Genomic DNA, 116,309 nt, shown 5'->3' with positions numbered 1-116,309 from the left:
AAGGCACGGATTTTTTTTTTTTTTTTTTAAGATTTTTATTTATTTGACAGAACAAGCAGGGGTAGCAGCAGGCAGAGGAAGAAGGAGAAGTAGGCTTGCTGTTAAGCAAGGAGTCTGCTGCAGGGCGTGATCCAAGGACCCTGGCCAGGATCATGACCTAAGCTGAAGGCAGACACTTAACCGACTAAGTCACCCAGGCACCCCTCTGATGGGTACCAGGAAAAACTTGTTTAGGAGAAGTATTTATTCTAGATCAGAGGTTGGCAAACTAGAGCTTGCATCCTGATGCCTGCTTTTGTAAAAATGTTTTATTGGAACACAGCCATGCCCATTTGCTTATGCATTGTCTGTGGCTGCTTTTAGATTACAACAGCAGAGCTCAGTAGTTCCACAGAACTATGACCCACAAGGCCTAAAATATTTGCTATTTGGCTCTTTAGAAAGTTTGACAACCCATTTTAGGTCAGGAGAAAGGGTGGGGAAGTATGAAGATTGGTTTTGATTTTTTCATTTGAAGAACCAGAACATTTTTCTACATGGTTAACATTAAATGCTTAAAATTAGCCTATATTCACATTTCTCCAGTTGTCTCAAGAAAAGCTAATTTTTGTCCAGTCTTGGATCCAATCCAGGAAGCATGCATTATACCAGGTTATGTTAACTATCTTTAGAATGTTTTTTTTTTTTTTAATTTTTATTTATTTATGATAGTCACACACACACAGAGAGGCAGAAACATAGGCAGAGGGAGAAGCAGGCTTCATGCACCGGGAGCCCGACGTGGGATTCGATCCCGGGTCTCCAGGATCGTGCCCTGGGCCAAAGGCAGGCGCCAAACCGCTGCGCCACCCAGGGATCCCTGTTAACTATCTTTTATACTCTTTTTAAAAAGAATTTATTTATTAATATAAATTCAGTGGGGTGGGTGGAGAATCCCAAGGAGACTCCCATGCTAAGCATGGAGCCTGATGTGGGGCTCCATCTAGGACCCTGAGGACACAGCCTGAGCTGAAATCCTGTAGTCTGATCCTTCACCAACTGAGCCAGCCAGGCGCCCCACTTATTCTCTTAATCTAAATTCCGGGAACAACTGTTTTTGTGACAGTCTTTTGTTGAAGAGATTGAGCCAATTGTCCTGAGAATGGTCTTTTGGATTTGATTGATTGCTTCTTCACAGTGCTCCTTAACTTCCTCTACCCCTATTTTTACTTAACAGAATTAGATCTAGAGTTTGAGAGATTCAAGTTGAGCAGTTCTGAGGATAGAAGACATCACAGGAGGGACGCTCAGTGGTTGAGCATCTGCCTTTGGCTCAAGCCGTGACCCCGGGGTCCTGGGATCAAGTCCCACATCAAGCTCCCTGCATGGAGCCTGCTTCTCCCTCTGCCTGTGTCTCTGCCTCTCTCTGTGTCTCTCATGAATAAATGAATAAAATCTTAAAAAAAAAAAAAAAGACATCACAGGAGAGATGTTCTGAATGTTGTGTAACATCAGGAGATAGGCCCAGTTGTCCAACCATTAGCCTGATTTCTTCATTTACACTTGGATTGTTGAGAGTTGGGTTTTTTTTCTTTTTCTTTTAAAGCTGGCTAGCTTCCCTGAGAAGGGGGCAGCTGGCAGTATAGCTCAGGTAGGTTGCTGCCCTACAGGAACAGGGGCCCCATGTTGTCGAATCTTATTTTTCAAGAACCATTGGCCATCGTAGTATTTAGTGTTTATGCTAAATATCACAAATTTTAAATGTTGGCTCAATTTAAAAAAAAGTGTGGCCTCCAAAAAAACTAGGGTCCATAGTTTGCAACTCTGCTTTATTTATTTGTTTGTTTGCTTGTTTACTTATGAGAGACACACAGGTTGAGGCAGAGACACAGGCAGAAGGAAAGGTAGGCTTCCCACAAGAAGGCCGATGCGGGACTTGGTCCCCGAACCCCTGAGCTGAAGGCAGACGCTCAACCGCTGAGCCACCCAGGCATCCTGCAACCTCTGCTTTAGGTTGAGATCATAGCATGAATAAAAACAAATGGAAGTGAATGATATGTTGAAAAAGAAGAAACTATTGGCATCTGGAGCAAAGAGTATGTTGAAGGAAATAATGGAAGACTAGGAAATTACTATTTTGGGGCCAATTCTTGGGAGGCTTTGAATACATGGCAAGGAATTTGGGCCTTAATTTCACAGGTAAGGTTTTGACAAGAGGAGTAACTTCCAGCTCATGATTCTGGTGGCAATGGGAAGACAGTGAAAAATTGAAAATTTGGTGACTATTAAATAAGCTTTGCAGTAATTCATGCAGGAGGTTTAAAGCTTTGAAAGAACAGGAAGGAGGATGAGAGACCTTAGGGAAGAAAACTGACAGGCCTTATTACTGACTAGATTCATTCAGCCAACATTTATAGTACACCTGTCATGTGTCACATGTGGCGTTAGGCATTTGAGATACTCAAATAATTGAGGAACAAGTCCTTAAGGGAATTTGCAGTTTAGGTGACATATGCTGGAACACAGAATGAGAAATACAAAATAATTCATTGCTAATAAGGATTAAGTATAGTGGGGCAATGAGGAGGAAAGGGGTCACCTACTACTACTGATGAGATGTTTCTCTGGAGAATCACTGAACTGAGTTCTGAACAGGATCAGATACTGGCAGTGAGGAAAGGGAGTTGAGCATTTATTGTGAGTCCAGCACAATTGTAAGTATCAAACATTTCAATTTACCAACAGTTTTATTAAAACGCACCTTTGAAATTTTTTTTAAAAGGCACTATTGCCATCTCCATTTTCTGTTTGGGGAAATAAAATTCACATGGGTAATAATCAGAACTGGGATTTGATTCCAGAATAATTTCAGAGCCTGAGTTCTCCCAGGCGTCCCGTAACCACTGCACATAACAAGGGGCACATAACCAAAGATGAATCACAGATAAAGACTTTGATTTTTTGCTGGTAATGAAAGGTTAGGTCATTCTCAACTTGAAAAGGGAGGAGGAGAGGATGAGCAAGTTTCAGGGTGAAGTAATGAGCTCGTGGGGGACTTCAGGGTGAAAATGCTTCCACCCAAAGGTATTTAGCCAGTAAATGAAAATGTGAGTCTGGAGCTTCAGAGCAAGAAGTTAGGGTTAAAAATATGGCTGTGGGAGTTATCTGCCCAGAAGTGATCAAGAAATTCTAGGAATGAATACAAACACTAATAAAAGAGGACAGGAGAAAGGCTAAGAATGGGACCTTGGGGAATTCCAGAAGTAATCTGGAAAAGAGATGCATGATACAGTTGGCAAATGCCTCAGCTTTTTAAAAAATAATTCGGAAGGAATTTTTTTTAGTATGATAATAGGATTTTGTGTGTGTGTGTGTGTTTTGAGTACAGTTGACAAGTAATGAATCATTAAATATAGCTCATAAACTAGCTGTGAAGGAGTTCCAGATGTTTTGTGCAATGACCACATTCCTGAGATAAGTGTAGGTTGAGATCATTTCAGTTGAAGTCCTCTAATGATTTGCTTTGCTGGATAAACTACAGAGATCCAGGCCTCTTAACATTTGGAACAAGTCAGCAACTGGGGACCGTAAGTTCCTGTGTATCAGATGTCCCCACGTTAGCTTTTTAATCACATAAGGGCAATTTTGGTTCAGATCTAAGAATTTGTCACTGAAAAGATTAGTATGGAGTGGCATTAGCTCCTTAGTTATAAGGTGAAAGAGCTGCAGGAGAGAAGGAATTAGGCTGTCACATGAAGATGCTCAGCCTGAATAGATGGGGGTATCTTGCTGGAAAGAAGGATTTTTAAAAATGGGTGACTTAGGCAGGGTGTATTGAACCGAAGAGCAAGGGTGTGATCAGATGGGGCGCTGTAGTCCCTGGGCAGGGGAAGATGATGACAGCAGTGTTGTGGAGCTCTGAGAGTGGTGAAACTGGGGCACCTGGAAGGCCAATGTAGCAAAATAGATGCTGTGGTAGAAGAATCAATGATTGATGGATGTCAGGCAGGGGAAAAAGGAAGATGCCAGAATCTTCAGGTTGGAAAGTAGATGGAATTGTGAGAATAGTATTAACAGAAATGGGAAAAGTCAATGTCATTTTAGAAAAGGAGTTTTGTTTGCATTTTAGGTGACATAGCTAGCTGGAGGTATGGGTTCAAAGTCTGGCTTGGGATTTTTGTCTTGGGAGGAGTGAAAAAGAATGAAGCTTTTGGCAGAATTCCGCAGGAGGAGGAAGACAACAAATGAGATGGAGAAACAATGTTCTAAGAGAAATTGGAGAGTACAAGATCTCAGAAGTCCAATAAGAAATCAGTGGTTCCAAACACAGCAAAGGTTTTTGCAACAGGTTATTAAGATAGTGTGAAGCTGGAGGCAGAGTATACATTTTTTTTTTTAATTTTTATTTATTTATGATAGTCACACACAGAGAGAGAGAGGCAGAGACATAGGCAGAGGGAGAAGCAGGCTCCATGCACCGGGAGCCCGATGTGGGACTCGATCCCGGGTGGCAGGCGCTAAACCGCTGCGCCACCCAGGGATCCCCAGAGTATACATTCTATTTCAAAAAATAGAAGTAGGAACTCCTGACTGGCTCAGTGGAGCATGGGACTTTTGATCTTGGGGTTGTAAATTTGAGTCCCAAATTGAGTGTAGAGATTACTTGAAATCTAAAGAAAAGAAAAATGTAAGTAGAAAACACGATCATTTGAATTCTCAAGTGAGGGTAGGTTCTGATTTAATGGATTGATCCAGTAGGATACAATTTGAATTTGTTATGCAAGTATTTTTTTTTTTAAAGATTTTATTTATTCATGAGAGACAGAGAGAGGGAGAGGCAGGCTCCATGCAGGGAGCCCGACGTTGGACTCGAGCCCGGGTCTCCAGGATCACGCCCCGGGCTGAAGGGGCGCTAAACCGCTGAGCCACCAGGGCTGCCCTAATGCAAGGATGTTAATGGAAGTTTCCTTAGGAGGTTGAAATGAGTGGGATTACAAGCCTACGTGGAGAAGGCAGCTTTAAGGCAGATGAGCAAAGTCAAATCCTGAGCCAGAAACTAAATGCGTGGGGGCACCCGATCAGGGAAGGAAGGGAACAAGGTGAAGAGGAAAGGGGTAGGAACTGGGGAGTTCAGGAGGGCTGTGGGGATGGCAGGAATTTGAAACTATCTACGGCAGTTACAAGGGAAGCGTCTGAGTGAAAGGCAGGACCTCCAAGGACCAAACCACCTCTGCCAGCTTCCCGCCCAGGTCCTCCATTTTGTAAGCCCCGGTGCCTCCTCCCCTTCACAACACGGTTGCTGGTTGCCCTCTGCTGGTCAATGTTGGTCTTGCCTCTCCAGACATTTAAATCTGAGCATGCGCAAAATGGCACTTGGTAGGAAACCGTACGGAGCCTCCTGGAGTCTGTTGGTTCAGTACGCATTTGATCGTATTTGCGAATAAAGGCCTAGCAAAGGGAATACGAGCAAAAACAAAATACAGTCCTCTCAGGAAGCATATAGTCCAGTCTGAGTGAAGGCTAAAAAAATGTATATATAACTGCTCTTTAAAAAAAACATTTACTCAACAAAGTTTTGTTTTTTTTTTTTTTTTTTTTTTTAATTGAGCGTCTTATATGTGCCAAGAGTTGATATTCCACTGGGGAAGAAAGAGTTCACAATAGATGATTAGGATATGGTGGGTGACAAGTGATCAGAGACGACTTCCTAGGAAAACAGACTTTGATGTGTGGATTGGAGGCTGAGTAGAAGGTGAGGATGAGAAAGATTGTTTCAGGCAGAGAACAGCATGAACACAGACAAATCCTATACCAGGAACTAAAAGAATGCCAGTGGATGGAAAGTAGTGAGTAGAAAAGAATGGTGCGTGGAAAGGGACCAGGTCATGAAACAAAGCAGCCATGGGAAGGTTCAAGGTCTCCGGCTACAACTGGATGCCCTAGTGCAGCTTTACATACATTAACTCATGTGGTTTCACTACTTTCCTAATGACTCCAGCAAGTGATCAGCCTAGCCTGCACTCACCCTGAGAAAAGTGAACAGATTTAAGACCTATTTAAGAAGCAGAATATGGATGCCTGGGTGGCTCAATTAAGCGTCTGCCTTCAGCTGAGGTCATGATTTCCGGGACTTGGGATGGAGCCCCCTGTGTTGAGCTCTCTGCTCCATGGGGAGTCTGCTTCTTCCTTTCCCTCTCCCTCTGTGATCTCCCTCACTCTTGCTCTCCAATAAACAAAGTCTTAAAATACTTTTTAAATTAGTTCTTGCAGGGATCCCTGGGTGGCGCAGCGGTTTGGCGCCTGCCTTTGGCCCAGGGCCCGATCCTGGAGTCCCGGGATCAAGTCCCACGTTGGGCTCCTGGCGTGGAGCCTGCTTCTCCCTCCTCCTGTGTCTCTGCCTCTCTCTCTCTCTCTTTGACTATCATAAATAAATAAAAATTTTAAAAATAAATAAATAAATAAATTAGTTCTTGCAGGGCAGCCCCGGTGGCGCAGCGGTTTAGCGCCGCCTGCAGCCCAGGGCGTGTTCCTGGGGTCCTGGGATCGAGTCCCACGTCGGGCTCTCAGCATGGAGCCTGCTTCTCCCTCTGCGTGTGTCTCTATGAATAAATAAAATCTTTAAAATAAAATAAATTAGTTCTTGCAGCGGTGTGTCAAAGGAGATGTCTTGCATGCGACCTAGTCCATGGTGGCGGTAGAATGATGGGTTCCAGCTGAAGTAATCAAGAGCCTTAAAGAAGAAGGATAAAAAGATGTGCAGGATGGGAAGTGATAAATGATGGAGGTGCTGGGGTGGGAAGGAGACAGTGGTGAGGATGATCTCAGGGTATGAAGGTGGGAAACTGCAAGGTACAGATGCATAGAAAGCTCCTGAACTACTCAAGTAAATGTGAATTACCCTTGAGCTCCCTGATCCTTCTTGGAGAAGATGATGCTGTGCAAGAAATGAAACACCAAAAGAACATCCCCAACAAGTATCATTCCCCTCTAACCTCTAACCGGGGGAGAACAGGAGGGTTAATTCCCTAGCTTGGTTAATACACGGAGAATTTAGAACAGTACTTGGCACATAAGGAGCATTCGGTAAAAACACACATTCGGAGTGTTCTCTGCCGCGCTCCAGCTCCAGCTCGGGGTGCAGTGTTGACGTTCCAACAGGCTGTCCTCCTAGCCCTGGAAACACCGAGAGGCGCCTCCTCACATCAAACGAGACCATGCCTTTTCTTGGGGCTCAATTACAATCAGACTTCCGGTCATGAAATCCAGAGGTGCCCTCTTTTCCTGGAAACTCTAGTTTTGAGTATCCTAGCACAACAGGCACCCACATTTCCAAAAACCTAACCCTTCAAATCCTTTGCCATTCGTTTCCCCAAGAATGAAAACGTGCGCCAAAGCTCTCAGACCCGAAGCCCCAGGACGCGGCAGGTGCCTTGCGGGCAGGCTTCCCTCGTTCACCTGCATCCCGCCCGGTCCGGGGGGAGACCTCGGGCGGAAGGGGAGTGCACGAGGGGCACGGGCGTGGGGCCCCTCGACGCCTCCTGAGGGAGCGAGAAAAAAAGCGGCCGTCACGAACAGGATTCGAACCTGTGCGGGGAAACCCCATTGGATTTCGAGTCCAACGCCTTAACCACTCGGCCACCGTGACTCCCCAGACCGCGCTCCGCCGCGCGCTTACAGGAGGGGCCGCGCCCCCGGGCCCCCGCCTCCACGCCGCTCCGAGGACAGTCGGGCAGCCCCCGGAGGGCCCGGCGGACGGGGGTGGCCCGCCCCGGGAGGACGGGTCTCCGAGGCGCCGGCGAGGCCTGCGGGGGGCCAGCTGGGGGCAGCGGCCGGCCGGGGGCGGCGGGGGGCGGCCGAGGGCTCCTCGGGTCACCGCGGCAGGGGGCTGGCCGGGCGTGGGGGGTCGGGCGATGGGAGCAAGGCGCTTCCTGGGCAGGGGGCCGGGGTGCCCGGGCCGTGCGGGCTCGGGGGCTGGGAGCGCGGGGCAGGGCCGGCCTGGCTCTCTGGAGGGCAGGGCCGGGGGACCCTCCGGCGCCGGGCGTCCGCTTGGGGCGGGTGGGGGGCCCCCCGCGCCCTGGGCTGAGAGGCCGCGGGAGGAGAGGCTTCGCGCCGGGGAGGGGGCGACCGGGGGCGCGCCCTCCGGGACGCAGCTGCTTCCCCGCGCCCCCGCCGCCGCCGCGGAGGCCGCCGGGGAGGCCGCCGGGTGCGCCCCGCGCCGGGAGCCGCGCCGCCGCCGTGGCCGAGAGGCCGGCAGGGGGCGCTGCGCGGGCCGGGCCGGCCCAGGCGGCGGGAGGCGGCGGCCGCGGCGGCGGGAGGCGGCGGGAGGCGGGCGGAGGAGGAGGCGGAGGAGGCGGGAGCTGAGCGGCGCGGGGCGGGCGGCGGCGGGCCCGAGCCCGAGAAGATGGCGGTGCGGAAGAAGGACGGCGGCCCCAACGTGAAGTACTACGAGGCCGCGGACACCGTGACCCAGTTCGACAACGTGAGGCTCTGGCTCGGCAAGAACTACAAGAAGGTACGCGGGCAGGGCCGCGCGGCCGGGGGCGGGACAAAGGCCGCGGCCGCCCGCGCCCCCCGCGCCCCCGTTTCTCGCCGCCGCGCGGCGGGTCCCGGCGCCGACCGCCCCCGCCCGGGGCCACAGCCCTGCGGGCCCTTCCGGGAGAGGCGGCGGGGGGCGGACGCGGCGCCGGATGCCCCCGGCCCAGCCCGCCCGCCGGAGCTGCCCGGAGCCGGGCCGGCGACGCTGAGGCCTCCGCGGGCTTTGTGTCCGCCCGGGAGGCGGTGGGAGCGGGCGGGTAAACAGGCACCGGGCAGGCCGGGCCCGCGGGCGGCAGCGCCCCCCCACCTGTCCCCGCCGCCCGCCCCACGGGAGCCGGGAGCTCGCAGCCCCGGGCACAGCCTCCTGCCACCTCACAATGGAGCCCCCGGCCGCTGGCCTCGCACCGCTCCGGTCCAGGGCGCCGGGCCCAGGACGCTGCTGCCTCAGCCCCCGGCCGCGCCTGCAGGTGACAAGCGGCTGAACAAAGGGCTCAGAAAGCCTTACCTGACTTTCCCGTCGAACCTCCCCCGGCGCTGTCTTTGTCTCGGGCCCGGCCGAGAGGGCCGTCCGCCCCGGCTGCGCCCGCGGACAGCTCGGCCTCCGCCCCGCGCCGCCCGGTGGGAGGCTCGCCGTCGGCCCGGCTCTTCCTGCCCAGCTCCGCAGCCTGTCAGGAGCTGCCGGGCGCTTAGGAGTCCGCCCCCCGGCCCGGCCGCGGCCCTTCCCCCGCGGCTCCTGACAACCAGCTGCCGGGCCGGGGGCGCCTGCACCCCAGCGCGAGGCCCCGGCTCCCAGGCCTCCACCTTTGACCTTCCGGAAGGTCCGGAAGGGAGATCAGCGGGGGCTTAGTCTCTGGCCCGGGGGGCTGACGGCCCTTTGTCGCTTACCCTCTGGTGCGGGGCTCTCTCTACATCTCCCACTGAGAGGAGCGCTGGTCTCTGTGATTAGGGTTGAGGAAGCGGGGGTCAAAAGGTAAAGAGAAAGTTAGCCTCCTGGCTCAGATTTAAATTAGAACAGGAGGCTAGGATACTAGGTTGCGGCACATGGAAATGCGTGAGAAGGCCCGGGGTTGCTTGTCTCAGATACTGTTTCCTCAGAAAGCATGGATGTTTTCTTGCTCTTCCTCACCAGGCTGGGTAGGAGCTGGTCCTTGCCCCCTCGAAGGCGTTTGTGCCCAGTTCCTAGCAGAAGCAGAAGGCCCGGCTCGGGCTCCCCGTCTGTTTGCCCTGCCTCACTTCCTTGCACCTTTCTTATTAGGCTATGTTGCAGGGGGAGTCTTGGCCTCCACAAAGTTACCCCCAAGAAATACACCGTGGTCTGGCTTAGAGCCTCAAAGATATTGCTTCCTTTGCCTGAATTTACTGAACCTTCAGGATCTTACCGCCCTCAGTGCTGTTGACTAGAAATCAGGATCCTACAACTAACTCCCAGTTTCAGAACGAAGCTGACAAGTAGGAAGCCCCACTTGCCTCCAGCACCGGCTGCTGGCAGGCTGGGTTGGGGGCAGCAGAATTTCAACTTCCGGTGAGGGGCTTAGATGCCTTCCCTTCTGCCATTTTCTTTATAGAAACTAGACATGTGGGGGAAGGAGACACTATTTTTTCCACCCCAGATGCTTCCAGGGCCCCTTGGGAAAAAATAAGGGAGATAGTGGACAGGTTGTCTGAGGTCTACTTCTCTTCCATTTGCCTCTGTTTCCCCAGTATATACAAGCTGAACCACCTACCAACAAGTCCTTGTCTAGCCTGGTTGTACAGTTGCTACAGTTTCAGGAAGAAGTTTTTGGCAAACATGTCAGCAATGCACCGCTCACTAAACTGCCGGTGAGTGCAAATGCAAGGGGATGAATCCTCCAAACTGGAGAGGGAACTGTGGGGTTTTTGTAAATTTCATACTTTTGGAGATGTGGGTAATTGCCTGTTATCCCCCCTCCCTGGTCAGGGGGATACTGGCTTGCCTTGGTCCCCAATTTACTCCTCCTTTTGTCTTGTAATACTTGGTGCAACGAGGTGCACCTGGCTGGCTGAGTCGGTGCAGTGTGCGACTCGATCTGGGGGTTGTGAATTCGGTGTTGCGTGTAGAGACTTCTTAAAATCTCTATTCTTCTTAAAAAAGAAAGAAACTTTATTCAACAGGTTATGTCAGAGTGTCTGAGCTCGTACATGAAACTCTTGTGGCGTGGTTGAAAGGGTACAAGATTGGGATTTGCATTGGCTTGTGTTCAAATCCTGGCTCTGCCACTTGGTATCTCTGTGATCTTGGGCAAGCCATTTAAACCTTTTAAGTGTCTGTTCTTCATCTCTAGATGGGAATAATATCTCTACCTTGTGGGGTTTCTGTAATGGTCAATGAGGTGACCCAGTAAGTACGTGGCACAAGATGGGGCTTTGTGAATACTGGTTTTTTTCTTTCCCCCTTCTTCCAGGCCACGTGATACTGTGGCATAGGGGTTAAAGAATTCCACCTTTGGGGGCACCTGGGTGGTTCAGTCGGTTGGGCCTCCCAACTCGATTTTGGCTCAGATCTCGAACTCAGGGCTGTGGGATCAAGCCCTGCATGGGGCTCCGTGCTCAGCAAGGTGTCTGCTTAAGACTCTCTCCCCCTCTGCCCCTCCCCCCTGCACAGTGTTTTTTTTTTTTTTTTTTCTCTCTCTCTCTCTTAAATAAATAGAGAAATCTTAAAAAACATGAAAAAGAATTCCAGCTTTGAGAGAGATTAGTTCAGCATGGGATTTTGTGGAAGGATTGTTAATAAGAGAATTTAGGATATAACTCTCACATACTACTTTCCTATCTCAATTTTGTAGATCAAATGTTTCCTAGATTTCAAAGCAGGAGGCTCCCTGTGCCACATACTTGCAGCTGCCTACAAATTCAAGAGTGACCAGGGATGGTGAGATGCCTACTTCTCTATGCTTCTTACATTAGAGGGGACTCCCCCTTTATGATTCCCTGGGTCTTTCTGGAGGTGGGAGAGCATAGGTAGACATCCTTGCAAGTCTCTTGCTTTGCTAGGTCAGTAAGCTTGACTTGCTAGGTCAGAAGAGTGGCTGAGTGTCAGAGCCAAAATAGTTTCCAAGAGTGAGTGAGCATGTGTGTATATGTGCATCAGTGTGTGTATTGTAGAGGAAAGGGGATTCTTAGGTTGGCATCTCAAGCTTTTCTTCGTCCTTTCAGACTAAGTACAAAGTGATTCATGGAGTTGAGATTAGTGAACCCGAGATCCCAGGCCATTTTGGCAACGGTTGCGGGCAAGATTGCTTCCTGATTTCCCGTGTTAAAAAGTCACATACCCCCCCCCCCCAAAAAAAAGTCACATACCCTAACCTCATCTTCAGACCTGATCTATACCACTCACTAGATTATTGCCTCTTCTCAAGGCGGCGTTACGATTTCCAGAATCCATCACGCATGGACCGCAACGTGGAAATGTTCATGACCATTGAGAAGTCCTTGGTTCAGGTAATAGTCAAGAACCTCTGCGGTCTATCTCCTTTCCCTCAGTGTAAATCCAAAATATGCTTTCCCCATGATCCTATCCCATCTATTTCTTCTCCCCACAGAATAACTGCCTGTCTCGACCTAACATTTTTCTCTGCCCGGAAATTGAACCCAAACTGCTAGGGAAATTAAAGGACATTATCAAGAGACACCAGGTGAGTGGGTGTGTGAGAAGTTTTGGAAACTCCATGCTTCTTTTCCTGATGTTTTCCGTACAATAAGCAGCCTTTAGATAACATGTTTTGTACTGCAGAGGCTGCTCTGCCTACTTGGAAAAAGATTAAAGCCTTGAGCCTCTCTTTCTCAGTTCACTTTTCCCATTTCCCAGTCTTGACAGGTTTGGATTACTATTCCTAGAGGCTGCATTGGCCTGAGGGTGAGGAAAACCAGAGATTTCCTGATTTCAGAGAAATGAAACCTTTACTCTAGAACTCTGTAATAACAAGCAAATGCCATTGCTAGGGACATACAGTCAGCTTTATGTTTCCCATGTGCAGATTATCTATTCAGAGGATTTTTAGAGCAACTTTAGTTCTTTAATTTCTCTTCATTATTAGCAGTATCCCAGCTATTTCCCTCTGCCTCTCAGCTTGTATGTGCTTAAAGAATGCAAATTGGGATCCCTGGGTGGTGCAGCGGTTTGGCGCCTGCCTTTGGCCCAGGGCGCAATCCTGGAGACCCGGGATCGAATCCCACGTCGGGCTCTCAGTGCATGGAGCCTGCTTCTCCCTCTGCCTATGTCTCTGCCTCTCTCTCTCTCTCTCTCTCTCTCTCTGTGACTATCATAAATAAATAAAAATTAAAAAAAAAAAGAATGCAAATTAACTTAAATACAGTTCTGAGCAAAATATGATTAGGAAGGCCAGTCTGTGGCTAAATCTTATTTTGGCTTATTTACACCTGTGAGTAATTCAGAGGGGACTGTGTTTACCTGCTTTTCCTTGTGCTGTCCAGGGAACAGTCACTGAGGATAAGAACAATGCCTCCCATGTTGTGTATCCTGTCCCAGGGAACCTGGAAGAAGGTGAGAGACCTGGGTTTTCCTGGCCTCTACAGTGGATGGCTTGGACTAGGACCAGGGGACTGTTCAGCCCCCACACACTGCCTGGGCTTCTCCTCTCTCCTTTCAACCCTGAGCCCTCCCACTGCCATATGTTCCTATTTCCAGGTCCCTGGCTGCAACATGAGTTGTGAACAGTTAGTTACCTTTTGTGTATCCCTTTAGCTTATATCTCTCCTTGTTCTGTCTCTATCCCCAGAGGAATGGGTACGACCAGTCATGAAGCGGGATAAGCAGGTTCTTCTGCACTGGGGCTACTACCCTGACAGGTGAGGATAGGGTCCTGGGGCAGGTTTGAGTACAGAAACCAGACCGAGAAGCCCTAGAACGTCTAGCAAAGCAAGCAGGCACTCTTTGGGGGTTATTTTTAGGTCTGTTTTGTTGGGGGTTGTTTTGTTTTGTTTTGTTTGTTCTCCTCCTCTCCATCATGAGAATCTGTCTTGGGAGAGGTTTGGACTTATAGATGAGGATTAAGCTAAAAGGACGGGGGCTTTATGTGTGAAATGGTTATTCCAGTGTTATCTGTGATAAGTAAATGTTAGAAACAATCTAAATGTCTAACAGTGGGAAAATGTTTTAGCAATTTGTGTATCTATTCAGTGGATTAGTATGGAGCCATACTAATAGAAATACATACAATAGAAATAACATGGAAAAAAAGAAATCACTGGATAATTTATAGAAAATGTTAAATGCAAGTTGTGAAATAACATAGTAACATTGGAATTATGTAAAAACAAAATTGTAGGGGCACCTGGGTGGCTCAGTGGTTGAGCATGTGCCTTTGGTTCAGGTCATGATCCCGGGGTCCCGGGATCAAGTGCCACATCGGGCTCCCTGCAAGGAGTCTGCTTCTGTCTCCGCCTCTCTCTCTCTCTCTCTCTCTCTCTCTCTCTCTCTGTCTCTCATTAATAAATTAAAAAAATGTACAGGAAAAATTTACTGGAAAAAAATATATATACCAAATAGTTGTGTTGGGCTGATTCTTTTTTTTTTTTTTTTTGGAATTGTTTTTTATTACTTCATAATGGAAAAAAACCCGATGTTAATAGGAAAAACAATCATACCAAAAAATAACCCAACAACCCAGTGCTTTTTATAAATGGAAAAGGTAAAAGATTTGTACTTTACTATTCTACAATCCCATCCCATTGATCCTATTTCACGCTCAATTTCCCATGGCAGTTATGACACGTGGATCCCAGCCAGTGAAATTGAAGCATCTGTGGAAGATGCTCCAACTCCTGAGAAACCTAGGAAGGTGAGCATTTCTTGCCCCCCTGACCACAAAAAGTATTCCAGGGGGTACCTGGCTGGCTCAGTTGGTAGAGCATGCAACTGTTGATCGTGGGGTTGTAAATTTGAGCCCTGTGTTGTGTGTAGATGTTACTTAAAAATAAAATCTTTTTAGGGGTGCCTGAGTGGCTCAGTCAGTTAAGTGTCTGCCTTTGGCTCAGGTAATGATCTCTGCATCCTGGGACCCAGCCTCCTGTGGGGCTCCCTGCTCAGTAGGGAGCCTGCTTCTCCCTCTCCTTCTCCTTCTGCCCCTCCCCCCTGCTCATACTGGCTCTCTGCCCTTTCTTTTTTTTTTTTTTTCTCTCTGCCCTTTCTAATAAATAAATAAAATCTCTTCAAGAAGTTTAGAGTTTACATCAAAACTTTATAGTTGGGGGATCCCTGGGTGGCTCAGCGGTTTGGTGCCTGCCTTTGGCCCAGGGCGCGATCCTGGAGTCCCGGGATCAAGTCCCACGTTGGGCTCCTGGCGTGGAGCCTGCTTCTCCCTCCTCCTGTGTCTCTGCCTCTCTCTGCTTCTCCCTTCTCCTGTTTCTCTGCCTCTCTCTCTCTCATAAATAAACAAACAAATAAATAAATAAATCTTAAAGAAAACATTATAGTTAAAAAATAATAATAAAATAAAATCTTAAAAAAAAAAAAAGATGTATACTGGGACCAGACCACTCTTTGGAGGTCAAGCACAGGCTCTTGTCTCCTTCAGCTCTTCTCTTAAGGGCCCCCAGACAGGGGCACCTGGGTGGCTCAGTTGATTGGATGTCTGCTTTCAGCTCAGGTCATGATCCCAGGGTGCTGGGATTGAGCCTGGCATCAGGCTCCCTGCTTAGCGGGGAGCCTGCTCCTCCCTCCCACTTGTGCTCTCTCTTACACTCGCAATCGCTCTCTCAGATAAATAAACAAGATCTTATAAAGGGGGGACCCCCAGACAGCTGTGGCTTTCAGGTTTCTCTCCAGCACAGTCTGCCTTTTGTACTTCAGGTTCATGCAAAGTGGATTCTGGACACAGACACTTTCAATGAATGGATGAATGAGGAAGACTATGAAGTAAATGATGATAAAAGCCCTGTCTCCCGCCGAAAGAAGATTTCAGCCAAGACTCTGACGGATGAGGTGAAACTTCCTCTTCTTTCTTCCCTGATCCCTTAGCACAAGCTTGGGGATAAGTCTTCAGTGGGGCTTGTTGGCTGACATTCACTCCAATTCTCCAACCTGCAGGTGAACAGCCCAGATTCAGATCGACGGGACAAGAAGGGGGGCAACTATAAAAAGAGGAAGCGCTCCCCCTCTCCTTCACCAACCCCAGAAGCTAAGAAGAAAAATGCCAAGAAAGGGTATGCCAGCCGCTACCCTGCCCCACCTTCACCACTCTCTCCATGTTGAAGGAAGGAAGGATAGACTCCTTCCTGTAACTACCTGGCCCTGACCGGGGTCGGCCCTGCTCCTATAGGTGTCCTGAGAGGGAGGGTGAGGTCTTCTTTAGCTGCCCACTTGTTAGTTCTAGTTGCAGCCACTAGTGACCTCAGAGTGACATCTTCAAGGGAAGACCTTTGCACTTCCCTGTCCTCTGTAGTGATGCGTGTCTATGCATGCTTAGCTCCCCCTTGGGGATTCTCTCTTGCTTCACTCCCCTTGAACCTCAGCTTCCAGGGACTCCTTGCTTAAGGGTGACCAGGTTAGCTTTCATTACCTTTCCTCCCCAGTCCCTCAACACCTTACACCAAGTCAAAGCGTGGGCACAGAGAGGAGGAGCAAGAAGACCTGACAAAGGACATGGATGAGCCTTCACCAGTCCCCAATGTAGAGGAGGTGACGTTACCTAAGACAGGTACGGGCCACACCAAGCTTCAGGGACCTACCTTCCGAGAGGGCTGATTTCTCAGGCCAAGCTCCAGGTCTTGAGGATCTGGCCCTTCAATTTAGCTGTTTATTAAAATTATTCTTCCCAACATGGGCAGTCCTCTGACTTGAGCCACATCTGAGTTGTGTACTGTGCTTGTACCTGACAGTAGTTGTTTCTGAACTGTTTTTGATCACATACCCCCTTCAGTAAAGTATTTGAGCACAGATTATTATTATTATTATTTTTAAAGGTTTTATTTACTTATTCATGAGAGACACAGAGAGAGAGAGGCAGAGACACAGGCAGAGGGAGAAGCAGGCTCCACAAAGGGAGCCCGATGTGGGACTCGATCCCAGAACCCCGGGATCATGACCAGAGCCGAAGGCAGATGCTCAACCACTGAGCCACCTGGGTGCCCCTTGAGCATGAGTTATATATGTGCTGCTGTACCGTTGCTTTAGGAACATCGTGAGACACATGCAAACATTATCTTAAAAATGGGAAAATGTAAAGGATAAAATGAAAAAACAAATATAAAGAGAAGTTCTGCTATTCTCTACCTGTATTCCACTGGACCATCTCTTGCCGTCCTGTGTGAGAACCCCACTTTGGAGACCATTGCTTTGCAATGATAGAGAGTTGTATAGCTGCAAAGGTGGACTGCAATCTGTATTCCATAGACGAGCTCCGATGTCAAGGAGTGTATTTCAGGGGTTGCGGTGGGGGCTACTGAGATAGAGGAGTGCTGGCCTCAACCCCCTTCATCAATCACCGCAGCTCTCTTCCATATTCGTGTTTTCTCCTGAGCTGTTGTGTATGGATTCGGTTAAGAGAAGCCCCCTTGCTTTCAAAAATGTTGGCGATCCAACCAGTCCTCTCCAGAGTGATTTGGTCAGACTCTGTCTCAATCCATTAAGAGTTCACAGACACACAGATGGAGATAAGAGGGGCCTGTTAGAGACAGGAATGCTTGATGAGTGTCCGGAGAGTGGAAGATGCTTCTGTATAGGAAGAGTTAAGTGACCGTTTGGCGTGGGGGGGGAAGGAGGGAAAGCGGCAGGTGAGTTTCAAGCCCCAGAATGACTGTGCCTGGAGGGAGTTACCGAACCCTTTTGTGATCAGAGATCTCTTAGAATTGTTAAAGGTGGAGAGTTAAAGACTTGATTCGGGCAGACCCTGTCTGATAAAATGACTCTCTCTCCTGGCAGTCAACACTAAGAAGGATTCAGAGTCCGCCCCGGTCAAAGGAGGCACCATGACTGACCTGGGTAAGGAGAGGAGGCTCTGTGGCCCGCTTCCCCTAGCCTGCCACGGCTTTTCAGAGAGCAGGACTCTTGCTGCTGCTCTGGCTCCACTCCTGATTTGCTCACTCTCTCTTTCAGATGAACAGGAGGATGAAAGCATGGAGACCACGGGCAAGGTGGAGCCAGTTTAGAGAGGCCCTCTCTACCTCTCTATGGGATTTGGATTTGCGCTTCTAAAGTTCCTTCTACCCAGAACTTTCTACTGCCTAGGGTTTTCCCACCTTAGTCTAGTTTTAGCTGTTGTTCAGTACTCAAAACTCTGACCCTTTCCGGGTCCTGGGGCCCTTAACAGTCCATTCCTATGGCATCATTAGTTCCCACTTTCCCGGGGTGTGGGAGAAGCAGAGGGTTGCCAGGGGCAAAATGGGAATGCTGAGTGTCCAGCAGCCTCCATACTTTTAGGATGAGGATGAAAACAGTATGGGGAATAAGGGGGAGCAGATGAAGAATCCGGACCTGCACGAGGACAACGTAACTGAACAGACCCACCACATCATCATTCCCAGCTACGCTGCCTGGTTTGACTATAATAGGTACTCTTGCTCCGACTTCTCACTGCATCCCTATTTCCCTGCCTCCTGAGGCCAACATGTTGTTCCCCTTCTGTCTCCAAATAAATTATTTCTTCATCAACCAGGTAGACTGGGGTACGCTTCAGTGTTGGCGGAGCTTCTGGTCTCCTTGAGTCTTACCGCCTCTTTTCCCTCTCTTTGAGGCTCCTGTCTCTGCTCGGGCGCCTTCTGAATCTACTCTGTCTTCTCTTGCAGTGTTCATGCCATTGAGCGGAGGGCTCTCCCTGAGTTCTTTAACGGCAAGAACAAGTCCAAGACCCCGGAAATGTAAGGAGATCTCAGCTCATGACTCTTTCTCCCTCCCGTCCCTGATCACCCTTCCTGACCCAGCAGGATTCAATTTAGCAAATATTTCTTGAGCTCTCCGATGAGCTAAGCATTGTGCTACTCTCACAAAGATGTGATCTCTCCCACGGGCACCCCCAGCCCAGCACTGTGGCCACAGTAGAATGCTCTCTTGGATTTGCCTGGGGGCAGGATTAAGCATGGTCTTCTGTCCAAAATGGGTACCTGCTCTGATGCCTCCATCTCTCAATAGAGGACAGAGCCTGCCAATCCATAAACAAATGAGGTATCTAGAACGCAGATGTCCCTAGCATAAATAATAGCTTTGACTAAAATGTGAATGGCCATGCTAGTCCCAGAGAGTAGATTTTAGTAGAAAAACAGGAGGAGCCATGAAGATGCAAGACTTGGAGTGAAGGGATGGAGAAGGCTCCCTGGAGAGAAGTGTTCTGTTTCTCTGTTTCTGAGAAGCATGGGCTTAGGGTTTAGAAGTCTTTGTCATCTTCAAAGTGTTGCCTCAAGCCAAACCTGTTTGGCTTTGGATGAGTCTTGGCAATCTTCTATGGTTAGGGATGCTCCAGGATAAATATCAGAATGAAAAGAGTGAGAAAGAGTTGATGCCCCTGAGAACTGAACAAGCTTGCTTCCCAGCTGTTCCTCAGCTTCCCCCTCTCTGAGGCCATCTTGCCATCCCACCATGCTTCTTTCTCTGTAGCCTGGTAGGGTTCTCTCTTCCCCAGGGAAAGCAGTATGTATGAAGAAGCCTCACTCTCTCCAGAGGAAAAGGGAATAATGAACTGGTGACAGGAATTCAACATGGTCTGTAGGCAGGGTTGGATCTGGAACTGTTCTACACTTTGTTCTCTTGACGTAAGATAGTAAATAGTGATAATTGCCTGCGTTGACTGAAAGTTTACTATCTCCTGGACACCATACCAAGTGTCTTAGAGGCATTGACTAATCTTCACATCAGCTTTAGAGGTACATCCTCTTATCCTCTCCAGTTTACTGATTAGGAAACTGAGATACAGAGAGGTTAAGCCACTTGATTAAGGTCACCCAGCCAGTGAATAGAAAAACCAGGATCTGACTTTTTTTTTTTTTTTTAATTTTATTTATTTATTCATGAGAGAGAGAGAGGCAGAGACACAGGCAGAGGGAGAAGCAGACTCCATGCAGGGAGCCCGACATGGGACTCTATCCCAGGTCTCGAGGATCATGCCCTGGGCTGAAGGAGGCCCTAAACCGCTGAGCCATCCAGGCTGCCCAGGATCTGACTTCTTTAGACTGGTTCATGTCCTCAAACTTTATGCTATACCACACAATAGCCACCATTTGCTGAGCTCCTAAAGTGTGCCTGGCACTGTACTAGACTAGATCTTTCTAGTCCTCAGCAGACACTCCATGGTACAGATTAGGAGACTGAGGTTCAAAAAATGTAAGCAACTTGCTCAAGGCCATCATGGTAGAACTGGAATTTGAACTTAGATCTTTTCCACCTTCAAAACCTATATTCTAGGGGGGCCAGGGTGGCTCAGTTAAGCACCCAACTTTTAATTTCAGCTCAGATCATGATCACAGGGTTGTGAGATCGAGCCTGGCATCAGCCTCTGCAGTGGGCATGGAGCTTACTTAAGATTCTCTCTCTCGGGATCCCTGGGTGGCGCAGCGGTTTGGCGCCTGCCTTTGGCCCAGGGCGCAATCCTGGAGACCCGGGATCGAATCCCACATCAGGCTCCCGGTGCATGGAGCCTGCTTCTCCCTCCTCCCGTGTCTCTGCCTCTCTCTCTCTCTCTCTATGTCCATCATGAATAAATAAATAAAAATCTTTAAAAAAAAAAAAAAAGATTCTCTCTCTCCCTTGGGGACCTAGGTGGCTCAATTGGTTGAGCATCCGACTTGTGATTTCAGCTCACGTCATGATTTCATGGGTCGTGGGATCAACCCCCAGTTTGGGCTCCATGCTCAGTGGGGAATTGGCTTGAGATTCTCTCCCTCTGCCCCTCACACCACTCACATGTGCTCGCTCTCTCAAATAAATAGATCTTTAAAAAATAATTTAAAAAAAAAAGATTCTAAAAAAAGAAGAAAAAGATTCTTGGGGCACGTGGGTGGCTGTTGGTTAAGTGGCTGCCTTTGGCTCAGGTAATGATCCCAGGGACCTGGCATTGAGCCCTGCATTGAACTCCCTGCTCAGCAAGGTCCTGCTTCTCCTTCTCCTTCTGCCCCTCTCCCTGCTTGTGCTTTCTTGCTCTCTCTCTAACAAATAAATAAAATCTTTAAAAAAAAAAAAAAAAAAAAAAAAGGGACATCTGGGTAGCTCAGTGGTTGAGTGTCTGCCTTTGGCTCAGGGCATGATCCCAGGATTCGGGATCAGGTCCGGCATCAGGCTTCCGGCATGGAGCCTACTTCTCCCTCTGCCTGTGTCTCTGCCTCTCTCTGTGTGTCTCTCATGAAGACACATTTTTTTTTTAAGATTTTATTTATTTACTCATGAGAGAGAAAGAAACAAAGACAGGCTGAGGGAGAAGCAGGCTCCACACAGGGAGCCTAACGTGGGACTCAATCTCCAGGATCAGGCCCCTGGCCGAAGGCGGCGCTAAACCGCTGAGCCAACGGGGCTGCCCTCTTAAAAAAAATCTTAAAAAGATTCTTCTCCTGCCCCTCGCCCGTGCACACTCTCTCTCCAATAAAAGCATAAATAAATAAATATAAATATATATGTGTATATATATTTTTCTTTTTTAATGAGCTCCACATCCAGTGTGGGACTTACTTAAAAAAACAAAAAACATTCCTTATAGCACATCGTGCTGACTAGTTGGATGCAGGGATAAAGACATCCCCTTAACACTGGCTTTTGGAAATAAGGGCACCTTTTCTTGCGTTTTGGCTGCTTGTTCAAAAGTTGGATGAAACTTCCCCAAGTATAGCCAGGGAGACAATTCATTTAACTAAGAAAACCCCATCAAGGAAAACAGGGCAATGTTTGAACCCCTTGCATCTAGCATGTGTAGACTCACAGTGGTTTCTGAGGCAGACGATCCACTCTGTTCTCTTCACAGAGTGGTTCACACAGGAGGAACCATCACCTCTTCTATCACTTTTCCTACCCTTCAGTCCTCAGCCGACTTATTTTCCTTCCTCTCACCTCTCTGTCTCTCCCCCCAAGCTACCTGGCTTATCGAAACTTCATGATTGACACTTACCGGCTGAACCCCCAAGAATATCTCACCTCCACTGCCTGCCGTAGGAACCTGGCTGGTGATGTCTGTGCCATCATGAGGTGGGTCTGCAGCTGAGGGGACAGGGGTGCATAAGAATGCCTGTCCACGGATGTCTCTTGGCGTAAGGGGAGCTTCCAGCAAAGAGCATAGGGGAACAAGTAGGGAAAAAAAACACCTCTAAGAGAAAGGCATGGTTCACACTCAGGGCATGTGTGACTTGCAAGAATGGTAGTGGCCTTCTCTGGTGTGTGGAAGAAAGAAGGAGTGTGTCTGTAGTTGAAAGATCCCGGTTCAATTTTCCTGGCTCTCCAGGAAGAGATGTTGGGTGGATATGGAGAGAGGTCTAGACTGGAAGTGGAGGCCTGGGTGTCACTGGCACTTAGCGAGTGAGGGGAGGTGGGATTTGCCAGGGAGTAGAATGAGCAGAGAAGAGAGCTGGGGAAAGAGCTTTACACCCCACCTCTGCCCCTCTCTGGCTGCCCTGTGTGACCCTGTCTCCCCTCTCTCCTGCTAGGGTCCATGCCTTCCTAGAGCAGTGGGGTCTCATTAACTACCAGGTGGATGCTGAGAGTCGACCGACCCCGATGGGGCCTCCGCCCACCTCTCACTTCCATGTCTTGGCAGACACACCGTCGGGGCTGGTGCCTCTGCAGCCCAAGACCCCGCAGGTAGGGTGAGGGGCTGCGGGGGCGGGAGCGGGGGTGGGGGTGCTGGGAAAAACTGGGCTTCTTCGGACTTTTCTTTTCTGGTTTTTTAGGGTAATGGTTCAGGAGTGTTTTGAGGCTTCTTCCTTTTCCATGGGATGCAAAGGGCCACAGGAATCAGCCCCGTGTGTTTAGCACCCTCTCTCAGTCTCTGTACCTAAGACTGCGAGGACTTGCTGAGAGAGAAGAGATGCTCCTGGTCCTCGAGGAGCAGACAGGCCAGCGTAGGGCATGGAGCAGTTAGAGAAAAATGGCTTAAAACTAAGTTGCATGAAATTTTTTAACTTTGTCGTGTTTCCAACTTTTTTTTTTCATTTTTGCCTCAAACTATTATCACTTCCATTTTTTTTTTCCACTTCCATTCCATACATTACAAAGCTTAAGAGGAGACAGATTACGTGGCTTGCCCAGGGTCACAGACTACCAAATCTAGGATTAGAACCTAATTGTCCAGCTCCTAAAGAAACTTACAAAGTTTTACATGAATACCAATGGGGATCATGCCAGCTACAGATCTAACTGATCATTAAGGGAACACGGAACCGTGGCATGAGTGCCCCCAGAGCTTGCAGGCCGCCCAGCATTTGGTCTTGAGGCCTCCAGGGCCTCAGCCTGGTCATTTTCTGCCCAGCCTCCATGACGCCAAGCTCTGTCCCCCAGGGCCGCCAGGTTGATGCTGATACCAAGGCTGGGCGAAAGGGCAAAGAGCTGGATGACCTGGTGCCAGAGACGGCTAAGGGCAAGCCAGAGCTGGTAGGTGGGGTGTAGACCCCGCTGGGCTTCTTATTTGCCCCTTTATTGGGGGGCCCCTGCCCGGGAAGAAGAGACGTGAGAGCAGAGGAGCTACAGCAGTGAGGGAGGAAGCCCCACCCAGCGGTGTCCCTGGCTTTGGGAAAGAAGCTCCTTCTGTCTGTTTTCTCTCTCTGTCGGCCCCTGGCGCCCGTGGTCACCCGGACTCACCTCTTTCTTTCCCCTCCACAAATAGCAGACCTCTGCTTCCCAGCAAATGCTCAACTTCCCTGACAAAGGCAAAGAGAAGCCAGCAGACATGCAGAACTTTGGGCTGCGCACAGACATGTACACAAGGAAGAACGTCCCCTCCAAGGTACGGAGGGGGAGGTGCGGGCTGACTTCAGCGCTGGAGTGTCCTTGTCCCATAGGAGCCAGTGCTCCTGCCTCTGACCCGCCCATTTCTCCTGCAGAGCAAAGCTGCAGCCAGTGCCACTCGAGAGTGGACGGAGCAAGAGACCCTGCTACTCCTGGAGGTAATTGGGGCAAGGGAAAGAGGGTTTTCCATGACAACAGAAGTGGCCAGGGTGCCAGCCGCGCTCACGAGTGGGGAGAGCATGATCTCATCCCCAGTCTTTCTCTTCCCTGATGCCGGCCGCACCTGCCCCGGGGAACAGCTCCCGGCCAGGCATTTGGGCCATTTCATTAAGTCCATATCCTTTCGTAGTGCTACTTGGAGATTCCCCTGGGACCCAGCAGAATCCACAAATACCACAACCAGAGAGCTTTGAAGCCCGCTACCCTTAGTAGGATGGGGGGAGTTGACCTTCAAGGAAAGTGGCTAAATAAGGAAGTTGTGTCTCCACCACTACCACCAGGCACTGGAAATGTACAAAGATGACTGGAACAAAGTGTCAGAGCACGTGGGAAGCCGCACGCAGGATGAGTGCATCTTGCATTTTCTTCGTCTTCCCATTGAAGACCCGTACCTGGAGGACTCGGAGGCCTCCCTGGGCCCCCTGGCCTACCAGCCTATCCCCTTCAGTCAGTCAGGCAACCCTGTTATGAGCACTGTTGCCTTCCTGGCCTCTGTCGTCGATCCTCGAGTCGCCTCTGCTGCTGCGAAGTCGGCCCTAGGTAATGTGAAGGGGTCCCAGCCTCTGTAGTTTTGGTTTGAAAGGCCCTCGAGTGTGGCTGCCCTACTGGCACTGTCTGCTGCTGGTGTCAGCGCAGGCACCTGTCTAGCTCCACGCTGGTCTAGATGAAGAGACGGGCTTCTGAGACAGCTTCCACAGGGACAGCCAGACCTGCCCGCCCGCCCCTGCCCCCAGCCTTGTCCTCTCTGCACCTTGCAGAAGAGTTCTCCAAGATGAAGGAAGAAGTACCCACAGCCTTGGTGGAGGCCCATGTTCGGAAAGTGGAAGAAGCCGCCAAAGTGACAGGCAAGGCCGACCCAGCCTTCGGTCTGGAGAGCAGTGGGATCGCAGGGACCACCTCCGATGAGCCCGAGCGGATCGGTGAGGCCTGGCAGGGTCCCGGATCTCTCTCCTTTTGCCAAGAGCCCGAGCCATCCCAGGGCCCTCCCTGCCTTGGGTCATCCTCAGAGCACGAGATGAATGGGGAGAATCGGCAGGGCTTATATTTCCCCCGGGACCCCGCCTTTGGGACCGTGGCTCTCTGCTAAGATCTTGGCTAAGAGAGCAGGCTTTTGGAAAAGTTTTACAGAGACGGACTCTGTAGCAGACATTTCCCATTTTCTCTTCCCCCGGGCCCAGAGGAGAGCGGGACTGATGAGGCACGGGCGGAGGGCCAGGCCACAGAGGAGAAGAAGGAGCCCAAGGTATAGGGAATGAGTGGGAATGGGCTGGGCTGTGAGGCTGGGGCATGGGGCGTGGGGAGGGGAGGCCGAGAGCCTCCCCAGTAGGAGGTGGGAGTTCACCTCCCAGTCCGGCCCTGTATGTACCAGCTACCCTGACACCGTCTACTTTTCTTTCACTGGGATGTCAGGAAGCCCGAGAAGGAGGTGGGGCTACTGAAGAAGAAACAAAGGAGAAGACCAGCGAGGTCCCCAAGAAGGATGAAGAGAGAGGGAAACAAGGTGACAGTGAAAAGGAGTCAGAGAAGAGTGATGGGGACCCCATAGGTGAGCCTCCGCACCTGGTGCTTGGTTTCTAGGGAAGAGAAGTGGGCTGCTGGCCTAACCCCACCTTCTTCCTGGCCCAGTTGACCCTGACAAGGAGAAGGAACCAAAGGAAGGGCAAGAGGAAGTGCTGAAGGACATGGTGGAGTCAGAGGGGGAGAGGAAGACGAAGGTGGAGCGGGACATCGGCGAGGGCAACCTCTCCACTGCCGCAGCCGCCGCCCTGGCCGCCGCCGCAGTGAAGGCCAAGGTGAGGGCCAGGGGCCCAGAAGACCCCCAGGAAAGGCACTGCCCCCTTCTCTGATCTCACTTCCCCTGCGGGAAATTTTTCTCAAGGATGTTTCCATAACGCTGGCCCATTTCCTTCTCATTTTGATCCCAAGAGGGAGAGTTGGTTGTCTCTTCTCGAAGCTTTTTAAAGCATGCATTTGTTTGTTTGTTTATTTATTTATTTGTTTGTTTATGATAGTCAAACACAGAGAGAGAGAGAGGCAGAGACATAGGCAGAGAGATAGTCACAGAGAGAGAGAGAGAGAGAGAGAGAGGCAGAGACATAGGCAGAGGGAGAAGCAGGCTCCATGCACTGGGAGCCCGACGTGGGATTCGATCCCGGGTCTCCAGGATCACACCCTGGGCCAAAGGCAGGCGCCAAACCGCTGCGCCACCCAGGGATACCCTTTTAAAAGCTTTTTACCATTAGGCCTATGTCTATCCTCTAATTATTTGACCTTATCTTTTGCCACTCTCTCTTTTTTTTTTTTTTTTTTAATTTTTATTTATTTATGATAGTCACAGAGAGAGAGAGAGAGGCAGAGATACAGGCAGAGGGAGAAGCAGGCTCCATGCACCGGGAGCCTGACGTGGGATTCGATCCCGGGTCTCCAGGATCGCGCCCTGGGCCAAAGGCAGGCGCCAAACCGCTGCGCCACCCAGGGATCCCTACTCTCTCTTTTTTCATGTTCTTTTAAGAATATGAAGCCTTTGCTACTCTGTGGGTTGTGACCACAGCAAGTTCGTTCTTTTTTTTTTTTTTTTCTTTTTTTTTAAAGATTTTTATTTATTCACAAGAGACACAAAGAGAGAGGCAGAGACACAGGCAGAGGGAGAAGCAGGCTCCCCACAGTGAGCCTGATGTGGGATGCGATCCTGGGTCCCAGGATCACGCCCTGGGCCAAAGGCAGGTGCTCAGCCACTGAACCACCCGGGCGCCCCCAGCAAGTTCTTTTTTTTTTTTTTTTTTTTTTTTTAAGATTTATTTATTTATTTATTTATTTATTTATTTATTTATTTATTTATTTCTGATAGAGAGAGAGAGAAAGAGACACAGGAGGAGGGAGAAGCAGGCTCCATGCCGGGAGCCTGACGTGGGACTTGATTCCGGTACTCCAGGGTCACACCCTGGGCCAAAGGCAGGCGCTAAACCGCTGAGCCACCCAGGGATCCCCCCAGCAAGTTCTTTCTTAAAACCTGCCAGCCTCACCCTACGGCTCTCTCCCAGACTTGTCTCCCCTGGGGCCCTCCGGCTCACCTGCCGCCCTCCCCGCCTTCCCTAGCACCTGGCCGCCGTGGAGGAGAGGAAGATCAAATCGCTGGTGGCCCTGCTGGTGGAGACCCAGATGAAAAAGTTGGAGATCAAACTCCGGCACTTTGAAGAGTTGGAGACGATCATGGACCGGGAGCGAGAGGCAGTGAGTAGCAATCCCTGGGGGCCAGTGCAGCCGAAGGCCACAGCCTGACACTGGGCCGGGCCTTGGTTGAGGATGGGCGTGAACAGCAGTGGAGAAAGGCTGAGAGTGGCAGAGCTTCGTGGCGTAGGGGCAGGAGGACCCAGCCCTGGGCAGTTAAGGACAAGTGGCTCACAGGGGAAGCCTGGAGCCCGAGGTCCCACACGATGTTGGCATCATGGGGCAGAGATTCTAGTTGGTTTTTTGATTGCCTTGGGTCCAGGTCCTTGAGCAGTGTTTGGCCCATCGTAGACTCTCGGTCAATAAGTATTCGTCGAGTGATCGAGCAGGTTTAAGGGATGATGAGAGGGAAGGGGCTTCAGATCCAGGAGGTGAACAGGAAAGGGGATAGAATGGACATGGTATTGAACCGTTTTGGCTTTGAGATGATACAAAAAGAAATGTAAGACAGGGATCCTAGCAGAACCTACTGCTTAACCGGAGACCCCAATATCCAGTATGGAGGCATCAAGAACAGTGAATGCTTAAACTAGCTGACAAATTCAGATTAAAAGTCCTGAGAGATAATGAAATAAAGGCAAAGCTCAGAGGCCACAGAGTTGATCTGGGATGGCTTCCTGCGCTTGGTAAGCATTTTGCCAATTTTGAGGAAAGAACAGACCATGAGCTGACATTAGTAACGGGAAGCATTTTCCCAATGAAAATCATGACCGATTTCGAGCTTTGGAGCTGAAATGAGTCAGGGCTCCCACTAGATGAACTCCACCGCAGTGAGAAGCCACTCGGGCAGCCAGACACTGCGGTGGGGATTCTGGAACGGGGAGGGCAGGGCAGGGCCCCCGGGAAGGCCAAGCCCAAGATCTTCCCCCTCGGGAAGGCCGAGCCCAAGATCCCCCTTGCTGCAGGGAACTGCCAGAATGAGAGGCAGGGTTTGTCGGGACGGAGAAGGCGGTGGGGCGTTTGCCTTCGTGGGCTTCTGCACGTGGGTAACAGTCCCCACTTGGCACCGGCAGCTGGAGTATCAGAGGCAGCAGCTCCTGGCAGATAGACAAGCCTTCCACATGGAGCAGCTGAAGTATGCCGAGATGAGGGCCCGGCAGCAACACTTCCAGCAAATGCACCAACAGCAGCAGCAGCCACCGCCAGCTCTGCCCCCGGGCTCCCAGCCTGTCCCACCCACCGGCACTGCTGGGCCGCCCACGGTTCACAGCCTGGCCATGGCTCCGGCCTCCGTGGCCCCCGCTCCTGCTGGCAGTGGGGCCCCCCCCGGAAGCTTGGGCCCCTCTGAACAGATTGGGCAGGCAGGGTCAGCCGCGGGGCCACAGCAGCAGCAACCAGCTGGAGCCCCCCAGCCTGGGGCAGTCCCACCAGGGGTTCCCCCCCCTGGACCCCATGGTAAGTGACGGCTTCTGGAACTCCTGCTGACCAGGGGGCCCCCGGTGAATGTTTGGATTCCCTCTTGAAAGGGATATGTGACAGGACGAGATTTCTACAGATGGGCTCTCCTCCCTTCTACCCCTGAACCAACAGGGCTCCCTCCCCACATCCAAATCTTTGAGTCTCATCCTGAGGCTTTACCGCTTACTATCAGGAAAGGTGGTGCTGAGGAGTGGCTAGGTGATCCTTGCTAGCACAGTGAGTCGGTAAGGGAGATCTTACGCTTCTAACCCTCTTTACCTCTTCTCTTTGCTCCCAGGCCCCTCACCGTTCCCCAACCAACAAACTCCTCCCGCAATGATGCCAGGGGCAGTGCCAGGCAGCGGGCACCCAGGCGTGGCGGGTAATGCTCCTTTGGGTTTGCCTTTTGGCATGCCGCCTCCTCCTCCTCCTGCTCCATCCATCATCCCATTTGGTAGTCTAGCCGACTCCATCAGTATTAACCTGCCCCCTCCTCCTAACCTGCATGGGCATCACCACCATCTCCCGTTTGCCCCGGGCACTCTCCCCCCACCTAACCTGCCTGTGTCCATGGCGAACCCTCTACATCCTAACCTGCCGGCGACCACCACCATGCCATCTTCCTTGCCTCTCGGGCCGGGGCTCGGATCCGCCGCAGCCCAGAGCCCTGCCATTGTGGCAGCTGTTCAGGGCAACCTCCTGCCCAGTGCCAGCCCACTGCCAGGTGAGAAGGGTCCTGGAGGGGAAGAGGGTGAGGGAGAGGGGTCCACATGGAGGGATGGGGGTCAGCTAGGGGAAGGGCTTAGGTCATAGAACTTCCACAATCCTTTTTGAATGATCTGGTAAATTAGAACACAGGGGGAAGGGCCTCTCTGGCTGTCCTCCACCATTCCCCATCCTGGCAGCTGCCACCTCTGGGATGACGTTGGGGCCTTTCACTGGTGGGTCACGGAGGAGTCCTAAGGCACAGCGTCTCAGTTGTAAACTTGAAAAACAGCTACCTGTCTGCATGATGATTGGCATCCCCTTTGCTTGTTCCCATCACGTTCAAATGCCCCATTTAGAGAGTTCCCTTGGGGGCAGGAGGATTGTAGGTATTTCTGTCTGCCCAGTGTGAGGTGGGAGAGGGTTTTGGGGAAAGGCTCCCTCGGTCACCTACCCACCCATTGCATGCCATGCCCAGTTCTGTTCGTCTGTGGTGGCCTGGGTCTGGATCCCTTTCCTGCTCACCCTAGCTGATTCATCTTCCTTTTCTCCACAGACCCAGGTACCCCTCTGCCTCCAGACCCCACGGCCCCGAGCCCAGGCACAGTCACCCCTGTGCCACCTCCACAGTGAGGAGCCAGCCAGACATCTCTCTCCCTCACCCCCTATGGAGATCAAGGTTCCAGGAACAGCCCTCTCCCCACCACTGGGACCCTTCCCCAGCCTGGAGAGTTCATCACTACGTAAGGAAAGCTCTTCCTGCCCCTCCAAAGCCCCCATCATGCCTGTCAGAGGCATGCATTTTTATATCGGATTATTCACGGACTTCTGTTTAAAAGATGTTTCTAATGTCTGGGAGAGAGGATAGGATTGGGGATGCTGCCCTCAAAGGGCTGGGGAAAGGTGTTTATACAAGGTTCTAATTAACCACTTTTAAGGGTGCACCCCCTCAAAACTACTGCATTTTTTACGGATGAGAAAAAAATGAAGCCCTTTAAAGAAGTAGAGAGATTAAAAAGCCACATTGGAGCTCCCTCCACCCACTAAAAAAAAAAAAAACAAAAAAATTACAACTTTTACATTTTTTGGAGGAGGGAGGTGACAGGAAAGGGGAACTAAGGTTCTGGAAGAACTCTGGGGATAGAGTAGGGTGCAGAATCTGTCTCCTCCAGCCCCTCATTAGTAACCGAATCAACTCCCCAACCCCATCAGCCACCCCATCCCCGGTTTGTTCCTACTAATCTCTCCTGTGCCTCCTCAGTGTTGCTGTTTTAGGTTACCCCAACTCAGCCAATGACCCCTCCCCCCCAAATGTCAGTTTTGTGTTTTTAAAAGTCACCTGCGTAGTTGATGTCAGCGTATGTGTATTTGGTGGGGAAACATATTTTGGGGATTCCTGTGGTAGGTAATAGAGGAAGGAAGAGCACTGTTCCTCCTCCCTGGGCCCTGTCACTGGGCGCCTAGAGGACATGGAAAAGGGAGCTAGAGAGGATGGGGAGCTGTAAAAACCTGCATTTTTCAAAAAGCACTTAAGCACCTCCTTCTTCTGACTTGGTGGGTCACCCCTCTAACCTCTTCCCTCTTCCACCGAGACCATCAGAACCTTGACTGGTAGCTTGGGGTTCCCTGGGATTTGGAGACAGTGGAGGAGGGGTGCCCAACCTAGGGCAGTGCCTACCCCAGCTTGCAGCTCGGCTCTGCCCCCCGGATTCCACAGCCTCCCATCTTTCCCTTCTTCATCCTTGATGTGAAGGTGGACAGGACCCCGGGCGGGCTCTCCACTAGTTTGCCTGGTCCCTGCCACCGGGCCTTTGTCGCTCACGTCCCCGTGTTTCTCTTCCTTTGCGTCTCGGCACCTTTCTTCTGTTCAAAAGTTTTCTGTAAATTTTTTTCTTTCCTTTTTTTCTTTTTTCTTTTCCTTTTTCTTTTCTTTTTTTTTTTTTTTTTATAAATTAATTTGCTTTCAGTTCCATCTTGTGAATGCCTTCTGTGTTCTCTGACCTGTGGCTGCCAGGCGCAGGGGGTTGGGGCTGGGGGCAGCCTTTCCAGGGGCATTCGCCTGGGCTGGAGAGGCACTGGACAGCCCATAGGCACACAGGCACTAGGCCTCTCTCCACAACAGGCTCAAGGCAGCACAGCTGTCAGGACTGTGCACTGTTTTGGGAGCTGGGCAGAGGCTCTCACCTGCCCTAAAAATAGCTGTTTGAGACTTGGAAGGACATCCTCCCAACCTGGAGATTTTGTATATTTATCCTTTCAGAAGTAATGGCTTCATTCCTTCCCTTATTAGGCAGGAAGAAGGCAGGCAAGTCACATACTTCTGTTATTACTGGCCACTAGCCCTACCGAGGTGACAGGCTCAGGCAGTGCTAATATGGCCTGGCTTTAGCTCCATTAAACACTCCCTGGGCTTCCCCCACAAAAGGCCATCAGTGCTTGGGAGAGGGACGGCTGGGTTTAACCAGATAGGAGGGCTACGTGGACTTCCTGAAAGGAGGCAGACAGAGGATGGCCAGCCTTTGGTTCTAAAGGGATTTATGGCTTCCTTAATTCCCCCAAGCGGTAGCCTCTGAAACATCAGTGAATGGGGCCAGTATTTCTTAAATGACACAAAGATGGATCCCCCAAGCCCTTCCCCAGCTTTTTTGACCCCTGGTCTATTGGCCGTGGATGGTCTTTCCTCCCCTTCACCCTGCTCAGGAAGGAAGGCAGAACCGTACTTAGGGCACAGAGCAAGTTTATTTGGTGACTGCTGACAGCAAATATCCAAGAGAGACAAGCTGGCAAAGGTGCTGTGACAAGAGGACCTAGGACGCCTTCGGGACTACATGCAGTCTCACACGGGGGAAGGCACGGGGCTCAGGCACACCAGGAACGTCCTCAGCCATTCAGCACCATACGGACGAGCTCTGTGGATCGGAGAGAGGGGTGAGCCAGGGAGTAGGGCCAAGGGGAGGGGTCCACCAGGGGCCAGGAGACCACAGGACCACAAAGGTAGCATGGGTGTGTGCCCGCAGAAACCAACCTTGGCTTTGCAGAGGAGCCACCTTGAGTCTGCCCAGTTCTCTCAGCCCCCAGCTCCCCTCCCACCAGCTGTTAGCCCCCCACCCTACCCTGAGCAGCAAGAACACAGCAGGAGGCAGAAAAGTTCTCAACTACACCTACAGCTATTGTCAGCCATTGGCAGGAGAAGACAGAGATTTGGGTTAGGGTACCTCCAAGCTGCCCAGCAGAAGGAAGAAGAAATGACTATTCTGCTATAGCAGCACAATGGGGCAGGTGACACCCCCCCCCATGCCAACCACCTGGGCCCCAGGGCCAAAGGATCACCATGAAGCAAGATGGGGACAGGCTGGTGTGAGTTCCCAGACACTGGCACCCTGGACCTGAGAAGCAAAACCTCAGAGCCCATTCTAGGAGAGGAGGTACCACAACCCCAGGCTGTCTTCCTCTTTGAGGAACCCCTCCCCTGCCCAGTCAGCTCCATGCAGAAACATGCTAGGAGGAAGTCAGATGGTAGTAGGGGAGGGGCAGGGACTAGAGAGCAGAGGTTGGGGAGAAAAACACTGGGGAGGGCAACTAGAGAAGGGAGGCTGGGAGGAGCCGTACCCGCCCCATGGGCCGGTCACCCCGACAGGATATGCCTCACAAACGCTGCAGGAAGGAAGAGACATTCATGGTGAAGACAAGACACAGACATGGGGTGAAGGGTTCAGGTGGTGGGGGAACAGACATTCCCTTTATTTTACTTCCCGTTCCTTCCCCACCCTTCACACATTACCCTTTTCTTTCCTGTCATACCCCCATGGCCTCCCACTCCCGGGCTGGGCCAGGCCCTGCCCTTTGCCTCCGGAGCCTCAAACACTTGGGCAAGAGCTGCCTGTATAACCGCTTCCTCCACGAGAGCCCCAAGTCCCTCACCTTCATAGTTGATACAACCATTGCTGTCCTCGTGCCCCGCCACCAGCATCTCTACTTCCTCCTCCGTCATCTTCTCACCTGCAGAGGGAAAGAAAAGCATTCTGGGATCTGGGTGGCAAGTGTGTGTCAGGTGGCACCTCAGCTCAAAGGAGCAAGGGCAGAGCCTTACCCAGCGTGACAAGAACGTGCCGGATCTCAGCACCCATGACAGTGCCATTCCCTTCCTTGTCAAACACCCGAAGGCCTTCGACATAGTCCTCATAGGTGCCCTGGTCCTTGTTCTTGGCTACAGTCTGCAGCATGGGCAGGAAGTGTTCAAAGTCCAGCACCTTCACATTCATCTCTGCCATAAAGGAGGGGGAAGGAAAGTCACCCGGGTCCTCAGGACTGAGGAGACTACGGGGCTCCCACGGGGGTAGGGGGCCCCCACTGAAAGCAGGAGAAATCTGTGGGATTTGCTCGTTGAGACAAACCTGCTTGAGGTCTGGGCCCATGAAGATAAAGGGAAGCTCTTAGCTGAAGAACTGTAGGCCCATTACCACACTGAGGAATAGTTCCTGAGGACCCTCACCATCGCTCTTGGGGTTCCCCAGGACCTTGAGCACCTCGGCGTTGGTGGGGTTCTGGCCCAGGGCCCTCATCACGTCCCCACACTGGCTGTACAGGATCTTGCCATCCCCTGTTCGATCAAACAGCTGAAAGGCCTCCTTGAACTCTGAAGATTCAGACATGATCAGCACTGAGCATGCGGGGGATTGACCAAACCCTGCCTCCCAAACCCCCTCAGCCCAGTCAACTCTTGATCATGCTGAGGAGACCAGGTGTTTGTACCACTGTATGCCCAGGTCCGCGGAGAGGGATCTAGCGTCCCTGCCTCCCTGCTCAGGTGTTCCGCATACTGACATGGCCTCCCCCTCCCCAGGGCGGGAGGGTAACAGCCACTTACACGCCCCTCTGCCGACAGCAAGCCCGCCCAGCCTCCTCACTACACTCAGGGCAGGAATTTGCCACCGCCCTGTCTGGGTCCTGTCCTTATAAGGAAGAGGGAGCAGCAGCCGGGGACCGGGGTCATCCCTGCCTGCCACTTTCCACCCCTCCGGTACAGACTTCCAGAGGGCACTGCTATGAAATATCCTCAGCAAATTCCCCTGTCCCCATTTTCACAGAATTCCAGGTCACTGCTTTCTACACTCTTCACAATCCCCGGCTGGGCGGGGGTGGGGGGGGAAGGGAGCTGGGGGCGTTGTTATCACAGGAGGAGGAAAGAGGCAGAAGCTGATTAAGGGACGGAGGAGCACAGGCAACTTAATACACCCTCCCCGCCCCGCACACACCGCAGGTGTTAGGTGACCAAGTTGTCTCAGGGCCACACCGCCTAACACTCACCCGGGGCTTGGGGCTCGGATCTAGGGTGGAAGGGGAGGGAGGAAGAAAGAGTGAGAAGAGAAAATGGAGGATGCCGAGGAGGGAGAGGAGACGGCAGGAAGTAGGTCCCGGGGGAGAAGAGAGGGCCGGCCGGGTGGGGGTAGTGCTGGAGGCGGGGGCCCCTCTCCCGAGACGCGACCTCAGCGGGGCTTACGTACCTGCGGTCTGGTCCTCGGTGAAATCACACTGCTCAGGGAAGAGGGGGGCCGTCAGCATCTCAACTGCAGCCCCCAAGCGTCCATCCCCGTCCCGCCAACTGAACTAACTCCTGCTCCGTGCTGGGGACTCGCTTCCCGCCAGGACAGGACCCCCGAACTCTCCAACCCCGCCCCCGACCTGCCAGGCCCTCGGGTTCGCTCCGCAAAGCCCCGCCCCGGCCTCCCGCCTCGCCCCGAGCCACGCTCCGCGTCCCGGGCCCGGGCCCCACCATCGCGACGTCGCGTCTCTGCGGGACCCTCTCCTGCAGCAATGGCTCCGGTGCCCGGCCCTGCCCTAGTCCTCGCGCGTCCCCGTGACGTCACCGCGCCGGCCCAGCCAATAGGAACGGCGGCCCGGCCTTATGCAGATGAGGGCCCTTCCCTCTGGCGCCGCGCTCCCTGCGGGGGCCGAGCCGCGGCGGCGGGTGGAGCGAGGCACGAGGGATCCGAGGGTCGGCGATCGGGGAGAGGAGAGGCCGCCCCCCGTCTCCCCACCCCCAAGAAAGCAGCAGTCGGACGCCTAGGGAGGAGCCGTCTCTTTATTTTGAAACAACAGGGGGCCTCCTAGTGGCAGGAACGTGCTTCCGCCGCCGGGGAGGGGCGCCGAGTCCGGCCCCGCCGCGCCTGTGGAAACGAGCCAAGCTGCCGAGGGCGGTCGCTCGCGCGGCCCCGTGGGCTCGCCTTCCCGGCTCCGTGGCCCAGCCGAGGGGAGGGACGGAAGCTGCCTCGGGTGCAGCGGGACGGCCCTACCTGTGGAGCTCAGACGCTGAGGATGTGCTTCAGGAAGGCTGCGGAGACGAGGCGGGAGGGTTCAGAAGCAGGCCCGGCTCCGGGTTCAGATAATCCGGGTCCTTCCCCCCCGCCCCCCGGACCGTGAGCCCCGGCCCCGCCGCTCCCGCCGCTCCCGCGGCCCCTCACCTTCATAGTTGATGCAGCCGTTGCTGTCCTCATGTCCGGCCAGGACGGTCTCCACCTCCTCCTCAGTCATCCTCTCTCCTGAGCCCGACAGAGCAGATCAGTCCCTGCCCACCCCCCGCCCTTCCTCTTCGGGGCGGTGCCCACCCCCCCCCCCCCCGGAAGCTTGGCGCCGAGCCGGAGCCCAAAGGAATCCTGGTAAGGGCCCCTCAGTGTGCCCTGCCTCTTCCTCCCACTGCACCTGCCCGCGCGCCTGCTGAACGCCTCCCCGGAGGGAAAGGGGGCGGGGGGCCACAGGTCACAGAGCACAGGCCTCTCTCCCACAGCAGAAAGTCAGGCTTTCCACCTGACCCCTCTCCTCTGTCCTGTGGGAGGCAACTGCACCCCCTCCCCTTACCTTCGGGTTCTGCCCCAGGGCTCCGACCTCCTTAGCCCCTGCCCATGGCCTGTAGGGCGGTAATGCTTACGGCCCTGCCTCCGTGCCTACTGGTCCGGCCCCTGCTCCCCGCCCATCCGCCCCTCTTCCGTCCCTGCCTCACCCAGGGTGGTGAGCACGTGTCTGAGCTCCGCGCCCATGACTTTGCCGTTCCCCTCTTTGTCAAACACTCGAAGCCCCTCCAGGTAGTCCTCGTATGTCCCTTGGTCCCGGTTCTTGGCGACTGCTTGGAGCATGGGCAGGAAAGTCTCGAAGTCCACACGCCGGGACTTCAGCTCTGGTGGTTGGAAACGGGAAGGAGGGGTTACTGTAGTGTCACCTTGGGCCCAGTTCCGTCCCTACCACCACGAAGCGTTTCATCCCGTTCAACGTTCAGGATGTTTTTCTAAAGGTGTCTGACAGTGTTTGAAGTCCTAAGAGCCACCCCAGCATCCTTTGTCACCTTGCCACCATTCCTCGGTTCCACCACCACATTGAAAACCCGCATTGCTCCAGGCATCCCCCTCACCATCACTCTTGGGGTTCCCCAGGATCCTGAGCACCTCGGCGTTGGTGGGGTTCTGGCCCAGAGCCCTCATCACATCCCCACACTGACCATACAGGATCTTGCCGTCCCCTACTCGATCAAACAGCTCAAAGGCCTCCTTGAACTCTGAAGTACAAGGAGAGGTCAGTGTTGATACCAGGGGTTCCCATCACCGCCCCCCCCCACCCCACCCCTGACAGAAAGGAGGTTCAGAAACTCTGAGCTAGAGCTGGGCAGAACGGAGGACACAGAGCACTAGGAGGAAGGTTCCAAGGTTGGGACTAGACGGTGGCGCTATCCAAGGTTGGGCTAGGGGAACAGAAAGAGGATCTGACCAGGGGCTTGGGGCTAGACGGTGCGGCTTAAGGGACCAGCTTCTCCTCACCCTCCAGCTGGTCCTTGTTAAACTCGATCTGTGGAAGAAAAGAGCAGGTGAGGAGGGATGACAGGGCTCACTGAATCTCTCTCCAGCACTCCTCCCAACCAACTGGCAGCCACTTCTGGGGAGGGGCCCAAAGAGACCAGGCTGGGAGCCCAGCCACCTCAGTCCCATTCCCAGCTCTGGACCTTGGGAGAATCCCAAGAGGAGGAATTATGGGGGGGAGGGTTTCCTGGGAACAGGGTTAATCCCATGCCACCTGTTCCCCTCCCTCCAGTGCCCTGAGCTCTGCATCCCTCACATAACTGGGGGCTGAACAAAGGCTAAATTTACCCCTGGCCCCCAGCTGTGATTGTCTAACAAGTCTGTCCTCCTCAGCCTTCCCTCCTGGGGTTCAGAGTTGTGGCTTTTAGAACCGAACAGTCAGCCAGGCACAGGCCCCAGCTCCCTCTCTTCACCTTGAAACTGTCCTCAGAACCCAGATGTTCCCCATCTTCCGGGTCCCTGCCTCCAGCAGAGGGGTCAGTGAGAATGTGTGTATGTACCCACACATATAGTATAGGTTAGAGGGAGAGAATAAGAAAGAACAGCAGTCATAAGCCTGGATGCTTCCAAATAGGGGACCAAGAGGGATCTCCAGTATCTGTGCAGTGCTCACCGAGTCCCTATCTTTTAGATACCCCTAACCACCTCGGCTGTTTCCCACCCTGTACCATCCCTTCCAAATTCTTCCCCACTCTCCCAAGACTCACCACCACTTTGGAGAGATCGATGGGGGGCTCCTGGGTTTTCTGAGGAGCTGGAGGGACAGCTGGAGCTGGCTCAGCCTTGGGCTTGGCAGGAGGGGCCCCTGCTGCTGGTTTGGCAGCAGGCTTGGAAATAGAGGGTCCCGCTGGTTTCTTCATAGGAACATCCTTCTTGGGAGGCATGATGTCCGGTGGCCAAAGGACAGTGTGCCGATGGGGGCACCCATCTCTGTTTAAATAGCCAGGGAGTCTGGGATGTCAAGGGGCGGGGGCAGGGGCAGGGAGCCAGTTGGCGGTGAGGAGGGTGAGATAGAGGAGAGATATGCCGGCCTGCCCTGGACTCCTATGGTTCAGGACTCCTGCCCCAAGGTCTTCTCTCTTCTGTTCACTAAGCCCCAAATGCTAGCCAGAACAATGGCCCCTTTGGGGGCAGGGGAAGGAAGCCAGAGACTGCCCAGAATGAGGGAGTTAACCTCCGGGGTAAGGATAGGATGCTTGCCAGTGACAGACACTGACACAGGGGTGAAGCAAAGAAGGGGACCCAGGCATTCCAGGCCTCGACCCCCCGACACAGAGTAGCCCTTTTGTTTTAGCAGCTTTAGACCCTTGAAGGCTGAGGCAGGGAGGGGGCCCTTGTGAACTGGGTTTGTTAGAGTGGAGTCTGAGAGGGGCACCTGGCTGGCTCAGTCAGTAGGGCATGTGACTCTTCATCTTGGAGTTGTGGGTTTGGGCCCCACACTGGGTGTGCAGACTACTTGAAAATAAAATCTTGGAATCCCTGGGTGGCGCAGCAGTTTGGCGCCTGCCTTTGGCCCAGGGCGCGATCCTGGGGACCCGGAATCGAATCCCACGTCGGGCTCCCGGTGCATGGAGCCTGCTTCTCCCTCTGCCTGTGTCTCTGCCTCTCTCTCTCTCTCTCTCTCTCTCTCTGTGTGTGTGTGTGACTATCATAAATAAATAAAAATTAAAAAAAAAAAGAAAAGAAAATCTTTAAAAAAAAAAGTGGGGTCCAGGAGCAGTGAAAGATGAAAAAACCAAGCAGCTCTTCCACTCCCCTCTGACTATAGTTGAGGAGCAGGGGCAGTTGACCCCACAGCCTATAATCCCCAAATCTTACAGTCACTGCCACCGTCTCCCAGCCCAGAACTGGAATTGTGCCAGTATAGATAAAGAACAGTAACATAAAGGAGTGTGATGACACCCCGCCCCCACGATCTCCTGTTCCCAGTATGGTTTTAAGGGTGAGGGTGGGAACAAGGATCAGGTTTAACACCCACCACCCACACTCCAAGGAAGGAACCCTTTTCCACAGGCCCCATGGTCGTCAAGTCAGAGGAAGGTAGGGAGCCTGCGGAGCCTGCAGGGACTCTGTGGTGCACCTGAGAGGAAGGGCAGGCCCTGGGAGGCCAGGGGCCTAAATCCTAAAATCTCTAATCCAAAAGGATGTGGGAGGTCCTATGGGTTCCAAAGGTACTTACCCACCAAGCAGAGAATGGTAACAACCCTGGCCCTGGCGCCAGGTTCCAAACCTTGCTGGGGGCACCGGGCAGGGTCTAAGTCGGAGGTGGCAGGGAGAGGGGAGGGGTTGCGGCTACTTTTGTTCCTGGGATAAGAAAGGAAAAGATTTAGGCAGCATTCTGAGGAAGAGTAGTGATTCCACTTAGACCCTGGGGTTCAGGGAATTGATGATTCGTCTCTCACTTGCAAAAATGCGTCTGAATCTCATTACTGAACACTGTCCCATTTTAGAAAAATCGGAATCGTTCCAGTCTCCCAGAACTCATCTCACTGACACACACGCACATGCACACGCACGCACCCACACCTCAAATCAAGCTTAAATAAAGGAAAGGGTCCCTCCCCAGCTCCCCAAAACTCACCCTGCGGGGTCCAGGTGAGGGCGGAGGCGGGGCTGGGAGGCCGCGGGCCCCGAAGGGTTAACGCCAGCGGCCTCGGAGCATGCCGGGAGTCGTAGTCCTCGCGCGCCCGCGGGCTCACGGGAAGGCCGCTGGCAGCTGGGAGACGTCGCCCGAGCGGCGGCTTCCGGCAGGTGGCGGCGGCGGTGACTCAGGCCGTTTGGGCACCCTCCGCGTCCCGGAGCTGAGCGGCGGTGACCGCTCTACAGCCCCCCCCCCCTGGCGCCAGAGCCGCGCGGGCCCGGGCATCTGCGACGCTGAGCGGACGGGCGGGCGCCGCCGAGGGGCCGTGTGACTTGGAACAGCAACTCCACCGAATTCTCCTTTCTTTTCTTTTTTTCTTTTTTTTTTTTTTTTCGGTAATGAGCTGCTGGTAGTTGAAGTAAATGTTAAGATTTGGGATTAGGCCTTGGCCACCTGCCCCGGCTCCTCCCACGGTGCAAGTGTCTCCATCCCGCGGCGCGGAGCCTCGGCTCTGCCTGGAACCGCGGGGCTGCGCCGCCCAGCGCCTCGGGCCTCACGCCTCCGTCCGCGCTGGTCTTCTCCTTCCCTAGACGCCCCCCGGGGCTGGGGCTGGGGCTGCAGGGGCTCGCGGGGCTCGCGGCTGACAGGCCGAGGGTCAGAGGAGGGGGCGGGCGGTGGGGGTGTGCAAGCCGCTCGGAAGAGTAGGGACGGTTGCCTACAGCGTAAGAGGAGGAGGAGGAGGAGGTCAGCCGCTCTCCGCGGAGGCCTTCACCAAGCCCTTTCCGCTTGGGCTGGGTTACCTCCGAGGAGCAGCCGAGGGGGAGCTGAAGAGAAGGGTCCCGTCGCGCCCCGCCGCGCCCCGCCGCGCCCCGCCGCGCCCCGCCGCGCCCCGCCGCGCCCCGCCGCGCCCCGCCGCGCCCCGCCCCTTTGGAATCCAGGTTCTGCTAGGTATTTGCTGGTAACCTCACGCAGGTTACCTCTGCCTCAATTTCCCCCATCTGTAACATAAGGATAACGCCACCCAGCTGATAAGGTTGTCGGGAGGATGAGATGTGTTAATGTCCGGAAAACAGACGGCCTGGCACAGAGTGAGTAGTGGTATAGAAGCGTTTGTGAAATAAATTTCCTTTAATCTTCCCAACCTATGAAGTAGTTGCTATTTGCCCACTGTTACATCCATAAAGGATCGCTAGGCCTGAAGAAATGGAGCAAGAAGAAATACATTTTGCATAAGTGTTTGGTACAAAGCTGGGGAAGAGCTGTATCACAAGTACCTTTTTTGTGTCTTTGATCATGTCAGCAATAGCTGATTTGGAAAATGTTTATCTAATTTTTTTTCTCTTCCCCGTGGTCTAGCTGTAGCCCTCTTGGCACTTTGTCAAGTAGAAGCCGTTATGGCATCATCTGACTTTATAACATTTTTGTCTGCTTTATAAAGAAGTAGTGCAAAGAGAAAACATGAAGACTCTTGGCAAACATACTGGAGGACTCTCCCTCATTTTTGCACTATTCTTGTCTTTTAATCTGGGAGCCCAACTTGGGACCCTGACAGCATGACCTAACACTTAATCGACTGAGCCACCCAAGCACCCCATAAGGAAGGTCAGGCATGGCTCCGTCTTTAAGGAACGGGAAACTGAGACGCCCAGAGTCTCTGCTTCTTTTGCCAATGTGATCTAGAGTATGGGAGCAGAGTCAAGGTTCAAATGTAAATCTAAAAAATAAAAAGTGAATCTAACTCCAAAGTCCTTGTTTTGTGTTTATTTTTTATTTTTTTAAGTAGGCTTCATGCCTAGGGCAGAGCCCAGCTCGGGGCTTAAGCTCAAGACCTGAGCCAAGATCAAGAGTCAGACACCCCCTTTGCTAGTTTCATTTTTTAATTTTTATTATTTGATAGAGCACACAAGCAGGGGTAAGTGGAAGAGGGAGAAAGAAGCAGGGATCCCAATGTGGGGCTTGATCCCAGGACCCTGGGATCATGACCTGAGCCAAAGGCACACACTCAACTGACTGAGCTACCCAGATGCCCGTAGTTTCATTTTTTTAATGCTCTAAACTAGCGGTTCCCATATTTAGCTGTTCTTTAGAATCTCCTGAGAACTTTGTAAATAGACAAACTTGCAGACTCTGCCCCCAAAGATTCTGACTCTGGGTCTGTGTTAGGGCCTGGGAATCTTTTTGAAATATTTTTAGCTATGGAAAGGACAGAGAACAAACTGAGTTAATTACAGCTTTAAATATATATATATATTTTATTTTATTCATGAGAGACAGAGAGGCAGAGACATAGGCAGAGGAAGAAGCAGGCTCCAAGCAGGGAACCTGATGCAGGACTCGATTCCAGACCCCAGGATCATGCCCGGAGTCGAAGGCAGACGCTCAACCACTGAGCCACCCAGGCGTCCCTAACTACAGCTTTAATAAAAGGAATGATCTTTTCAGAATGTGTATTTGATCGTGTCATCTCCCTACCTAAAATCCTTCCATGTATTTTGGTAAAGACTAAATCTTTAGTTGGTTCACAAAACCCAGCAGTTTCAAACACTGCTTCCTTGTATCAGTTACACCTCTATACCAGCCACATCTACTAGCTCGCAGATCTTTAAGGATGTCCTGGTCCCTTTTCTCAGGTTATTGCTACTGTCTTTTATATCTCTGCTCTCCCTCCCTTCCAACACGCACTTTCTAAGGCCAAGTAGGGTAAGGTGCCTGGCATATACTGGGCAAATATCTGTAGAATGAATGGGTATTTGGATAAAAGGGAAGAATCAAGGATAGACGCTGATACTAGTAAGTTGATGAGATAGATTGGGGATTCAGGAGATTGAGAGAGTTCCCAGGTATTTTTACCTTGCATTAGAATATGAGGTGATTGATTTGCTAAAAGAGGAAATAGGAGGAAGTGGCTTGAGAAGGTAGTGAAGGTTTGAAACAGGTACTATGGAAAGTGGGAGACAGCTTACTGGGGAGCCAGTCAATACTCAATTGAGGTGTACTGAGTGCCTACTCTGTGCTCCCTACGTGAATTTGCTGAGCAGCTTAAAGGGTGGTTGCAGTGGGAGCTCATGTAACAATGCCAGGTAGTGATTTCCTCCTTCCGACAGTATTCTGCTGCTTGGACGATGGAGCTAGAGCAAAGAGGCAGCTGGAATGGTAATGGATCTAGACAATGGAGTTTTGTGGAGTAGGGATGATGGATGAACATGAAAGTGAGGAAGTTGGGAGTCTGAGTAAAAGAGGGTTTGTGGTCTAGGCCAAATAGAGGAGTAAGTACAGAAGTGACCCATTAGGACGTGTGGCTGTGTCAGAGGATAGAATGTGCAACCTGTGATCTTAGGGTCATGAGTTCAAGTCCCACATTGGGTGTAGAGCTAAAAAAAAAAAAAAAAAAAAAGGAAAAAAAAGGTGTAGAGCTTTCTTCAAAAAAAAAAAAAAAGAAAGAAAAAGAGAAAACGAAAGAAAGAAAGAAAGAAAGAAAAAAGTGACCTATTAGATTGAGAGAATATAAAAAGTCACTAACAGTCTTGGGTCTCGGGGATCCCTGGGTGGCGCAGCGGTTTGGCGCCTGCCTTTGGCCCAGGGCGCGATCCTCTCTCTCTCTGTGTGTGACTATCATAAATAAATTAAAATAAAAAAAAAACAGTCTTGGGTCTCAATGAGGTTGAGAAGTAAGATGCTTGGAGATCTCACAGCTGTTGAAGGAAATAATGCATTTGAGATTAAAATTCCAAAGACTGGGGATCCCTGGGTGGCGCAGCGGTTTGGCGCTTGCCTTTGGCCCAGGGCGCAATCCTGGAGACCCGGGATCGAATCTCACGTCGGGCTCCTGGTGCATGGAGCCTGCTTCTCCCTCTGCCTGTGTCTCTGGCTCTGTCTCTCCTTCTGTCTCTCAAGAATAAATAAAATAAAAAATCTTAAAATAAAATAAAATTCCAAAGACTATAGAGGAAGACAGGAATAGGGTGTGAATGGTTGAAAGGATAGAGACATGAAGGTTGTTGGATCTGAGGAGAATGTTCTTTAGGGCTTTTTCAATAGTAAGTAGCAAAAATCTGACTAAACCTGGGTAACCAATAAAGAGGATTTATTGGCTTATGTAACTGAAAAGTCAAGAGGTACGGAGGGTTTCAAGTTCATTTTGATCCAGAATTTCATGACATCACAAAAGGATTTTCAAAAAAAACAAAAACAAAAAAAGAGGATTTTCTATTTTTCTGGCCACTGTCCTCCATTTGTTAGCTTCTTACTTGAATTCTCTCCTGGAGTCATATCTGGCTTGGCTGTGCAGGCATCACATCCTTATACCACAAGAGGAAGAGAGTGAGCTTTTCTTTTTTAATTTGGAAGTATTTATTTGTATTTTTTTAAAATTTTTATTTATTTATGATAGTCACAGAGAGAGAGAGAGGCAGAGACACAGGCAGAGGGAGAAGCAGGCTCTATGCACCGGGAGCCTGACGTGGGATTCGATCCCGGGTCTCCAGGATCGCACCCTGGGCCAAAGGCAGGCGCCAAACCGCTGCACCACCCAGGGATCCCTATTTGCATTCTTTTTAAAGTAAGCTTTATGCCCAACATGGGGCTTGAACTCATGACCCTGAGATCAGGAGTCTCCTGCTGTCCTGACAGAGCCACACACACCAGAGGGAGCCCTCCTTCACCATTGGAATCGGTTCCTGAACTTCACTCTGACGGACTTAGAAAAATGCTGCCATCAAGCCTGGAATTCATCACCATGACTAGGGAAACAGCATGCCCTGTGTGGCAACGGCTGGAGTTTGCCCGCCCCCGTGACAAGGAGGATGGCGTTACCCTGCCCCACAGGCCAGTTGGGGTTTGTCTGCCTTTGGAGGTAGACTGGAGCCCATCCAAACGGGAAGGAGTAGAAGGACACTGGGGAGGGAGCCTACGTTGTCCGCCACAAGGAGGAACTCTGATGGTGATTACCCAAGAGCCTGTGGCATACGTTGGAGACACAGGGTGACAGCAGTATTCAGGGGGCCGTGCCCTTCGGTAAGTATGGAGTGGGTGTGTGGTTAGTGAATGACAGAGACGGTAGAGACGGTGTATCAACTCGAAAGGAGCTGAGATTTAATTAATTAATTAATTAATTAATTAATTTTTTTTTTTTTCATGAGAGACACAGGCAGAGGGAGAAGCAGGCTCCCCGCCGGGAGCCCGTCGCGGGACTCGATCCCAGGACCCCAGGATCACGCCGGGAGCCAAAGGCAGACACTCAACCGCTGAGCCACCCAGGTGTCCAAGGAGCTGAGATTTTTTGAGAATAACAATGGGGAAGCAGCTTTGGGGTGCAAGGAGAATGTGGACCCCACCTCCCAGGTGAGTGAGGTCTCTTAGCAGGTGAGCCAGGTTTCAGAGGAGGCCAGAGCGAGCTTTGTTTAAATAAAGGTAAAGACTTTTAGGATGTAGAGTGGGCAGGCAGTGTTAGGTAGACACAGGTTTGCAGAGATGACATAAGGCCCCTCAGCTGCTCTCTTAGCTCCCCTTTATCCTCCGACCCTCTCTAATGTTCAGTTGTGTGTGTGTATTCACTCTATTGCCTGAGCCTAGATTTTTAGCTCTTTCTGTTGAGGTATAATTGACATGTAACATGAGTTTTAGGTGCATAACATAATGATTCTCTATTTATATATATTGTGAGATAATCACACAGAAAAGAATTGTTTTCTTATGATGAAAACTTATAAGATTTCTCTTAGCAACTTTCAAATATGCAATACAATATTATTAACTCTAGTCACCATGTACACATATATTACATCTCCAGGACTTAGTCATTTTATAACTGGAAGTTGGTTCCTTTTCACCCTTTTCACCCATTTCCCCACCCTCAGAGCTGGATCCCCCAAACAACGATTCTGTTCTCTGAATCTGTGAGCTCAGTGTTTTATTTTTTGTGTATTTTTACATTCAGGTGAGGTCATACGGTATTTGTCTTTCTCTGACTTTTTTTTTTTTTAACAGGAAAGACCCCCAAATGCAGTGGTCTTTCCTTTTTTTTTTTTTTTTTTAATATTTTACTTATTTATTCATGAGAGACACACACACACACACACACACAGAGAGAGAGAGAGAGAGAGAGGCACAGGCAGAGGGAGAAGCAAGCTCCATGCAGGGAGGGACATGGGACTCGATCCCGGATCTCCAGGATCACAACCTGGGCTGAAGGTGGCGCTAAACCGCTGAGCCACCCGGGCTGCCCTGTCTGACTTATTTTATTTGGCATAATGCCCTGGAGGTCCATCCAAATTGTTGCAAATGGCAAGTTTTCCTTTTTTTTTTTTCTTAATGCTGAATAATATTTCATTGTATGTATATGCCCCATGACCCTAATTTATAAAATATGTATTCCTTAATCATGTTAGGTTTTCCTCCTTATGTTAGTCACCTCAAGGCCCGAAAGAAGGCGGCTGCTGCTCCAGGCATCACATCCTTCCAATAGTGACCCAGCCAAAAAGGAAGGAGGCAATGAGGGCTTTCTTCTGTTGACACTCCAGTCGCCAGCTGACTTCCTCTTACGTCTTATCCGGCACACTGCCACCAGGAATGCTCTGGGATTCTGTATGTAGGGAAGAGGGGAAGGTGGCTGTTGGGCAGACAGTGGTGTTGCCACACCCAGTGAACCACAGCACTTTGGGCCAGTAAAGCCACATTTCAAGAGTAGCATTTGTGGGACTGGCTCAATCAGAAGAGTATGCAACTCTTGATCTGGGGTTGTGAGTTTGAGCCTGCCATGGGGTGTAGAGATTACCTAAATAAAAATGTTTTTAAAGGTCGTAGGTGGGGGCACCTGGGTGGCTCATTGGCTGAGCTTTTGGCTCAGGTTGTGATCCGGGGTCCTGGGTTTGAGTCCCGCATTGGGATCCCTGCAGGGAGCCTGCTTCTCCCTCTGCCTATGTCTCTGCCTCTATCTCTGTCTCTCATGAATAAATAAATAAAATCTTAAAAAAATAAAAAAGAGGGCAGTAGTAGTATTTGCAAACATCAGTGACCGTGTACCTGCAGTGGTATCTGCCTTTTTCTGGAAGAGGCAGGCATCTTGTATGTGTTACTGTCCAAGACCAGCTGTTTGAGAAATAACAAATGTACATTTGTTTAATTGTTGTGATTACTGGCCCTTAATTTGTCCCACCTTTATGTCTATAAGTATAACAATGTACCTGGGGATCCCTGGATGGCCCAGCTGGTTTAGCACCTGCCTTCAGCCCAGGGCCTGATCCTGGAGACTCGGGATCGAGTCCCATGTCGGGCTCCCCGCATGGAGTCTGTTCCTCCCTCTGCCTGTGTCTCGGTCTCTCTCTCTCTCTCTCTCATGAATAAATAAATAAAATCTTAAAAAAAAAAACTGACATGATTCATAAATTGAAAGGCTTTTAAAAAAATTTTAACTTTGGGCCCCCTGGGTGGCTCAGCGGTTGAGCCTTTGGCCTTTGGCCCAGGGCATGATCCGGGGTCCTGGGATCGAGTCCCGCAGCTGGCTCTCCGCAGGGAGCCTGCTTCTCCCTCCACCCGTGTCTCCCTCTCTGTCTCTCAAGAATAAATAAAATCGGGGGATCCCTGGGGGATCCCTCAGCAGTTTAGCGCCTGCCTTCGGCCCAGGGCATGGTCCTGGGATCCTGGGATCGAGTCCCATATTGGGCTCCCTGTATGGAGTCTGCTTCTCCCTCTGCCTGTGTCTCTGCCTCTCTCTCTCTCTCTCTCTCTCATGAATAAATAAAATCTTAAAAAAAAAAGAATAAATAAAATCTCTAAAAATTTTTTTGACTTGTATCTTTTCCTTTTTTATTAAAAAAATAACATTGACATAGAATATCGGTTGCAGGTATACAACATAATATTGTATACATCTCAAAACGACAAACGGGCAGCCCAGGTGGCTCAGCAGTTTAGCGCCACCTTCGGCTCAGGGCGTGATCCTGGAGACCTGGAATTGAGTCCCACGTCGGGTTCCCTGCATGGAAACTGCTTCTCCCTCTGCCTGTGTCTCGGCCTCTCTCTCTCTGTGTCTCTCATGAATAAATAAATAATATTTTTAAAAATCAAAATGACAAACAGTACGTCTAGTTTACACTTAACATTCATCATCTTACATAGTTACCAAAAAAATTTTTTCCCAGTGATGAGAACTTTAAGATCTGTTGTCTTAGCAACTTTCAAATATACAGTAAACTATTATTCACAATAGTCATCATGCTGTACATTGCATCCGGAACTTATTTTATAGCTGGATTTTTTTTTTAAAGATTTTATTTATTCATGAGAGACAGAGAGAGACCAAGACACAGGCAGACAGAGAAGCAGGCTCCTCTCGGGAGCCTGATGTGGAGCTCGATCCCAGGACCCTGGGGTCACGCCTTGAGCCCAAGGCAGACACTCTCAATCCCTGAGCTTCTCAGGTGTCCCATTTGGCTGGAAGTTTGTATCTTTTGACCCCCTTTACCCATTTTTCCCATCTCCCCAACGCCCACCTCTGGAGTCACTGACAGTGTTCTCTGTATGAGTTTTTAGTCATTATTAGATTCCACATATAAGTGCGATCCTCCAGTATTTGTCTTTGACTTGTTTCACTTAGCATAATGCCCTCAAGGTTCCTTCATGTTGTTGCACATGGTAAGATTTCCTTCTTTTTATGGTTGAATATTCCTGTGTGTGTGTGTGTGTGTGTGTGCATGCACACATGCAAACCCTCACGGTTCTTTATCTGTTCATTTTTCAGGGGTCACCTAGGTTGTTTCCATGTCTTGACTATTGTAAATAATGCTGCAGTGGATATGGGGGTGCAGGTATCTTTTTGAGACAGTGATTTCCTTTAGCTATAAACCAGAAGTGGAATTGTTGGATCACATGGCAGTTCTGTTTTTAATTTTTCGAGGACCATCCATGCTGTTTTCCGTAGTGCTTGCATCAGTCTATAACCCACCAGCAGTGTACAAGGGTTCCTTTTCCCAGCAACACATGTCATTTCTTGTTTTTGTGATGATAGCCATTCTAAAAGGCATCGAGTGATATCTGATTGTGGCTTTAATTTGCATTTCCCTGATGATTCATGATGGTGAGCATCTTTTCCGGTACTTGTTAGCCATCTGTATGTCGTCTTTGGGGAAAAGTCTATTCAGATCTGCCCTTTTTAAATTGGAGCTATAAACTAATTAATATATTTATTTCTGCTATTGTGTGAGTTCTTTATAGGTTTCAAATACTAAACTCTTATCAGATATATGATTTGCAAACATTTTCTGCCGCTCAGTAGTTTGCCTTTTTGTTTTGTTGGTTTCCTGTGCTAATGCAGGAACTTTTTAGTTTGATGTAGATTGAATATTTTTGCTTTTGTTGCCTTTGCTTTTCGGTGTCACATTAGAAAACATCATTGCCAAGACCTACATCAAATTGCTTATCACATCTTTTCTAATTTTCAGGTTTCAGGTCTTATATCCAAGTGTTTAACCCATTTTGAGTTAATGTTTGTGAATGGTATAAAGCAATGGTCCAGTCTCATTCTTTTGCATGTGGTTGTCTAGTTTTCCAGTACCATTTATTAGAGAGACTGTCCTTTCCCCATCGTATAGAATACTTGGCTCATTTGTCAAGATACAGATTTGCCAGATACAGACATCCCCTGCTTTATTAAAGTTCCTGTTAGGCCACTTTGCTTTTAAGAAAGACCTCCGTTAGGATCTATCTTCACTCATGAAAAGAAATCTAAAGGGGATTTTTGCTTTTATGAAATAGGGTGAAAAGCAAAAAACGACATTCAGCTTTTGTTTTGCAGTGAGCCCTCAGAGGCCGTGAGCACCCCACACTGGGAGAGCCACCCACCAAGCTTCCCTGGGGATTACATGTCGCATCAAAGTGCCCTAGCTTTGAACTAGGAGTATCCAGGCAGTATTTCAATTTACTTTTTTATTTTTAAAAATATTTTATTTATTCATGAGAAACAGAGAGGAGAGAGAGAGGCAGAGACAGAGGCAAAGGGAGAAGCAGGCTCCATGCAGGGAGCCCGACATGGGACTCGATTCCGGGACTCCAGGATCACGCCTTGGGCCAAAGGCGGCGCTAAACCACTGAGCCACCCGGGCTGCCTTCAATTGATTTTGTGCATCTGTTTGCAAGAGGTGTCCCAAAGCATCAGAGAAACCTCAGAGATTATTTTGGGGGTCTGGGAATTCTCAAAAACTCCTCCACGTAAGCTAAGGGGAATCAGTTTTTCACTTTGTATCAATCATTTTGGCTTACCTAAGGTTTCACAGGAACACTGCTTCCAGATGCTGGGGGGAAACGTGTACCGCATGGGTTTGTTTCTGGGCTCTGCTCTGTTGGTCTAGAGGTTTCCATGCCGATACCACACTGGTTTGATTAGAATATATTTTGAAATCAAGGAGTGTGATGTGATGCCTCTAGGGTTGGGGACTTCTGTGGTTCCATACAGATTTTAGGATTGTCCATTTCTGTGAAAGATGCCATTGGATTTTTTTTCTATCACCTAGATTAACCCGTTTACTATAGGCTAGCAAGGCTTCAAATGGTGAAGCTTCTGCTGGTCCTTCAGTCTCCCAATGGCTGACTTTACTGCAACTGCACAAGTGGTGCCACAGGCCCAGGCGCCACGGCTACAGGCTCCACACGAGCCCGTATTTACCCAGTTCCCACCTTCTTGGGGCGTCTAGCCGTCGCCGCAAACTAGGTCCGAGCTCAGAGAGGAGAGCTCTGGGACTTTTGGACAGTAGGACATTTGCACAGTACTTCAGTCCCTGAGCATGGAATGTCTTTTATCTGCATCTTCAGTTCCTTTCCCCAATGTCATGTAGTTCTCTGTGTATGGGTCTTTTACCTCCTTGGTTAAATTTATTTCTAGGTATTCTCTTTGAAGCAACAGTAAATGAGATTGGTTTATCTAATAGCTATCAGTGTATGTTCATTCTGTGTGCTACAACCTTCCTGATTTTTTAGTTTAACAGTTTTTTGGTGGTGTCTTTAAGATTTCCTCTGTGTAATTTGTCCTCTGCAAAAGGTCACAGTAGGCTGGGTTCCCTGTCCTTAAGGAAAAGAGCCACAGCTGGTTTGAGTACAACGTTTAATATAAGGTACAGTGGCTTGGCAGAGCTGGTGCAAAACCAAGAGATCCCGCTCTAGTCTGTGAGTTAACAGCATAGGCACCTGAACAAAAAATTGGCCCTGCTGGCCCATCATCCAAGGCCCTCTGCACAGCACCAGCCAGAGGCCCCAAGGCTGAAAGAAATTCTATCTGTAAGTCTTCAAGTTGTGGCTACTGTGTTCTAGTCCCCAGAGTCAACCAGAGGCTGGCCCTAGTCATCATAGCAGGTGTAATCTTAGGACAGACTTGAGACGTGGGGACTGGACACAGGGCCTGGGTTCCTATCCATTTCCTACATGCAGCAGTCGAGGAGGCTCTCGGCCTGAGTGGCTGTTAGCCTGCCCGTCTTCCCAGCCGGCTGTTTGCTCTGACTGCTCATAGTAGGGAAAGAGGTGGCCATCCGACTAAAGAGAAAAGGTCTTTCCAAAAGCTGTATTTGGCATAAGCTAATGCCACTGCTAGTGCTGCCAGTGGCCAGGCACAGGTACAGAAGGCCCTGAGGAGTTGGGGTGGAGGGAGAGGAGCGTGCAGGCAGAGCGGGAACGAGCCCGCTCGCGTGTCCGCCCCGGGAGCCCAGAGGGTAAAGGCCATGCAGTAAAGGGTAACGTGTGGTCCTCCTCTTTGGTCAGGCAAGGCCCTGGCACGGGCCTGCGGGGGAGGGGGTGGAAGGCCGAGGGGCACGGGCTCTGCCCTCGGGCCCAACATTAGGCTCATCATGTTGAGGTGGTGATGCAGCGAGGGGCAAGGCAAGGAGACAGCAGTCGGGCTGCTAATCCGTGATCCTAGGAGCTGCCCTTGTCCTTGTCATCCATGAGGTCATACCTGTGGGAACAAGCAGAGAAAAGCTCGAGTAGAAAGGGGACTTGTGTCCCCTTGTAAGTGAAACATAACCCGAGGGCTCTTGGACTTCAGAGAACCAAGGGCTCGCACCTCAGAATGCATTCCTTTCTCCCTTCTCGGGATCAGGATCTCTCTTGCCTAAATATCCAGGCCCACCCCCAGTCTGCCGCACTCACCACTGGGCCGCTCCCTGGGAAAGGTCTATCTTGGCAAGGTCCAGCTGCACCTGCACGGGAGGACGGGGGCAAGCTGTTATGTCAGCATCTCCAGTCTCCCATCATCACATGCTCCTGCTACGAACCAGTCAGAAGGGAGCGGGCCACGTGGGGAGCTGTCACCTGCTGTGCTACCGCCTTGCTAGTCCTACCTTTGCCTTGCTCATCCTCACCCCCTTACCTTTCCCAGCAGCTCGCGCTCTCGTGACATGAAGGAGGCGTTAGACTTCACAGACACATCCAGCTTTCGTCGCCGGGCCTCATCCAGGGGCAGTTCCCACTCGAATCTGGGGGGCACCGGGTGTTAGGGCCAGGGGTTCCTCCCCGGCTGCCTTCTCTCCCACCTCAATGCCCACCCGCTGACCGTTCGTTGAATTCAGGACTTAGGGTCTTCTTCTTTTGGGAGGTCTTCCTCTTGGTGGCCCGGTTCTTGTCCGGCAGCAGCAACAGGGACACATAGGGGTCGGGGGCCTCCCGTCCATTTTGCCGAAGGGCCCTGCAACAGGGAGGGTGGCGGGAGGTAGGCAGCTGGGTGGGGGAGGAAGTGGAGGTGGGGGGGGGGGTCGAGGAGGAGGTGGGGAGGTGGGGGGGAGTAAAGGGGGGGGCTCACCGGCAGCCGTGGACGATGCTGACCAGCCGCCGCTCCTCAGCGTGGTACCACACGGTCAGCTGCACCTGGCCCACCTGACCCGGGGGCCCGGCCGGGGCGTCCTGGGGCCTGGGGACACAGAGGTGCTGGGAGCCTCTCGCCCAGGGGCCCGCAGCCTGCCCCTCAGCCCCCGCCCAGCCCCTCACCTGTCTGCGTGTGGCAGGCGCTGCCGCAGCTCTGGCGCCGAGGAGGGGCCGTGGGGGAGCCCCCCCCAGAGCTCGGGCTCCTCGCTCAGGGATGAGGAACTAGGGCTGGGGTTGGGAGCCCCCCGTTCTGAGTGCTGGGCCACCAGGACCTGGGGGCAGGGGGCCGTGAGCAGGCACAGTGGGCCTCAGCGATCTCCGCGGAGCGTGGGCCTGCTCCCTGGCCGCTCATCCCCGAGTGCCCACCCCCCGGGGCGCCCACCCTTGGGCACCCACCCCCCGGGCGCCCAGCCCTGGGCACCCACCCCGGGCGCTCACCCGCAGCTGCGCTCTCAGCAGCACCTGCCCCTGCCCGTTGTTCAGCGCGAACCACTGGTCCAGGCACAGCTGCTCGGCCGCCAGGAGCTCGGGGAGGGGCAGGGACAGGGAGCCCAGCGCGCTGCCGCCCTCGCTGCGGACCTGCGGGGGCAGCCTGCGTGAGCCGCCGGGGGGTCCGCAACCCCGCAAGCGGCGCCGTCCTCCTCCCCCCCTCCCCCGGCGCAGGGGCCTTGGCGCAAAGCCGACCCGGGGCGGAGTGCATGCGCCGGCGGGGAGGCCGGGGAGGCGGCCTCCACCCGCGCGGGGCTGCAGAGTGTGTAGACCGCGGAGCCCGCGCCCCGCGTCCAGGCAAGACTCGCGGAGGCGCCGCTGAGTACCCGCAGCCCCCGCCCGAGCGCGTGCTGCCAACAGTTACTTCAGCTTAACTTCTCCTGGTTTCCGTTCGTTCGTGTCATTCTCTATCGTTTTGCCAACTTTGGAAGGGACTGGACTCCCCCGCTGCAGAGGAAGCACGCCCCAGATGACGTCCGGCACCCCACCCCTCCCCCACTCCCAGCCATCCCATTTGTTCACACTTGAATCCACTGAAATCCAGCTGCTTCCCGGCTGCAGCATCAATAATCGTGACCTCGAAGAGTCTGTGATGCTCAGGGATCTCATTTTGTTTCTTGGTAACATCTGGCCACTTCCTATCTTTTCAAACACTCCCCACTGGCTTCTGTACCCCCTTCTTTCCTGGTGGACGCCCCACTGCCCTGGCGACACCTCAGGCCCCTTGGAGGGCTCTTCTCCCTCCATCTGCGCTTTCAGTGCTTCGGCACTCACGTGTCCCCCGTGGCCTTGCCACAGTGCAGGCCCTAGGAATGGCCCTTCACACCCACCACTACAGCTGCTACTGTTGCTTGCTCATGGCCGGCTAACGGGAGAGGAAGATAGCGGGCCACAGACCCACCTCCTAGAAGGCCGTTTCCCCTTGGATGGTCTCCGATGCCTCAAGACTCCTGCTTGGGCATCCCCTGTGTTGCCAATGGCACCTTTCTCTGTCCAGCCCCCCCATGCTACAAGCCCCGGAGTTAGCGTCTAGGCTGTTCTGCTGTTCTCCTCCTCCCATGTCCGAATAACCCCACTAAGTAGCCTGTTGGCTGACCTCCCTGCTTTCACCACCTTCTCCCTTCAGTCTGTTCTTCATCCTGCGGTCAGCATGACTTTTGTCATGTGCAGATCTGGGCATGTCACCCCTCACTCCTCCGAATGTTTCGCTCCGCCTTCAGGATAAATCCACGTTCTTTACGTAGTAGTCAAGAGCCCTGGTGACCTCGTGCCTGTCTGCCCCCGTGGCCTGTACTTTGCTTCTTTCTCCTCATTCTCTTCCCAGCCTGGAGCCTTCCTCCTCTTCCTGGTCAGCGCCTGCTTACCCTTAAGCTCAGGGTCGTCGGCTGCCACTCGCAACCTCCACGTTCGTGTGTGTGTTGTGTGGTCTCCCCCCCCCCCCCCCCCCCCCGCCTGCCCTGCCCCATGCCTGATGACCTCAGGGCCTGTTCCCCACAGTGCCCTTTACAAGCAGTCACCAGTCTGGAAGCTTTCCCTGGTTCTTTTTCTCCCAAAAGAGAGTGTGAGCTCCATAAAGATAAAAATTGGCTCTGCCCTCTCTGACCCTGTGCCTGGTTCAGGACCTGGCCCACAGTGGCAAAATGGTCACAGGAGGAACTTCCAGTACCTGCAACTCCAGGCTCTCAGCGTGTGGTCTCTTGACGAGAAAGGAGGCACTCTCGTCCCAGATGGGGGCTGAAGTGTGAGAAAGAGTCTAGGGGAGGGCAGGGGTGGTGGTCAGGCCTTGGAATGCTCTCCTGTGCCTCCACACCCCTCCCAGACGGCCCTGGGGCATTCCCGGGTACCTTTGTCTTATGGGAAGCATCCCCCATGGTGAGAGTGGCGTAAGGGCTGGGAGGCTTGGTCCCCTTCCGGAGCTAGAAACAGAATGTTGTGTCGCTTATTAAATAGGCTCTAGGGGATCCCTGGGTGGCTCAGCGGTTTGGCACCTGCCTTTGGCCCAGGGCGTGATCCTGGAGACCCGGGATCCAGTCCCATGTTGGGCTCCCTGTATGGAGCCTGCTTGTCCCTCTGCCTCTCTCTCTCTCTCTGACTCTCATGAATAAATAAATAAAATCTTTAAAAAAAAAATAGGCTCTGGAATTTAGACCTGGGTCGGCAGCTCCCTGCTCCCCCGCCAGCAGGCAGGGCCCGGTGTCACTGCCACCACCACCCTCGTGGCCTCGAAAGGCCACTTCTTCCTGCCCCAGCACCACCACGGCCCTGGGAAGGGGAACCTGGAATTCACTATTCCAAATACACCCGCAGCACCGCAGCATCAGAGCCTGAGGCGGCGGGGGAGGCCGGGAGGGGGCGGTGGGGCTCACCGGCAGGTCCTCTGCGCGCTCCACATACACGGTCAGCAGGGCCGCGGCCAGCTCGGTGCTCTTCTGCGTCTGGATCAGACTGTTCACCTGCAGCACCTGTGGGAGGACACGCGGCCTTGCGGGGCAGGAGGACATGCGGGACGCACATGCCCCCGAGCGGGCAAGGGTCCTCCGTGACCCCTCTGGAGCCCCCCACCTACCTCCTCTAGCTCAGCAGCAGAGGCCCGGGGGGTCAGACGCTCCAGACGCAGGTGCAGGCGGCCAGATGGCACATCCTCCAGGGTCAGCCACTGTGGGCGTGGGTGTGGGCAGGCTTAGACTCGGGGGTGTGGGGACAGAGGGGCTAGGAGGACGAGCCGCGAGTTCTAAGTCCTTGCTCACCTCGTCAAGGAAGCCGGTGTTCAGGACCGCGGTGAGACCCACTTTACACCTGGAGAGGAGAAAAACCAAAACCTGAGGCCCGTGGTCAGAGCGGAGTCTCTGCCTTCCCAGAGCCAGACTTCTGTGGCCTCCGGACGCCCAACCGGCCTTCCCCTCTGGATTTCTGTCCTCTCACCTGCCCAGAAAGTCATCCTTGTCCAGGTCCTTGTCAAAAACCTCAATGTCTAGCTCTTGGCCTGGAGTTGATGTGACAATCACCTAGCAGGATAAAATAGCAGAGGCAGATTTTTTCTTTTTCTTCTTCAAATAACTGGGAATGTCCCCCCTCAATCACCTGAACCCCAGAGGGCTTTTGGACCATTCTCAGAGCTAGAGGAAAGAAGGAGGAGGACTCCGAGGAGTCCTAGCCATTCAATTCTGACCTCAAACACCTCGTTCCAGTGGGGATTGAGATCTTCCCGAACAACACGGCTCCGGAAGCTTCGTCCTGCCAGCTTTAGTTTGACATAGGGGTCTGACTTGCCCTTCACCAATCCACCCAAGAAACGGTCTTTGGCAATCAGGTCCTGGGCCTCTAATACATGGATCCGAAGCACATTCTGCAAAAGGGACAGATAGGGGCACCAGATGGCAGTCAGAGAGAAACCTGCCAAAACCAGCCCTGGAACAGGCTTTGCAACACTTAGACCCTCGCCAGTGCTTTCCAGATAGACTCACTTCAGTCCCAAAGTGACTATCAGGAGTAGTGCGATAAGGCCGAGGCGGGGAATCCACGCTGCTGCCTGTCTGGGGGTTCTCACTGTCTGGGTCCCAAGCACCAGGACTTCCAGGCACAGTGGGAAAGTGCACTCCTGACGGATCCAAGTACAAGATCTGGGAAGGGTGGTGTAATTGTGCAATCAGAGAAGTGCAGCTAGACACCCGCAAGCAAGGGCCTTGGGGGTTGGAGGCGGCGCAGAGGCTCTGACGGGGAAAACAGGTCCCTGCCTTGGCTGGGCTAATCTCTAGAGGGTTCCCCCGACACTCATCCTACTCATACACCACTTCTTCCCCGGTTTGGGCAACAAACATTTTTTGTGTGCCTGCTGGGTGCTTCCACATATACTAGCTCATCGGATCTTAGAGAATTTCCTCCTCTTTAGTCTTAATAGCAAGGAATCCACGAGGCCCCTCCAACCCTCAGTGCATGCTCCGTCTCCATACCCTCATAACCAATTTCATGTAGAGCCTGGAGTTGGGGCCAGAGCTGCTGAGCTGGAACCACTGGTCCAAGGTGAGTTCAGGGGCAGTCAGCAGGCGAGCCAGAGGCACAGTCAGTGCCCCTAAAGTCAGGGCCCTGGAGTCATCCTTCACCTAGAGCCCAGGAAGAGGGGATGTAGGGAAGAACAAAGGAAAAAAGAGGGGCGCCCGGGTGGCTCAGTTAAGCATCTGCCTTCAGGTGGAATCCTCGGATCCCAGCTGTTGGGCTCCCTACTCAGCAGGGAGTCTGCTTCGCCCTCTGTTCCTCCCCCTCCTCATTCTCTCTCTCAAAATCTTTTTTTTTTTTTTCCTCTCAAAATCTTAAAAAAAAAAAAAAAAAGTAGGGAAAAGGAGAAATACTGGGGAAATCGTAACATGGCTCCAGTTTCACTTTTGCTCCGCCAACCACACAACTTTTGCTCCACTCCAGCCAGGTTTTCTTATGCCTATTCTGTGGTCCTTTCTGCCTTTGCTTATCCTGTTCCCATTAACTTCTCATTCTCCTCCCCTCAGACTATTTTTTTAATTTTTTAATTCTTTTTATATTATTATTTTTTTAAGATTTTATTTATTCATGAGACGGGGCGGGGGGGGGGGGGCAGAGACATAGGCATAGGGAGAAGCAGGCTCCATATAGGAAGCCTGACGTGGGACTCAATCCCGGGTCTCCAGGATCACACCCCTGGCTGCAGGCGGCCCTAAACCGCTGCACCACCAGGGCTGCCCTAATTGTGATGATTAAAAGACATCTTTGGGGATCCCTGAGTGGCTTAGCAGCTTGGTGCCTGCCTTTGGCCCAGGGCGTGATCCCAGAGTCCCGGGATCGAGTCCCATCTCTCTCTCTCTCTCTCTCTCTGTCTCTCTGTCTCTCATGAATGAGTAAATAAAATCTTAAAAAAAAAAAAAAAAAAAAGACATCCTTGCAGTTTAAGATGACATTTCTAAAATAAAATTCTCTCCTGATGACAACTTGAGCCCTGCCACTTGATGGGAAAATCAGCAGAATCTGTAGGCTCTTATTTGGGATCGACATTCTCTATTAGAATTTGTTCCTACATTTATTTATTTATTTATTTATTTATCTATCTATCTATCTATCTATTTATTTATTTATATTTATTTTTAATTATTATTTTTAAAGATTTTATTTATTTATTCAAGAGAGATACACAGAGAGAAAGAGGCAGAGACACAGGCAGAGGGAGAAGCAGGTTCCATGCAGGGAGCCCGACGCGGGACTTGATTCCAGGACCCCAGGATCACGCCCTGGGCCAAAGGCAGGCGCTAAACTGCTGAGCCACCCAGGCATCCCTTGTTCCTACTTTAAAATTTTCTTTTTTGTTTCACTGGAAAGAAGAGAGGGCGCTCAGATTCATTTTATTTTTAATTAATTAATTTTAAGATTTTATTTTTAAGCAATCTCTATACCCAAAGGTGGGGCTTGAACTTACTACACAAGATCAAGGGTCTCGTGTTTATGGACTGAGCTAGCCAGGTGCCCCAAGGATGCTCAGTTTTAAATGTTGAAATCTTTTTTTTTTTTTTTTAATCTTATTTAGTTGAGAGAGAATGAGCAGTGGGGAGGGGCAGAGAGGGAGAGAGAGAAGCAGACTCCCCACTGAGCAGGAAGCCCAATGCAGGGCTCGATCCCAGGACTTGAAGATCATGAGCTGAGCCAAAGGCAGAGAGGTCCAACTGACTGAGCCACCCAGTGCCCTCAAACAAATAAAATCTTAAGAAAAAAGTTGATTACATAATCTCTGCTCTGAACATAGGGCTTGAACTCACATCCCAAGATCAAGAGTCACATGCTCTTCTGACTGAACCAGCCAGGCGCCGCTATAAAGAATGATTCTAGGGACACCTTGGTGGCTCAGTCGGTTGAGCCACCAACTCGGTTTTGGCTCAGGGCGTGATCTCAGAGTCTTGAGGTGAAGCCCTAGAGTCGAGCTCTGTACTCAGCAGGGAGTCTGCCTGAGATTCTCTCTCCCTCCACCCCTCCTCTCATTCACACACACACACACACACACACACACACACACACACACACACACGTGCGCGCGCACGGCCTCTAAAATAAAAAAATAAATCTTACAAAGAAATACGATTCTAGAGAGATGACTGGGGAAGATGGGGAGAGTCTAGGTAGATGGACTGGAATATGATCAAAGAGGGACACAGTACGACCTGGGAAGGCAAACGGAACACCCAGGAGGGGCTCAGTGGGTTTTTATCTCACCTGCACATCGAGCTCCTGGCTTCGAGGGTCTTGTAGGAAGAACCGGAAAGCCTCCTCCCACACCGGGGAGTTGGTGCAGTAGACGGCCTGTGCAGGAGGGGAGAAGGGTATGCTCTGCGGCACCATTCCTGTTTCTTCAGAAAGCCTTTGCCTTCACAGACCACCTAAAGGGGAAACTTCATCCCCAGAACAGTCCTCCCCAGCCAGATGTGCATGCACGTGCGTGCACACACCTCCCACCATGACACCCCGGCCCTCACCTTGCTCTCCTGGGTCATATCCTGAATTGACAGCTGTACCACAGGGTTGGGCTCCCTGTTCCCCTTCTTCAGCTGTGGGGGCAGAATTGAGAAGTCACCATCTTGGGTGTTTTTGGTTTTGTCCCAGTGAAGGAAGGTGGGCTCTTATCAGGATCTTTTCCCTGAGGTGGCTCTGATCCCCTCCCAGGACCCCTGGCATTCCATGCTGCTGCTTCTGAAGCCACATGGGGAGGGACAAGAGAGGGCATGGGGATGCTGCATCCAGAGCTTCCTGTTCAGCCGCCCTCGGGAGCCACACTCACGGGAAGGTCTTGGGCCCGGTCCAGATAGACAACTAGGATGGCAGCTGATGGGGGCTCTGGTCGGGAGGAGACGCCGCGATTCCACTGCAGAACCTGGAGGGTGGGCGGGTGGGGGGGGAGGTTGTCACACCCTCGCCCCTTTGTCAGTCCTACACTCTCAGCCACCTCTTCCCCCCTGCTACCTTCCCACTTCCCATGTCCCTTACCTGCTCCAGTTTTTCTGCATGTGGCAAAAGCGACAGCCATTCTAGCCTGAGGTGGACTTGGCCTAGCCCACCTTGTAGAGGAAACCACTGGAGGGAGAGCAGAAAGTGAAGGGTAAGGGATCAGACATTCGCACAACCTCTTCCCCCAACGTAGTGATGACTGTCAGCCCAATGGATGAGACTACCCCCCCTTCCTCTTCTCTCAACTTACGTCATCCAGGACTCCAGCCTGTAGTACCTTCCCTACATCCAGTTTCATCCTGGAGGGGGCGGGGAGGAGTGGCAGTGAGCAGAGGAAAAGGAGAGTGTTGTCATTAGTAGCGTGTCATTGGCCCTCCACTCACCCGCCTAGAAATAAAAGGTAATTCTCAGACTCCCTTCTTCTGTTCAGCAGATATTTGCGTGCGTGTGTACACGCGTGTGCGTGATGGAGGCGAGGGTGGGGAGGTTGGGAAGGAAAGTAATATACAATTCCCAGGCCTGCAAAAGGATTAGGATTACCTCTGCGACCCTGGTAGCACCGAGGCTTTAGAATCCTAACAGGCCAAGGCTCACCTGCCCAGAAAGTCATCTTTGTCTGGATCCTTGTCAAACACCTCTACCTCAATCTCCTGGCCTGGGACCTCGTGTACCATCACCTGAAGGACACACGGGAGAAGGGGCTCAGGGGCTACGCTGTGAAGGTCCCTCAGCACCTTCCCACACGGCCTCCCAGGGCCTCCCTATTTGACGCAGCCCCACTCCTCAGCTCTCCCACCTCGTAAGTCTCCCCCCACTGGGGATTGAGGTCCTCATCAATGACTCGACTGCAGAATGCCTGGGTGCCCACTCGCACAAGTGCATAGGGGTCTGACTTGCCCTCAATCAGGCCCTTCACGTATTTGTCTTTGGAGCCCAGACCTCGGGCAGCCAGCAGGTGAATCCGAACAATGCCCTGTGCAAAGCAATCCGATCATGAGAACCGAAGGAAGGAGCGGGCACAAGGTCCCCGAGAGAAGGATCTATCTGATGGGGGAGAGGCCGTACCCTGGGAAGAGGGGAACGCAGCTGGGCCGCATCACGAAGGTCAGGCACTAGTGGCAGCAGTAACCGGTTGGGCAACACAAGGAAGGCAGCGATGGAATCCATGATCATGGTGTCAGAGAGGGAGCTGATGGGGGAACAGAAAGGAAGGTGTGTGTCCCCAACGTCCAGAAGCCCCCCACCCCCAGCTCTGTTGCCCACAACCAAGAGAGCCATAAAGCTAGAGGAACATCCTTTCTTGAAAAGCTTTTTTGGCTGCTCTCCTACCCTCACTCCCCAACTACTGCTCTGAACCTTTGCTGCCATCCCAGCTCGCCTTTTACTTCTTACCCCTATGGAGCAGAGCAGCCTGCAACCCTCTTTGTTCCCCACCCAAATGCGCGCTCCCCGACAGGACAAAAATCACAGGGGGATTTGTCATCTCTCCAGCTAGGATGATCAAGACTCCCAGAGGGTGCTGGCTACATCTCTTACTGTTTTGTATCCCAAAAACCCACAACCAAGGGCTGGAATACTTAGGGGCCCCATAAATCCTGACACCTGAGTCCTGGGATATCCAGCAGGTTGGTCATCCCTGTCCAGTTGATATCTAGGGTCTGGAAGGAAAGGGCAAGGGGATCAGGACAGGGCACACGGTGGCACAGTCACACCCAACCAACAGTTGCCAGATCCCTCAGCTTCTCCTCCCCCAAGCCCCAGAGCTGGCCACCCTGTTCCTCCCAGTCCTCTATTTTCCCCTTCCCCATGCCCCTCAGTGTCTTCCCCTACCGGGCGCCGGATGAAGAACATCGACACAGCCCCCACGATGGGAAGGTCCCCAATGAGTGGTTCGAGAATCACCCGCAAGACACCGTGTAGCTAGGCAGAGAAGAGCAAAGCCTTTCTCCACAAAAGGCCTTCTTTCCGTCCCGAACTGCCCCAGCCTTGGTTTTTCCAATTTCCCACTTCCCTATATCCGACGAAATTTAGGGCAAAACAAGGCTCCCTATTATGGGGGCCCCTGACATTTGCCCACCTGCATGCCTTTGACTCCTGCTTTGCAGAAATATTTCTTCACTTCCACATCAATCTGCACGTCACCTACGTAGCTGGGGGTTGGCGGGAAGAGAACAGAGAGGGTTGGTACTAGGCTGAGGCGGGGAGGGGGGTGAGGCAGGCAGAGTGACCAGGATGGCGAAGGGGGAGCTGCGACAGTGAGCGGGATTACCTGATGCTCAAATCCAACAGGATCTGCTCTTTGTTCTGGCCAGCATGAACCTTGACTCCTACGATGCGCAGCGGCTGCGGAGACAGGACTTCTCAAGAAAGAGAAGAGGGAAAGGGAGGAGTAGCTGAGCCCCTTCCCAGGCGGCCAGCCCCCCTGTCCCGCCTCCTCCCTCCCGCTACTTTCCTTCCTACCATACACACCTTCTCACCCAGTTCCACTCGTGTAAATGTGAATGTTTGCAGGTGGGGATTAGAGCCTCGAACAGCGGGGGCCACAGTTTCAGCCAAAAGCTTCTCCATGTACTGGCCCAGGAAGGGCCAGACCTGGGCCGCAATCTGGAAGGAAAGGGAACCTGTCACAGGAGAGCCTGATCTTCTCCCTAAAGACAAGCTCCTTAGAATCCTCCCCACAGAGAGCACAGGGTCTACCCCTGGGGTGCGCAGCGTCTGGCTGGAGATATGAACCCCATTCCCTGCTTATGAAACATGAAAGAACCAACCCTCACCTTATTTAGCCACTCGGCCTTTTCCACGTCTGGAAAGCTGACCTAGAGGTGAGGAAGGGAGAGAGGGAATGAGCACCTGCCACCCGCAGTTTCCTACTGAGATGCTGGGGGGCTCCCACAGAGGAAAGGAAACAAGGTGTGACAGGACCTCGGCATGCCCAGGGGCTGGAGGGGAGGGGCTGGGATGCCCTGAGCAGTCACTCCTCCAGGGTCTGGGGGTGCAGAGGTGTGACGGGGGTGCCCACATGGTGTAGGCCCCACAGAGTCGCTCTGTGGACAGCCGGGGATGTGGGGATGTGGGCCGGGGACAGCTGCGGGGCGCACAGGGGGAGGGCGGGCGGACACATTCTTGCTGGACGGGGAGGGCCTGACAAATCAGAGTTTAAGGAGGAAATCCTGGGTTGGCGAGGTCTCGGTTCCTTTTTGCCCTCTTCCCGCCTCGCTACCTACTGGGGCCTCTTCTAAGCCCAGAAGGCGGAGGGAAGCGGCTCCTTGAGTTAGGGAGGGAGACGAGCTACCGGGCCCCAGCCGGGTCGTCCTAGTCTTTTTTTCTTTGGATCAGTGTGACTCCTTTTATGGGAAAGGACACCTGTGCTCCGCACTGGGGAGGAGGAGCGGTGCTTCAGGGACAAGGCTGCTTCCCGCGACGAGGCGTGGGGGCCGCGGGGCTGCAGTGCCCTGGGACGATCGCGCCCCCCCTCCCGCCTCGGCCCGCGCGGCGAGGCCCCGCCCGCCCGCTGTCGGCTCGGATTCCGCTCTCGGGCCGCAGACCCACACCCCTGCCGGGAGGGCGGCGGCCGGGCGGGGGACCGGCGGCGCTGGGGGGGGGGGGGGCGCAGTCCGGAAGAGGGTGGGGCCGGCCGGGCGGCCGAGCGTGGGTGGGCCGCGGGCGCCCACCCCTCCCTCCCCTCCCTCCCCCCGCAGCGGGCGCCCTCCCCTGCCCTCCCCCCGCCCCCCCCCCCCCCCCGCGCTGCGGCCCAACTGCCAGGGGCTGCAAGGCCAGGGCCAGGGCCAGGGGCGGGGCGGGGGCGGCGGCTCCCGCGGCAGTGCTCCCGCGGCTGGGTCCCGGCGGGTACCCCGGGGGAAGAGCGGGAAAAGGAGGAACCTCGGGGCCTTAAACCGCAAACGATGATAATACAGAAAAAAGTCTGCAGGAGGACGGGAGCGAGGAGGGAGCCCTCGGAGCCCCACGCGCCGTCCGGGAGCAGCGGGGAGCGCTCGGGCGGCTTGGCTGGGGGGGCGCCCCGGCCGAGCCCGGCTCCCCAAGGGTTCCCACCGCCTGCCCTGGCGCCGAGGAAGAAGCACGGATGCGGTGGACGGACCGGGATCCGGGCGCGCGGCAAGGGGGGGCTGCTCGGTCCCTGGAGAAGGCGGCCGGCGGGGCGGGGGGGGCTCCCGTGCTGCCAGGGTGGGGAGCGGACCTCGGGCCTGGAGGGAGACCCCGGCAGCGGGGCGCTCGCTCACCCAGGCAGGTAGCTCTCGGTGGCTCAGGTAAAGCGTCTGCGCCGTGAGCCGCTCCTCGTCGTCCAGCAGCTGCCGCGCCGCTCGGAGGCTCCGTTCTTTCCCATCGCGGACGCGGCGCCAGCCCAGGTAGAGCGCGAGGCCGAAGAGCACGAAACCCACGCTGAGTCCCACCGCCCCCGCCAGGTACACGGGCACCAGCACCAGCAGCCGCCGCCCGAACGAAGTCAGCAGCGCCAGCGCCTCCGCCGCCGCGCCTGGGCCCGCAGGCTGGTTCCCAGAAGTCCGGTCCCGCTGCGTGTGAGCGCCGGGGGGCCGGGCCGGGGGGTCCGAGGGAGCAGAGGCCCGCTCCACGAGGCTGGCGCCGGGAGAGCGCTCCATGCTGCCGCCTCCGGGGCACCCGCCCCACCCCGACACTGGCTGGAGGTCGCTCGGTCTGGCGGCCAGCGGCCCCCGGCAAGCTGCACCCCCGCGCCGGGGGAGGGGACCGTAGGCCACGCCCCCGCGACCTGCCGGCTCGGGGTGGCCGGCGCCGCACGCGGGCCGAGGCGGAGTCAGGAGGCCGAAGCCCAGGCCCCCCTCTTCCGCCGCGAGCCCGCGGGGCGCGGGAGAGGCAGGACCCCGGCGGCCCCGCCGCGGAGCCGAGGTGGGCGGTCCCGGGCGGCGCGAAGGGAGGAGGGAGGCTGGGGCGGCCTCTGATTGGCCGGGAGGCGGAGGGGGCGTGGCCCACCCTGTGGAGGGGCGGTGCGGTGCGGGCGCTCCCCCACGTGGGGTGGGCGTGCCTGCGCTGCGACGTCGGGCGCGTCCTGCGGCTCCGGAGGAACCCAAGGCTGCGGGGTTGGGGCGCTGTGGGCGACCGGGAGGTGCTTCCACCCGGTTCGGGCGGCTGGGCAGGATTTGTCTGGGACTCCTGCGTGTCCGCTTGTCGCCTGTCCCTAGGCTTCGTTCTCTAAGTACGTCACTCATCCTTCAGGGTTTCCTTGGCTATCCTTAGAAAACACCCCGGTGGAGGGAAAATGTGCGGTGACCGACTCCGTCTATCCTGTCCCGCCCTCTACTTGGTGCCGCGCAACGCTGCAAAAACTGCCGAATACGAAAATGTATTACAGAGTTGAAATTATCCAGCCTTTAGGGAAGAGAGAGAGGAACGGCATGAATAGGAAGCGAGGCTTTATTTTTTTAGAAACCTCCAGGACTTGGTTATCTCTATCATAGAGGACAAACTAAATTGGCTCCCAAAAGGTGGGGGAGGGGAGATGCATCAGCTGCAGCGGATCTGATGACATCTTCCAAGAATTTCCTGACCCTGAAGAACTGCTAGGACGCTAAAATAAGAAATCAAGAGTAATGAGACAATTTCATTTCTTACTTGCTGGAGTTGGAAGGCAAGTTCAGAATACAGTCAGATGTAGATCTAATGCAATTCCATGTTGTAGTGTGTAGGTTTAGGAGGAGAGAAGTAAAAAAAAAAGGAGGGGAGAAGTGCAGGGCACATTGAGGACTACTGTTATTGGTTACCTGCACTTAGGAGTGTTGTCCAGGACCTTAGAAACTAAACTGACTGGAAGCCCAGGAGGGAAGAGTTGGTCATAAAAGGGTTTATCTTTTAATGCAGCGTGTGTGGGGCTTTGTTGTGTTACTCTTTGGTGCAGCAGGGGAATGGGGTGGTTTGGTGGGGAGAGCCCAGATCTGCAGCTGATAAATATTATCTGGCTCTGCAGGGCACAGATTTCATCAGACTGTTTTCATCGCCACTGTTTAAACCTATTCCTGCTCAGCCTTACCCCCTTAATCTTAAATTTTCCCACTTCCTCTTCTCTACTTCCCTGGGGCTAAGAGGATCTAGAGTGCTTCATTCAGTGTGCAGAAATGCACAGCGAACAGCTTTCTATCTCCTGTTTACACCTTCCATGTTCTCAGATAATTGGGTAGGAAGGAGCTCATGGAGGCTGGAAGAGGTAAGGGGGACTTGCTCACCAACTGATGAAGCAGAACTATAGTAGGAAAATGGATGAGACTTCTTAGAGGGAACCCTCTCTGTAAACTGAAAATCTGCCAAGCACTAGAGTAGGAGTGACTTGGGCTGGAGAGTGGAGAGCTCGACCAACGGTGGTTCTTCCAACCTTCTCCCCTTTCTCAGCCCATCTAGAGCATCAGACCCTTCTACTAAAGTCGGTCTCTGGAAGCCAATAGCTCATTCTCAGGAAGGTCTCTTCCCAGCTAGGGCCCAGGAGCCACAGGAGCAGCAGCTGCAATGCAGCACCAGAACAAGTAAACAGGGTGGGTCCTTGCCCTGAGACAACTGTGCTGCCCAGGTGCCACCTGGTGGCGATAAGCAGTAAATCAGTAACGGAGAAAGCGTGGCCATTTGTTAGAGGAAGTGTCCATGTGAGGAGACTACTACGACTTCCTGGATTTGCAATCAGCCTTTATATGTAAACTTCATTTACGTCCTAGGGGAGGCAGAGGGTTGCACGTGGTAATCTAGGCCTTGCCCTCTCTCCAAGACGGAAGGGACAACAGGATTTGAGGACATTTCCTCTATTATTCCTCAAAAGTTACTGCAAAGTAGTTCTATCATTAGAACTATCTGATGCCAAGTCTGGAGTCAGACTGCTTGAATCAGTTCCTGGCTCCATCCCTTACTAGTTGCAGAACCCTGGGCAGCTGACTCTCATTAAGCCTGCTCTCCTCTACAAACCTGGTGTGATAATAGTACCCATTGTGTCAATGATGGTGTGTGTAAAGTGCCTAGCACAGTGCCTTGGCTATTAAGTACTTTTTTTTTTTTAAGATTTTATTTTTTCATGAGAGACACACAGAGACATAGGCAGAGGGAGAAGCAGGCTCCATGCAGGGAGCCCAATGTGGGACTCGATCCTGGGACTCCAGGATCACGCCCTGGGCCAAAGGCAGGTGCTCAACCGCTGAGCCACCCAGGGATCCCCCTATTATTAAGTACTTAGCTATTATTCTAGAACTCCCTGTTTATTTCCTATGCAGCAAGATAGGAACTTTTGAGGTGCCCTTCAAATATCAGAAGTTTATCCATTAGTTCTCCCCTCAGTCTTTTTTGTTTTGTTTTCTGCTATTGGTTTATCACTAGGCCTTTTTAAAATTTACATTTAACTGGGATCCCTGGGTGGCTCAACCACTGAGCGCCTGCCTTCGGCCCAGGGGGTGATCCTGGAGTCCCGGGATAGAGTCCCACATCGGGCTCCCTGCATGGAGCCTGCCTCTCTCTCTCATGAATAAATAAAATTTTAAAAATTGTAATTAAAAAAAAATAAAAATTACATTTATCACACACAATACTTTAGTAGGAGTGGTTCCACTCAAACAGCCATAGAACTGCTACTATATTTAGATGCATTACTATGGTTCTTTTACCCTCATGGAGCTCCTTAAAAGATGCCTAGAGCATAGCAGGCTCTTAATATTTATGAATTGACATACTAGGAGGACTGAGATTTTATTTTTTATAACTAGAAGTCTTGTGTTGTTTTCATGTGAATTATTGATAATGTAGCTCTTTGCATTTCTCCCTCAGTCAGACTCAAGCAAGGTTTTCAGGGAGGATCAATCCAAATTGATCCAAACTAACCTCCTGGATTAATTGGAGTTACTGCTCCAAATTACAGGCTCTTAGGATTATTTGGTTCTTCCTTGTGTTACGACTGATAACAGGGTTTTTCATATTTTTACACAAGGTTTTCTTTTTTTTTCTTTTTTTTTTTTTTTTAGCAGAACATAGCCCTTGGCAGATCTTGAGACTAAAGGTTTTTCTAATAAAATGTACTAATCAACATTAAGCATAGGTGCTGAGTTTTGATTCCACCAAACTCTACAATTAATTGAGCAGTGATTATTCTCTCATCTGCAGTGACTTAGCAAGTGAGGAAGGAGAAAGCAGCCCCTGCCATCTGGGAACTGGCTGGCACAGCTGGGCTTCGGATTTGTTAGGGGCTGACCTGGGTTCACAGCTAGGGAATCGTGTTCTACTGGACACAGTCTCACAAAACACTAATATCACACAAGGGCACTCAGTGACTGTGATGAAGTGAGGAAAAAAAAAAAAGATCATACTTCACAGTTTTGTTTAAACACGAGACATGGTCAGTGAGCAGATCATGACATAGCAACCAACCCCCTCTCCCAGCTGAGTGACTGCTGCTCTCACCAATTTCAGCTCCACTCTAGTCTGCCTATTTCCTAAGTCAGATACCCGTCACAGAAGTATCCCTGCTTCCCTGACAGCACCCAATCCAGAGTCAAGCTCTACTTCCTTGAATCTTCCCCCAAATCACTTAACCAAAGTCCAAGTCCTGAAAGTCCTACTGCCGCCTTCCTGAGACACAACATGGGTCCCATGGCACACTTCCTCCATCACTGCAGTGAGCATTAAACCTAACTTGTTCGACTACAGGTGTATTCCTGGCGGCCTTTAGCTGGCATATGTTAATAAAGAACATCAAGTGTCTAGTTTCCCAAATCTACCACTTTAGAGATACTTGGCAACAAAAATAAACAAACAAACAAAAAAAAACAGGATTTGGCTGGGATGAACTCATGTTGTATCTATGATCACATTTGTCTCTAAATGTTTAAAAACCATCTCTTTTAATAATCCAGAATTATGCCAGAAAAATCAACATTAAGCTTTATCAACGTGTGGTTTCTAAAGTCCACAATATTTCAGTATTTGCCCATTTTAAGTCTTTAGGCCTTTTTTAAAAATTTTTCTTTTTGTGACCAGCCTTGACCTAGTCCACCATCTCCAACCCCAGATGTAACCTGAGTCATCAACCAGACAAGAAAGCAAGAGGTAGCAGGAGATATGATGGGGGAAGTGCAACTCAGGATCACTTTCTGTACTCAAAATCCACTGTTGTATCAGACACCTGAGTTGTTTCCCCTACATCAACCATGAGCTGAGGAGGAACTGAGGTTTGGCTATTAGGGTCCCTGGCCTTACTCTTAAATGGATTTAAAACCTCTGTGGTTCTATATGGAGGCAGAGAGAAGAGATGAACACTGAGACTCGTGTCCCCAGAAGAACTTTCCTTTTCCCAGCACCTCCCAAGCCTTGAAGGCTTAAGGCATTGTAACTGAGAAAGGGATGGGATAAGAGGGATATTAACTGCCATCAACAACTCAGAGAGCAACTGCCACCTGCCCTACTATTTGAATAAGGGAAGGATCTGTCAATACATATCCCATTCCCATTTCCCAGCACATCCACCCCTCCTTAGTACCTGCCCCCCTAAATGACCCCAGGAGCCCTGGTTACTAGGTATCCTAGGAATAGTTCATGCAGATAGAAACCAGAAACAGATGGGACTATTTTTAAACTAGACTAGGTGACTCCAATGCTTTTACCCTACAAAGCCCCATCTGGTCTTGTTCTGGGTCCCTACCTGTCACCTGGCTTCAGCCCAACCTTATCCAAGCTAAGTGAGGGTGGGGTCTTTAACCAATTTTGGCATGAGATCTATTTACTGCTCCCATGTTCCACACAGAACATCTAAGCAAGTTTTCACTGCCTCCATTTGTTAAAAATAATTCTTTTTTTTTATTTCTTTGGAAAGTGGTGGGCCCTGCCCTATGAATTTCCAGGCCAAGCCAAGGTAATGAATGCTCCCCTCGTCTTTGGGCTGGAGTACTATGGTCCCCACCCTCCCATGGGCCCAGGAACAGTTCCTGTATTGTCCAACTCCACTAGGCCCCCCCATTGTCTGAAGGCTCTTATCAGGCCTTCTCTCCTGGCCACCTGCTTCCCAATCTTTCCTGGCTTTCCCTCTAGGCAGAGTATTTTTTTTTTTCTTCCAAAGCCAGTGCTGGGACCTGTGCTATGCAGAAGAGAGGACAAGACCAGGGATGTCCCCATCTTCCCATCAGGGGACAGACAGCCCCTCTGTCAGTCCTTCCTCTCTGTTGGCTTCAGTCTGCACTCCTATGCAAGCCCTCTCTGTGAGGCTTGAAGGAAGATGGACAAGAGGACCCTCATAAAAGGGAGGTGAGAGAAATCAGACCAGCCCAACCCCTTCTCAGAAGCAAACTCCTTGTAGTCTCTTGTCCTAGTTCTTGAGTGGGCCCTCAGACAGGGCCTGGGAGGGCTAGGCGAGTGGGTAAGGGCCCCTCGACCCCAGCCCTGGGAGGCTATACCAGGGGAGTGTCCATTAGCCCCATCAGTGTGGCATGGCTGTGATACGCATGCTCTGGGAAGCGATGGGGTAAGTCACCATGGGAGTGGTGGTGTGGCTCATTGTGATTCCTGCCAAGGGTTGGGCCATCGATACAGCGACAGGGGCCACAGGAGCCACAGATACAGCCACAGGAGCCATGGAGACAGGTGGGGGTGCCATTCCCTGGGCAATTGTTTGAGCCAGAGCAGCTGACAGTGGCGTGATCTCTGGGTTCAAGTGTGGGGGTGGGGGTGGTGGAGCAGCAGGAGGTGCAGCATTAGCTGGGGGAGCAGCTGGAGCTCCAGTGGGGGCCACCAGTTCTTGCTGGGACACGGGGCGAGGCTGTAGAGCCTGGCTGCTAAGAGTAGTGTGAGTCTGGGCAATGCCATGGTTAAAAGTGGCGACAGTGCCCACGGTGGGGGCCAGAGTCTGCTCAGTCGCTGGTGCAGTAGAGCTCAGGGTCATGACCTTGGCTTGATTGCGGAACTGGGCATTTTGTTCCAGCAGTACCTCATTGGTGGCCAGCAGGTTGCTGACCTGCTTCTTGAGCTCCTCCACCCGCTTCCTGAGCATGGCATTCTCCTCCTCCAGCAGTCTGCACTCCACCCCTCGGGGCGGAGCCAGGCTATATTCATAGGATTCAAAATGGGGGCCGTCTGGGGGGCAGCATCCACCTCGCCGGCGCTTGGGGCCTGGCTCATGGTCCTCAAAGCCCCTGTCAGGGAGATCGTAGATATCATAGAGATCATGACGTCGTCCTGAGGGGACCGGGCCTGTTGAGCCGCCACCACCAGTGCCTCCTCCACCCCGAGCATCAAACTCAAAATCCCGCTGCAGGTGGCGGAACTTGCACTTGGCTCCTCTCTGGCAGTCACCCTTGAGAAAGTCACGGCAGATAGGGACCTCCTCCTTGCCATTGGGCAGGTCAGCTGGTGAAAGGCCCAGGCCGGCTGCCACTTTCTGCCTCAGCCGAGGGGGAAGCTCTCCTGTCTTCTTATAACCATCCTCATCCTCCTTGGAGCCATGGATGAATCGGCAGTTTGGACGACTACACTCCTTGTTCTGGAAGTCATGGCAAAAGATGAACTCATTTTTGCTCACCCCCAAGTTGGATACCTCGCTCATGTCTGGGTGGCGATAGCGGCAACGCTTGCCTCGCTTGCACACGTTCCTCAGGAAGTCTCTACAGATGGCATCTGAGCTGGTCCCGCCACTGCCTGCCCCTGCCCCACTGGCCTCCTCACTGCTACCGCCTCCAGGGCCTCCACTGTTGCTCCCAGTGCCGTTGGCATAGCTGTCCCGGTCAGGCATCCTGGAACCCCCCAACTCAGGGCTTTCTTCTTTTTCTTGCCACCCTTGGTGACCACTAGGAAAAAGGAGAACTGTGTCAAACAAGAGTCTTCCAGAAAGGCCACACTCTTCCCAGCTATAGAGGAGGCAGTCCCACAAGAGGCAGGTCAGAGGGGCAATGGCTTTGGAGATGGAAAATCTAAGGGATGAGAATTCAGGCTGGACTGGGTGGCTTGTCAGAAGTCCCGCCCAGGCCCTGGTGCACCTGGTCTGGGCCAGAATGATTCACACTAGCCTGGCTAATGCTGGAGGGAGGGAGGGAGCTGGGGTGAAGCCACCTCATCTCACTAATGATGACAGGCCAGGGAGGGGGGCAAGGAGAAAATAGTATTGGGTTTTATGTCCCTTTTTGAGCTGACCTTATTAAAGTCAAGGAAGTGAAATTAAAACTGCTGTCTCAGTGTCTCAATAGGTTAGGAGGAGATTGGAAAGTGGCCGAGATGGGCTGATGAGCCTAGTAGGGCTCTGGATAATGGGACACTGCAGATCCCCTCTTCCATGGGGTCTCAGGGGAGGGCACTGTGAAGCATCAGATTTCTAGACCCCAGGAAATACTAAGTGAAGAGACTGCTGTCACCAGCTTGAGGGCAGTCCCCAAACCTCTCATTTTTCGGTATTCTCTCTCAGTTTACCACCGCTCTCAACCCTGTGGTCAGTGCCCTCCACTCCCTTTCAGAGGAAGTTCTACAGCTGGAATCTCCACTTATAGACCCCCAAGACACAAAACCATTTGTAAGATCAAGTTCAAGGTGGGAGGTAGGAGTTAATTTCACAGGAACAAGTGACTTCTCTTTCCCCATTCTACACCCCCCTCCTATTCTCCATTAGAAGATCTCACTGACATCAAACCACACCATTCCTCACCCCATAAAGATCCTCTTTATTTATAGACTCTATAAAAGCTTTTTAAGTCTCCTCTTTCCCAAGAGAGCTCTGGAATGCCAGTCCACTGCCCTGGTTCTAGCCCTCCCCTCTCCCCACCCCCAAGAAGACTGGGAGTCCCTGCCACCACGTGTCTGACCTCATAAGCCTTTCTACGGCAGTGATCAGGCTCCCCCTGCTGTTCAAATAGGAAAACTTCATATTGTTTCCCCTTGAGTTACAAGGAAATATTTGCTTGTTTCTTTGGTCTTCATCTTCCCCCAAGAACCTTCCCCATTGCCTTGACTTTGCCTTCAGAGCTCCCTAAAATGAACCAACCAGATCAGAGCAGAGTTACAGAAGAATCTGTAAAAGAAGAGGGATCCTCGGGAGCCTGCGCGGCTCAGTGGTTTAGCGCTTGCTTTTGGCTCAGGCCGAGTCCCAGGATGGAGTCCCCCATTGGGCTCCCTGCAGGGAGCCTGCTCTCCCTCTGTCTCTGTCTCTGCCTCTCTCTCATGAATAAATAAATAAAATATTTAGGGGGGAAAAAAAAAGAAGAAGAAGAGGGATCCTCTTCCTCCAAAGGGATGTAGTCCCAGAACAGAAACAATCAAGGAAAAAAGAAGGGTAAAAATGGAAGATACAAACTTTTACTAAAAGGGAAAAGACCCTTTTAGTCGTGCTTCAGGCTTAGATGAAGCACGATGCAAGTCCCACCAGAGGCAGGTAATCAGATGATACTCCTCCCCACCCAACTCTCCCCAGATGGTTCGATACCTGAGGTAGCTCAGGTGAAGTCCGGGGCTCCTGTGGGTCTCCACCTCCACATCACTGCTGGATTCTGAACAGGAATAAAAAACAAACAGAGCCTTGGGTGGGAGAAGGGGTAAGAACGGGGGACTATGAGGTGTTTGTCACAATTAAGAAGTCTGACGAAATGGTAAGAGCTCTGAGCGCTTCCAAAATTTCCTTTGAGTTCAAACTGAATTTCCTGTCAGAGGGAGAAGGTGTCGGTAAGAGGAATAAGAGAGAACTCCTCTGGAGAGCCTAGGAGGACGGGCTGGAAAACCTGCCGAGGGGCGCCCTGCCTCAAGATGAAGGAAGGTGGGGGGCCCGGGCCCGGGCCCGGGTTGAGGCCAGTTCTCTCCGAGCGGGGAGCCGCGCAAGGGCAGCGGCTGACAGTGCAGCGGGACGGCTGGTTACACTTGGGGGCGGTGATTATGACGCTTCGCAACACCCCGGAGTTCGGGGAAAGTCCTAGGAGTTTCCCACACAAGTCTGCCGGCTTGCCAGGTTCTGTGCAGCGCGACCGGCGCTCAGCGGTGGACCAGGCGAGTAGGACGGGCACTAAAGGAGCACAGATAGAGCGGGCAGAGGGGACTCCAGGTGACATCAAGCTGCGGGGATGGGCAGGGCTGTGACGTCACAGAGCTGGCGTTTGCTCGCGAAACAGGGACAGTCAGAAAGAGGGCTCGGCCCCGGGGCGTGAGAAAGCAACGGCTCGGTCTTGGGGGGCCTCGTGTAGCCCGGCCGAGCCCAGCTGCTGGGCCGGCCCCGACTCCTCCCCTCCGGGCGCGGCCTCCACCTAAGTCTCCCGCCTCCCTCACCTGCCGCCGCCGCCGTAGTTGCTGCTGCCGCCTGCCGGTCCTCTAGCTTCGACAAAGAGCCGCCTACCCTCTCGCCCTTCCGCTTCCTGCGGAAGAAGTGACGCTCTAGCCACCAGACCCGGAACTACTCTATGGTGCGCAGAGTACTTGAGCGGCTTGCCGCAGGAAGTTCCCAGCAAGCCTTGCGTGTCACCATAGCAACCCAGGCCAACAACACAGTAGTGCCCCAAAAGCGGGAACTTAGTATCCGGGAGGCCAGAGCATAGTAGGGGTGGGACTGCTTTCCACCGCTCTCAGCCGCGAAACCGTCTTGAAATCCGTCCCCTTGCGTGTACGACACCCAACACGGCGAGAGCCACCCAGTTATCGAGCTGCTCCGAGGGCCTGGGGCCAGATGCTGGCCAGGGACGGGGGTCCCAGCCCCGGCCGTAGCCTCCGTAGCGTGCCTGACACCCTACAGCACGGGGTACTCAAAAGGCCTGCTGCACCGATACACACTCCCCAGGCGTGGGAACCATAAAAACCACGTATCAGACAAGACCGTTTTTTTTTTTCTTCAGCTAAGACAGCAGAAGAGATGATTTATTGTACACGTTACATTCAGCCACAAACGAAAACAGAATTAGTCCCGAAAGTAACAGGTCCAGGGCAAAGGACCAAGGAGGGACGGTTTGGGGATGATCAAGTCCGGTCTCTCAAAGGTGGTCGTCGCGATCAGATGGCGATGGATGTTCTAGATCCACTGATCCATCTAGAAAGGAGGCATGCAGTCCAACAACTGGTCCCAGCGTCCCTGGCCTCTGGCTTCCCTGATCTCTGCTCCCGTGGCTCCATGTGTGCACAAGCTAGCGGTTTACTTGGACCTCTGCCTCATCTTTCTTCTTTTACGCTTCAGCCTGAAAAGCAGACACGGGAATACAGCTCGTGCCCACAAACGCCAGTTCAGTCCTTCCCTCCCATCTTCTGGGCCGGCAAGACCGACAAGCCCTTGGCTCCTATTATCTTGTGTTCAATCCCTGATTAGGGAAGTCAATACTTCCGATAGTTTTCCACCTAAAATTATTTGATTTCTACGCCAAGTGTGTTCCTCCCACGTTTTGTCCAAGGAACGCTACATTTCCCTCTTCCCGTTTTGGTCGGTCAGATCTCAACATACCTGCGCATTCGCTTCTTCCTCCACTGGCAACCGATCATAACCAGAGGCAGTGAACAAAACAAGAGATTATTAGGTTTAGGAATAGTTTTAGACAAGGGTGTAAACGGCATTATTTAAAACCTGGCAGGCTTTTGACCAAGTATGAGGGCCTAGTCGCAGTAACGCGATGAGTAATTGGACTCCCTCCCTCAACCGCCGACATAAATCTGAATCTCCGTGCGTTTTTCTCCTCCCGCCCTCTTACCCACCTCCTCTGCTTCTCCCCAAATTCTCCTCCCTCCTCCTAGCTCGTGGACATCCCGGAGGACCCAGCGGCTCGGGAGCCATGGCGGACTTCCCTTGCCTGGCTGTGTACCCCCCACCCACCACCAATCGCTACTGCGTCCGCTTGCGCCAGGGACCGCTTACCTTGGCTCTCATGGCGCAGAGGTCTCTACAGGTAAAGAGAGAAAGGATACAATTAGTTTGCTGTAATGATGGCAAGTGCAGAGATCAGATGTTAATGGATTGTGCACGGAATCCGGACACGACAGGCACCAACACTCACCCGGGAAGATGGCGCTAACGCCGAGAGAGCGACAGCGGCCCGCCTCCAACTATTTAACAAGGAGCTGTGTCGTCACTTCCGCCGCCTCTTCCTTCCGGGGGCGGGGCTTCCCAAGGGGAGTCTCCGTGTGGCTTTCAGCCCGTCTCCGGTGGCAAGTGAAGCGGTTGAATTAGGAATTCTCTTGGAAACGTTTTACATTTGAGTCTCAAAATTCCTCTCCTCTGTTTTTTTTAAATTTTTTTATGAGGACCATTTTTATGTATCATTTCAACGTGAGCGCGTATTTCCAACGTGGGACGGAGAGGCGCAGACTTCCGCCTTCCCTCACTGCTTCTTGGGAATTGCAGTTTCCTGGCGACGCCGTCCATTTTATTAAGGCTACGTACGGAGTCTAAAAATTCCTCGTTTGATTTACTGGTTTATTTTCTAAATTGCCGTAGGGAGATCTTATCTCGGAGATTTACAAAGGCTCTAAGTTACAGGACATGGAGGGTTGCTAAGTGGGGAGTCCAGGAGGCCGCCATACTACAGAGGCCTTTGTCACTTAAATCAGTGCTTTTTCCTCAACTATGGTCTTTCCCCACAGTACCTGAGGCTGAATGTCGCAAGGTTCCTGGCCACAATGCGTTTTGTTCAGAAAATACTTGAGTGACTCTCCCTCTACCTAGGGATGAAGATCAAATCAATAGAGGAAGATCAGCTGTCTTTATTTTTATTGTATTTTTTTTTTAAGATTTTATTTATTAATGAGAGACACAGAGAGAGACACAGGCAGAGGGAGAAGCAGGCTCCATGCAGGAGCCCGACATGGGACTCGATCGCGGGTCTCTAGGATCACGCCCTGGGCTGAAGGCGGCGCTAAACCGCTGAGCCACCCGGGCGTCCCTATTTTTATTTTTTAAAAGATTTTTTAAAAAAGATTTTATATACTCATGAGACAGAGAGGCAGAGAGCAGAGGGAGAAGCAGGCTCCATGCAGGGAGCCTGATGTGGCACTTGATTCCAGGACTCTGGGATCACGCTCTGAGCCAAAGGCAGATGCTCAACCCCTGAACCCCTGAGCCACCCAGGCATCCCTTTTTTCCAGAAGATTTTATTTATTCATGAGACACACACACACACACACACACACACACACACACACGAGACACAGGCTGAAGGAGAAGCAGGCTCCCCGCAGGGAGCCCCATGTGGGACTCAGTCCCAGGACCCCAGGATCGTGACCTGAGCCAAAGGCAGATACTCAACCACTGGGCCACCCAGACAACCCCTCAGCTGTCTTTAGAGTGAGAATATTTGGTATTAAGGTAAAGAACTTAGCCATCTCATGGTATGGTCAGGTCAGAAGCACTCAGAAAACATACCCATAGATTTGGCTATAGGAAACTTGATTTAGGAAGGATGAGAAAGAGCCCTTTACCATACAGATTTCACCTTACTTTTATAGTAAGAGTGTACAGCTTTTTGTGATCATCCTTTTTTCGTGTTTTCCTTTATAATTTACACAGTAACACTTCACCTTTTTAACTGGAAAAAAAACTTTTTTTTTTAATACTTCAGGCCCTCGTTTAAGACCTAGTATTGTCACCATCAGAATATAACAATTTTTGAAAAAAAACCTCCATCAACATTAAATCAAGTCCACCAGCATTTCACCTGTTGATTGCCCACTACAGTTGCCATATGAACATAGGTTTGAACTGCCATGAGTACATTTACACGTGGAATTTTAATCTACATACAATACTGTAAATGTATTTTCTCTTCCTTGTGATTGTCTTTATCTTACTGTAATAGAGTATATAATGCCTATAACACGTAAAATGTGTTAATGGTTATTCTAGCTTCTGGCCAAAAGTAGGCTATTAAGTTTTGGGGGGTCAAGTTACATATGGATGACTGTGCGAGCACGTTGGTGCCCCTAATCCTTGTGTTTAGGAGTCAACTGTAGTCTATAAGCTCTTATGAAGGGATTACATTCAGTTTTGTTCACTATAGTTATCTCCATATCAGCAAAGCCTCACAAGTAAGATAGTCTAATAAATCATCCATCCATCTCAGACTGGCCCTGAAAAGTTGGTGATGACAAAGGCATTTTTCCTGGTTTCTGAAATCAAAATATTTTTTTAAAGACTCCCCACTGAGCAAAGAGCCTCATATGGGGCTCGATACCAGCACCCTGACATCATGACTTTAGCCAAAGGCCGACACTTAACTGACTGAGCCACCCAGGTGCCCCAAGATACTTATATATAGCGCTTTCTTTCTTACAGTACACCTTGTCCTGAACAAATTGTCACCAACAAGGGGTTAAGATTTTACTCTAGAAAAATTTAAAAACTTTCATTAAAAATTTACTGTCTTAATTCAGAGAACCCAGGCTTTAGGTCTTCCCCAATCCACAGTACTTCTTGTTTTAGAAAGACAAAATGTGGCAACATAGAAAACTAGTTCCAAATGACCATCACTTCAACTGACATTTCCCCCACCTCCATCAAATAAGAGCAGCATATGAAGGCACCAGGATTATGAGCAAATCCAAATTTATTTTAACGCCATGTCATTTTCAACATGTTTAAAAACCTCATAAGTTAGCGGGAGCCCTAGTTCCTGACGTGACCGCATGCCAGAGGTATTGAATTCATCACCTTTCTCTCCAAACCCCTATTCATCTAATCCAAGTCCACAGCTTCAAAAAGCCAAAAGTTGTATTTTCAGTCAGTCTGCTCCTTTGGTTCCTGGTCTTTCAGGGAGGGAGGTCAAAATATTTCAAACAGGGAACAAAAACCAGTTGAGCTTCCAGCTCAGGTTTCTAAGATGGAGCAGGGGAATGCATTGACTCCTTCACCCCCCCCACCACTGACTCCAAAGAAATGGACAAGGTTGAGACGGATTACTTCTTCACAGCTTTGTGAAGACAAAAAAAAAAAAAAAAAAAAAAAAAAAAAAAAAGTCCTGTGGAACAGAAATGACTAAAAAGATTTACAAATGAGGATCCATTTGACAGATGAGAATCCCTCGGTAAATTCAGGCTCCAGCTCCTAAAAATGAGAGGGGCCTAACCAGACAGTGTGGATCACAAAAGGAATCTGCCACATGTGAATAAAAAACAATCTGAAGAATATAGCTCCTCTCTATATTTTGAGGCCTGATAAAATACCTGGGGAGTGGGAAAAGAGAGGAAGAAGCCCCAACAGATGGGAAAATGCTGACACCAGAGTGGTATAAAAAAATTTCAGCTGAGTTTTTAGTGGTGGTGGCTACTTTAGCTTTCTCCCTGTTCTGTTGTAGGGCCATAAACCTTGATCAAGCAGAGAGTAGTAGAAAAAGGCTAGAAAGAGGGGCTTGAAGACGATGAATTTTTACTCCTGATTTTATTATTCAATTTCTCTTTTCTATTTAAAGTAGTCTTCGGTGGCTGGGAAGCCTGGCCTCCCAAGACCAGAGTCAGTTGGAGCTGGTTGTTGTTGGAAGGGGTTGGGATGGGGACAGGGATGGGGGCAGGGAGACCCTGCTCTGCTGGCGGTCCTGGATGGAGAAGACGAACTGCACTTCACAGAGCCTGGGGTGTGGTGGAAAGGGGATGAGGCAGGAGCGGCAAGCTGGGGAGATGGGACCCACCTCAGTCCCCAGCTTCATTCTCTTCTAATGTTTCCCCACTGGTGGCATTCTCTGCAGTCTTGGAGGCCTATATTCATGGAAAGAACAGGAAGACTTATCAGTTTCCAACTACTTGCGCCAAGGACAAAAACATCCTAATGCTTTAGGTCAGGGCCAAGCAGGGCAGTAAGGATCTACAGAAATATGTACGTCCACCACAACCCAGGAAGGTAGACTAAAGACAGATCAGGTTCACCCTGCCAGTGAGGGAAGATCATAACACACCTTCTTTTTTTTCTTTTTCTGGGTTTTCCGACTTGCAGAACTCTGGAGGAGGGCCTGGAAAAGAGGAGGAAGAAAGAAAACAAATTTTGAGCAATGTAGAGGAAACATGAAATGTCACTCTCAGTATCGTAACTCTTTTCAGGCCTTTGTTGACATCTCATCCTCACTCCCAGGACAGGTGCCATGTGCTCACCACTCTCCCTTGTCTCCTTTGTGCTCACACTGACCTTTAGCTCTGCATCCTGGACTTCCATCTCAGACTTGTAGAGGTCAGGCTCAAAGGGACCACTGGTTATCCGCATGGGGCCATTGGGCATGAGCAGGACTGTAAATTTAAACTGGGCTACAAATTCACCTATAGGAGAAAGGAAAGGTTTTGATAAAATGACCCCCTGTCATAATCTTTTCTGAAGCTAGATGGTGGGGACCCTAATTAGGGGCTCCAAAGTGAAACTCTCTTCTTAGAACTCACCCTCCTTCTCATAGAGAACATTAAATGGCTGTAGCAGTTCATGTTTGGCGCACTCCACCACACCCATCCGGGCCTTCTTCTCATCCTCAAATGCTCTGGGTGGGGGAAGACAGATTCAGGTATCCTTAACTCCCTATCAAGTCTTACCATTTTCCTGTTTTTAAATAGCTCCTACCCTCAGGCAGAAATCATGCTTAGGATTGCACTTGCACATTATCTTCGATGAGAGGGCAATGGGGAGAGGGAGAGAAGGCATGCATGCAGACTGGAGCTACAAGTCTAGGCAGGGGCAGGGTGGAAGGGGGTGCACTGGGAGAGGTAACAGTGTTCCTGGGTGTGTGGTCTATGAGTCAGGCTGGTTCCGAGTCCTGTTCTTGTTAAGTGCAGTCATAGTACCTTAAAGTAAATGGCATGGCGTCAAAACGCCTCTCCACCTCACTGAAGAAGGCACGTGAAGTTTTCATTTTTAGGCCATACTGTTTAGAAGGGTCTCGTTTGTAAATGGTGGTTCTCTGTCCTGCATCCTTGGCCTAAAAGAGTAATGCGTTAGGTCACAGTTGGTCTGGTGCTCTTAGAACATACCTTCAGCTACCCCTCTTTGGTAGCTCTGGTAAACTCTCCTCACCTTGCCCTCTCCTGAGCTGACAAGAACATCCACAGCATATACTTCATGTACCTCAAATTCAGCTTTTTCATGGTCCTTCCTAAAAGGAATAAAAAGGGAACCATAAAAAAATGATTAGTCCCTGGAGTATGAAATAGAAAGGCAGACACAATTAGGCTGGGCGTATGGAAAAAAACATTCATGACTAGTCTCAGATGGTAGAAAGTAAAGGGTGGAATTGGCACCTACTTCTGCTGGTCTGTGGGATTCTGGATAATGGTTTTCTCTCCATCGATGACATGCTGCTTCAATTGATGTGACAACATACCTGTAGACACGACAAAGCCATTTAGAATCCCAAAGGGTTTCCAAATCCACCCATCAACACTGTGACAGGGCATGCAATAAAGGAAAAGTGCCTGGCTATGAAAACTCAGGGTAGGATGGGTTTTGGCTTAGACTGTGCTAGAGCCAGGATAGATCCTAAAAGGAGCAAAATTCTTCATTCTACTAAAGCACTCACTCAGACCCTCAACCCTGTTATCTGAGGTCTCACCTTCTATTGGTGTGCAATTAAACGAGTGGGCAACTTTGTTCCAGGCTTCTGTCACTTGTGTGTTCTAGAAGTACAAAATCAAGTAACAGGTGAGATATATACCAGAGGTCAGCAAGTTCTCTAACATGAGAATGAAAGGGATAAAAGAACTGAGTCTCCATATCCTCCATCAAAAAGCAATGATTCTCAGTGGCTTTTCATTTCATGGCCCTATTATCCCTACAACCTAAAAACACCTTACATTAGCTTATCATTTTATAAATGCTTTCACCAAGATGGTCCAAGTAGACAATAATTCTGAAAGATGAATGGGGCAGAGCTATATTCCATATCCCAATTTAGAAGATGTATAAACTGAAAGGAAAGGTTAAACTGTATATGTATGTATATGTATACATATACATATACCTACATATACTGTATATACTGTATATGTATACTGTATATATGTATATGTATGTATAAACTGAAAGGAAAGATTAAAAGATTTGCATAGGGTTAAGCCAGCTAACCGAAAGAAATGGGAATAAACCCAGGTTTTCTGGTGACAAATCCCGTGTTTATCCCATGATATCTGTTGAGAGGGGACAAGTTCTGATTTTCCCTTTTAACTCTTTCAAACATCTGATCTCCACCTAAACTATTTCCTTTGCATTAAACAAAATGAAAAATACATAATCATAACTAATAATACTAAATTTTGTGTTAGGTACTTCATCTCAATTGTCATAACAACCCTATGACAATAAGGGGCAATTTTATTTTTCCTATTTTGCAGATGAGGAAATCTGAATTCCAAGTTACTTTTAAACAGTAAGGGGTGGCAACAGGGCAAGAACCCAGAAATTCTGATGTATGTCATAATTTACAATAGCCACTATACAATTATGCATTCCAGTGGAGATATGCAATAGTTAGTATATAAAGAATAAAAATAATTAATGTGCACAAGCGCTTACTATGGGCCAGGCACTGTTCAAAGAGCTTCATAACAGTGTTAGGAAGGAGTATCATAAGGAAACCAAGACAGAGGTTTAAGTAAAAATGATGTGAATAACAATGGAGATGAGGTACAAACTGATTAAAAGCATAAAAAACAAGAGCACAGGGGAACAAAAAAGGCAAGCTTTAAGTATCGAATAGGACCTGGAATGGAGACTGAAGTGTTAGAAAAAAGGTCTCCACTCATAATCTAACATGTTAAAGTGTATTAATCCATAACAGTTCATGATCCCTAGGCTTCCTGACATTGTCTTGCAAGGCAAAGAACTCACTTTTGGCCTCTCTCTGCTACCAGTTTACTGGTACTATTATGATTTATTTCATTAGCTTTTAAAGTTGGGTTTTGGGAGTACCTGCCTGGCTCGGTTGGAAGGGCAATTCTTGATCCTGGGGATAGGATTTTGAGCCCCACATTGGGTGCAGAGGTTACTCAAGTAATTAAGTTAAAAGGAAAAAGTTTTTTATTCATTTATTCACGAAAGACACACAGAGGCAGAGACACAGGCAGAGGGAGAAGCAGGCTTCATGCAGGAAGCCCGATGCGGGACTTGATCCTGGGTCTCCAGGAACACGCCCTGGGCCGGAGGTGGCGATGAACCGCCGAGCCACCAGGGCTGCCCTTTCATCTTTTTTTAACATGTATTTTACTCCAAGTGATATACCTCAAATTATTTTAGGAAAAGATGCACAACCAAAACATGAAAAAGGAAAGATCTCTAGGCTCCATGAAGAATGGATCATACATCCTCATATACCTACCTAGCATGGAACTTACCTATGATAGGCACTCAGAGTTAAACAGTGCTTAGTTAACTGCCTCTTCTATTTCAGAAATCTGTTTCTAATTTTGTTTTTTTTTTTTAAAGATTTTATTCATTCATTCATGAGAGAGAGAGAGGCAGACGCATAGGCAGAGGGAGAAGCAAGCTCCCTGCAGGGAGCCTGATGCGGGAACTTGATCCCAGGACTCTGGGATCATCACCTGAATCAAAGGCAGACATTCAATCACTGAGCCACCCAGGTACCCCAGAAATCCAATTCTAATTTTAAAGAGTTGTTTGTATTAGGGGCACCTGACTGGCTCACTCAGTAGAGCATGTGACTCTTGGTCTCAGGGTCATGAGTTCAAGCCCCACCTTGGGTATAGAGCTTACTTAAACAAAGAAAAGCTGTTTTATAAGGGGGCTGCAGAAGCTGGGAATTCAATAGAGAATAGTTATATGTGGGATGCCTGGGTGGCTCAGGGGTTGAGCATCTGCCTTTGGCCCAGAGCGTGATCCTAGGATCTGGGATTGAGTCCCACGTCCCACACTGGGCTCCCCATAGGGAGCCTGCTTCTCCATCTGCCTATGTCTTTGCCTCTCTCTAAATATATATCTCTCATGAATGAATAAATAAAATCTTAAAAAAATAGAGAGAGAATAATTATATGTGACTAATCAACTTTGGCTCTATCATCTCTGGAACTGGACTCAACAGCTTACTTACCTGGTTTCCAGGTTTGACCAGGCGTAGAGCAGCTTCAGCACAAAGGTGAGCTGCCTTAATGACATCTGCTTTCCGCCCTGTTACTTGGGTCCCCTGTAGATAAGGAAATGCAATCAGTACCTTCCTGGATGCAATCAGTACCTTCCTGGAAAGTGCTTTACTCAACTGGTCACTATGCAAGGCCAGCCAATGAACAGGAGAGAAAACACTTTTCTCTTTTTATTTCTCTAGGGAATCTCTCAAAACATTTGGCGGTAGAGAGTGGGAATAAGAAGCAAGCAGCAGCATATCCTCCCCCACTCCCCATAGGTAGAACAGAGTTCAAAGGAGGCCACCTACCTGAGCTACATCAACCACAAAAGTGTGAGCCACATTAGCGATGAAGCCATCCACATGGACCCCAAGGTCACTAAAAGGCAAGAAGAGCAGAGCACAGCATTAGCAACTAGCACTACGCAAAGGCTTAGGAAAAAGACAAGTGCTCTAAAACGGCTTAAGCTTACATTTTTACCAAGTCACCTTCCTTGAGAATATAGTCCTGGTCGCTCTTCAAAGGGGAGAAGTGACATACACAGTTATTTACTGAAATGCTGGTGGGAAAGGCAATACCTGTAAAGAGATAATCATCAGCCTTACTGCCTTGCTGTCTCTCTCTCTCTCTCTCTCTCTCTCTCTCCCTCTCTCTCAGCCCTGTTGCCCCTCAGAAAAATGGAAGGATTTTCTTCAGGGTCTTGACCGTTTGATCAGTTTGGATTGAGTAGGAAACTGCTTGTATCCCACCTGCCATTCAAATTTCCAAATATCTCAACCAGGGCTCGGATGGGGGTTAGTTACATCATTACAATAAAACAAACAGGACTGAGTAAGAGTCAAATTTGGGAAATTAGTGGGGGGATTTTTTTTTTTTTTTTTTTTTACCTTTCTTCATTTCTTTTTCTTTCTTGAAAATTTTCCCTGTCTCTTCCATAATCATGGCATCACCTTTCTCACACAGGCTCAGTACCGACACACCTGAGCAGGATGCTTCCACCAAGGACCGAAGTACCCCTGGGAACAGAATCCCACAATGTCAGCCCTGCATGTGTTGTCTAAGTTACCATCCAAATAATATCCAGAAGTTAGAGTTACTAATATTCCGTAGTGCCATTGCCCGAAGGCTGAAAGAGTGAACAGAAAAGTTTTGCCTCTTGGAATATAGCTACCTATAATCACTAAATGTCTACTTTCTTTTTCCTAAAATAAAAATCCCTCCCTATAGAATGTGACAACTGGGTAAACGCTATCTGTCTCCCTAGGAAAGGGAGACTTTCCAAAGATACCTGTGGCACGGTAGGACAGTTACGAACTTCGAGGGGGTTCTCATCAAGGTAACCAACATACATGCAAAGCAGACTAGAAGAAATTTATAGGCGTCAGGAACAGGAAGGTAGACACAGAACTGCTGACTCGAAGCTGATGCATTGTTAAATGCTACCTTTTTCCCTTCGCAGACACCCCAATTAGATGTTTGTAATCTCTGTGTAAACGTATTTCTTCATCAACCAGTGTATAAACCAAAAGGACTTAACCTAAATTCCCTGGGCTTCAACGGGCTCATGGCTTACAGCTTTTAGCACAACTCAAAGAGGTGTAAGACCCGAAAGAGTTTCAAACTGATATCTGGGATCACAGTGCCTCAGAAGTTGTTAAGTTGCAAGGGAAAACTTTTTTTCTGATTCAAACCACTAATACTCAAAAGTACCCCAAATGGGGGCACTACACTAAATGCCCATTATGTTATAAAGCACTGTTGTAGTCACAGGTCATTCTCTCCGTGGCCTAACCTGAGCTACAGGTTTGATTTTTGTTATCTAAGTTTTGGGGATTCTTTGGAAGTGTGAAAAACACAGGTTTTTGGCCCTAGAACTAAAGGGATCCTAAATACTTATCTTTACTGTCAAAACCATTTAAAAGCCCAAATCCAAGCATCTTCTGTCCCCCCTAACTGGGTATTAAAGTAAAAAGGTGAACTGGAAAGAGAGAAAACAGAAAGTGAGACACCTGCCTAGCTTGGCAGGCAGCTGCTGAGAAAGTCAGAGCGCAGTCATAATAAGGAGAGAACTTCTGAGATTCTAAAATCAGTCCCTCCCTTTTCTGTACTGTTCACAAGGCTGGCCTAGTTGGGGTGAGAACCTCAAAACACTCTCTAGAGTTGTCAAACCCCTGAGAACAATCATATCTGATGGTTAACTAAGGCGATCCGCCCAGATTGCTGGTAGTGATGAATGACTACAAGGAAAGGCTTGATCTCCAAGACTTGTGGTAGTATCTGCAGGGGTGCCCTCCAACGGTCCCCGAGCTGACCCAGAGTAGAAGGGGGCCCCACCAGCGAAGGAGCTTAAGTAAAAAAAAGCACGAGCCTCCAGCAAAGCACGTGGTAGGGAAGCTGGTGTCAGGGGAGGCAGCAGGGGAAGAAGGGAGCCGGCGATCCGCAAGGGAACTCGGCGACACGTGTCGGCTGGGCTCCTGACGCCGGGGAGCGAACACAAAATAGAGGGGCGCCTCCGACGCCAACAGCTGCCGCTTCCCTCCCGAGGCGGCCTCGCCGCTGCCTGAGTCGGCAGGCAGGGATCCGGAGCGAAGAGCGCGGGGCGGCAGCTGCACCCGGCCGCCCGAGTAACCGCCTGAGGTCCAGCCGGCCGCGGGCCCGTGCCTCCAGACTCCGGCCCAGGCCCGGCGGCGCGGGTCCCAGCGCAGCAGTCTTCCCACCCGCCGCCCCCAGGGACCCGAGCTGGGCCCTCCGCGGTCACTCGGCACGGCCCCACCGCGCCGGCCGCTCCGGGGGCAGCCCTGCACCGTCCCCTCCGCCTCCCCCTCTCAGCCTCGACCTCCGGACCCCCGAGGCCCGCACTCACGGTTGGCGATGTCGCCCCCCATCTTATACTTGGTCACGACCAGGTCCTCGGCAATAGTTTGCTCCTGCTGCTCGTCCTCGCCCGACATCTTCCCACCGCCGCCGCCGCCTCGTTCCCCCTTAGCCGCCGCCTCTGTCTCCCTTTCCAGCCGCAGGCTGTGGCCAGAGCCCCTTCGATCCGCGAGGAGAGCGCGAGCGAAAGCGCGAGCGAGCAAGGGAGCGGGCGGGCGGGCGAGCGAGAAGCTGCGAGCGCGCGGGCTGAGGCACAAGGCACACTGGGACAACGAGTCCCTGCTACAGCCCGCCTCTAGCCGAATCTGCGGACTCTTGAACTACAACTCCCAGCCCGCCTTTCGCGCCCCTAAGCCAGGCCCTGGGGCCTTGCCCTCCGAGGGCCTCGCACGCCGGAACCGCCGAGCACGCTGGGAAGGGTCAGACTCCGGCGGGAAGGCGGAGCCCTCCGGGAGCCTGAGGGGAAGCGTGGTCTCTCCCGGAAAAACCACAGCGACCAGGAGCCCTGAGCGAGAAGCCGTAAGAGAGGGGCGGGCGGGCGGGCGAAGGGGCGGGGCGGGGCGGGGCGGGTAGAGGCAGGCGGCGGGGGCAGCTGGGTGGAGCCGGGCGCGGGGGCTGCGTGCACCCTTCCAGGGCTCCCTGGAGCGGCCGGCGGGACCGGCTCGGCCCGTCCAGTCACCCTCCGATGCTGGGAGAACCAGGAGCCCCGGGGGCAGCTCGGCTCCAGAGGGATTATCCACGTGCAGCCTCCCAGAGGCCAGACTCCGCTGAAGATGGCTCTGCTGTTCCAACAATAGGCTTGGATGGCACCTGAGGAAGTGCTCATAGACGTGAGGAGAGCAAGACTTCTGAAATACACGGGAGTTTCCGACAGACGAGTTGTTCCATCCCGTGAGGCACTACGTTTGTAGGGCTTTTTCTTATTTTCCCAAATGTGGGCTTTCTTGTTTTTGTTATTCCCAGCTGGTGGTCCTTAGAGATTCCTAGTAAGGGCAGCCCGGGTGGCGCAGCGGCCTGGCGCCGCCTGCAGCCCGGGGTGTGATCCTGGGGACCCGGGATTGAGTCCCACAACGGGCTCCCTGCATGGAGCCTGCTTCTCCCTCTGCCTGCGTCTCTGCCTCTCTCTCTGTGTGTCTATGAGTAAATAAATAAAATCTTAAAAAAAAAAAAAAAAAAAAAAAAAAAGATTCCTAGTAGAAGCCTTAAAGGAGAAGGAACTGTGTGTGTACTATGCTTGTCTTCTGAGAATACAAAGAAAAGTGGGGCTGGAGAAGCTGCAAGGTACAGACTGTCAGAAGCTAAATGGCCATGCACTGCGGAGGAGCGAAGGGGTGATCTGCCTTCCACACTATAAAGGTTTTCATCTGACACACAGGAAGCTGAAAAACCGGCATTTTTATTCAGGTGTGTATAAAAACAAAATAAAAATCTTCAGTGATACAACAAACACCGTTTCCCATCCAAGGAGACAGAGGCCTGAAGCTGGGTCCTCTTTCTATCCCAGCTGGAAGCTTCCCACTACTGGATGAGAACAGACCCTAAAAGTGGCTCTTGCGACCCTTGTGAGGCTGTCCCTTGGGTAAGAAGAGACCATTTACAGCACATACAGGTTAGGGTTTACACAAAAATGTCCAGTTATTTTTTCCATCCGACCACCTCCTTCCCCCTACTTCCTGAGACCTGAGATGAGAAGTCTGGGTGTAGGAGGAGGCTGTGGTTGTTGGGGGTTAGGCTTGATTCAGTGCAAAAACAAGAAGACAATGCCCCTTACAAGGACTCTGACTTTTATCAGTTTTCCTTGATACCTTACAGTAAGAAAACCTGCCTTGTAAGATACTGAATCCTGGACCTGCCACTTAATTTACTTAATCTTTTTAAGGCTCAGGTTCCTTATTTGTGAAATGGGCTAATACCTAGCTCACAGAACTGTTGTAAGGATTAGATGAGATAATAGAGATAACATAGGTAAACTTTAGCATGATGGCTGGCATAGTAAATACTCAATTAATAGTACTCATTAATATCTATGCCCAACCTCTCTCCACTTAAGATTCGAAGCTTTCCATTCTTCCTAGAGGGTTGAGTCATAAGCCCAAAGTTTACTTGCCCCTGGCACGTTACCCCCATTTTCCTCTTTCTTAGGAGTCTGATGGGAAACAAAAGCACACTTTAAAGACTAATCTCAACAAGTCAGAGTCTGAGAGAAAGGGACAAGGGAGTAATCCTTCATATCTCCAGGGAGTCCCCCTGAGGAAGCTGACGAATGGGTTTAGGAAAGCACACAAAATAGGGAAAATCTCCTTTCCTGGGATTGGGAAAGAGAAGAAAGTGCACAGCTGGCTACACATCAAGAATTTTGTGTCAAAGTGTTTAAAAGCCTCCAAAGGTTGAATGGAATTGTCTAGGGCTGGGGAAATAGGGCTGAGACCTGTGAGGAAGGGACTAGGGAGATGAGGGGTACCCTCTAGAGGCACTAGCTGCCATGAAATGTTCCCTGAGTACTTCAGGGAGCAGGGGTTATGTTCTCTGAGCATCAGCCTTGGGGAAAAGCCTGCTATGCCAATAATCAGGATTATCGAAAGCGGAGTCAGTGGCTTCTAAACTACGTAGAGGTTTGAGGCGGGCACAGTGGACATGCGGGGCATGGTTTCCAGGCCCCTGGAAAGCTCTCATCTCTTCATACCCTTGCTCAGCGGCTGGGCAGGCCCCCATGGCTGCATAGTCTCCCCCAGGAGCTCCTCCAGCATGTCGCCGATTCATATATTCATAGTCCTCATCTGGGGTTGTGCCAGCAGCGGGCATGAGGGGCACAGGGTTGAGTGGGCAACTCTGTGTGCTGCCCAGGGAAGCGCTGAGGTCTGATCCCACATCCATGTACTCATAACCTAGCTCCTCGAGAGAACTGGGCCTAGGGTGACGAGGTGGACTGTGTCTTCTCCGATTCATGTATTCATACTCCTCATCTTCCTCCTCTTCTTCAGTACCCAGGACAGAGCTGAGGCCCACTGAAGAAAGGGTGCCTTCCCGGGAGGAGGGAGTACCTAAGGGTTGAGAAGAGAGGGTAGGTATGTGGAGAACATGGTAGTAGCTGGTGGGAACTGGGGGAAAGAGGAAATTATGCAAAGGGAGGGATTAGATCAGAGAAGACAAAAGGATGACGAGGAGCCTGGGGGCAGGGATCAGAGAAAGATTTCTAGGAAGAGTCAGGCACCTCTGAGGTGTGCATCTGGCATGACATATCCATTGACATCCTCTTCCTCCAACCCTGGTGGGGAGAGTGGGGTGACAGGAGTAAGCAGGCTGTGGCGCTGGGAATGGTAGGCACTGTCTCCTCGTGGCCGTGGGCTCCGGCTCCGGCTTCTACACATTGATGCCTTCTCCTGGAGCTCAGCCTCGGACCCTGTCACATGGCCCTCTGAGGACTCTGATGCCAGGCGTCCCGGTGGCATTGGGTGCAAAGAGGCTGGACGGGGGTACCGCTCACCAGTCCCACAAATGGCAGACTCCTAAAGGAGGAAAGTAATACACGGAAATTTATACAGAGACGAGGGAAAAATTGGTATTCCTTTAAGAGACTGGGTTGTTCGATGCCTTCTTTTTTGTGGGGCACTGGTTAAACCTCAAGGATTTCTAAAGCCTCCCACATGGCCCCTATGGATTCTAAGAAATTGCCACCCAGCCTCTCAGCAGCCCCTTAAAGAGACCTTACCTGGCAGGTGTCCCCAAGGTTACCCTGGTTCATAGGCATATATCCAGATGATGGGCTTAAGAGGCTCTGGCTCTAGGATGAAAAAAATGAAGGTTTAGATTAAGGGAGAAATCTACTCACCCTGGGGGCTTTTAAGTAGTTAATCTGGGCATCAGTGGGGTTCATGAGGGTCTAGGTAGATAGAGGGCTCAGGGTGCAGAGTCTTAAAACTGGGAAGTGCCTTACCCCATGGGGCCGATTAAGTGTTCCAACTGGCAGACTGAGGGCAGAGCTTAGTGTGGCCGCCAGGCCATCCTCCTCCATCTCCAAGTCCAGATCTAGCTCCAGTTCTGGCTCCAGCTCCACCTCCTCCAGTTCCTTGTTTGTCAGAGCAGGGGGCTCTGCCCCAGGGGGAATTCCAGGCCCACTCTCTCTCTGTAGGGGCAGGTGATTGTTAAGATGGATCCTAGTTCCAGCCAAGTTCCCCTTCCTCTAGATCTCCTTGACAACTCCTAACCACTACTCACCTTTATGACCAGATACCGTGGGGGGTCTCGGGCCATCCTGGTGAACTCATTGGCTAGTTCTTTAAAGGTTGGACGGATGTTCTCATCAATCATCCAACCTGGTGGCAAGATGTAGGAAGCAGAGCCATAAGAGGGGAGTAGAGTAGGGAGGGAAGGCAGTTAGACAATGGCTGGGGGGCACCCAGGTGGTGCAGTTAAGCATCTGACTCTTGGTTTTGGCTCAGGTCATGAGATTGAGTCCTGAATCAGGCTCCTTGCATAGTGCGGAGTCTGCTTAGGACTCTCTTCCTCTCCCTTTGCCCCTCTCCCTGCTCTCTTGATCTTTCTCTCAAATAAATTAATTAATTAAAGAAAGAAATAAAGAGAAAGAGAGAGAAAATGGCTGGGATCAGCAAGTAACTCACACTTGACCATGACCATGTAGACATCAATGGTACAGATCTGGGGCTGTGCCAATCGCTCCCCCTTCTCTAGCAGATCTGGTACTTCGGCCAATCGTAGCCCAGCATAGGGCTCTGCCCCAAAGGTCATCAGCTCCCAAACTGTCACTCCTGGTAGAGGAAGATATGACTAGTTGATGGCAAAATAGTAGACATAGGCATGAAGATGAAGGGAAAGCAGAACTTGATCTCACACAAGGATCTGAAGGGCTCAGAAATTCTGAAAAGGGGAGTCTCTCAAAAGGCAACTATGGAATTTGGACCAGTGACGGTATGGAGGGTATCCAAAGGGACTGACCATAACTCCAGACGTCACTCTGATGTGTGTATTTTCCAAAGTGGATACTCTCCAGGGCCATCCACTTAATTGGAGTCTGGGGATTTAAAGGCAAAAGTGTCATCAGTTGACCTCCACAAATTTTCTCACCACTTCTCTGCCCCAAGTTCTCTCTCATTCCTTTCTTTGTTGCTTTCTGAACTTGAATTTCCATCTCCAGATTCCTCTCCTCAAATGTACTGTGCAGCATCCATTTGCCTCTGAAGGAGACCACTGACTGCTCTCTATCCCATGCTTCACTCCACCCCCACCTCCTTACCCAGCCCTTTGTGTTACCTCACCTTGGCCTCACTGTGTAGTAGTTGCTTATCATCGGGGGGTAGCAGGTCAGCCACCCCAAAATCTGCCACCTGGACCTGACTTGGTGACTTCAGTAGCACATTTCGGGCCGCCAGGTTCCTATGCACCATACCATGCTCCTCAAGGTAGTACATCCCCTACAGAGGAAGGATGTATTCTCAAAGTTGGGTGGAACTGATTCTTGAGATCCAGAATCCTCCCAAACCCTAAGGGCACCTCTCAGAACTTCAACCTCCCTGCCAGCCACCAGCCAGGTTCCTCTCACCTTGGCAATCTGTACTCCCCAATTGAGCAGCAGCTGGGGCCCCAGTGCTCCACGGTGTTGTCTCACATGATCCAGCAGGGAACCCAGAGGCAAGTACTGAGTGACGAGCTGCAGAGATGACCCTGGGCACAGTCCCAGCAGCCGTACAATGTGGGCATGGTCTAGGCTGCCAATGGCCAGCATATGCTACGAGACACAGAAGGGGTTATCCAAGGATCAAGAAAGTCCATGTACACCCAGAGGGCTAGCCCAACATTCAGGGACATCAGTGAGGCCAACAGTATCTGCTAACACAGGACCATGCTGCTACAAAATCCTACCTACTATTGGCCTCTCTCCTAGTGGCATGCAGAATACCCTTCCTTCACTTACATCCGTCACATCTTGAAAACTCTGCCGTCCACTCTTGTCCTCGATGACTTTAATGCAGACTGGAATCTTGATTGATTCGCCCTCAGGAATCCATACTCCCTGGGAAGTGTTGGGCAGGAGTCAGCCTAAGGTCATTCTCCCCAGGCTGGCCCTTTCCCTAAATCTTTCTCTCTTTCATCCTAGAACCTTTCTCCTCCTCCTCCTCCACTCACTTTGTGCACGGTTCCAAAGACGCCTGAGCCAAGGACTTTAAGCTTCCTCAGCTCTGTTTCTTTGAAGATTCTGGCCAAGACTTTGTTAGCCTTCTCACTGGGATCCAGAGGCTCTATGCTCTGAGGAGCAGAACGGAAGAAAATACTCAGGAAAGTCCATTCCCATGTCCCACTCGCACCCCCTACCTATAAGTGGATGCCCAGAGCAGTGGGAACAGGAAGGATTGTCTTTAGTCTTAAAAGTCATTGCAGGCATACTGGGGAGTAAGAGACCCTAAGGTCTGTGTTCATGACAACAGGAATCAAGAGTTGGGTTTCCCCTTTGATGGGAGGAAGGGGGCAGGGGGCAGAGCTGGTAACGCTACCACCCTGAATACTTTCATACAATTCTCTATGCTTTTCAAAGCACCTTCATGTACATCATTCCATTTCATCCTTACAGCCATCCTATAAGGATAAATGTTATTATTTTTTCCATCTACGAGCATACAATGAGGCACAGAGAAGGAAAGTAACTTCTTCACAGTCATGTGGGAAACTAATGGCAAAATCAGGACCAGAATGCAGGATTCCTGTTTCTCTGGCCAGAGTTCTTTCTAATGGACCATACCACCTCCCTGAAGAAAGGGATCAAATCTCTGGGAAAGGAGGACGCTCTTAGTAGGTAAGTAAGTAAGTAAGGTAGGCACTCACCTCACCCCGTTCCAAGTAACGCCGCATAGCCCTCTTATTCTGAATCCGGCGCCCACGCCAATAGAGTAAAGTGCCTCCCAGGATCAGGAAAATCATTGCCAATCCCACTACCACTGTTAAGCCCACTGCCAGATGGGTTTTGCTGTGGGATAGAGAAGTCCAGCATTACCCTGGGTCTACACCTCCCTTAAAAAATGTCATCTACGCCTACATGAAAGGTATAGTACAGATCTGGGGCAAGAATTTAATATTCACATACACACTTTTTTTTTTTTTATGATAGTCACAGAGAGAGAGAGAGAGGCAGAGACATGGCAGAGGGAGAAGCAGAGGGAGAAGCAAGCAGGCTCCATGCACCGGGAGCCTGATGTGGGATTCGATCCCGGGTCTCCAGGATCACGCCCTGGGCCAAAGGCAGGCGCCAAACCGCTGCGCCACCCAGGGATCCCACACACATATTATTGAGCAATGAAAGGGTTAAACTACATCTGCACCTCCTGAGGATACTACAAATTAATTTTAGGATGGGCAGTCCAGAAGCCTGGATTCTTGTGTCTCCAAGTCCAGGGATACTGGTGTATATAGAAGGACAGAATGGGGGGTGCCTGGGTGGCTCAGTGGTTGGGTCTGCCTTCAGCTCAGGTCATGATCCTGGGGTCCTGGGATCAAGTCCCCGCATCGGGCTCCCTGCATGGAGCCTGCTTCTCCCTCTGCCTGTGTCTCTGCCTCTCTCTGTCTCTCATGAATAAATAAGTAAAATCTTAAAAAAAAAAAAAAAAAAAAAAAGGACAGAATGAATAGAGACCTTCTTTCCAGCAGGTAACTGCCCCTTCCCTAGCTTCTCTCCCAAATACCCCCAGCTGCTAAAATCTCCAAGCCCATCATACCTGATCAGTGCCAGTGTTTGACCTAAACAGTCTTGTAGCTCTGGTCCCTTACACCTAGAGAAGAAAGTCACCTCCTTAAATGGGAGCTTGGGAGACCCCCATAGCAAGCTCAATCCCACCAGCCTCAACACACGACACTGTTTCAGACCCTACCATGGTATCCCATCCTGGAGCCCTAATCATAAGACACAGCCCCCCTCTCTAGCTTGCCAACTCTCCCCTAGTCCCTCTCTTGAATGAAACTCCCCTGAGCTGGGGTTATTTCAGGTTCTCAAAACTGTGGTATAATTTTGTGCTGTTATTGAGATTCTTTTTCTCCAATTCTTCACCATACAGCTTGGCGTGATTCTTAAAATCACAGTTCCTTTATTCTCTCAGGTCCCCTTTACCCTCTAATTTCCCCCTAGTTTTGTTTTTCTCCCTCCCCCATTATTATCCCATCACTGACCCCTGGGTGCAATTCTCGTGGCAGGGCCGACATTCGTTGTGAGTGTCTGGGTACTTGTAGATGGGGCCCTTGGCACCGAGGACTCCATTGGGGCAGCTGCTCACACAGTGCGGCCCATCTCGAAAATGGGCACACTGAGCACAGGCATCAGAGCCCTGGGTGGAAGAGAAGGTTGGGAAGAATGGGATCCCAAGGCCAACTTCACCCCTCCCAGCAAGGACCAATGCAGCGATTCAGGATGCTCCATCCACAGACCCTAGGGTTATCTGGCCTCCTTGTGCTGGCCTTGTGATTTGGCCATTATCATTCTCAAGACCTTCTAGTACTGCCCATGCCCTTCCTCCCTTAGAGATCCTGGTGTTGCTACTGTACCGAGCCATTGCATGTGGCAGTCCCCTCCATGGGTTGGCACTCCGGGTGGCAGGAGAAGCATTCAGCTTCATGGGCAAACTCACGAGGCTCCCTGCAGTGGGGGGTAAAGGGAAGGGGTCACTTCTAAGTCCTGACCTTTATGTCCAACCACAGGGTCCCCTTGCTCAATTCCACCCAGGCATATGCAGAAAGTTGTCTAGGGGTGCCTAGGTGATGCAGTCAATTAAGCATCCAACTCTTGGTTTCGGGTCCAGTTGTGAGATCAAGCCTCTCATCGGGGCTTGAGTCAGCTTGGGGTTCTCTCTCCCTCTCCCTCTGCCCCTCCCCACCCTCTAAAATAAAGAATTATTTTTTAAAAAAGGAAGAAAGTGGACTAAAGGCTTTCAGGTACCAGCTGAATAGCATCCATCCCAGGGCCCCATCCTCCCACCCCTTCGTGCCTCTCTCTCCCCTCAGTGTTACCCATTTAGAAAGTTGCAGTGGGTCACACAGACACCTCCTCGGCTGTAGTTTCGACAGGACAGGCACTGACCAGGACCTGGGCCCCAGCATCCCCCAGAGGAGCACAGGGGATCACACACTTTGCCCTCTGCCACTGGGAAGGAAGGGGTGAGACAGGAGGAGTCAGCTCTCCTCATGTGCCTTCTGCTGAGCTCTTCCTCCTAAGTGCCTCCAGCCTAACACACCCCTCTCCTTGGCTCTACCCTCTGATCCCTACTCCTACTTCCAGAACAGAACAGTTTTTACACACTGTACCCTCTCCTCCCTGACTTCTTTTTCCCGGCCACCCTCTGGGCCCTTCCCCTCACCGCAGTCTCTGCGGGGCCGATTATGCTTGATGTCCAGCCTCTCTTCCGGAGGCCCCCGAAGCAGCCTGGTCCAGTTCAGAGAATGGTGGTAGCAGAGTTGCTTGTTGGCACTTATGTAGATACGCCCAGCACTAATTTCTTTCAAAGATCGGAGGCCCAAAGATGTTATATTCAAGTTCTTCATGATCAGCAAAGAGAAACCCCGGCTGAGAACAAGGAAACGGGGTAAGAAGGGAGATTACACAGGGGAAAATGACCATGCAATGGATTCCTTTTCATTTAACCAATGTGCTCTGGGCCAGTCAGACCGGGAAGAGAGATTCCCCTTCCAACTCTCAGCCCTTTGGGCATGCTGAGACAAAGATGCCTAAGAAACAGGGTTCATTGCCTGGAGGTACTACCACCACCACACTCCTAACTACTCACTTGTACAGGCTTCTGCCCCCAATGGTTGTCAGGTTGGAAAAGACACTGAAGTTGTGCATGTGGGGAGGCCAGGACTGGATGTTCAGGTAACCTGACGGGTTGGAGAGAGGCGCGTCAGTGGGGAAGGAGTCTTCTCCTCTTGCCTTCTCAAGTTCTAGTGGCCCCTCTCCCATCACTTGTGACATGATTTTGTAACTAGTTATACACCAATTTGTGTCAGTGGTTCACTCATTTCTCTCAGAAAGGGTAGCAGCCTCTCTTCCCACTCACCTGTGATCTCCCGTACTGTCCGGAAGACATTGAGCTTCTCAGGGTCCAAGGCAGGGATCTTGTGCCAGGGGTCTCTGGAGAGAACAGTCAAAACCAGTCAACAAGATACAGGTACAACCCAGTCACACCTAGCCTCAGAACTTAAGTTTCTTTTTTCTTTTTTTTTCTTTTTAAGATTTTATTTATTTATTCATAAGAGACACAGAGAGAGAGAGAGGGGCAGAGACACAGGCAGAGGGAGAAGTAGGCTCCCTGCGGGGAGCCTGACGTGAGACTCCATCCCGGGTCTCCAGGATCACTCCCTGAGCTGAAGGTGGCGCTAAACCACTGAGCCACCCGGGCTGCCCAGAACTTCGTTTCTAATACCATCCTCCACTAAAAGGAAACAGGGCTCCTTGGAGAAATGAGTAGGGCGGGAGAAATATAACATGAGTTTATAGCATCTTATGCAAAAAAGGAAGTAAGTGCTCAGAGAATGAAGGGTACAAAGAATCTGGGATCCGGCTTGAAGAAGCCCCCAGTGGCCAGAACAGAGACAAATCAACACCAAAATAATAACTGTAAAAGATTATAAAGGACTGAGTGAAATAGGTACCAATCAATCAATCAATGGGAAAGGAAAACTGTTCCTAACGCTAAAATGCCGACAAATAAATGCAAAAGGAATAATGGAGTTAGAAAATCATCATGTGGCAACTCTCATCGAAAAATCGATTCAGGGATCCCTGGGTGGCGCAGTGTTTTAGCGCCTGCCTTTGGCCCAGGGCGCGATCTGGAGACCCCGGATCGAATCCCATGTCGGGCTCCTGGTGCATGGAGCCTGCTTCTCCCTCTGCCTATGTCTCTGCCCCTCTCTCTCTGTCTCTCTGTGTGACTATCATAAATAAAAAATAAAAAAAAGAAAGAAAAATCGATTCAGGGGATGCCTGGGTGGCTCAGCAGTTGGGCCTCTGCCTTTGGCTCAGGGGGTGATCCTGGAGTCCCAGGATGAGACCCACATCGGGCTCCCTGCATGGGGCCTGCTTCTCCCTCTGCCTGTGTCTCTGCCTCTCTCTCTCTCTCTCTGTGTCTGATGAATAAATCAATAAAATTTTTTTAAAAAATTGATTCAGGGGGTGCCTGAGTGGCTGTCGGCTGACCATCCAAGTCTTGGTTTTAGCTGGGGTCCTGATCCCAGGGTCATGGGATGGAGCCCCAGGCCGGCTCTGTGCTCAGCGTGGAATTTGCTTGAGATTCTTTCCCCCTTTTTCTCCCTCCCCATGTGCTTCTTTGCCAACTTGCACACCCGCACACACGCACAAGCGTGCACACATGTGTGTATGTGTGTGTGTGTGTATAAATAAACAAACAAAATCTTTCTTAAAGTACGTTGATTTGGGCAGGGGCACTTGGCTGGCTCAGTAGTGGTGCATGCGACTCTTGGTCTCAGGGTTGAGTTCAAGCCCCACGTTGGGTATAGAGATAACTTAAAGAAAAAAATCTTAAGGGGCGCCTGGGTGGCTCATTAGGCATTGGACTTTGATTTCGGCTCGTCATGATCTCAGGGTCCTCCACGTGGGGCTGTGCTCCTGACATGGCCCCACTTGGGATTCCCTCTCTCCCTCTCTCTTTTTTAAAGGATTTTTAAAATTTATTCATGAGAGACAGAGAGAGAGGCAGAGACACAGGCAGAGGGAGAAGCAGGCTCCATGCAGGGAGCCAAGGTAGGACTTGATCCTGAGACTCCAGAATCACGCCCTGGGCCAAAGGCAGGTGCTAAACCGCTGAGCCACCCGGGCGTCCTTCTTCCTCTCTCTCTTACATAAAGGGGTGCCTGGGTGGCTCAGTCAGCTGGCTGTCTGCCTTCACCTCGGGTAACAGTCCCAGGATCGTGGGATCAAGTCTCACATTGGCCTCCCTACTCAGTGGGGGAACCTGCTTTTCCCTCTCCCTCTGGAGCTCCCCCTGCTCGTCTCTATCAAATAAATGGTTAGATAGATAGATAGATGTAATAAAATCTGAAAACAAAAAACAAAAAAAGTAGTAGGAGAACACAATTTCTTTGTCCACTGCCGTGCAGTGAGACGGTTATCAGATTCCTTTGGGGGGGGGGGGGTCTCAAGGGATTCAAGTCCTGGGTGGCAGACAGAGTTAGGAATGGTCAGGTACTGTGTAACCTTTAAAATTTCATGATTTATATTCCTTTTATTTTTTTAATTTTTAATGATTTTTATTTCTTTATTTTGAGAGAGAGAGAAAGAGAGAGAGCAAGCAGGGGGAGGAGCAGAGGCAGGGGGAGAGGATCTCAAGGACACTCCATGCTAAGCACAGAGCAGGATGCGGGGCTTGATCTCACAACGCCTAGATCACGACCTTAGCTGGAACCAAGAGTCGGACGCTTAACCGACTGAGCCACCCAGGTGCCCCTGTGATTCATATTCCTAATCAGCAGCACATATGAAGGGTTGAGCCAAATGCAATGAACCGTGAGAGGATGGATGGAGTGGGGGTTAGAGAGGGAATGCAGAGTCTAACCCATTGAGGCCAGTGATCAGAAAGTCCAGGTTGCCCAGGATCTTGGTGCAGTTCACAAATCCATCAATGTTGCTCGAGTCCACAGTCTGGAAGCGGCTCCCGGAGCCTGTCCCCTCACAGGCTGCAAACACAAAAGAGGCTCAGTGGGTAGAGCCTGATTGGTCTCTGGGGAAAGGAAGTTCTCTTCACCAACTCTTCACCATCTCCTACTCACCTTTGGGGCACAGCCCCCCACAAGGTTCACACATCTTGAGTCCATTTTTATCTACTTCCATCTTGTCAGGAGGACAGGCCCGGACACAAGACGTTTGATCGACCACAAAGTTATCTAGGGAGAGGAGGGCACCAGGAGAGACAAGAGAGGAACACTGCCAACGAGCAACTGAACCTTGCTCCCTCCTGCTCTGTGCTGGATCTGTCCCAAACCACCACCCAAGGTTCCTTAAGCGCTGTCCTATGGCTGAGAAAAGCTCTTTGCTCTTTGTTGCAGAACTAGGAGCAGTTGCTAGAAATCATGGGAAGTAGACAGGACAGTAGACAGGACAGTGGGGAGAGGATTCACCGGAGTGATTAGATTACAACTTACATCCTCTACCACCCAACTTGATCCCTATATCTCCTAAAATTTTTTCTAAAACCCTGGTTCTACTATCATTGTTCCTCTTTTTAGACACTTACGGGGACAGCTGGCTACACAAACTCCACCATACTGATACTTGGTGTGGGGATTGGGTTCCAGCTGGAAAGTTAGCTTGTTGTAGACCAGAGGCTGTGGACACTGGCGCACACAGGCCCCGCTGTCATTGAAGAGTCGGCAGGCCTAGGAATGTAGGAGATTCATAAAACTCACATTATGTACATATCCCTACTTCCTCCCCAAAGCCCACATCCCCACTTCAGAACCAGGCAAACGGTGGTACATACAAAGCAGTCTGTATCCTGAGGGCCTGAGCAGCCCCCTGCACACTCATCATGGCAGCACTGGTTGGGGTTGGGCCCAAAGCAATGACCATTACACTGAGGGGCACAGATGGTCTTGGTCACTATAGAAAGAGAAGAAGCACGGCAGTCAGGGCTCTGACTCTTGCCCTCTAGTCTAGGCTTGTCCTACCCCCGGTGTTGACATAGGTCGGGGCGGGCAGGGATATGAAAAGTGTATGAGGTTTTTGGAGGAGAGTAAACGCACATGTCTGGCAGTCTTCTGGCCTAGGACCCCAGCATCGCCCCTTGCAGGTCTCATGACATGGGGGACCTGGTTGGGAAAGAAAGCAATGCAAAGGGCTGTTGAGGGCTAAGAAAGGCTTGCTTGAGTCAACAGGGTATGATGTCAGCACGCAGGCACCCCAGTCCCACAAAGCAAAGGGCCGGGCAGTGTCCCTCCTGGCCCTGGGGCTCCGCAACTGTCAACAAGGGGTGGGGCCACACCTCCGCACCCCCCGCAGGGCGGCTGAAGGTGCCAAGCCCGGCCCAGGCCCACCCCGGGCCCACCCCGGGAGCTTGGTTCCTCCTCGGCAAACTGAACCCAGCAGGAATATGTGTGTGTGAGTGGGCGGGGGCAGCCGACTGTGATGGGGGGCAGGGGGCCCCGGAGCGCGGAATGTTGACACGGAGGAGATGGGGGCCTGGAGCCCGCAGATGAGGCTCTCCTCAGTCCCGGGGTCTTCTGCTCCTTCGCATAGAGCTTCCGAGGTTGGGAGCCCAGGGGTCTCGGGCCTGAGGTGTTCCTCTGAGTGGACAGGTGAGCTCGGACTGGGGTAGGTGATGACTGATGACGGGGAAGGGCCGCTCTGTCTGGCGGGGCGGGGGGGGGGGGGGGGGGGGGGGGCGGGGCGGCCGATCACGTCACTCACAGCTCCTGCCGTTGTCCTTCACCACTATCTCGGCGTCTCGGTCCCTCACGATGTCCCTCCAGTCGATCGTGTCCATGTGACAAAGCTTGTCGTTCTTCTCAATATACACTCCCCCCGCCAGAATCTCTGAGGTCGGGCAGAGCAGTGACAGGCTAAGGGCTCCGCAGGCCTCTCCCTGCCCCCACCGACCCCGCAGGCCACCGGGACTCCGGAGAAGGCCATGCGGGGCAGGCAAATCTGTCTGATTAAAGCAAGCTCTGGAGAAGGCTCGCCTTGTAGGGCAGAAGGGGCCAGGCCGACGCGGCCTCCCAGACACCTGTCCAGATCCGGTTTAGCCGGTGGGGGAGGGGAGGCAGAGCCAGGAGATCCCTGACTCAGTCACCTCCTTGGTCCGCCTCCAAGTGTGTTTTCCAAGGACCGGGCAGGGGAGTAAGAGGTAGCCCTGGGGCGTGTGGTCCCACAGTTCCCCAGCTTGGGGGTAATCGTGAGGGGGAGGTGACAGGATTTCAGAGCCCCAGCTCAGGCTGGGGACATAGGGCCCTCCCCCCCCCTCCCCCCCCCTCCCCCCCTTCCCCCCCCCCCCCCCAGCAGGGGCCTCCGCTCCCTCTCTTGCTTAAGGAGGAGCAGACCTTTAGACTAAGGCCGTGGAGGGGAGCGCCTGGTGGCAGCCTGGATCTCAGGGGGAGCGCCTGCCCACGGCCTGGCTGGGGGCGGCCGGGAGACACCCGCGGGACTGACCCGTGAGCTGAGTGAAGCGGAGCTGGCGCAGGGCATGGCTGGAGTTGGTGTTATAGTTGAGCATGACGAAGATGGCGAACTTCCCGTCGTACACCTGAGTGCCCCGCACCACCCGGAGGTTGGGCAGGGGCAGGGTGGGGAACTCGTTCATGGCCACCAGGACATAGCCGGTCACTTCTCGGATCCACTGGGGTGGCACAGGTCATGTCAGCGGGAGGGATAACAGAACAAACGGCCTCGATCCCCCCATCCTAGGGGGATCCCTAACCCCCCCCCCCCCCGAAGTCTTTCTAATTCCTGCTCCGGAGTAGGGAGCAGCGGGTGCCCCGCTGCCTGCCGTGTCCCTTCTGCCAAGGAAGACAGGCGGCACAAGTGCCCGGGAATCCTAGGCCCCTCCCCTTTCCTTCTCAGGGTCTGGAGCCTGGAGCGTCCTCGGTCCTGGGTCCTCGCTCAGGCCCATCCTCCCCTCCCGAGCACCTCCCCAAGTCCCCAAGTGGGCCCCGGTGCACAGCACCAGCCCGTCGCCTCCCGGGCCAGCCCCCCCCCCCCCCCCCCCCCCCCCGCCCGGCCTCAGCGACCAGGCCCTGGGGCCCACATCCCGGCCCGGTCCCGGAAGCACCCGGCTGGGATCTTACAAACCCCAAGGTTCTAGGCGTGCTGAACCCCAGCAGAGGGTAGCCCTGGGGGAGGGAAAGGGGGTCTCTGTGGGGAAGATCAAGGGGGGAGCCTGAGGTAGGGAGTCCGCGCTCTGACCTGCAGGAAGGAGAGGTCAGCATTGTGCCCCGTGAGCACAATCTCGAGGTTCCCCATCACCACCTCGCACCGCTCGTAGAGCTTGTACAGGGTCTGGTATTGGTTCTCAGCGTCGCCAGTCACGCTCAGCCCGTTCAGAGTCCCGGGACACACTGCTCAAAGTGGGGGTCAGAGTGGCAGAGACTGGACACAGCTCCCACCCGGCCCCCGAGTCATCCCCCTGGTCGCCCTCCCACCAAGCCGCCACCTCAGCCCTCAGCCCTCACCCGGAGAGCCGGACACAAAGGCCCATGTCGGTCTGAGAGCCCAAACCCCCTCCTCTCCCAGAACCCCCGCGCCATCTCTCTGCACAGGCAGGTGAAAAAGTTTCCCTCTTTCAGGTACTCCTTTGGGTACTAAGGAGTTAACCAAAGAGGATGTAGGGGTTTTTCCCCCCTCCCTAGGGAAGTTAGGAATGGACCACAACTTGGTTACCCTCCTCTTCCCTCCCCCCTCTCCAACCAGGGTACTTACTTCTCTACCCCCATCCTGGAATAAATATCTCTTTGGGGCCAGCACACAGCCCCTATTGTGTCTACCGAGGGTGGGATGGGGGCAGAGGGTGGGGGCAGCGCCCAGGGCCACACTTCAGCCCACAATGAGGCAATTCTATCTGGGAGGAGGGGGCTGCTCCACCCAGTCCCGAGACACCCTGTCCTCAGTGGCACCCGCCCCCTCCACCCTCAAGCCTTGGGCTCAGACAAGTGACCTCACTAGAGGGGGAGCTCTGGTGGGGAGAGGGGGGTCAATGTGAGCTTTGTCCTTAAAGCTGAAAGATAAGGAGTTGGTTGCCTACCCCGCACCCCCTCTTCCTCAACTCTGGCCTCCCGGTTCCCTTGCCCTATTCCAACACATCGCAGCTCCTCAGCATCACACTTTCCAGCAAATACAGACAAGCCTGGAGGGAAACAGCAGAGGATCCCCCCCATTCTAAGCCTTCCACGCAATTTCATTGTCAAAAGATTCATTAAAAAGCTTTGCAACATGGCAGTCTTGGGGGTTCACTTGCCCTTCTAAGTATGGAGGACACAGGGGCTAAGGGAAAGGCGGACCCCGAAGCCCCACCCCTCTCCCCTCCGCTGAGAGGCCGGGGGAGGGTGGGGGGTAGACACCACCTGTTCTCACCACCCTTCCCCGGGGCGCTGGCAGTTTAGTAGGAGGCGGGAGTGGGAACAGAGGAAGAGAGATTAGTGAGACTCCAACCCCTCCTCCTAGATACACCCCTAGTCTGACCACTGGACTTTGGAGGGCTCCCATCCCCTTTCACTCCCCACAATGGGAAGCAAGGGGGTGGGCTAGACCCAGCAGAGGAGTAAACTGGCTGGGAGCTCCCAGAGGAGCCTGGGAACTCTAGGGTCCTGGGGCTGAAAGTAAAGAAACTAGGAAGGTTAATCATTTAGGGAACAGCCCCACCCTAAACCCTTTCCTGGTAGGACACCCCCTCTTGCAAGTCAAGGCTCCAACCGCTCTCCCCAGATAAGGGAGGAGCCAAGATTTCTGCATGGAGAAGTGGGATATGTATGTGATGTGTGTGTGTGCACATGCACGAGGGACACACGCGCACGCACACACACAGACAAGCATGCACACCGCTCCCCGCTGGCCCAGAAATCTATACTGGTTCTGTCCTCGGGGTTCCTTATGAGGAAGTATTTCAGGTGGCCCCATCTATCCCGCCTGCCTTAGGTGTCTGTGCAGACTCTGTGTCTGTGCCTGGAAGGCTAAAGGGTTAGAGGTCCGAGTTCTCTGCCATCCTGAGGGTAAAGTCCATATTACACAAACAGGGAGCAAAGGGCCTGCTCAGGAAGAGAGTGTGAAAACCACCTCTAAGGAGGAACAGGCAGCATGGGGAGGAGGGAAGGGGGAAGAGAATAAGGAAAAGCCCCACTGTACCCGGGGACCAGGGGCCTAGGGAGGGGCCTGGCACTCCTTTGGTAGAGAGCACTGGGGTGGGTCAACCAGGAATCTTCAGGGCCTCCTCAACCAGAGGCCTCCTCTCCAATAGCCCCCACCCCCATCACAGCCAGGACAAAGGGACTATAGAAGGACTGAGACAGGGCCGGATGCCCAGAGGCTGCAGGATCCAGATAAAGGGTAAAGAAACCCAACCATGCCTGCCTCCTGTCTCCCCAAGGGAAGGTGGCCAGGATCTGGGACTCCTGGGTTCCTGGTTGAAGATTCCAAGGGTCTGGATGGGACAGTGACCCAGTCATTCTATTTGGTCCCGCCCACTCCAGTCCCCAGACCCCCCCCCCTCCACCCCACCCCCCACCAGCTGGGAGTTTCAAAGTCAAGATCCCAAGTCTAAATTTAGGCCCAGCAACTGTGGGGGAAGCACAGGTGTTTCTCCCACTCCCACTCTGGGGAAGAGGCCCTGGCCCTCCCAAACCCCAAGCTGAGGTCTGGGGGAGGGGAAGAGATCAACAGGATTCCTCCAATTCGAGCAACACCAGAACTCTCAGGTGTCCACGGTCGCAGAGACACCCCAAGGGGGTGGGCTCGGATGGTATGGGAGTGGGAGGAGGAAGAGAGGAGCAGTTTGACTGTTGTCTAGACTCCAGGAGACAGAGTCAGACAATAAGCAGAATGTAGGGGGGGGGGCTGGGTCCGGGAAGGACTCCCAGACTGGAAGCTCAGGAGGTGGGAGAGACGCCCTGTTGGTCTCGGGTTGGGGGAGAAAAGACAGACAAGTCCAGGCTGCAGGCCCCTGACCCTACAGCATCTGGCCCAGAGCCTGTGCGTAGTAGATGTTCAATAAATATTAGTTGAATTGATCTGGGTCTTGACAAAAACAAGAGGTTGGTCAAGCCGGGGACCAGCCAGCTTGGTTATTCTGAGGAAATGAGGGAGGTCGGCTCTGCGTGGCCTCTCACCCCGATGTCACCTGTACTTGGCCCTTAGGTGCGCCTCCGCCCGTCCCGGGGCAGGTCCACGGAAGAGGAGGTGCGGCTCTTGTTTTTCCAAGAGTAGAAAACAACAATCCCCTCCGACCCCTCCCTAGCTCCGCCCTGTCGGCAAAACAACGAAACTGGAGGCGCCGAAACCGAGGGAGGGGGTGGGCTCACAGGCCGGGACCCCACTCTCCGGGACCTCACCCCCCTCACTGCCGCCGCACGTTTGCGGAGCCGAGGCCCCACGGCCGTCCCCACAGGGCGCCCCAGGGGAGCGGGGTGTCCCGGGGGCTCCCCACCCCGACGCAGATCACAAGTGGGGGGTCGGGAGCCCCGAGCCTGCCGCAGCGCCCCGCCGGGGTGGTCCCAGCGCCCCCCGCCCCCGCCCGGGCCCCCCCCCCCCGGCGCCCGCGCCGCTTACCTGCCTGGGAGTTGCCCACGTCGGAGGCGCGGACCAAGCTGAGCAGGAAGCCCAGCACCTGCAGCGGCGCCGTCGCCCTCATGACGCCCGCGGAGGCGGCGGCGGCCCCGCGGATCCCGCCCGGGGCCCCGACTAGGACATCGGAGCGGGGCCACCTGAGCCGCCAGCGACGGGCAGCGGCGGCGGGGAGGCTGCGGAGTGCAATCGGAGCCGGGCCGGGGCGGGGGCCTGCCGGGCAGGGGAGGGGGGCGGCGCTGCAGCCGGGGCTCGTCCCCGGGCCACGCGAGCCGAGCCGGGGTCGCGCCCGGACCTTCCCGGGGGCCGGGCCGAGGGGCGGCCGGGACTGCAGACGCCCTAGCGCCTCCGACGGGGAAAGGTGCTGGGGGCGGGGAGGGCGCCTCGAAGCCCGGCCCCTGGAAGCTGGCCGCGCCCATTAACCAGATCACTCAACTTCCCCAGCCGGTTGGGTCACTGGGGGGGGGGGGGGGGGGCTCCCTGAATGTGAATGTTTTTCTCCGTGAGTGTTTGTGAGGAAGGCGCGGGCCGCGCGCTCAGGCGCCTCGGTTTCCCCGGGACCCTTCCGGCCCCGTAATCCGTCCACGCTGCCCTGGAAGCCGAGCCCCGAGGCCGCGTGAAATCGCGCCGTCTCCGGCCGCTTCCTCCCGCAGACCCGGCGCCGGCCCGGCCTCTCCGGGGGATTTGGGGAGGGGGGGCGGGGGCGGCGGCGGCCTCCAGCCTGGGAACAGACCCGAAGCCCGCCTTTTCCCTTCCAGCCCGGGAGGGGCTCCCGCACCTGTCGCGCCCCCTCTGCTGCCCCCCGCGGCCGCCTGGGAGAACAGCTGCCTCCCATCGCGGCCCGGAGTCCCCGCCGTCGGGGCGGCCGCGGCCCCCGCCGCCTTAATGCGCACCCGCACCCGCGCGGGCGCCTTGCACGCCCGAGCTCGCGCTGCAAAGGGGGGCGCAAGGCGGGCGCCCGAGGCCGCGGCCACGAAGGGCTCGGACCCCCGCCACCTCCGGCGGCCGCTCCCGGGTCCTGGCCCGGGCGGGGGGGGCACCGGCGCGCGGCCCCCGAGCCCCGCGGGTCCTCCAGCAGCTCCCACGAGCGCCCCCTGGCGCCGGGGGGGCGCATCTCACAGCGCGAGGCCGGCGTTCCCGCCCCCGCCCGGGGGCTCCCGGGCGCCCCGAGGCTCAAACCCAACCCCCAGCGCCTCGGCCAGGAAAGCTTCCTCCGGTCACTAAGTCTCCTGCCTAAGGCTCTAAGCTTGCTCGGGATCGCTGTCGCCCGGGCCCCCGCTCTCTGCGGGGCTCACCCTGGCCCCGGCGCTGGCCTGTCCTCGTCCTTGCAGGACGGTCCCGACCCCGCAGCAGCGACACGGTAACGAATCCAAACAAACAGCGCCTCATCTGCCACCCGGGCAGAGGCTTCACGGAGCCCAAGCACGTGCCGTGGGCGGCAGCACCGCACGTGGGGCCCTGGCGGCGCGGGGGTCCACCGAGACGCGGGGCCAGGCGTATCCGCAGGAGCGCGGGGCTGCGCCGGTTCCCGCCACAGAGACTGCAGCTCCGCGGGCTCAGCGTGCGGGCGGCCTCCGCTCCGAGCCTAGAGCCCTCCCGGGGGCCGCCGGGACGAGGCTCCGACCCAGCCCGGGCTCCAGGTCCTCCCGGAGCCGAGGCCTCTCCGCCGAGGAGCTGCGCCCCCGGCGGGAGCGTCACCACAGGCAGGCAGGGCTCCGGCTCGCAGCGGCCCGAGATGAGGGGCGCCCGGGGGCCCAGACCCTTAGCCGCGCCTCGTGCTGGAGCCCTGGTCCCAGGGTTCGGGGTCCTGGCCCCCCATCCCGCCCCCTGCTCTGCCGGGACCTTGCTTCTTCCTCTCCGGCTCCCTCTGCTTTTGCTCTCTCTTACTCTGTCAAATAAATAAAATCTTTTTTTTTTAAATTTTTATTTATTTATGATAGTCACACAGAGAGGAGAGAGAGTGGCAGAGACACAGGCAGAGGGAGAAGCAGGCTCCATGCACCGGGAGCCCGACGTGGGATTCGATCCCGGGTCTCCAGGATCGCGCCCTGGGCCAAAGGCAGGCGCTAAACCGCTGCGCCACCCAGGGATCCCTAAATAAATAAAATCTTAAAAACAAAACAAAACAAAACAAAAAAAAACGTTCAATCAAGGGCGCATCAACGACTCGGTGGGTTAAGCCACCAACTCTTGGCTTCCTCTCCGGTCATGACCTCCGGGTGGTCAGGACCCATCTCCCGACCTGCGGGTGGTGGGATCAAGCTGGCTCCGGGTGGAGTCTACGCACACTCCCTCGCCCTCTACCCTTCTGCGCTCTCCCTCTCTCAAATAAATAAATAAAACTTTTTTTTTTTTTTTTTTTTAGGAGCATTCAATGGGCGGCGCCCCTGGGTGGCTCAGGGGTTGAACGTCTGCCTTTGGCTCAGGTGGTGATCCCAGGATCCTGGGATCCAGTCGCAGAAGGCGCTCCCTACAGGGAGCCTGCTTCTCCCTCTGCCTGTGTCTCTGCCTCTCTCTGTGCCTCTCATAAATAAATAGATGGAATCTTTTTCAAAAAATAATAAAAATAAAACAAACTTTCTTCGACCTCATGGCCTTCTAGTCTTTTGCTCCTAACCGCTGCAAGATACTCTATTATGTGGATTTCTAGGCTTTATTTGTTCACTACTCCAATACTTACCTTCGACTCCCTACTGCCACAGGTGACGCTGCATGTGGACACTTCTCCTTTGGTTCTGTGATAATTTCTTGTGCATATTGAGCTCCATACTCTCTAGAATGTCACACCGTCTACGGTGGGATTTCTGTATCTCAACTTTCTTGCCAAGACTTAATGTTATTCAAGTTTCCAGTTTTTCCAATCGCCATGAATTTAAAATATTTCCTTGCATTTCTTTAATTATTAATATGTCTGAGGATCTTTTCAAAGTTTTTCTTACTTTTGATTTTTCTCTTTTATGTTGTCTTATTTTCCTTTGCTAATTTTTCTGTAGTTATTCCCATATTTTTACATTGATTTGCATCCGTTTATTATATAGTTCAGATATTAGTCCTTTGCTGAGGTTAGACTTGGCAAATATATCTTCCCAACTTTCATCATTAACTCTGTCAGTAATAGTGTTTATTGAACATCCTTGATTTTGGTGTAATCTAATCAATCAGCTTTACTTCTTATGGTTTGTGATCTTGATATATTGAAAAAAAATTTTTAATCTTGACATATTTAAAGACTTTCTTCCCCACCCATTTATTGAAGTATTGTTGAAATACAATCAATATACAATAAACTGCATGTATTTAAAGTCTACAATTAGATGACTTTTGCCATACATATATAACCATAACCACAATCAAGATAATGAATTTATCCATCACCCAAGATGCGGTGCCCTTTTGTAACCCTCTCCTTCCTAATCCCCATTATCTCACCCTGCCTTACCACAGCATGTGTATATTCAATCACTCAAGTACTATTTTATTTGTTGATAGTAGTAGGTTTATAATACTAAAAAAAAAATACTAGTACTACATAGTAAAAATGCACATCTGTTTTTAGTTATTTATAGGGGAAAAAATTTCAAGGGAAGTATTTTACACACAGAAGCTTTCAAACTGGATCTTGCCAAATAAATACATAGAAGAACTAAAAGGAAGAGTAAGTTTCATATAACATGAAACCCCTGGGGGGCACCTGGGGGGCTAAGTGGTTGAGCTTCTGCCTTTGGCCCAGAGCATGATTCTGGAATCCCGGGATGGAACCCCGCATCCGGCTCCCGGTACAGCCTGCTTCTCCTCCCTCGCCTGTGTCTCTGCCTCTCTGTGTGTCTCTCATGAATAAACAAAAACAGGAAAGAAGAAAGAAAGAAAGAAAGAAAGAAAGAAAGAAAGAAAGAAAGAAAGAAAGAAAGAAAGAAAGAAAGAAGAAAGAAAGAGAAAGAAAAGAAAAGAAAAGAAAAGAAAAGAAAGAAGAAAGAAGAAAAGAAAGAAAGAAAGAAAGAAAGAAAGAAAGAAAGAAAGAAAGAAAGAAAGAAAGAAAGAAAGAAAGAAAGAAAAAGAAAGAAAGAAAGAAAGAAAGAAAGAGAGAGAGAAAGAAAGAAACCCCTGCGAGTGATTAATACAATGAAAAAAAACACACACACAATTAGAATTAAAGAACATTAAAAAAAGATTCCAAGTACAACATTACCTAATCAGTAGTAGTTATCTTGGTTCTAAAACAGGATAATGAAATGAATGTTCTTGATCCATCTCACTTATGTATGTACATACAAATATTCTAAGTAAAATACCAGTTAACTTAATCAGCATACTAAAAAATGATTATCAGGGGGCACCTGGCTGGCTCAGGCAGTAAACATGTGACTCTTGATCTCAGGGTTGTGAGCTCAAGCCCCACATTGGGTGTGGAACCTACTTAAAATTAAGTAATTAATTAATTAGGGGCAGCCCAGGTGGCTCAACGGTTTAGCACCCCCTTTGGCCTGGGACATGATCCTGGAGACCCGGGTTCGAGTCCCATGTCGGGCTCCCTGTGTGGAGCCTGCTTCTCCCTCTGCCTGTGTCTCTGCCTCTCTCTCTCTGTGTCTCTCATGAATAAATAAATAAAATCTTTTTTAAAAAGTAATTAATTAATTAAAATAAAAAATAATTATCTGCACACGATTTTTCTAGTTTCTGAAAAACCCACATAAGGTAGTAAGAAATCATTCTTGAAAGCCTGTAGAAGGGATCCCTGGGTGGCTCGGCGGTTTGGCGCCTGCCTTCAGCCCAGGGTGTGACCTGGAGTCCTGGGATCAAGTCCCACGTCTGGCTCCCTGCATGGAGCCTGCTTCTCCCTCTGCCTGCCTCTCTCTCTCTCTCTCATGAATAACAAAATAAATAAATCTTTTAAAAAAAGAAAGAAAGCCTGTAGAACATACCTGTAAAATCATTGGGTTTAGACATATGGGTAGAAAGCTCTTATTTATTTAGTTACTTATTTAAAAGATTTTATTTATTTATTCATGAAAGACACACAGAGAGAGGGAGAGACACAGGCAGAGGGAGAAACAGGTTCCTCGCAGGAAGGCTGATGCAGGACTTGATCCAGACCCTGGGATCACACCCTGAGCCAAAGGCAGACACTCAACTGCTGAGCCACCCAGGCGTCCCTGATTTTTTAAACTGTAGCATTGGGGCACCAGCCTGGCTTAGCCTAAGGAACACACAACTCTTGATCTTGGGGTCATGAGTTCAAGCCCCACATTGGGCATAGAGATTACTTTAAAAAATAAAAATAAAGAGGCATCTGGGTGTCTCAGTTGGTCAAGCATCTGACTCTTTATTTTGGCTCAGGTCAGGATCTCAGGGTTGTGAGATTAAGTCGGGCTCCACATTGAGCACGGAGTCTACTTGTCCCTCTCCCACTGCAGCTCCTCTCCTCAAATAAATCAATAAAATCTTAAAAACAAAACAAAAAAAAGACTCCTCTGTTAAAAAAAAATAAAAATAGGGACACCTGGGTGGCTCAGTGGTTGGGAACCTGCCTTTGGCTCACGGTGTGATGCTGAGATCTGGGATCCAGTCCGCATTGCGGTCCCTGCAGGGAGCCTGCTTCTCCCTCTGCCTGTGTCTCTGCCTCTCTCTCCCTGTGTCTCTCATGAATAAATAAATCTTTAAAAATTTAATTAATTAATTAATTAATTAAAAAACCTAAAATGTATGCCTATATCTCTCATTAATAAATAAATAGAATCTTTTTTAAAAACCCCTATGATGTAGTATTAAGATTTCCTTTGTAACTTAATAAATAGTCATCCTATTAAAATGTTTCACATGTTGGAAAAAAGTGTATTTTTTAGATGTAGAATTCTCCATGTACAATATATTGAACTTGTTAGTTGTATTACTTGCATCTTCTGTGTCTGCTTGTTGTTTGTGTGCTTGATCCATCTGTTTTTTTTCTTTTAAGATTGTATTTATTTATTTATTTATTTATTTATTTATTTATTTATTTGAGAGACAGTATGGAGGGGGAGCAGAGGACAGTGAGAGAGAGAAGCAGACTCCCTGCTAAGTGTGGAGCCCCAAGTTGGGCTCTGTTCATGGCTTGACCCCAGAATCCCAAGACCATGACCTGAGCCAAAGTCAGCTTCTGAACCAACTGAGCTACCCAGGTGCCCCTTGATCCATCTGTTTCTAAGAGAGCTATGTAGGGATGCCTGGGTGGCTCAGTGGTTGAGAGTCGGCCTTTGGCTCAGGGTGTGATCCCGGGATCTGGGGTCAAGTCCCTGAATCGGGCTCCCTGCAGGGAGCTTACTTCTCCCTCTGCCTCTCTCTCTCTCTCTCTCTCTCTCTCTCTCTCTGTGTCTCTCATGAATAAATAAATAAATCTTAAAAAAAAGAGAGAGGTATGTAAATATTTCCAGTTCCAATAATTGATTTATTTTTGTTCCTAAATTTGTCAGTTTTTGTCTTATAAGTGTAAAAGGGGAGAATAACAGTACTTTTTTTTTTTTTAAGATTTATTTATTCATGAGAGACACAGAGAAAGAGACAGAGACACAGGCAGAGGGAGAAGTAGGCTCCATGCAGGGAGCCCGATGTGGCACTCGATCCCAGGATCTGGGATCATGCCCTGAGCCAAAGGCAGATGCTCAACCACTGAGCCACCCAGGCATCCCATAACAGTACTTTCTTATATGATTGTAATGAAGAGTATGAATTAATACATGAAAAGCCTATAGAGCATGACTGGCACATAGAAGGTACTTGATGAAGTTAACTATCACTATTTATTTATTTGTTTATTTGTTTGTTTATTTATTTATTTATTTATTTATTTATTTTTTAATTTATTTATGATAGTCACACAGAGAGAGAGAGAGAGGCAGAGACACAGGCAGAGGGAGAAGCAGGCTCCATGCACCGGGAGCCCGACGTGGGATTCGATCCCGGGTCTCCGGGATCGCGCCCTGGGCCAAAGGCAGGCGCCAAACCGCTGCGCCACCCAGGGATCCCTATTTATTTATTTTTAATTCATCAAGTTTAACATGCATCCCATTGCAGATCTCATTGAAAAGCAGATTATGATTCTGCTTGTCAGGATGTCTGGGTGAGGTCCTACATTTCGTCTGACTTGGGATTTTTAGCAAGCATCCAGAGATGTGGACGCTTCTGGTCAATGGTTCCTGCTTTGAGTAGCAAGGTCCTAGAGCTTGTATCTCAGCATGCTAACAGCACCTGGATGGAGCTGCTTTGAAGAAGACAGGCCATCAGCAACATCTACCTGTGTGACTGCTGTGACCAGGCCTTCCTGACAGGGCTGGCTCTCCCAGCTTCCAAGGGCTGCCCAGGACTTGACAGAGGAAAAGTCAGACTTGGGCTCCTGCCCTGCTACCCCTTGGGCCTCCCAGACTTGGGCTCCTGCCCTGCTACCCCTTGGGCCTCCTGCCTTGCTACCTCCATAAGGTCCTGGGCAATTGCGGGTGGGGGTGGGGCAGGGCTAAAGTTTGGGGGGGGGGGTTCTGGGTTGTTTCCTTTTTTTTTTTTTTTTCTGTTTTTTTTTTAGAGGGAGAAGGGGAGGGCAGAGAGAGAGAGAGAAAATCCTAAACAGGCTCCATGCCCAGTGTGGAGCCCAACTTGGGGCTGATCCCACAATCTGATCAAGACCTGAGGCAAAATCAAGAGTTAGTCGCTTAACCAACTGATCCACTTTAGGGGGTGACTGAATCACGCCTAAATATTTTGTTTTTAAGTAATCTCTATACACAATGTGGGGCTCGAATTTACAACCCCAATATCAAGGATTGTATGTTCTACCGACTGAGTCAGCCAGATGCCCCAAACTATTACTATTTATATATTTTAAGCCTATGTTGCCAAGCACATTTATGTCAGTTATATGTTCTTGTTTTCTTTATTTTATCATTATGTAATACTCTCTCCTTGGCCCCATAATTTTTAAAAAGATTTATTTATTTATATGAGGGGCATTGGAGGAGGGGCAGAGGGAGAGAGAATCATAAGCAGACTTCATGCTGAGCATGGATCCAATGTGGGGCTCTCACAACCCTGAAATCATGACCTGAGCCGAAACCAACAGTCTGATGTTCAACTGACTGCGCCACCTGAGTAATGCAGCCTCGTGGTTTTTTACCTTGAGTTTTATCATATATTACATTTTAAAAATTTTTAAGTAGACTCCAGGCCCAGTGTGGGTCTTGAACTCATGACCCTGAGATTAACAGTTGAGTGCTTCACTGATGGAGCCAGCCAAGCACTGGCCTCCCCCTGTTTTTTTTTATTTTATTTTTTTAATTTTTATTTATTTATGATAGTCACAGAGAGAGAGAGAGAGAGAGAGAGAGAGGCAGAGACACAGGCAGAGGGAGAAGCAGGCTCCATCCAGGGAGCCCGACGTGGGATTCGATCCCGGTTCTCCAGGATCGCGCCCTGGGCCAAAGGCAGGCGCTAAAACCGCTGCGCCACCCAGGGATCCCCTGGTCTCCCCTTTTAATTAATTTTTTATTTTTAAGAATTTAATCATATATTAAAACCCCAATTTACTTTTGGTTTATTTTTTGCCCGGTAAAGCTTTTCTTTTGATAACAGATTGAGTTTCTAGGGGAGCCATTTCTAAGATGGAGATTAGAGTACAGGCAGTTTATTAGTGAGCGCTCTTGGGATCAACACTTGAAAGAAAGGAAGGAAGCAAGACTGGATAGAAGAAATTGATTGCTGAGCAGTCACAACTCTTCAACTAATTCTGAAGGGAACTCAAAAAAAGGTTAGTATCTCACCCTCTGTAGAGCAAGTGTTTTACCAAGGTTTGTGACATACTTGCCACTTCCTGCTCAACCAGTCCATGTTGCATGATGTTATCAATGTAGCAGATTGATATAGTGATGCTCTGAGAGATGTCTAGCTGGTTAGCTCTCTTCAGATCATTTAATGACAGAGAGTAGAATCGTAAACACGCCCTGGGGTGAGACTGTAAGTGTACACTGTTGCCTTTTACAAGTGAATGTGAACTGTTTCTTTTCTTCTTTCTGATAGGGATGGAAAAGAATGCATTTGTCAGATTGAGCGTTGCATACCATGTACTTGAGGCCCTGTTAATCGGCTCCAGCAATGATACCACATATGGCAAAGCAGCTGTAATTAGGGCTACTACGTGGCTGAATTTACAGTACATAGTTGTCACACATCCTCTAGTCATCTGTTGCAGCGACCAGCTTGGTGAGTTCAATGGTATGTTGGGGACAACTACTACCTTTGCATTCTTTTTTTCCCCCCACAGTCAGTGGTCTTTTATTCTTTTTATACCTGTCATGAATTCATAAGGAATGGGTTCCAGCAGCTCAGTCTCCTTTCCTCTGATCCTCACAAAGTATGCCTCTCTAGGTGGCACAGGTTGGTGCTTCCCATATTGGGAACCTTTCTCTTTGGCTTCTTTCGTCATCATTTTCTTTCACACATTTCAAGAAACTGTCTCAGCTCTTATGTCTCAGCTTATTATGGTCAATATGTATATTAACTCTCTTGACAAGAATCTTGCTCTTAGCCTGTTTGTTTACAACAATGCACAGCATGCTGGGTAACACTGTAGACTCCTCCAGTTTTGCCATGTAACACTTGTGGGGCATTTCTTTTTGAAGAGTGCCCATTTCTTTGACGTCTACAATATCATATTTCTTTTAGATTCACATGTTTGTGGCCAAAGAAACAACTCCATGTTTTCTAAAAGGTTTACTTTCTAAAACTAAAATCTAAAAAAAGGGGGGGGGGGAGCGATTTTATTTTTAAGCAATCTTTATGCCCAGGATGGGGCTTGAACTCACAACCCTGAGATCAAGAGTCATATGTTCTACCAATTGAACCAGCCAGGTTCCCTACTTAAAAATAACGTCTTTAAAAAATACAATTTAAAATGTACTTGAGGGCAGCCTGGGTGGCTCAGCGGTTTAGCCCTTGCCTTCGGCCCAGGGTATGATCTTGGGGTCCCAAGATTGAGTCCCACGTGGGGCTCCCCGCAGGGAGCCGGCTTCTCCCTCTGTTTCTGTCTCTCTCTGTGTCGCTCATGAATAAATAAATAAAATCTTTAAAAAAATAATAATAATAATAAATAAAATAAAATGTACTTGAAACAGGTATCTTCTTAGAAAAACAAAACTTACCTAAACAGCAAAGAAGCAATAGAAAATTCTGAATGGTCCTATATCTATTAAGTAAACTGAATATATAATTTAAAAACTTTCCCACAAAAAAAATAAATAAATAAAAATAAAAATAAAAAAAATAAAAACTTTCCCACAAAGAAAACTGTAAGCCTATATGGAGGTATTAGTGAATTATTCCAAACATTTAGGGAAGATATAACATGAATCTTACAAAACCTTTTCTAGATATTACAGGAAAAAATTCTAATTCATTTTGAGACAATATAACCTGGAAAAAAATTATTATAAAGTAGGACAAGTGCAAGCTCCTCTCTCATTAACTTTGATGTAAAATCTCACACAAAATATTAGCAAGTAGAATCTATCA

General features: G+C 51.5%; 7 protein-coding genes, 1 long non-coding RNA gene and 1 other non-coding gene across 26 annotated transcripts; 1 reads left to right on the top strand and 8 right to left on the bottom strand.

Moving 5' to 3' along the window:
* Positions 1-7,542: 7,542 nt before the first annotated feature.
* On the bottom strand, positions 7,543-7,624 carry TRNAS-CGA (transfer RNA serine (anticodon CGA)). Its single transcript has one exon. It is a non-coding gene; the product is annotated as a tRNA-Ser (tRNA).
* A 657-nt stretch (positions 7,625-8,281) lies between these two features.
* SMARCC2 (SWI/SNF related BAF chromatin remodeling complex subunit C2) lies at positions 8,282-30,926 on the top strand. Of its 12 annotated transcripts, none has more exons than XM_026001957.2 (30): positions 8,282-8,491; positions 10,216-10,335; positions 11,319-11,404; positions 11,892-11,973; positions 12,075-12,167; positions 12,967-13,036; positions 13,272-13,341; positions 14,258-14,333; positions 15,344-15,475; positions 15,581-15,696; positions 16,066-16,190; positions 17,414-17,473; positions 17,588-17,625; positions 17,912-18,042; positions 18,277-18,348; positions 21,539-21,652; positions 22,108-22,261; positions 22,958-23,050; positions 23,283-23,402; positions 23,500-23,562; positions 23,905-24,163; positions 24,382-24,543; positions 24,802-24,866; positions 25,034-25,169; positions 25,250-25,416; positions 26,720-26,854; positions 27,865-28,246; positions 28,548-28,631; positions 28,908-28,973; positions 29,511-30,926. In XM_026001957.2, exons 1-30 carry the CDS (start codon positions 8,381-8,383, stop codon positions 29,585-29,587), a joined length of 3,459 nt encoding a protein of 1,152 aa, XP_025857742.2. In that variant the 5' UTR covers positions 8,282-8,380; the 3' UTR covers positions 29,588-30,926. The 12 variants fall into 12 exon arrangements, with proteins under 12 accessions (XP_025857742.2, XP_072602377.1, XP_072602379.1 ...); XM_072746276.1 differs by having other exon boundaries at positions 23,286-23,402; positions 29,511-29,972; XM_072746278.1 differs by lacking the exon at positions 28,908-28,973 and having other exon boundaries at positions 23,286-23,402.
* A 748-nt stretch (positions 30,927-31,674) lies between these two features.
* On the bottom strand, positions 31,675-35,043 carry MYL6 (myosin light chain 6). 4 transcript variants are annotated; one of them, XM_072746285.1, is made up of 8 exons: positions 34,728-34,866; positions 34,459-34,486; positions 34,210-34,281; positions 33,447-33,590; positions 33,045-33,218; positions 32,876-32,953; positions 32,564-32,608; positions 31,675-31,863 (listed from the first exon to the last, which is right to left on the bottom strand). In XM_072746285.1, the coding sequence occupies exons 1-7, from the start codon at positions 34,728-34,730 to the stop codon at positions 32,580-32,582; spliced, it is 528 nt and encodes a 175-aa protein (XP_072602386.1). In that variant the 5' UTR covers positions 34,731-34,866; the 3' UTR covers positions 31,675-31,863; positions 32,564-32,579. The 4 variants fall into 4 exon arrangements, with proteins under 4 accessions (XP_072602386.1, XP_025857748.1, XP_072602387.1 ...); XM_026001963.2 differs by lacking the exon at positions 34,210-34,281 and having other exon boundaries at positions 34,728-35,043; XM_072746286.1 differs by lacking the exon at positions 32,564-32,608.
* MYL6B (myosin light chain 6B) lies at positions 35,019-40,172 on the bottom strand. The gene is made up of 9 exons (XM_072746284.1): positions 39,380-40,172; positions 38,978-39,102; positions 37,506-37,728; positions 36,760-36,787; positions 36,357-36,500; positions 35,952-36,125; positions 35,416-35,493; positions 35,248-35,285; positions 35,019-35,121 (listed from the first exon to the last, which is right to left on the bottom strand). Exons 3-8 carry the CDS (start codon positions 37,680-37,682, stop codon positions 35,257-35,259), a joined length of 630 nt encoding a protein of 209 aa, XP_072602385.1. The 5' UTR covers positions 37,683-37,728; positions 38,978-39,102; positions 39,380-40,172; the 3' UTR covers positions 35,019-35,121; positions 35,248-35,256.
* Positions 40,173-50,454: 10,282 nt separating this feature from the next.
* ESYT1 (extended synaptotagmin 1) lies at positions 50,455-64,544 on the bottom strand. 2 transcript variants are annotated; one of them, XM_026001966.2, is made up of 31 exons: positions 63,901-64,544; positions 62,437-62,478; positions 62,132-62,266; positions 61,932-62,005; positions 61,740-61,812; positions 61,493-61,582; positions 61,265-61,320; positions 60,728-60,851; positions 60,459-60,635; positions 60,257-60,339; positions 59,913-59,961; positions 59,702-59,788; positions 59,496-59,588; positions 59,194-59,265; positions 58,934-59,020; positions 56,659-56,808; positions 56,173-56,328; positions 55,878-56,054; positions 55,631-55,713; positions 55,456-55,504; positions 55,275-55,364; positions 55,075-55,170; positions 54,553-54,624; positions 54,375-54,461; positions 52,658-52,798; positions 52,343-52,491; positions 52,158-52,265; positions 51,912-52,043; positions 51,729-51,834; positions 51,509-51,558; positions 50,455-51,314 (listed from the first exon to the last, which is right to left on the bottom strand). In XM_026001966.2, exons 1-31 carry the CDS (start codon positions 64,276-64,278, stop codon positions 51,275-51,277), a joined length of 3,306 nt encoding a protein of 1,101 aa, XP_025857751.1. In that variant the 5' UTR covers positions 64,279-64,544; the 3' UTR covers positions 50,455-51,274. The 2 variants fall into 2 exon arrangements, with proteins under 2 accessions (XP_025857751.1, XP_025857752.1); XM_026001967.2 differs by lacking the exon at positions 56,173-56,328 and having other exon boundaries at positions 63,901-64,428.
* Positions 64,545-68,448: 3,904 nt separating this feature from the next.
* Positions 68,449-74,001, bottom strand: ZC3H10 (zinc finger CCCH-type containing 10). Its single transcript, XM_026001968.2, has 3 exons — positions 73,901-74,001; positions 73,071-73,134; positions 68,449-71,448 (listed from the first exon to the last, which is right to left on the bottom strand). Exon 3 carries the CDS (start codon positions 71,391-71,393, stop codon positions 70,086-70,088), a length of 1,308 nt encoding a protein of 435 aa, XP_025857753.1. The 5' UTR covers positions 71,394-71,448; positions 73,071-73,134; positions 73,901-74,001; the 3' UTR covers positions 68,449-70,085.
* Positions 74,002-74,577: 576 nt separating this feature from the next.
* Positions 74,578-75,728, bottom strand: LOC112922394 (uncharacterized). Its single transcript, XR_003235429.2, has 4 exons — positions 75,604-75,728; positions 75,465-75,489; positions 75,057-75,079; positions 74,578-74,796 (listed from the first exon to the last, which is right to left on the bottom strand). It is a non-coding gene; the product is annotated as an uncharacterized lncRNA (long non-coding RNA).
* Positions 75,729-78,962: 3,234 nt separating this feature from the next.
* PA2G4 (proliferation-associated 2G4) lies at positions 78,963-87,061 on the bottom strand. Its single transcript, XM_026001971.2, has 13 exons — positions 86,505-87,061; positions 84,529-84,657; positions 84,114-84,219; positions 83,950-84,019; positions 83,611-83,703; positions 81,121-81,184; positions 80,814-80,892; positions 80,586-80,664; positions 80,357-80,490; positions 79,961-80,055; positions 79,716-79,843; positions 79,489-79,542; positions 78,963-79,291 (listed from the first exon to the last, which is right to left on the bottom strand). Exons 1-13 carry the CDS (start codon positions 86,590-86,592, stop codon positions 79,226-79,228), a joined length of 1,185 nt encoding a protein of 394 aa, XP_025857756.1. The 5' UTR covers positions 86,593-87,061; the 3' UTR covers positions 78,963-79,225.
* An 830-nt stretch (positions 87,062-87,891) lies between these two features.
* On the bottom strand, positions 87,892-106,119 carry ERBB3 (erb-b2 receptor tyrosine kinase 3). Of its 3 annotated transcripts, XM_072746269.1 has the most exons (29): positions 105,768-105,967; positions 105,329-105,463; positions 102,417-102,568; positions 101,664-101,850; positions 100,926-101,051; positions 100,262-100,327; positions 100,000-100,118; positions 99,754-99,895; positions 99,290-99,403; positions 99,076-99,196; positions 96,562-96,635; positions 96,292-96,382; positions 95,866-96,071; positions 95,519-95,651; positions 95,057-95,147; positions 94,685-94,839; positions 94,237-94,290; positions 93,350-93,491; positions 92,657-92,776; positions 92,445-92,543; positions 92,073-92,258; positions 91,789-91,944; positions 91,469-91,544; positions 91,135-91,281; positions 90,731-90,828; positions 90,450-90,638; positions 90,225-90,296; positions 89,727-90,021; positions 87,892-89,556 (listed from the first exon to the last, which is right to left on the bottom strand). In XM_072746269.1, exons 3-29 carry the CDS (start codon positions 102,471-102,473, stop codon positions 89,033-89,035), a joined length of 3,840 nt encoding a protein of 1,279 aa, XP_072602370.1. In that variant the 5' UTR covers positions 102,474-102,568; positions 105,329-105,463; positions 105,768-105,967; the 3' UTR covers positions 87,892-89,032. The 3 variants fall into 3 exon arrangements, with proteins under 3 accessions (XP_072602370.1, XP_072602371.1, XP_072602369.1); XM_072746270.1 differs by lacking the exon at positions 105,329-105,463 and having other exon boundaries at positions 105,768-106,119; XM_072746268.1 differs by lacking the exons at positions 105,329-105,463; positions 105,768-105,967 and adding an exon at positions 102,930-103,070.
* Between the last annotated feature and the right edge of the window lie 10,190 nt (positions 106,120-116,309).

The sequence above is a fragment of the Vulpes vulpes genome, unplaced genomic scaffold, assembly GCF_048418805.1.
Source record: "Vulpes vulpes isolate BD-2025 unplaced genomic scaffold, VulVul3 u000000697, whole genome shotgun sequence".
Lineage (NCBI taxonomy): Eukaryota > Metazoa > Chordata > Mammalia > Carnivora > Canidae > Vulpes > Vulpes vulpes.
This window is presented reverse-complemented; position numbering and strand designations above follow the sequence as displayed.

Excerpts from the sequence above, each read along its gene's own strand:
- SMARCC2 (XM_072746271.1), top strand. The coding sequence starts at position 8,381 with ATGGCGGTGCGGAAGAAGGACGGCGGCCCCAACGTGAAGTACTACGAG. Across the intron at positions 13,037-13,271 it reads CCCAGGGAACCTGGAAGAAG|AGGAATGGGTACGACCAGTC; the intron begins GTGAGAGACCTG and ends CTCTATCCCCAG. Across the intron at positions 13,342-14,257 it reads TGGGGCTACTACCCTGACAG|TTATGACACGTGGATCCCAG; the intron begins GTGAGGATAGGG and ends TTCCCATGGCAG.
- MYL6 (XM_072746285.1), bottom strand. Across the intron at positions 33,591-34,209 it reads TTGGTCACCTAACACCTGCG|AGTTCAAGGAGGCCTTTCAG; the intron begins GTGTGTGCGGGG and ends CTGAATCTTCAG. Across the intron at positions 33,219-33,446 it reads GGGGAACCCCAAGAGCGATG|AGATGAATGTGAAGGTGCTG; the intron begins GTGAGGGTCCTC and ends CCTTTATGGCAG.
- MYL6B (XM_072746284.1), bottom strand. The coding sequence starts at position 37,682 with ATGCCTCCCAAGAAGGATGTTCCTATGAAGAAACCAGCGGGACCCTCT. Across the intron at positions 36,501-36,759 it reads TAACAAGGACCAGCTGGAGG|AGTTCAAGGAGGCCTTTGAG; the intron begins GTGAGGAGAAGC and ends CTTGTACTTCAG. Across the intron at positions 35,286-35,415 it reads CGGCTGCATCAACTATGAAG|CCTTCCTGAAGCACATCCTC; the intron begins GTGAGGGGCCGC and ends TCGTCTCCGCAG.
- ESYT1 (XM_026001966.2), bottom strand. The coding sequence starts at position 64,278 with ATGGAGCGCTCTCCCGGCGCCAGCCTCGTGGAGCGGGCCTCTGCTCCC. Across the intron at positions 62,479-63,900 it reads ACCGAGAGCTACCTGCCTGG|GTCAGCTTTCCAGACGTGGA; the intron begins GTGAGCGAGCGC and ends CCTCACCTCTAG. Across the intron at positions 56,055-56,172 it reads ATAGTCACTTTGGGACTGAA|AATGTGCTTCGGATCCATGT; the intron begins GTGAGTCTATCT and ends TCCCTTTTGCAG.
- ZC3H10 (XM_026001968.2), bottom strand. The coding sequence starts at position 71,393 with ATGCCTGACCGGGACAGCTATGCCAACGGCACTGGGAGCAACAGTGGA.
- PA2G4 (XM_026001971.2), bottom strand. The coding sequence starts at position 86,592 with ATGTCGGGCGAGGACGAGCAGCAGGAGCAAACTATTGCCGAGGACCTG. Across the intron at positions 83,704-83,949 it reads TTGTGGTTGATGTAGCTCAG|GGGACCCAAGTAACAGGGCG; the intron begins GTAGGTGGCCTC and ends CCTTATCTACAG. Across the intron at positions 80,056-80,356 it reads GCCATGCCATTTACTTTAAG|AGCATTTGAGGATGAGAAGA; the intron begins GTACTATGACTG and ends TCCCCCACCCAG.
- ERBB3 (XM_072746270.1), bottom strand. The coding sequence starts at position 105,849 with ATGAGGGCGACGGCGCCGCTGCAGGTGCTGGGCTTCCTGCTCAGCTTG. Across the intron at positions 99,197-99,289 it reads TGGGGGGCTGTGCCCCAAAG|CCTGTGAGGGGACAGGCTCC; the intron begins GTGAGTAGGAGA and ends TTGTGTTTGCAG. Across the intron at positions 93,492-94,236 it reads CAAACACTGGCACTGATCAG|CAAAACCCATCTGGCAGTGG; the intron begins GTATGATGGGCT and ends TCTATCCCACAG.